The following is a 121,896-nucleotide window of genomic DNA, read 5'->3' on the forward strand; positions in this document are numbered from 1 at the left end:
AGCACATGTGCTCTCTCTCTCTCTCAAAAATAAACATTAAAAAACAATAAAAATAGGGGTGCCTGGGTGGCTCAGTCGGTTAAGTGTCCGACTTCGGCTCAGGTCATGATCTCTCGGTTCGTGAGTTCGAGCCCCGCGTCGGGCTCTGTGCTGACAGCTCGGAGCCTGGAGCCTGCTTCTGATTCTGTGTCTCCCTCTCTCTCTGCTCCTCCCCTGCTCGTGCTCTGTCTCGCTCTGTCTCAAAAATAAATAAAAACATTAACAAAATTTTTTAAAAAGAATAAAAATAAAAATATACCTTTATATTATATGATTACATAACTATATATTATATGTTATCGTATTATAACATATAATGATATAACTATTTAGTTTTATATAAGACATTATATTAATACAATATAGTATTACATTGTGTATATATATATATATATATTTAATTTTTTTAATGTTTATTTTTGAGAGAGAGCGAGACAGAGCATGAGCAGGGGGAGACACAGAATCCGAAGCAGGCTCCAGGCTCTCCATGGAGAGAGACCATGACCTGAGTGGAAGTCGGACGCTTAACCGACTGAGCCACCCAGGCGTCCATTAAGCAAAGTTAAAATGGAAATTTCGCTTGGGAAACTGAGGCCCAGGTTTGGTTTGCTTTTTTCCTGAGCCCGTTCTCATTTCGCATCAAATATGCCCAAGAGAAGCAAGAGGTGGTAGAATGCCATCATGGGAGGAACGAAGCTGGTGCCGTTAATCCATGAAAGCTAAAGGCCTTCCCCGTCTGGCTTTCTACTCATTCATGGTGGGCTGTGCACAGGGACAAGTTCCCGTGGCTGACTTTCACTGCGTTGGAGAGACACAGGTTGAGCGGTGACATAGACGCCACGGAAAGTAGTGAAATCTAAGGGCGCCGCCGACTCAAGGTCCAGCTGAGGGATTCTCGCTCACACCTCATGGGTATCTGTGTCCCGCGGGTGAGAGCCAGGCTTCCGTGCCAGGCAGACCTTGCCAGCCCAGCTTGACCTTCGGTTGACAGGGGTCTAAGCTGCTCCGAGCCACTGTGGTTCATCGTTCCCTCTGTCGTTGGGCGCCATAATTTAACGGTTGGAGGCGTGTCCATAACATGTACCTGTGACACTGTAACTGAGATGTAGTGGGTGGGCCATCCCCACCGCCTGACAGCTGAGACAGCCCCTACTCTGGAGGGACCAGGGTCTCATGTGAGGCCCCAGCTGACTTGGATGCTGTTTCCAGAGCCCCGCCCAGCAGGGTGGGAAAACGAATAGCTCCCAGGAGCAGGGAATCTTGAACGGCCTGGGGTGAAAATGGTAGAAAGCTCCAGAGAAAATCTTTCAAGCATCCTGGATGTGTCTGAGGAATAGTAGAGTCGAGGAATAGCCAGGAAGGAGGGTGTAGTGTAAAGTCAACTCAGAAGAAGACTTTCATCCACAGGTGTGATTCAGAGCTGCTGTGGACAGTTGTGCGGATGTGCACTGCACAACTCGGGGCCACCATTAATGTCATACATAATCATACACGGGCAAATCTTTGGCTAGGGTACAGCCTTTTGGCTTTACCATATCAGATGCCTTTGTCTTTGTGGGCCGGCCACTGGGAATCTGAGAGCCTGCCAGGACACAAACCCTGTAAGGCTCCCCTGATGGTACCCTACAACTCTTCCCCAAGGGCTCTGCCAGTGGCAGCTCCAAAGTCTCCTCATAGTGGGGTATGGCACACAGGCCCTAGGGTGTATGAACAGACCCTTGAGATATGACTCCAAGTTCATAACCTCATAATACATAATCCTCTCCCCCTGAGTGTGGGCGGGACCTGTGACTTTCTGATAATCAATAGGATATGGCAAAGGTAATGGGATGTCACTCCCATGACTACATCATATTATGAGAGAGAGCGGGGGTGGGGGAGAGGGGGAGGGAGAGAGAGAGATCCATCTTACTAGCACACACTATTAACACACTAGAGAGTCTCCTTGCTGGCTCGATAAAACAAGCAGCCATGCTATGGGAGTTCACCTCGTAAGGAGCCTAGCAAGGACCTGAGGAGGGCTTCCAGGAGACAGTCAGCAAAATGCACGGCCCTCAGTCACTCAGCTGAAAGAAGATGAATTCTGACAGCAGCCCGAATGAGCTTGGAATCAGGTCCTTCCCCAACCGGGCCTCCGGATGAGAACACAGCCCAGCCGACTTCTGGATCACAGCCTTGCTCACAAGGACCCAGCAAGGCCACGCCTGGATTCCTGGGCAGAGAAGACGTGCGTGTTGTTCTAAACTGCTGGGTCATTTGTTACACAGCAGTAGATGGCTAGGACAGGGGGTCTTGGGAGCACAGTTCAACTGGAAGGAGACGTTGTCTTCAGGTGGCGAAAGGGACTTGTCTTCAGGTGGTGAACATGCTATTTTGTGTTCACCTATGTGTTTATTTGGGGTGGCTTCGGGGTACAGACAGGATTACAGTAGGTAAAGTCCCTACAGGCCACCTTGGGATCCAGTGACTGGCCCGGGTGCCTGGTTTGACCTTAACAGTGGACACGTGGGATCCTATTGTTACGTTCTTTCCACTCCGCAGAATGTTGTGGAGATCATTCCCTACGGGTATTTATGGGTCTGCCTGTTCTTGGTGGCTACACGATTGTCTGGTACATGTTTCCTGCCTCGCCCTGCCTGGGAACAACACTCGAATGATCCTCCGGAACAAGCCACAGGTCAAGGTCAACACAGCCAAGCCATCTAGCCTCACCTGGGAGAGGAGAGCAAGAAACCTCAGATGCAGCTCGGGCTGAGCCAGACCCAAGCTGACCCCATGCCCGGAACCTGTAAGGCCCCTGCCTGCGATGCTAACGTCCCCGGTTTGCCCCAGGGAGAATTTCAGGAGCAGCTTTGAGGCTTTGTAACCAAAGGTGGTGCCAGTGGATTTCCCAAAGCACAGAAACAGGCCGCTGCAGAGTGAATTCTCTCCATCTCAGACAGAGAGAGATGGAAGGGGGCGGGGAGGGAGGGAGAGAGAGAGAAGGAGGGAGAGGGAGAGAGAAAGAGGCTTCTTGCAGCGGCTGGACCGCTATCCCTGCCCATCTCCCCCCACTGACACGCACACAGAGGTCCAGTCCCTTCACTGTCCCAGGTGTGGGGTCCACTTGTAACCACGGGGGCTCCCTCCCTCCCCAGAGAGCCAGAGAAGGCCTTTATAGCATTCACAGTGGAGTCTTTGTCCTTCAAGTCGTGTCTGGCTGTGTATTTAGAGCCTGGAGCCATCCTTTAGCCATGGGGGGTTGGAGCCCTGGTGTCCCTCCTACCGAGAGCCCAGGATGGTTTCAAGTGATCCAGGCTGCCAGGCTGTCACGGGCTGAGTTCCAGGAACCAGGACCCGTCATTTGCCTGGGGTTGGCGTCACCTGCTCTTAGACCAAAGACTCCGTCAAGCACCCACTGGGGTTTCGGCAGCCCTGAGGCGAGCCAGCTCGATGTGATGTCCTGCGCCGTGCGGTTGACTCGCCCAAGAAAGAAGACCAGTTTTGCAAAACTACGTGATCGGTTTCTACAGCGTCTTTCTCAAACCTTGGCTGTTTCAATCGCCCTGCTTTGAACCGCCTCCACAATCATCTCTGCCATCGGATTTGAATTGCCGTGTCGGGTATTTTCATTTGACAGTCTCGGGGGACACTGACTCACCAAGTCTGGTGGGAGACGGACAGCCACTGTTTTCATCTTTTTAAAAGAAATGTTTTCATTTTAGACTCGTTTTAGATTTACAGACCGGCTGCAAAGAGGGGTGGAGAGCTCCCACCCACCCCACACTGTCAGCCACGCCCTTTGCAACCCACACACCACGCAGTGTGGGTGCTTACAATGAGCGATAGGACCGCGTGTCAGTATTAACTAAAGTTTCTGCTCTCTTCATATTGCCTTAGTTCGCCCCTAATGTCCTTTCTACATCCAGAATCCCATCCAGGACACCCCATGAGTTGTCGCGTCTCCTGACAGCTCTCCTCGGCGGGACGGGGTTTCAGGCTTTCCTCGTTTTTTGTTTTTTTTAACGTTTATTTATTTTTTGATACAGAGAGAGACAGAGCATGAACGGGGGAGGGGCAGAGAGAGAGGTAGACACAGAATCGGAAGCAGGCTCCAGGCTCTGAGCCGTCAGCCCAGACCCCGACGTAGGGCTCGAACTCACAGACCGAGAGATCATGACCTGAGCTGAAGTCAGACGCTTAACCGACTGAGCCACCCAGGTGCCCCAAGGCTTTCCTCGTTTTTTAATGACCTAGACGGTTTTGAGGAGGACCAGTCATAGATTTTGCAGGCTGTCCCTCCATGTGAATTTGCTCGACGTTTTTCTCACCATTAGACAGGGGCTGTAGTTTTGGGGGAGGAGGACCAGAGAGGTGAAGCGTCATTCTCCGCCCGTCACGGTGACGATACGTGATCAACACGACTTACCGCTGACGTTAACCGTGGCCGCCCGGCAGAGCTGGTGTCTGCCAGATTTCTCAACTGCAAAGTGACTTTGTACCACTAGCTGTTTTTGTTTTCGTTTTTGCAATTTTGAAAACAGGAGCTATAATCCACTTGACATAAAACTCACCGTTTTAAAGCATCCAATTCAATTTCTTTTAGTATATTCCCAATATGGCGCGGCCACCGCCACTATCTAACTCTAGAGCATTCACATTATCACCCCAAAAAGAAAGCCGCACCTGCTAGCAGTCACTCCCCCATCTCCTCTTCCCCCGGCCCCTGGCAACCACTGATCCACTTTCTGTCTCTGTGGATTGGCCTATTCTGGAGATTGCGTGTCAATGAAATCACTTAATATGTGGCCTTTTGTGTCTGACTTCTTTCTCTTAGCATTTCTTTAAGATTCACCTACGTTGTAGCATGTATCAGTACTCCATTCCTTTTCATGGATGAATGACGTTCACGGCATGGGTGGAGACGCCACATTTGTTCATCCATTCATCACCTGATGCACATTCGGTTGTTTCCACTTCTAGGCTATTATGAATAACGCTGTCATAATAATTCATGCACAGATGTTTAATGGACATACGTTTTCAGTTCTCCTGAAAAGCGCATATATCTTAGAGCGAAATTGCTGAGTTACGTGGTAAATCGAAAAATCTAATAGGTTCTCCCCAAAGCCTACAATTATTCATATCTCCATTAATATTGTCATACTAGATTTTATAACTCTTAACATTTTGCCAACATGAGGTACCTAAAAATGGTATCTCATTATCGCTTTAATCTGCATTTCCCTGATCACCTTGAGGAAGGACGTCTTTTGTATACTTGTATCTGTCATATGTCTTTCATATCTTTATTCGTATATCACCATTTTCCTCCTCTGCACTTCTCATGCTCTATAAACCACTCCAGGGCATAGAACAAGATGGAAGTTTTCCAGTTCATTTTACAAAGGTAACAGTAACCTGATAGCTCTAAATCTGGTAAGAGTTTTCCCCAGAGAAAAACCACAGACTCATTTATGAATATCTATTCAATAAGCACTAAAGAAAATAGAGGCATTGTGTGCATAACACACATTCCTGAAAACGTGCAAGCAGAGTGCGGTTACAGAGTGTAATAATCTGTAAATGGGCAAAGCGCCTGCAGAGAAACCTCCTATAGCCGGAATCCGGGGGGAAAAGGTTGGCTTCTCTGTAATCAGATGTATGTAACCCAAAAACCAGGGTGAAAAAGTAGGAAGTGATGTGTGCTGGTGCCTGGTCATGATGCAAACGTTCCTAATGGATCCGGCAATATTTATAGAACATGTATGGATCCCTTCGCCCCAAAATTCTGTTTCTAAGCATTTGTTTTAAGGAAGAAAACAAGGCCTTGCACATCAGAGTGTTAATGATAAGTAGCAGTAAGCAAAACAGACAAAACCGCTGACTTTAGGAGCTGGTGGAGACCGTGTGGTCATTTGTGCGTGTGTGTAGTAACCGTTTGGACTTTTTTGTAGATTGGAAAGGTCACTTACAAAACACAATGAGCCTTTTTCTTTTTCTGGTTTATCTACCATCTATGTTCCTAAGTATAAATTGCAGTGTGGAAGACTATATGCCAAAATGTGTGTTGAAAATTACCGGAATGGTAAGAATTAAGGCTTCTTATTTTGTTTTTGTTTACCCGTATTTTCCACAATGTATAGGTTACTTCTATATAAAAGAAGGTATCTACAAACATTTCTTAATGCTTATTTATTTTCAAGAGACAGAGCACGAGCAGGGGAGGGGCAGAGAGAGCGGGAGACACAGGATCCGAAGCAGGCTCCAGACTCCGAGCTGTCGGCACAGAGCCCGATGGGCTCGAACACATGAACTGCAAGATCGTGACCTGAGCCGAAGTTGGATGCTTAACCAACTGAGCCACCCGGGTGCCCTGAAAGAAGTTATTTTTAAGTAGCAAATTGGCATGATAATAAGAAATCAAGGGAGGAGCATGTGACTCTTGATCTCAGGGGTGTAAGTTCGAGCCTCTATGTTGGGTGTGATCTGAAAGAAGAAAGAAAGAAAGAAAGAAAGAAAGAAAGAAAGAAAGAAAGAAAGAAAGAAAGAAAGAAATCAGGGAAACTGCTAACATGTTAAATGCCTGCCACGAGGAATGGCTGATTGAAGTCCCAGCTCACTGAGTTACTAAGTACAATGAATGAATTCAATAAACAAAACCTTCGAGTACTACCATGTGCGGCCTCTCTTTTAAGCACTACAAGTCCTTTGGCCATTCTGTGCTGTACGTGTCACCATGCCTGTCGCGAAAACGAAAGGGAGTGGACTCAGTGAGAGAGAGGGTTGGCCTTGAGCCGGGCGGGTGGCAGGTGGCGGGCGCTGTGTGGCTCTGGGATGGGACGGCCTCCGTCTTGGGCGCCCCCTAGCGGCCTCTGACTCTTGTGCGCCCCTAGCGGCCGCCGGAGCGGGGCTGCGGTGCAGGGTCACGTCTGTGCGCCAGTTCCGGCCCTGGCTCAGCAGCACACCCCTTCTTTCCAGAGCCCCCCGCCCTCCAGCGAGCCTCGCGGGACTCAGAGGGTGGTAGCCCGCCGTCCTCTGGGCCGGCGAAGGAGCAGGAAAGGCACAGGCGGCGGCTTGGGTTGGCGTCTGTGCAATTTGTTCCCTGACCCACAAAATCATTTCCAGCTGTGTGCGGTGACCTTCCCGGGGCCAGGACTTGACAACTAGAGAGCAGTTACCTTTTAAAAATTACGAGGAAGGAAACTATGAACGAAGAAAGTCCCCCTTCCAAACCCTTCAGTAGGAATTCACTGCTATAGTGGCATCAGTTTTGGAAATCTTTGTTAAAAATTGTTTTATTTTAAGTTTATTTATTTTTGAGAGAGAGAGGGCACAAGCAGGGGAGCGGCAGAGAGAGAGGGAGACACAGAATCCCAAGAGGCCCCACGTGGGGCTTGAACTCACCAACCTTGAGATCATAACCTGAGCTGAAATCAAGAGTTGGGTGCTTAACTGACTGAGCCACCCAGGTGCTCCAAGAAATCTTAAAAAAAAAATTTTTTTATAACCTTTTTCAATTTATTTTTGAGAGACAGAGAGACAGAGCACAAGCCGGGAAGGGGCAGAGAGAGAGAGAGAGAGAGAGAGGGAGACACAGAATCTGAAGCAGGCTCCAGGCTCTGAGCTGTCAGCACAGAGCCGGACACGGGACTTGAACTCACAAATCATGAGATCGTGACCTGAGCTGAAATCAGACACTTAACCGAGAGTGAGCCATCTAGGCATCCCTAGAAATCTTTTTTTTTTATTTTTTTTTTATTTGAAACTTGGGGGATTGGGAAGAAAGAAGGGTACTGGAGAGGCTGGTTCCCTGTTGGCCGCCTTGGTGGCCAAGGACGAGGGGTGGTGGCCCTATTAGCTCTGGGAGCCGAGCGAGGCAGCTGGGCAGTGGGGGCTGTGGGAGGGCGCAGGTTTGCTCGGTGCTCTGTCTGTGGCCCTCAGGCACTGGACAGGGGACCGAGCATTCCCCCTGGGGACACACAGACGTTCCTGCCTCAGGCCTGTCGTCTTGTGTTCCCAAAGTTTAAGCATGGCTCTTCCCGGCTGGGGAGCCCCGCCTTCCTGAAGGCACGGGAGGCAGGACTGAGGCCCCAGTGAGACTTGTAGACACCACGCCCCTTCCTTCAGCTCTGGGGAAAGGGGAGTGGAGGCATCGGGACGCCACCCCTCCACCCCCGCCCCGCTCTCTTCTCCCAGGCAAGACCTAGAGCCGTCCTTGAACCTGGTTGGCTGTGGGGGTGACCAGAGCAGTGGGCAGGGGCTCTCCAAGCTGGTCTCCATCTGGCGGTTTCCCAAAGGGATCCGTCGGGAGCCTGCTGTGTTGGGCACCACGCAAGGGGCAGAGGTGGCCCGGGAGGGCTTGGGCTGCAAGGGACAGAGGTCGTGCAGAGAAAAGCCTACTTGGACTTGTGACAGCTGGAGTCGTAAACACCTGCTTGTGACCTGCCTGAACGCACACACAGCTGGAGGTGACTGCCTCTCCCTGCCCTCACCCTCCTCGAACCCCCAATTCCTGACTTTGCTACTCTCCTGGGAGGGGGGAGGCAGCCCAGGTGAGCGGGAGACTGGGGGGCTGGGGGTCAGAGGGCCCTGGCTTCAAACCCTGGCTCCAGCACCCACACTCGGGGACACCTGGACATGAGCTGTCGCCTCTCTGTGCCTCAGTCTCTCATCTGCAAAATGGACATAATCCCCAGTGCTGATACAGGCTAGCAGAGCAGAGGTAAGTTGCACGAGCATCCCTTGGTGGCAGCTTGATACACTTTGTTCCTTCGTTGCTGTCTTCCTAGCCTGTCCCTTTAACAGCAGGCTGGTTCTGCAGGCCTGTCCCTTTAACATCCTCTCACGTCCTTCCTCACGCAAGGGACCCCTCATTTCTTTGTTCTATTTCTCGACCAAAACAAGAAGAAAAGAAAAATCACCATGTGGGAAACACTGGCATCGGGGGAGAGGAGAACCGTCCATTTTTCTGAAAACAAGACAAAAAGAACAGTCTGTGTTGCCAGCTGCCAGTGCCCTTGAATGCACGGGTTCTGGGAACCCCGGGCATTGGCCACGGAGACCCCCCCCCTCCGCTCCTGCAGCCTGGCTTTCCCCAGAGGGAGTGTGCCGTGCATCTCAAAGCAGGTTATGTCCACCTTGCCTCGTCCTACTGAGTCCCATGGTGAACGGCAAGGCTCTTGTTTCCCTGTAGCTTCATCTGGCTGCTGTGGGCCAGCCGGAAAAGGCGACTGCCACCCGCGTGGCAGTTCCGTGGTTGGGGGACGTGGGCTCTCATGAGGGCCAGGTTGTGCCCTGCCCGCCTCCCATTCACAGGTGGAAGTTCTGACCCCCAGTCGCTGAGAATGTGACTGTATTTGGAGACAGGGACTTTGAAGGCGTAATTAAGGTGAAATGAGCTCACTGGGGTGGGCCCCCAACGCCGTATGACCGGTGCCCTTGTGGGAAGAGATCAGGACACAGACACGCACAGAGGGGAGGCCGCGTGAGGACACAGGGAGAAGGCGGCGTCTGCCAGCCGAGGAGAGAGGCCTCAGAAGAGACCAGCCCTGATGGGACCCTGGCCCGGGACTTCCAGCCTCCAGGACTGAGAGGGAATGCACGTCGGCTGTTAAGCTGTCCGGTCCGTGGGCCTTACGGCAGCTCGAGGTGGATGGTCCAGGCCTGCTCTGCGCCGACGGGGATGGGCCCCGGGATAGGAGGCAACACCCGCGTGGGGCACCGGTGAACGTTTCCCATCGTTGTCATCATGACTCTTGTCTCTTGGACTCCCCTCCTGCACTCTGTGCCACGGAGGTGGGGACCAGGCCGCAAGACGGAGTAGGCACCCAGGCACGTGCGTTCATGGCTACTCGCAGCCAGTGGTTCCCGATCCTTCGTGAACACGCACCGTCGTGGCCAAATTGAAGTGCTCATCGTGTGGTGGGCACAGTGCTGACGGCGTTCTTCGCAAGGACTCCCTGAAGTACCTATAGTCATCTCTTTACGGGGGAGGAAACTGAGGCCCAGAGGGCTCGAGCCCCTTGCCTTGCCGATTTTAACAGGCAGGGCTAGGATTTGATCCGCTCCCAGGCCCTTTGGTGCCGTGGTCTCCATGCTACGACTTGGTTTTCTCTTTTAACGTGGGACTGTTTCTTGTAAGGAGAGGGTGCCAGGGAGAGCACTGAGACCTCCTTCTGTGACCTGGGGCGGTCTGGGCAGGCGCTGGCACGCAGGGGCGGTCGTGATGAGCCACGTGCCGTCGCCACTGGCCTCCTGCCCCCCCTGCCCGCCTCCCACCCCAGAAAATGGCCTGGGGCAAACTGCCCAGGCCCCCCGGGAGTGTGTGTGTTGGGGAAGGGACTCCACTGAGCCAGGGAGCAGGGGATGGCTGTCCCCGGCTCAGGGAAGGTGGCTGGAGTGGGGGACGGGTAGACAGGAGGGGTGACAGGGAGGGCCATAGGGCTACCTGCTCACGCTGCCCTCGATCTGGGGTTCTGACTAGATTTACGTGCTCCGACTAAGGACGGTGAGCCCATCTCAGCGTGGTCCCGTGAAGAGGAAACCAAAGCCAGGTTCAAGTTCACCTCCCAAAATAGCCTTGAAAAGCACTGTAGGTCTTTCCTGAATTTGTTCTACGTGGAACCGAAGGGCACTTGTATTTTCGGAAGAAGGAAAAGCATCCTAAGGCCTCTTCGCGCTCCCTCTCTCAGAGAGCCCCCAGACGGCTGCCTGGTTTCCCCAACGGTCTGCCCCCCCTGCTCCCCCCCCCACGTGCAGGTTCCCCCCTGCTCCCCAGACAGCTGCAACTCCGTCCGACGATCCGCCCGAGGCCATCTTTTCCAAGTTGGTGAAATGATCAGAGACGAAGAAGCTGCTTAGGGTTCCACCCACCCCACACCCCCACACTCGCTCATATTCATTCTCACATCATCACACACACTCACTCACACACTCACCTCCACACTTGCTCATACATAATCGCACTCACATACTCACCTACACACGCTCACCCCATACCCTCACACTCACACCCACTCGACCCCACATCCCACACTCACCCCCCACTCACACACACACACTCCCCCGTACGCACGCACACACACCCTCATACGCACTCATCCCGCACCCCCACGGGCTCACACACACCTCCCACCACACCCCTGCACACGCACACGCTACACCCAGAATTGAGACAATTGCTTTCCTATTTTGCAACCTGCCTTTTCCAATGAACTCTATACCGTGAGAAAAATTCCCCAAGTATTTAATTTTAGGAAGGCCTTCTCCCATCATCTGGATTTAATTTCATGGCGCAGCCCTCCGACGTGGGCGCTGAGGACGTTTTCACTCGTTTGCGTGTATAAATAACGCCGGGTGAAGTCCTTTTGTGCATCTCTGATTACGTCCTCGGGATAAGTTCCTAGGAGGGAAATTGCTGGGAATAAACATTTTAAGACTTGCAGTACGTGTTTCTGACTGGTCCTCCGTGACGATCGTGCGGTTTTGTCTTTGGAAGAAGCGGAGGGAATTGCGTCTCCAGGCGGCTGGGCTTTCCTCCCGCGCTGCTGTGCGGCCTGCAGGGACCCCGTCCCAGACCCGGGCCTCCCAGCGCCCCCGCCCCCCGACGCCTCCCGGCGCCCCGTCCTGTCCTGTCCATGGACACTGGCCTGTGCGGACACTGTCGCACCTCAGAGCTGCCTCGCGGCTTGTGGGAAGCCCTGTCCCGGGAGCACTCTTACCCTGCGGGGCTAGCAGCTCTGGGGCACAATCTGTACTCGGCCAAGTCCATTTCCGAGTCTTCTTCTTTTATTTTTCGGTTTTTTTTTTTTTTGTTTTTTGTGATTTTTTTTTTTTTTTTTTGAGTTTGACTTCCAACCAATTTTTTCTTCTAAAGGATTTCCACGACAAAGCTCTGGAGAAGGGACCGTTTCTTCGGCTCAGGACCCAAATAAAACGAGTCCATCTGACTTCTCGAAGTAAAGCTGTTGTCACCTTCCCCAGCCAGCTTAGTGGGAGCGGGGTGGGTGGGAGTGAGTGTGAAAATATGGGTGAGCGTGGGTGGTGTGTGGGTGAGTGTGCGATTGCACGTGAGTGAGCGTGGGGGGGGAGTTTGGGGCGAGCGTGTGAATGTGCACGTGTATGTGTGCAAGTGTGCACGTGAGTGTGGGTGAGAAGTGAGCGTGTGGGGTGAGCGTGTCAACGCATTCCCCAGGCCCCTATGGAACAGGGGAAGGTCGTATGACGCGACTCACCGAAACGGTAACAACACTGCAGTCGGGACCCAGCTGCCGTATCACGATTGCTGGGACGCCACGTGGTACGGGAAGGCCACCGGATGCACCGAGAGCAGGCGCGGGCTGGCTGGGATCTGACTGGACCCCTCTCCGGCCGTGTGGCCGTGCGCAGGCTCTCTCTGTGCGCTTCCCCGCCCTGGGCTGTGGGAGAAGAGCGAAGAAGGGTGGCCGCTCTGACCGGCCTCCCGGTCCCCCGGGCCCTCCTGCTGGGCTGGACGCTCCGATGAGAACACAGGGAGGATGGTCACTGGTGACTGGACTGCAGTCTACCCCTGCCCCTTTGTACCGTCCAGGTGGTCCCGGGAAGGAGCTGACAAAGGGCGGAGCACAGGCCGGCAGAGGGAGAGCGCAGGGCCTGGCCTGTGGCTGGCATCCCTGGGCCTGAGCAGGGCCCTCGGTGGGGGGGTCTGCAGCTCCCCCCCCAACCGTGGACTTCTGCAGACGGGGGTGGGAGGTGGGGCGAGGGGGGAGCCCAGGAGCGCCACTGCTCCTCAGCCAACCAGCCCCGGAGCATCTGGCGTCAATCGACGTGACCTTGGCAGGCGACCTTCTGCAAGGGCGCCTGCTCAGACGCCCCCCGACCCCCCCTCTTTGGACGGTTCCAGGAACAGCTCCCAAGGCATTTCAGACACTCCTTTTCCTTTAAATGTCAACTGCCTCATCGGTAACCCTTGGAGGGGCGTTCACAGCCCGGATGTGGGACAGGACAGGCTGAGAGCCTGGCCTCGGGGGACCAGGGTGGGTGGGGGCGGCAGGACAGGGCTGCGGTGGCGGCGGGGGCGGGGGGGGGGCTCCCCTGTGGGAACAACGGCCCGCACCCTGGCTTTGGGAACAACGCGTGTTCTCAGGAGCTCCTGGGACAGCTGGCCCGGTCCTCTCACCTGACTGGCTGGGCTCTGGAAACAGCTTTCGTGGCAGGTTATGAGCAGTTCCCAAAGTTGTCCCCGCAGTGGCCTGTGCAAAGGGGAGAACCGAGGGGCCACCCAGCTCCTGAGTTTGCTGAGTGTACTGGACTGAACGGTGTCTCCATCCCCCCCCCCCCCCCCCGGTTCCTGCTCTTTGCAGATATTAGTTCAATTAAAACCAGGTCATACTGGGTTCAAGTGGGCACAATCTAACATGACCGGCCTCCTTGTAAGGAAAAACAGAGACGCGCAGCGAAAAGGCCGCTGATGGCGTGTACAGCCACAAGCTAAGGCCAAGGACCACCCAGGAAGAGCAGAGGCTGGAAGGGGCAGGAAGGAGCCTCCCCCAGAGCCCTCAGACAGAGCGCGGGCCTGCCAGCCCCTCCATGTCAGAACACCGAGAGAATAAATTCTGTGGTTTAAGCCGTCTGGTTAGTGGCAATCTGTTCTTTTGCCCCAAGAAACGAATAGGAAAGTCTTTTGTTTTATTTAGTTATAACAAAGTTTCAATCATACTAACAATAGAAAAATTCTGCCTTTAGTCATTCAAAGTTAGCACCCAGCTGCTGGCATTTGGTTTTTTGGCCTCCGCCTTTGATGTGCGAACACTTGGCCATGAACGCAGACTGGGCGGACGCAAAGTGCCCTGGCCGGGTAGAGCTGTGCCTCCGTCCCAGCCGAGCCCGGCCTCACCTGCTGACCGTGGTGACCCGACCACGAAGCTGGACACCTGAATGCGCTCTCCGGTTCCTTCACTGCAGACCTATTTCGCCCGAAGGAAACTTCCAGATCAGGTGCACCTACATACTCAAATGTACTTACAAACACGCACTCCAAAGTCAAACCTAAACATTTAAAAATTATCCGCAATGGCGAAGATACGCAAACAACAGAAACATCCATCAGTGGATGTAAAGATAACGTGTGATATACACATACGATGGAACATTATTCGCCTTATTTAAAAAAATTTTTTTTTAATGTTTGTTTATTTTTGAGAGAGAGAGAGAGACAGAGCTCGAGAGGGGAAGGGCCAGAGAGAGAGGGAGACACAGAATCTGAAGCAGCTCCAGGCTCCGAGCTGTCAGCCCAGAGCCCGATGTGGGGCTCAAACTCACAAACCGCGAGACCATGATCTGAGCCGAAGTCAGACGCTTAACCGACTGAGCCACCCAGGTGCCCCACGTTATTTGCTTTCTAAAAACGGAGGACATTCTGCACCACGAGGCAGCATGCATGAACCCTGAAGACAGTATGCTAAATGAAACAAGCCAGTCACAGAAAGACAAATACCGCGGGAATCCGCCTACACGAGCTCTCTAGAATAAATTCATAGAAGCAGAGGGTGGAATGGTGGTTGCCAGGCTCTGGGTAGCAGGGTGTGGGGAAGGGAGGTCGCTAACCCATGGGCATAAGGTCTCAGTGAGGCAGCTGATCCGCTCCAGAACCCTGCTGCCTACGGCCCACGGTACTGAATCGTACTCTTAAAAATGTGCTAAGAGGGTAGACCTTACGTTAAACGTTCTCGCAACAATAAAACAACAAAAAAAAACTAGAAAAAAAAATTGTCTCTAAAGTCCAAACGCAATTTTTGTGCACTTTAATACACGTTTCATAACCCCCCTCCCCAAATAAAAACTGTCATTCTGTTCTCTTCCATTAGCTGGGGTCATTTAATTTTATTTCATTTTTTTTAAACTTTTATTTATTTTGAGACAGAGAGAGAGTGAGTGAGGGAAGGGGAAGAGAGAGAATCCCACGCAGGCTCTGATAGCATGGAGCCTGATGAGGGGCTCGAACCCATGAACCGGGAGATCGTGACCTGAGCTGAAGTCAGCCGTTTAACCCACGGAGCCCCGCAGGCGCCCCAAGTGGGGTAATTTTAAAGTAGTAACACTGTTTAGCGTTTGCACTGTCTGTAGAGTATTTTCATAATGGCAACTGCCGGGCCCCACCGACTGCTCTGAGACCCAGTGCGGCCTTAGCGCGAGGTGTGATAGGACTCCTGTCAGCCACGCTGGCACAGGGACCCCCACGGCCTTGCGCCACCTCGACCTTCCTTACCAGGCTTCCCTCCCTGGCGACACCACGACCGCCTGCACCCGAACTCCCGTCCTGGCAACTCGGAAAACCCGGACTAAGACGCCTCCCTGAGTTACCCCAGTACCCCTGGCGGGAGATGTTGCCATCATCCCCATTTCATGGATGAGGACATTGAGGCACGGAGCGGTGGGGCGTCGGGGGGACAGGGAGGAAGGTGGTTCGCTTCTTGAGGCCGAGCTCGGCCTTTTCTGTCAAGTTTCAGGGTAATTGTCTCTTCACGGCCATGATGCCAGGAAACACGCTTTTCGAAGTTTTAAAATAGGCGTACCGTCGTTTTTTCCAGAACCTCCCACATCCTGAACTTGAGCACACTTGGTGAAACCCTTCAGAGTAGATCTGTTAGACTGAAGCGCTCTGAAAACAGTCTCCCACAAAACACCAACCTCTGACTTTCAGAGACCAACTCTCTCTAGTCTCTTTCCTTTTTAAAGTTTTTTATTAGAAAAAATATTTACTTACTTTGAGAGAGAGAGAGAGCGCGCACCAGCAGGGGAGGGGCAGAGAGGAGAGACAGAATCCCAAGCAGGCTCCACACCAGCGGCCCAGAGCCCGACGGGGGCCTCGAACTCACAAACCGTGAGATCGGGACCTGAGCCGAGATCAAGAGCTGGACGCTTAACCGACTGAGCCGCCCGGGCGCCCCTCAGTCTGCTTCCTTTGAATGTGACAACGGTCACGAGGGGCCTCACGTTGAGACGTGAACAAGTGGCCTGCTGTCCCGTGAAAGGTTACTTTTCTCGATCCAAACTGAAAAGTCTTACTGACCTGTGGCCACTGGTACAGCACAAGCGAGCACCCGCCTGGAGAAGGCGCGAGGCAGCATCTCCACGAAAATGCAACCCCCCCGACCCCCCCCCACCCCCCCCCCCCCCGCACCGCGACACCGGGCCGCGTGCAGCAGAACCAGGTGCGACTCTTCAGCGACGCGACGTAAGACTGGAGTGACTCCTGTCTGAGAGTAGCCATGTTTGGGAGCCCACGCACCCGGCACAGCCACACCCGCCCACGCCACACACCATACCCCACGCACGCCTCAGGCTGGCCAAGCGCTTGGGAACAAGGGAGGGCCTTGTCTTGAAGATGCCGCGGCCCTAAAGCTGATTCTGGAAGGATTCTTCACTCAGCTCCGGTGGAGCCCTGGGGCTCCATGGGGCCCCGACCACCTGTAGGGGCTTGCGGATGATGGGGCTGCCTGGGAGCTGGGGGCCCGGGTCCCTGCCGCCAGGGGTATGACCTCGGACGAGAGGGCTTCATTGAAAATGACCCCGGAAGCAGCACTGGAGGGAGCAGGCCCCGTGGGCCAGCCAAGCCGGCACCTTCGGCAGGTGCACGTATAGCCAATTACGGGAGGAAAGACCAGCGAGGTCAGGCCGGGGGCTGCCCTCTTCCCCGCGGCCCGTGTCACCTTTGCTCTCGGGGACGACGTTTATGAAGACAGACTCCAGCCCACAACTCCCACTCCCGGCCACCTTCCGCTCCTGAGACGGCGCCCGTGGCCGAGACCCACGGAAGCCTGGGCCCTCGGCCCCAAGCTCTTCCCCCACCTGCTTCCTTTCCTGGGTCCTGAACCGTAACCACTCGTGCCACAGCGTCCTCGGGGAGAACCCAGGGATGCATAGAGACAATTGCCCGTTTCCTTCCAGCTCTCATGGCCCCAAGTCTCTGACCCGTGAAGGCGGAGGAAACGAGGACCGAACACTGCAGCCTGACCAGCCCCTCCCCGAGGCCCTGGGGTGTGGACCCCGGGGTCCCTGTTGGTTCTTGAGGCGATCGCCCTGCCGTTAGGACCGCCTGGGCTTCTTTCCTGTAAGGCACGACCATGCTGTAGCCAGGGCGCCCGTGGTTCAGCGCAGAAGCGAGAGAAGCCCCATCAGGGAACCCGTCTGTGACGCCTCTGCAGGCCGGGGGCCTGCCCGTGATGGGAGCACCTTTGCAGGGCCAGCAGGTGCCCAGGAAGAGGCTGGGGGAGTCTGAGTTATCCGAGGGGGCTGCCGAGGGTCGGGTCTGCTCAGCTGAGTGGGGGGGTGGGTCACCCCGTGTGCCTGTGGTACGCTAATGCTGAATATTCCAGAAGGTAATGGCGTTGGGCCCCTGTGTAAGGGCAGGCTGGCCAGCAGGGCAGAGGGAGAGGCAGAGTCTGGGGGTGATGGGCGTGACATCCCATCGGTCTGAACTCAGAGGTCTGAACTCAGAAGACATCAGGGAGGAACACTGTGGAAGCTCCCTGCGGGCATTCAGAACCTTCGGGAAGGGGGCTGTAAGCAACTGTGAACGGAAAAGCAGCAGCCGCCTGGAGGGGCGCACTGGGGTGTAATGGCCAGTAGAGCCCCGGGGCGCAGAATGCAAGTGGGTATCTGGGCCTGAGGAGGCATCTCTGAGGAGGGGCCTCAGCAAAAACTGAACACACCCGGCCTCCTCCTGTCTGCGAACAGCCGTCCTCTGAGCCAGCGGTTGGGGTGGGGGTGGGGCGGGGGCCTCAGGGGCCCACGGGAGCATCTTCAGGGCACACAGTGCCTCGGCACCATCATCCCCACAAAGGTCCCTGTGACCGAAGAAGGGGAATCCGAAGGGGTTAGTGTTCCTTCCACCTTTCTACTCTCAGTGGTCCATACCCCGAAATAACGACGCTCCCCAAATCCGAGGACATCCTTTTTCATTTTTTAAAATATTTATTTTTGAGAGACAAGAGAGAGCCAGAGCAGGAGCGGGGCAGGGTCAGAGAGCGGGAGACACAGAATCCGACGCAGGCTCCAGGCTCTGAGCTGTCAGCACAGAGCCCGACGCGGGGCTCGAACTCAGGAACCGCGAGATCATGACCTGAAGTCGGACTGAGCACCCGGGCGCCCCCTTGAGGACATCCTTTGAATCACAAGCCACTTATCCCCAGTTCGGCGGCGGGAGGTTGGAACGTCAGGAGACAGAGGTCGGAACCCTCCCCGGAAATCATGACAATTAGGCTCCCCCTCCCTCCTGGCATCTGGGGTCCCCACCTGGGTGGCTTCGAACTCCAGCCAGGGGGCTCTCAGGTTAACGTCTGCGCCACGGCCATTCCGAAATCCTGTTAGCTCTTCCTGGGGGACAACACAAGGGATCTGGGGCCTACTCTGCCGTCAGGGCGCCCGAAGCTCTCACCTGTCGCCCCCCCCTCCCCCCCCCCCCCCCCCCCGCGACCGCAGGCCTACACGACGCCCTCCGGGCGCTTGCTCCTCCAGACCACCAGCGCCGTCACAAGCAGGGTCACCAGGATGGGCACCGCGATGAAGGGGCAGAGGATGCTTCGGGGCGGGTCCCGCACGGCCCTGCCGGAGACGGGGCAGTTCCTGAAGTAGTGCCGGTGGACGGCCACAAAGAACCTGTCCACGGCCGCATTCGGCCAGAAGCAGCCCAGCTGGTCCGCCACGTGCCTGGTGCAGTCAGTGAGCACTTTGTAGGTCCTGCGGGTGGAAAAGCCGCTCATTAGCCCCCGCGCGGGCAGAGGCCCGAGGCAGGACCCGGCCAGGGCTCTTCGCCCCATGCCCCTGGGGGCCCGAGCAGCCCCGGGGGTCCTCGCCCGGCCGGGCTCCAGGAGAGGAAGGCCCTGGAAGGTCCTGTGGGGGCTCCCGGATGTCCTGCAGGCGCCCACGCCCTGGAAGGCGGGCTGGGGCTCGGGGACGTCCCTCCTCGCTTCTGGGATTCCAGGGACCGGGACGCACCTGCCGGGGCAGCCTACGAGGGGGGCCAGTCAGGAGCGTTCCGACCGCGGCCTGGCTCAAGAAGCCGTCAGGGCACCAATCCGCAGCCTCTCCAGCACCTCGCTGTCCCCTCCTCCCCCAGGCAGGCCACCCAGCCTGGAAGGCAGGGCTCCCCACCGGGCCTGGTCTCCCAGCACCCCCCTGCCCCCCTCCCGCTGGAGCCTCCCGGAGCGTTCATCACCTTTCATGGTGCAGAGCCACATCTTAATTTTATTCATTGGGTGGAAATGCTGAGGACAGGGATCTGGTCTGTTTTGTTCACCTCTGCAGTCCCAGTGCCTAGAAGGGTACTTGGAACGTGGCAGGCGTGAGTCGGCTGTTTGGTCCTTTTTTTATTGTGGTAAAATAGAAATCATGTTTGCTTGTTTGGGTTTTTTTTTTTGTTTTTTGTTTTGTTGTGTGTTTTTTTTTTTTTTTTTTTTTTTGCTATTTTAACCGTTTAAAAAATTTTATCTATTACTTTTTTTGACAGAGAGAGAAAGAGAGAGCATCCCAAGCAGGCTCTGCACTGTTAGCATAGAGCTCGACGTGGGGCTGAATCCCACAAACTGTGAGATCGTGACCTGAGCTGAAACCAAGAGTCGGATGCTTAACCAGCTGAGCCACCCAGGCACCCCAAGTAAATTATTTTTTAATAAATGAAGATTGAAATTGGGGGATATTAAAATGCAGTTTCCAGAAGATGAGTCCCTTCTGCTTCTACTTAGCAGGTAGAAAGTTGTAAAACAAACAGACAAAAAATCCCAAAACAACAACAACGACAAAAGCCAAAGAAACCACAAAACCCTATGTTTTCTGGAGTCCGTCAGAGAGTAGAGACCACAGACCAACGAAGTAACTTGTTTCAAGGACCGTCCCGCCTGGGGCAGAGCACGGGAACAACAGACATGAGAAGAAACCCACTACTGACAGACTGCAAAGACCAACTAAGCCTAGAAGGTCAGTCTGGAATTCCCGGGGCCCCAGACACCCCGGTGGTTTTGTGACTCCCCACTTTTTCCCACGAGGCTCCAGCGGGTGCTCGTGAGAAAGGTTAGTGGCAGGCAGGGGACTGGCTGTCCCTTGGGGCCAGGCACAAACACTGCATGTTTCTTGAATACTTCTCATGTAAGAATCGACAGCCTGTGACCCCTGCAGGAAGAGTGGCTGATGGCGAGGAACAGACCGCAGCCCTTCCCGCTTTCCCAGACCCTCCCCTCCTGCGGAGCAAACGCCCTCAGCGGCCGAGGGAGGGATGGCACAGCCTGTCGGTGCCAGGGCACAGGAGAGACGCACTAGGGCTGACAGAGGAAGGGGAAAGACTCTTCCCCCTTGGGAGAGCAGGCCTGGGATCCTGCATGATACCAAACAGAGGGGCAGGAATCTCCCAGCCAAGATCCCACGGACCCAGGGCAGAGTTGGGCCACCACGGGGAGCGGCCCGAAGGCGTGTGGCCTGTCTGAGCTGAGGCTCTGTCCCCAGCATAGAACAGCAAGCAGCAACTGTCTGCTACCTGGACAAGGTGGAGAGAGACCGGCTCAGGCGTGCAGGGTGGGACACCGCCCTGAGGAAGATTCACCAGCCCCCACTGGGACCGCAAGGCGGTGGCAGCCATTGCTACAGGTACGGAGGCCTGTGGTGCTCTGAAAGTGACCACGGCGGCCACAAACCCCAGACCCAGCTCGGCTCCTGACAGGATGGACTCCAACCCCACACCAACAGCCTGGCGGGAGAGGGTGACCCACTGCCAGAGATGAACACTAGTCGCCTCCGTCTCTGATGTTCTCTCCACGAATGTTCCGTATTCAGATATGAAGTTATGAACTTTTCACTCAGAAGCAACAAAACCCAAGCAACGCGTTGCCAAGAGAGAAAACAATCAACAGAATCAGACTCATTGATGACCTAGATGTTGAAACTATTATGCAGGGACTTCGAGGAGATGATCACGACAAGGGGTCTAGGTGGGAAAGCAGATAATCTACACCCACAGAGCCTTGTAGCAGAGATGCGAAGCTGTAAGAAAGCTAGAGAGAAATGCTAGAAATAAAATGAACCCGGTATCAGAGAGAATTCCCTTGATGGGCTCATCAGCAGGTCCGGCATCTGAGGAATGAGTGAGTGAGCATGAAGGCAGGTCAGTAGAATTCCCCAAACCGAAACACAGAAAGAAAAAAACAGAGCATCCCTGTGGCGAGTTAAAAACACTATCAACGGGGCGCCTGGGTGGCGCAGTCGGTTAAGCGTTCAGCCAGGTCACGATCTCGCGGTCTGTGAGTTCGAGCCCCGCGTCAGGCTCTGGGCTGATGGCTCGGAGCCTGGAGCCTGTTTCCGATTCTGTGTCTCCCTCTCTCTCTGCCCCTCCCCCATTCATGCTCTGTCTCTCTCTGTCCCAAAAATAAATAAAAAACGTTGAAAAAAAAAATTAAAAAAAAAAAAAAACAAAAACAAAACACTATCAACGTTATATCAAGTCCAACTTGTAATCTGAGTCCCCAGGAGGAGGAGAAGGAATGGGGCGGAAAAAGTATTTGAAGAGATAATGGCTGAAAAGTTTCCCAGAACAAGGGGTCTAGGTGGGAAAGCAGATAATCTACACCCACAGAGCCTTGTAGCAGAGATGCGAAGCTGTAAGAAAGCTAGAGAGAAATGCTAGAAATAAAATGAACCCGGTATCAGAGAGAATTCCCTTGATGGGCTCATCAGCAGGTCTGGCATCTGAGGAATGAGTGAGTGAGTGTGAAGGCAGGTCAGTAGGAATTCCCCAAACCGAAACACAGAAAGAAAAAACAGAGCATCCCTGTGGCGAGTTAAAAACACTATCAACGTTATATCAAGTCCAACTTGTAATCTGAGTCCCCAGGAGGAGGAGAAGGAAAGGGGCGGAAAAAGTATTTGAAGAGATAATGGCTGAAAAGTTTCCCAGAACAGGGAGATATCGGTCTGCAAATCCAAGAAGGTCAGAGAACCTCAAACAGGGCAGAAAAGAAAACAGCAATAGCAAATAAAGAACCACATAGACCCATCGGTCAAACAAGCATCTGAAAACCAAACATAAAGAAAAAAACTTCCAAGAAAAAAAATCCTAGAGTCTGTCAGAGAAAAAAGACACTTACAACGAAGCAATGGCAGGGTCTCAGCAGACATTTTACAAGAGACTGTGCAGGCCAGGGACAATGGGGTGACTAACGGTGGGGAACATAGCCCCGTCTGTCCAGAGTCCCATACCCAGCAAAAGTAGCTTTCACACATGAAGTTGCCAATAAAGACTTTCTCAGAAACAAAAAGAAGCTGAGAGAGAATTCATTGCTAGAAGGTCTGTGCTTTAAGAAATGTTAGTTTTTCTTTCTTTTTTTTATTTTTTTAATTTTTTAATGTTTATTTATACTTAGAGAGAGAGAGAGAGAGAGAGAGAGAGAGAATGAGCAGGGAAGGGGCAGAGAGAGGAAGCCACAGAATCCGAAGCAGGCTCCAGGCTCCGAGCTGTCAGCACAGAGCCTGACACGGGGCTCGAACTTGCAGACCGCGAGATCACGACCTGAGCCGAAGTCAGACGTTCAACTGACGGAGCCCCCCAGGCGCCCCGGAAATGTTATTTTTTCATTCAGAGGAGTATAACAGATGAAGTAAACGGATACAGTCAAAATGAAGATGTTTAAAGATCCTTTTCTGGAACGTTCTGACTTTTGAGCTAGAAATCCAATCGATGCTGGGAAAGGCTGGGGTGCGTCCAGCAGCCAAGCGCCCCTCCACCGCAGCGCCTGTTATGTGGTCTCCAAATCGCTGAGTCACTGCCCTGAGTGCACTGGGACCGCGGGCCCTCTTCGGTCCGCGTGGGGTGTGGGGGGGGCTGGGAGGGTGGGGCCCCAGGAGGGACAGAGCGGGCCGAGGCGGCAGCAGCTGGCGTGTGTGGGACCCGTGCCCGACGGGGTGTGCGGTCTTCCCAGGCGAACAAGGACTCGTGTTTCAAGTCAAAACAGAAGTGGAGAGAGCCACAGGAAGTCACGACAGGCTGGGTCTCACGGTGAGAAGAAATGAATCAGCACGTATCAGGTGCCTGGCCCACGGTAAGGGCTGAACGTGGCAGGTGTTGTGAAAGCCCAAAGTCCAGCCTTCTGAGCTGGGTGTCGATGAGCTACGGGGACACGCGTCACAAGCACGGGTCTGGACGACCAGTCTTCTCCCCTGCCTCAGACCCACCAAGCCCGCCAGCAGTTTCTGGGGTTCGGCAGGACAGACACGCCGTCCTAAACGTTGCCCCCCCTCCTCTGTGCCTGGGGGAGGAGCGGGGACGCCCCCAGGAAGAGGTATTGCCACCCCAACCAGGAGAGGGAGGAGCCCCTGACCCAGGAGATGAGACCCTACAGACCCCACGCGGAGGCCACGCGGAGGCCGAGCGCCCGGGGTGGGCTATTCTGGGATCCGGCACTTTCTCCTTGAAATGTTATCTTCCACTTTGCAAAGCCACCGCCGTCTAAAAATATCTCCAACATGCAGTCAGCCGTCCACATCCTGTTTATTTATACAGAAGTGACAGCTGAAACTTTCAATAAATATTTGGAGCCCTGTCAGCAAGGGGGTGATAAGAGAATTCCCCTCAGAGTGTAGACATTCTTCTCTTCAGAAGAACACAGTACTGACTGAAGGGCCCAAAATAATCATGAAAAATATTCTTGCCTTAACCCTCTATTTTCAGTCCTCACATAACCAAACAGTTATCCTGTGTGTGTGTGTGTGTGTGTGTGTGTGTGTGTGTGGCAAGGACTTTCTATTCTGGGCCTTTAAGCAAACTTTGCTTGGAATGTTCCTGAACACGATGGTGGGAGTTTCCGATATGTCTGGGTCCCAGGTCAAGGCTCCCGGCACCAAGACTTATGATTGTTTCCTTGCTGGCAAGAAGGCTGATGCCCACTCCTGCCCCAGGCAAGGTGTCTGCTCTGGGGACACTGTGGTCGCTGGTGTCCCCCAGGTAGCCCTGACTGGTCCTGATGTGGAGTACCTGAGCTGGGGCCCTGGCACCCCAAAACCTGGATTCAAATCCCAGCCCCGCCGCCTATCCCGAGTAATCCTGGGATCGCCTTCCCCCAATCCGGGCGAGCCCTGGCCTCCTTATATGCAAATGAAGACACCACTTGGCAGGGTTACTGGGCAGATCAAGTGAAATGAGGTCAAGGGCCCCACATACAGCAGGCGCTCAATAAGTGGATGTTACCTCATCCCTTCCTTCTGAACAACTGGCGTGTGGCTTATAAAGTAGTCACTTCTCGTTCTACAAACCTGAACAAAAGCAGACCAGGCCACCTGAGTCTAAGCATCCAAAATCCGAGGAGGAACCACTTTTGGACTTAGGTTCACTTTATCCGCATCAATGGCTTCACCCATCCACCCGGGACCACGCGCCCCTCCTCCCCCCCACCGTGGGTTCCCGCAGCCCCATGCACCTGCCGTGGGGAGCAGCAGCTGGGGGTGAATGTGACTGCCCCGCGCTGGCCCAACGGGCCTGTCAAAATGCTTGATGACACGGCGGGGAGGCTCTCGGATAGCTGGCGAGGTGGGCAGGTGGGTGTGAGACCCAGAGCCGTACCCATGACGCTTTCGGCTAAACAGCCCTTCTGGAAATACAAATGACTAATACACAGCCCAGAAAAAGTTTAACCCCGCTCTTAAGAAAAACAAAGAGGGGCGCCTGGGTGCCTTAGTCGGTTTAGCATCCAACTTCGGCTCGGGTCATGATCCCGTGGTCTGTGAATTCAAGCCCGTGTCTCAGAGCCTGGAGCCTGCTTCGGATCCTGTCTCTCCCTCTCTCTCTGCTCCTCCCCTGCTCACGCTCTGTCTCTCTCTCTCAAAAATAAATAAACATTAAAAAAAATTAAAAAAGGGGCGCCTGGGTGGCTCAGTCGGTTAAGCGTCCGACTTCAGCTCAGGTCGCGATCTTGCGGTCCGTGAGTACGAGCCCCGCGTCGGGCTCTGGGCTGATGGCTCAGAGCCTGGAGCCTGCTTCCGATTCTGTGTCCCTCTCTCTCTGCCCTTCCCCCGTTCATGCTCTGTCTCTCTCTGTCTCAAAAATAAATCAACGTTAAAAAAATTTTAAAAAAAATTAAAAAAAAGAAAGAAAGAAAAACAAAGAAGCGAATGTCCAAATTTAAAAATAACACTTGGCGCTGGGGAAGGTACCGTGAGATGACGCAGGTCCTTGTGTCATTGCTAACAGAAGACAAACCGGTAAACATTTTCCCGAAAAGCGATTCAGCGATATGCGCCAATAACCTCCCAAGTGTGGATGCCCTTTGGCCCAGTATTTCTTTCCTGGGAATTATCTGAAATTAATAACATAAAATGTAGACAAAAGTAGTCTAAGAAGATGTTCACGGCGAATTTCTAATCATGGACAACAGCCAACAACGGGACTGCCAGGAAAGAACCGGCTTCTAAAAGCCTCCCCGCTGCTCTCTGCACCTCCCCCTTCAGGCTCGCAGCCCTGGGTGCCTAACCCCGCCCCACCAGCCACCTCCAGGCCCCTCCAGTTCCAGCAGGACCCCTGCAGGAAGGGCAAGGCCACTAGATGGCGCCCCTCCTGGGGACCTCCTCTCTGTGGTCTCCTCCCCTGGGGACGCTTCTCCCGCCTGTCAGCTCCTCCCGTGCAGTCACATCCCCCAGGACCCCCCATCCGGGCTCCTGAGGCTTCCCCTCCATCGCCTGGAGCGACCTCGCCCGCCCGGAGAGGCTCCCTGGTCCTCCCCACCTCCCTGGTCGGAGGGAGGGGCGTCCACACTCCGCAGACTCCTTGCTGTGACCCTCCCACCCCCATCGGAAGCTGGGTCCCGTCCACATCCAGCTGTCACCACACCTGGCTTCCAGGTTGCCCGTGCCCCCAGCTCCAGCTCCCAGCCCCTGGGAGCCCTTGCCCAGCCTCTGAGTTGTCATGGACTTTTCCCCACCTCCTCCAGGGGTGTCCCTGCCCTCCTGTGGCCCTGTCACTGTGTCCAGGAGTAGGCAGAAGTGACTTGCCTCGGTGGGTTATTGTGACCCACCTTGCTAACACCAGCGTCCACCTTCCTTCACAATTCGGGCCAGAGGCCTTGGCCTCTCTGCACCCCTTCTCTTCTACTCCACCCAGCTTGGTCAGGGGCGGCCATCAAATCCCTCGCTCTTCTCCTCTCCTCTGCACCCCTGCGCTCAGTCCATGATTGGCTGTCTCACCCCTGCCCTCCTCCTGACCTCCAGCCTACTATCCACATCTTTGCACCTTCCTTGTGCTGAATTCAAAAGCCTTCACGTAGCCCCCACCCTCAGCCATGTCCTCTCCTTCTCACCGGCCACAGGCCAGCTACACTGGCTGGTGCTTCTGCCTCAGGATCTTTGCACATGCTGCTCTTTCTCCTCGGAAGGCTCTTAACCCCATCTTCACCAGGCCAACTCTGCTCCTCCTTTGAATGTCACTTCCTCAAAAAGGCCTTTTTTTTGATGCTTCAACCTCATTCGGCTTCCTGGTAAAGTGGGGTTTCCTTCATAGATGTCTTACTTTGTCCTTGTACTTTAATTCACATGATGATTCACTCGCTCTTGGTCTCAACAACTAGCCTGCAAGCACCATGGGGGGAGGGGGACAGTGTAAGAAGAAGACCAAATCCCGCTTACCCTGTTGACAGAGTCACCTCAGGGGCAAAGGGGAGCCAAAGCTGAAGGAAGAGAGGGTATGGAACAGGAGGCCAGCAGGAGGGGTGCCCATGGCACAGCCCAGTGCACAGAGACATTCACACGGAGACAGCGGTATGAGAGCCCCGCGGTATACAGATCACTTACAGGTGCCGGAGGCACAAGCCGGAGTCAACCACGCCTTCACGTTGGGGACTTTTTTTTTTTTAAATATACTTTTAATGTTTATTTATTTCTGAGACAGAGACGGAGCATGAGCATGGGAGGGGCAGGGAGAGAGAGAGGGAGACACAGAATCCAAAGCAGGGTCCGGGCTCCGAGCTGTCAGCACAGAGCCCGACACAGGGCTCGAACTCACGAACTGTGACATCATGACCTGAGCCGAAGTCGGACGCTTAACTGACTGAGCCACCCAGGCGCCCCTAGTTTTTGAGAGAGAGACCGAGAGACAGAGCACGAGTGGGGGAGGGGCAGAGAGAGAAGGAGACACAGAATCCGAAGCAGGCTCCAGGCTCCAGGCTCCGAGCTGTCAGCACAGAGCCCAACGTGGGGCTCGAACTCACAGGCCGTGAGATCATGACCTGAGCTGAAGTCGGTTGCTCAATCGACTGAGCCACCCAGGCACCCCTACGCTAGGGACCTCAACACCCCTTTCGGGGCTACTAAGCAAATTAAAACCAGTACCAAGTGAAGAAGCCTGACTCAGGGACTGCATGTGAAGTTTCTAGTCTACAGTCAACAAGCTTTTCAAGTCCACGGACTCAATTTAGGCAGCAAAGAAAAACAACAAATTCCCAAAGTGGAAACTCTAAGTCAGTATTCTTTGACTACAATATTAAAAACTAGAAATTAGTAAGAAAAGGATAAATTTAAAAAAAAAACCCAAAGTCTCTAGAAATGAAAGGGCATGCATATAACATTGAAGTCAAACAAGAACTTAATTCGATCAGAGACTATTAAGAAAACAATGGCGTGCTATGTGTAAAAATTAAGGGGATGGAGGCAAAACTGAATTATGAGAAAAATCCACTGTTGTAAACTATCTTATTACTACACAAAATGATATGAAAATACGTGAAGTCTCCAAATCAAGGCATTTTTAAATTTCATTTTATTATTATTACTATTTTAACATTTATTTATTTTTGAGAGAGAGGGAGAGAGAGCATGAACAGGGAAGAAGGAGAGACAGAGGGAGACACAGAATCTGAAGCAGGCTCCAGGCTCCGAGCTGTCCGCACAGAGCCCGACGCAGCGCTCGAACCCACAAACCGTGACATCATGACCTGAGCCGAAGTGGGACGCTGAACCGACTGAGCCACCCAGGCGCCCAAGACATTTTTTAAAAGAACAACAAAATAAAACTTTCCAAAGGGCAAATAATTCAAATGCACTCATAATTGTTAAAAAGTAATATTTAGTGATATTTTAAGAAGTAAAACGAATACGTAAGTTCAATAGCTGATTCTTTAGAAAACAATGAAACCAGACATATCTCTGGATAATATAGTCTGAAAAAAAAAAAAAAAAGAGAGAAAACATCAATGTACAAAACCACCGGAAGGAGATTACCCAAAGTATAGGAGAGTAACATACAAAAAAATGTATGTTAAAGTTTGGGAAATCCTTGAGTTGGCATGCTTTCTGGGAAACTACAAATGACCAAACAGAGACCTAAAAGATAGAAAGTCTGAGAAGAAGAATGAAAAATGTTATTAGAGAATTACTTCCACAAAAGGTGCTGGACTCAGGTAATTCTTTCAAATTCTCGAGATCACAGAGGCGGACGCTAGGTTCCCCCGTTCTTTTACAGGGTTAGCAAATCCTGATCCCAGTCCTCTTAAGACGGCCTGCCCACGTGCCCTGGAGCCACAGATGTCCTCTACGTTCACTTATCAACGACACAAAAGTACGACAGAGGATGTTTGCAGATTTAAGCCAGTCCTACAGAGCACCTTAAGGCCACGTTCATTTCGGGAATGCTTCAAACTTAGCATAAAATCACACTTCAACGTGTCCGAGGGACACGCGACCGTTCCAATACAAGCTGAGAAGGCATTTGATAAGACTCAACATTCGCTTCTGATGAAAAAGAAACCACCTTGTAAACCTTGACAGACAGGTTCTTTTCTCAAGGTGATAAAAACCTCCCCAAACCGAGGGCACACATCGTATGATTGGAACCCTAGGGGCGTTTTCATCACAGGCAGGAATCCTTTCCTTCATTCTTAACTGGTCAGGCCTGTCTTCTCCCTTGTGGTTTCCGCCTTTCGTGTTGGGGGCCCCCACCCAAGACTTCGAAGTCACGTGGAGCCTTTCCGAAGCAGGGAGGGGCTGGGGCCACTTCCTCTGGTGACAGAAAGCCACGCGGTGACCCGGCCTGCCCTAGGCTGCGCCAGGCGTGGAGTGAGGATGCCAGGCCAGCTCGTCTCTACAAGGGGCCTCCGACCACGGACAGGAGGGGCCAGCGGCCTTGGCGGTGGCTAAGCAAGTCCTCGTGCTGTACTTTTCCCGCAGACCCACATACGAGCCAGCTGGGAGGCCGGCGTTCCGGCCCGGAGGAAGCACAGGACGGGGCATCTTTTGTTTTTCTTGCCGCTGTGGGGACGCAGAAGGACGTCTTGGTCACTGATTTAAAACATTTCACTGGCACCGGCCTGGGAACGTGTGCTGGGCTGGGGGTGGGGGTGGTGGGGGGGTTGCTGAGTCAACGGAGCCCCTGGAACTCACTCCGCATGCCTGGGGTTTGCAGCCGGAGGCGGGAAGGTGGATGCTAGACCATCGAGCCCTCCCTCGGCCAGTTAGCTCAGACAGATCCGAGCAAACCAGGCCAGACCAACGAGGCCAAGCGCTAGAAGTCGTGCCTCCCTGCTGGCCCAGGGCTGACCCGCCAGGGTGCTCGGACACAGAAGGCTTTGACGTTAGCGGCTACCGTTGCACGCAAATGCGTACCTTGAGATGAATTTTTCCGAGGCTCCTACGACAGTGTAACTCCTTAGTAGAACAGGGACCCCGCCCATGTTGGCAAACGCATCACCCTAGGGGGCACAGGGGACCGGCAGTGCCATCACTGCCCGAGACTCACAGCACGCCGCGTGCCCACGCTGTGAGGTTTGCAGCAATGCTCCGGTCCACACAGCACGCAAACGCCTCGACAGGCTGCCCAGGAAAGCCCGCTGAACGGTGGAGGGAAATCCCACGTCACATCTCCGATGCCAGCTCCCTGGCTAAACCGAACCCCCCTGACCAGCGGGCACTGGCTGAGCCAGGTGGACAGATGCCATTTTCTCAGGAAAGAAAGAACAGGACTGAGCAGAGAACAAAGAGCCTCGGGAGGGTTCCAGGGAAGAGGGGGACACATGGAAACCGGCCGGGGTTTTCTCTGCTGGCTACGAGGCAACAGTTTTCCAGAAATACCCGCGGCCCATCCAGGGCGTGCGTCAGCAGACGGGGCTCGGGGGGGATGCCTGGAAGGACCCCGCCGCTCTTGGGCTGTGGAAAACAAGACACGGGACAGCCCTCTGTGGCTTCCTCTGGCCACCGCTCCGCCTTCCCACCCCACTGGGCTCTGGGCTTCTCTTCTCCTGGCCTGAAGCCTGGCTCTCCCCTCCCCCGAGACACCCCACGATGGGGAAGCGAAAGACAGGCTTCTGGGGGCATTTCACGTCAGTGCTCGGGCGTTGGCCTGGGAAGCTGCTGCACAGACAAGGCCCTGAGGGCGTTTCCTCTGGAAGTGACCCCCCCCCCCCCCCCCACTGCGTCCTGCACCCTCAGCCTTGGAAGCCTGGACCTGTCCCCTCTCACACCTTGTTTCTGTCTGCTTCTCCAGTCCCCCTTAGGAATGACCTGCTCCACGACCCCCCCCCCCCCCCCCACCGGCGGGAGAGCATTTCATGGCTCCCCTTCTAGAGAGGAGAGGGCTTCTTTCAGCAGCCTGCTTCTACAGCAGCCTGGCAGGGGAGGTCCACGGCTGCCGTCCAGAAACCCCCTCTGTCTGGGGTCCCTGGCCCCCTGCCTATGGACTTGTATTTCCTCAAACCCAGGACTCGGGCCTGGCACTTTTGGGGTCCCTGCCCCGGCTGAGTCCTCTGGGTCTCGTGATGCTCCCTCCCTCTTTAGCCCCTTGCAGCTGCCTGCTCTCTGTGTCCCTGCTGGCCTGTGACCTCAGGAGGGCAGGGCAGCTCCTCTCGGCTCCCTGTGGAACCCTGCCCCCCGTGTGGGCGCACAGCAGGGCTCAGTGCCCAAGGCTGATGTGCCTGCAACTCTGCAGCCCTCACCGGGCCCCACCCGGAGCCCCGGTTCCTCAAATCTGGGCCAGGAGGGAGAGGAGGGTGCTGCCCCTTCCCGCCTGGGCCACCCTGGGCGGTCCTAAGTGGGACAGAGGAGCCCTGGGGGCCTCTGGGGATGCCTGCCTGGACACGGGGTCTGCAGCTGGGCCCAAGGTCCCCAAACACAAGGTCTCATGAGCACAGGCCCACGGTCCATACGTGCAGAGCCCTGTGTCCCCGTGCCAGCCCCACAGCCCACCCTTGGACCTGGAACCCAGAGGCTCACTTTGGGGGAGCAGCGGGAGACTCCCTGAGAAGATTCCGCAGCTTTGTATCCAGGCTGGTTGAGGCCACCTGGAAGCAACGTGTGTGGGCCACGTGGGGCCATGTGTGGAATGGGAAGGGGCACCCCTTCCTCCAGGCGGGTGTGGGGCTCGGCTCCCTTCAGGCTCCACCCCCGCCAGGTGCCCCGTGAAGGATGCCACCCGCCAGGCCGCGGTGAGTCCTCAGGCAGGAGACGTGGTGTCCCTGAGCGGTGCCATCTGCATCTGGGAAGACGGCCCCAGGGCTGAGCTGGAGACCAGGGAGGCGACACACACGAGGGCCCCCCGCTCCCCTAGACCCATGGAGGGGGGATGTCACCAGTTAAGGCGACTGCTGTCGGTTGAGGGGACACCAGTGTCGGCAGACAGAGCTTCGCCCCACACCAGGCAGCTCTCGACCGAGCCCCCGTTTCCTGAGCTTGGCACCAGTCAGGCCGCAGCACGGCTCCAACATTCCCTCTGCTGGGTCTGCACACTGAGCACTAGCTACTCACCGGCCTGCAGAGAAGCGCCTGCGGCTCTAGGAGCAGGCCTGTGGGGGCTGCAGGTACCGTGTTGGGAGACGGGGCGCTGGGGACCCAGGGCTGCAGAGATGCACGGTGGGGGGGCGGGCGCTTCCTCTCCAGCTGTCCTGCTGTGGCCGGGCTGGTCAGCCTGTGCACAAGGGGCCGTGGGCTCCTGCCGGGAGCACGTGCTGCTGGGCCCCGGGGACAGTCTCGTCTCCCTGGGCGATGGGCACCCTGCAACTCAGGAGGCCACAGGGGAGCCATCCAGGGAGCCGTGGGCATGCAGAACGGGGACCCTCTTAGGTGTGGGTGGACGCCCACACGTCCCCCAGAGCCGAGGGCAACACTCCACACGGGACTGCTGATGGCTGGGTTCTCTGCTCCGCACGGGACAGGAGGGACTAGGACATACATCCCATGTATGTCATCCCATCTGAGAAGCAGCTTTAGGAGCCGGCGTTCCTATCCTCTCCTTAAAGACAGGCGCCGCCGAGGTGACCCGCGTGGGTGACCCGAGGTGGCAGTGAGGGAGGTGGCCCGGGGGTCTGACCCACGTCTGCCTGGCTCCTCCACGTAGGGAGCTGTCTCCCCTGCTCGCCCCCAGAAGCCCCTTTTGGGGAGGAGGCGTTCTGGCCACCCCGTCCCCACCCGGGGCCTGCCTCCTCAGCCTCCCTCCTCTGCTCCTGTTCTGTGGCTCCGTGCCCGGCAGCTCCCGGTGCCTCTGCTCAAGCCAGGAGCAGGCAGAGGTTTCTAAATCCATTCCTGGCTCCGCATGCAGACAGCTCTGGCACCAGACGCAGCGCCCCGGGGGCTGCCAGGGCAGGCTCCCCGCGGACAGGGCTCACGGGGCGGGCGAGGGCACTGGCCTCCTCGGAGAACAGGCTGGGGCAGGAACCGGGCTCCTGGGGCCGGCAGCTCAGAGAGATAGCTGTAGTTGTAAGATCCGACAGGCGTCTGAGAACTAGGGAGCTGTGGCTGGTCACTGAGCTGTGGCCCCTGGTGAGACCGGGGACCCCCGTGCAGACACCAGGTCTAGGAAGGTGAGGCTGCCGCTCGCACCCTTGCTGGGAGGTGGGTGTGTGCGTGTCCGAGTCCCAGGATTAGGCGGACAGCCGGGACGCTATATTTGGACACGAAACCCTGGGGCCATTATCCCTGTGAAGCCACGCGGGCCACTGGAGGGAAGGGCTCTTCTGTGCAGCCCACCCTGGTCCCGCTGCTCTCTGCCTGTCCTGCCCAAGAGACTCTGTCCCCCTGATGCCACTGGACTCCCCAGGGACCCTGCTCTCCCCTCCCCACAGGGGCCCCTGCAGCGGGCTCACCCCCACCCACACGCCCTACCCACTTGCTGCCTCGTCTAGGAGGCTCCGCCATCCGCACCCCTGCTGCCCCCATCCTACGGAGGTCGGAGGTCGCAGCTCAGGGCGACACCCACTGTAGGGGGCAGGGCAGGGCTGTCCACACAGGTGCTTCTCTGTGATTCAAAATCACCCTGGGAGACATACTCGGACCGTGGAGCAGCCCAGAACCCCAGGAGGACGGGAACACAGAGAAATAAATGTCACAGGACCTGCACCCCACCTGGCTTTCTGGAGGGGGTCTTTGACATTCCCCCGGCCTGCACCCAAAGAAACTGCCCGTCAGCCTGTGCCCCTGGGGGTCTTGGCTGCCCAGGGTCTGAGGGTATGTCTGGAAAGCTTCCCAGAGCCTCCCCGAGGGCGGTCCCTAATTCCAGGGGCCGTGGGTCCACATCCTGCCCGCCCCACGCCCTCCCTGCCCCCTCCCGGTCCCTGGGTCCAGCCACCTGCAAGCAGGCACTCTGGAAGGAAGAGGCCACACTTAACAAATCAGTAAAAATCCCTCTGCCTTCTCTGACCACATAATAAAAACCCAGAGACGACAGAAGAAAAGCTATGCGAGCTTCAGAAAACAAGGCTGCTCATCACAGATCTATCCCCCCGCCAAGCTGTCACTCATGTAGAAAGAAAGCTCCGTAGAAATGTTTCGCTCCCGGGAATGGATTACTCATAAGGCTTTATTTCTAGGATTTGCTTCACATAGTCGCCTGAATTTAAAAGACACACGTGAAAGGGAACGAGCAGTTAAAAATAGTAAGACGTGTTTGAATTAACAGGCTATTTGCAGATGTCAGTAACCAAGACCTCTCAGACCAGCGTTATTACCGATAAAAGTCAGAACAACGCAGTGTAAAAAATAAAAGCAAAATAGAGGATAGGAAGGAAAAAGCAGGTTTTATTTTACTATTTTTTTAAATGTTTATTTTTAAGGGAGAGAGAGAGAGAGGGAGGGAGAGAGAGAGAGAGAGAGAGGGAGAGAGAGGGCATAAGCAGGGGAGGTGAAGACAGCTGGGGACAGAGGATCCAATGGGCTCTACACTGACAGCAGACAGCCTGATGCAGGGCTCGAACTCATGAACAGCGAGATCATGACCTGAGCAGAAGTCAGGTGCCTAACCAACTGAGCCACCCAGGTGCCCTGAAAAACCGGGTCTTAGAACATTAGTTCAAATCAAAGAAGAGAGAGAGACAGACACAAAGCGAAATTTGAGGAGGCCCAAAACCCAGGGATTCTGGTCCCTTCACCAAGGGGAGGCCAAAGCACGTGGTCTGACACGGTAAGAAAAGTGACACGTTATCAGAGGATCTGTGTTTCATTTCATGGCTGGTTGAGTGAAAAAGAGTTTTCCAGTCGTCAACCTCACTTGAAAGAGAAAAGAAGAGACATTATGTTCTAACCATACGAAGAAAAAAGAAATCAGGGTGGAAATGTAAAAAATCAAGACAAAAAACGGCGTGCCTGAAGATCGAACAGAAAGGACAAATACGATGTCGTTTTCTCTGGTACAAGGCTTGTCGCTCTGTTATATGAAACTCTATAGAGTTTATATAACATATATAACTCTATGTTATATGAAAACGTAACATCCAGCAGTAAGCTGTTGGCAAGAGACGTAAGTCACACAGAACGACAAAGTTCGAGGAGCTGACAGACCAGTGCTTCTGTGCTAACACGAGGCAAAGGATAACGTAGAGCAAAAACTATCACGTGTGCCTAGAACTGTAACGGTGTTTCCCAGTCGATGGCAGCAGCAGGATAACGTGGAGTCTAAATGCTATGAAAGTAGAGCGAAAGATATGCATAAAAGCCTTCCAGAAAAGTGAAATGGAAACAATGCCGACACGATTAGGATTGAAGAATCCACTACTGCATTATCATATGCAAAAAGTTCAGGGGCGCCTGGGTGGCTCAGTCGGTTAAGCATCCCACTCTTGAGCTCCGCTCAGGTCATGATCTCGTGGTTCGTGAGTTCAAGACCCGAGATACGCTCTGCACTGTCAACATGGAGCCTGCTTGGGATTCTCTCTCTCCCTCTCTCTCTGCCCCTTCCACCCCCCCCACCCCCAAAAATAAACAAGTAAACATAAAAAAAAGTTCAGAGGGGCACCTGGGTGGCTCAGTTGGTTAAGTGACCGACTTCGGCTCAGGTCATGATCTCGCAGTTCGCGGGTTCAAGCCCCGCGTCGGGCTCTGTGCTGACAGCTCGGAGCTTGGAGCCTGCTTCGGATTCTGTGTCTCCCTCTCTCTCTCTGCCCCTCCCCCACTCACGCTCTGTCTCTCAAAAACAAACATTAAATTTTTTTTAAAGTTCAGAAACCTGTAAAGAAGCTGCATAGCACGACAGTGCAGCATTAATCACTGCTTCGGGGGGGGGGGATGAAATAGAAAGAACAGAACGTTTTCATTTTCAAGTTTTGGTGGTGTGTTTACAGAAGGTCTTAGTGGGAGAGATCTGAGAGAAAATCTCAACAAAAACACAAAGTAGAAACTATTCACTCTGTGTGCTATAACTCTATCAAGAGAAGAAGAGCTTAAGAACCAAATGGAAATGCAACATTTGAGAATTAAAATACACCTGCCTAAAGAAAAAACTGAAGGAGAAAGTCAAGAAAGACAATAACTGTGTGGTAAGAAAATACAACGAGAAAACAGACATCTCAAAACCTGCAGAAAGTGGTGAAGAAGGTCCCGAGGGAGAAACAACATGGTCTTAAATGCCTTTATTATGTTAAAAAAAAAAAGGGGGGGGGGTGAGAAAAAATGATGTCGTCAGCATCTAAATTCTACCTCGCGAAAGAAGCAAATATTTTTCTGAAAATGTAAAAAGAGGGGAAAGCAAATGATAAAAGTGAAAGCCAAACATTTTTAAAAGACATTTCAATGCAAGACATAGTCTGTTTTCTAAAGACCTATAATAATGGACACAAAAAAAGTGGGCTTTCTCGGGGCCCCTGGGTGGCTCAGTCGGTTAAGTATCTGACTTTTGGTTTCAGCTCAGGTCATGATCTCACCGTCTGTGAGTTCGAGCCCTGCATCGGGCTCCGTGCTGACACTGTGGAGCCTGCTTGGGATTCTCTCTCCTTCTCTCTCTCTGCACCTCCCCCAGCTCTTTCCCTCTCTCTCAAAATAAATAAATAAACGTTAAAAAAGAAGTGAGCCGGGGCACCTGGGTGTCTCTGTCGGTTAAGTGTCCGACTTCGGCTCAGGTCACGATCTCGCGGTTCGCGAATTCGAGCCCCACATCGGGCCCTGTGCTGACAGCTTGGAGCCTGGAGCCTGCTTCGGATTCTGTGTCTCCCTCTCTCTCTGCCCCTCCCCCCTTGCACTCTGTCTCTCTCTGTCTCAAAAATAAATAAACATTAAAAAAAAAATTTAAAAGACGGCACAGGAAGGTAGTGAACAGTCTGACTAGGCCTGCTGCTGTGTTCTTCAGGACACAGGGCCCCCGAGACGCTCCTCATGGGCAGGATTCCTGCAGACAGCACCTCCCTAGCTGTCTGGCTGGTGCCTGGCCATCTCACCTAGAACCTCAATGTGACTTCTTACGGAATCTGGCAAAATGGTTCTTTAGTTCTCTTGGAAAAATAGGCAGAGAACGCATCAAAGAAAGCAGAAGGTAATGTGAAATACAACAAGAATGAACACACAAAGAGAGAATGAGGTCTTCTAAATTGTAGAAAATATTGTAGGGCCATGGCGATCGAAGGGGGGTGGATGGCCCCAAGACATACATAAATATTAACTGAGGGGCGCCTGGGTGGCTCAGTCGGTTAAGTGTCGGACCAGCTCAGGTCATGATCTCACCATTCGTGAGTTTGAGCCCTACGTCCGGCTCTGTGCTGATAGCTCAGAGCCTGGAGCCTGCTTCGGATTCTGTGTACCCCCCCCCCCCGCCCCTCCCCCATTCATTCTCTCTCTCTCTCTTAAAAATAAGCATTAAAATTTTTTGTAAAACATTAACTGAAATTACTCTAATGCACACAAGAACATACTAAGTATTAAATCAAGCATAACCAAACTATGGAGGTAGGCAACATTATTTAACAAATTATGTTAGCCTAATCGAGGTAGGGAGGAAGTAAATTTTATTCATGTCTTAATGTAACTACTTAGCGTGTTTAAGAAGATAAATGTTATTTCAAAACACATAACGACTAAACAGAAACAGATCATAATACGGTGGCCATGTGACTCCCTTGGAATTGCGACAATTGAATTTCTGCAACAGACAGGACTGTGCCTGAATTCCAGACCTCTGGGGAGCGAGCGAGGGCACACACGTGAACTGCATAACTAAATCAAACACGGGAGACAAGCGTCACCAAAATAAACACAAGCGAAACTTGAAGAAAAGATGATTAGGACAAAAATGACACACAGCTGACCTCTACCATGTTCGAGAGTTTGCAAAATCAGACTTAAAAGACTCCCAATGACTCAAAAGGTAAGTAGCAAAGATTATGGTCAGATGATCTGCACCTGAGAAAAAACAAATTGCAAAACAACTCTAGAAGAATCACTTCGCCTTCCCAACGGCCAAAGGCGGGCAAATGGGACAAGAGGAAATCTCACGTACACCTGCCAACAGAAAATCTGTGCAAACTCAGGGCTCATGAGAATGTGAGGAAACGCCTTCATATGCGGCTGGTAACAGAAAGGAGTACAATTCCTTCAAAGGGCAACGGGGCAAAACCTATGAGAACCACAGAACGTCCACGGCACGTAAGTCCATTTGCAAGAATTCTTAAGTTAGTTCAAAACAGAAGGCCGTATGTACCAAAGCTCTCACAGCCGCATCATTAAAGATCGCAAAGACCTGGTAAAGGCTCAACAGACTTGGGGTGGGAACACCAGGGCGTGTTAACTTGGCCTTCTGGCCACTAAGCGAGGCCACGTCCACCTGGCCCGGGCAGTGAGGGTACACTCACCTTCTCTTGCTACTCAAAAAGAGTGTTTCTTTCTTTCTTTTTTTTTTTATTAAAAAATTTTTTTAAATGTTTATTTATTTTTGAGAGAGAGGGACAGAGTGTGAGCGGGGGTGGGGCAGAAAGAGAGAGGGAGACACAGAATCCGAAGCAGGCTCCAGGATCTGAGCCACCAGCACAGAGCCCGACGCAGGGCTCGAACTCACGAATCATGAGATCATGACCTGAGCTGAAGTCGGATGCTCAACTGACTGAGCCACCCAGGCGTCCCATTTTTTTTTTAAATGTTCATTTGTTTTTGGGGTGCCTGGGTGGCTCAGTCGGTTGAGCGTCCGACTTCGGTTCAGGCCATGATCTCACGGTTTGTGAGTTTGAGCCCCGTGTCGGGCTCTGTGCTGACAGTTCAGAGCCTGGAGCCTGTTTCGGATTCTGCGTCTCCCTCTCTGTTTCTGCCCCTCCCCTGCTCATGCTCTGTCTCTCTCTTTGACAAAAATACGTGAAAAAAAAACATTAAAAAATATTTACTTTTGAGAGAGACAGAGAGAGAGCAGGGGAGGGGCAGAGAGAGAGAGAGAGAGAGAGAGAGAGAGAGAGATCTAAAGCAGGCTCGCACTGACAGCAGTGAGCCCGATACGGAGTTTGTGAGATCTGTGAGATCTCGACCTGGAAGATCATGATGAACTGATCTCGAACTGTGAGATCTTGACCTGAGCCAAAGTCAGAGGCTCCACTGACTGCCACCCAGGTGCCCCAAAAGGGGTGTGTTTTTAAGAAAGTGAGTCCTCCGTTTTTTAGCTGGGAGAAGAGGGAACTCAGACCTAAGAGGCACCTTTCCCAGAGTGGGAGCCACGGGGCATCCTGTGCATAAGCGTCCAGGGCTGAAGTCCTGTGAGCCCTGGGGGAGGTTGTCCTCAAAATCTGCCCGGAGAAGGAGGGCTGCCGCCTGGTGCCACAGCTCCCCGGAGGCCCCCACAGTGGTCTGAGCGTCGCTGGCCCCAAGCCAGATGTCCACCAACACAATGACTGATGAATGGCTGGGTCCTGGGAGACCCTGGGAGCAGGGTGAGCACTGGGTTGAGGGTCAGCAGTAGGAGGGGACATCTGCTGTGACACCCACTGTGCTGCACCCCTACCTCTCATCACTCTCACCACGCGCACCCTGCCCCTCAGTGTAGACGGCCCTGGGGGGGCCGCCTGTGAGCGGGCTCCGGGGAGCCCTGTGTGAGCGAGCCTGGCCCCCCGGCCCCGGACAGCAGACTCCTGTCTGCACAGCCTGGACGTGTCTGGGGTTTTCCTGGCCGTGGGGAAGTGGGGAGTCACAGCAGCGTGTCCAAGGCGGAGGCGGGGGTGGAAGGGATATGGCCACAAGTTCCCGTCACCAGGACACGTCCCACCTGCCCGCTCCGCTCACAGCCAGGATCTGCTTAGTGTTGCCCGGCCGCTGACCTTTCACACTGACACACAGGCCTGACTTCATCCCAGACACGTGTCTGGGGAAGCATCTGTGCCCTCTCCCGGGGCCAGAAGGACTCGGGCAGTGGACATGAAGGGAAGCCGAGGACGGTGCCGTGGCCCCTGGGTGTGGCCAGCGGAAGCTTCTGGCTTCCCCCCACCGCAAGGGGGATTGCCTGGCTTGTGGCCTCTGCAGACACATTTTTCCAGGAGCTTTCTCAAGCAGGAAGTGGGGTTCCTCCTTCCCACTCCCCCAAACCTCCAGGCCAACAGGTGGACAGGCACAGGCCCTCTGACACCGTCAAGAGAACCCTCCACGAGGCAGGCACACGGTTGAGGCAGCTCCGGACCGAAATGCTGCCGCTGTCCGTGAGGGCTCCCCGCCCCCCCAAGTGAAGACAATTCCTCTGGCTGCCGGGAGATGATGCGGCTGGGACAGGGTGGGGCTGCGAGCCACCTGAGGATCTCCCCCGAGCGTGTCCCTATGACACTTCGTGTCCTTATGACCCCTCTCCCGCATCTGCCTGCCCAGGGCTGGCTCTGCAGGCATGGTGGAGGACAGTGGATTTCCAGACCTTTCCACCCCCTTACCTTGCTCTTCCATGGGCACAGATCTGGGCGCACAAAGCCCGAGACAAATCCTTCCTTCTCCAGTACACCCTGCTCCCACAGCACTGGTCCCACTGGCCCGGCCCTCCATCTGCTCCCCCAGGTCAGCGGCGGCTGAGCGCCTGACACAGGGTAGAAGGGCCTGGCAGGCCTCTGCCTCCCTCCCCCCCAGAAAGGCCCCCTTGTTGCTGCTGTGGGGTCGTGCATACGGTATTCCCCCCCGCCCCCAGCAGCTCTGCTAAGACGCCCACCTAGGTGGGGGCCTGAGGAGCTGTCTTTGAACAGGGTGGACAAAAAGGGTTCCCCCCCTTTCCTCTGCCCACATGGCAAACTGAGACCCGTCATGCCTCCCTGTCACAGCCTTGGCCTAACAAATTCCAGGGGTGGCGCTGGGAGCTCCGGGCCCAGCTTGGGCGGGGGGTCCTTGGTCCTTCCCTTCTGCTGCTGACACCAGCAACACGAGAACGTCCCACCCTCCACGGCTGGGCACCAAGAAGACTGGAAGGGAAGGTACCCGGCAAGCAGCTCAGAGGTGCGCAGAGCTGTGACGGACCACGGCACACACCCTGGCCCAAGTGCGCCCTGGTAAGCTGTGCCTGCACCTCTTGTCCGGCTGAGGCCCGGCCGGGCAGCAGGAGGCAGGGCCTCGGCAGAACCAGCCTCTGCAGGGCGAGCCGGGGCACGCAGGCCTCCGGAAGTCAGGATTCCAGCGCCCGGGCTGGGGGCTGTGAGCGTGTGCTCTGGAGACACCTGAAGGACTCCCCCCACCCAGGCGGCCAGAGGGGTGGGGGATGGGCACCTGTGCCGGGGCCTCTGGGGGCCAGGGCAGGCGCGCGGCCCCACAGACCCCCGAGGGAACTGGATGGAGCCCCGGGAGCTCCCAGTGGGTGGGACGCAGGTTCTGGAGAACGGCCTGCCGAGCGCCCGCGGCATGGCCCATCCAGGCCTTGGCGAGAGGGGCCGAGCGCAACCAGAATCCCTCAGAGGACACCAGCCACTGCCCCAGAGAGACCTCTGTGATTTCAGAAAGATGCCTCCCTTTCAGTTCCTGTTGCAATTCAAAACTAAAGCAGCTGTCCTGATATCACTGCTGAGTCCTGAAGAATTTCCTGCCTCGGCGATTTTAAGGGAGCCACAAAGAAGGCCCTTTGTTCCAGAGGCACAGAGGGAACGGCAGCCGCCCTGGGAGAGACCCCGCGGTGGGTCAAGGGCCCTGTCCGGGGACTGGAGTCCCTAGGCGGGGTGCCCATGGCAGAATCCCCAGCACTGGCCGGGGACACATGTATTCTGTGTCCTTTGCTTAACACACCGGGCCACTCCCCACTTGGCAGGGCTGGGGACCCCTCCTCGGAACTGGCCAGTGGGCCCTCTGTGCCCAGCGCAGGGTCAGCACGGCGGGGAGGGATTCCCCAGGGAGGCGGGCCGGGGAGACCGCGTGTGCTGAGGCAACCCAGATGACATTTATAAATCCACACGCTTCAGGGCAGGCACAGGAGGGGCGCCTGGACGGGTATGAGGGTGAGGTTGGTTCTCTGATGAAAGATCATGGAAGTTGCTACACCTGTTTCTCTGACATCTTTCCTGTGAACACCGTGATGCCTCAGAGCCCAAGGGGGGCAGCGGACAGGGCTCCCGGCCTCCCAAAGCCACCAGCAGTTTTTGTCTTGGGGGGTGGGGGGGCGGAAATCCCACACTCGGGGACTTTAAAACCAACCAGTTTCTACTTGAGTTCCTCATGTTGGAGATTCTTCTCCTTCTCTGTTCCGCTCTTTCTCTCCCTCCCCAAAACCCACAGGAACCTCTCTGGAAATGAGAGTTTCTGATGACACATTTTCCCATGTTCTCTGTAGCTCCCCAAATTAGATTATCTTCCCAGTTAATGCTCTAAATTACATTTCCACTGGCAGACCAGGCCTGCAGTTTAATGAGCTGGCCCCTGGGAATCACGGGCTGGGCCCGCCCTGCGGAGCCCATCTGCCCTGAGTGGGCCTGGTGTGGGGACAGGTCAGACACCAGGGGAGCCTGAAAAATCCCGAGCATCTCCAAACAAAGGACTCAGGAGCAGCCCCAAGCCAAGCTCCCACTGGAGGAGCGGGGGTCGGCGTCCGGGGTCATGGACCCATTTACGTGCAGAACCATGCTGGACAGCCCTGGTCCCAGGGTCAGCTCCATGCTGAAACAAAGCAGACCCACAATTCCACAGCAGGTCACTGTCCTCTTATTGGAGTGTGGCCTGAGTGCTCTTGTGAGCCCTTCGCTTTTTCTTAAGAAGTTTCTATCTCTGAGCCAAGAGGCACAGTGCTGCTGAGAAGTACTTTGGAAATAACCCAGTGTTTCCATCTAAGGTCCTAAGTGAAGCAGGGTTGAGGTGGAGCTGGGAGCCTGGGAGCCAGAGCGCCAGCCAGCACGAGCCGGCCCCCCGTGTGCCCGCAGGGGACCTTCTCCACGTCTCTCTGGACCCTGCATGCTGGGGAAGCCTGCCTCTCTCGCATTTGTCACCTGGTGGGAAGGCACGTGTCCTCGGCAGCTGCTTTAAACCCTGACTTCAGAGTAGAATCCAGAACTTCCCTCTGCCGGATCACAGTCACCTGCGGGCCCAGCCCAGTTGCTACGACAGCCATGACCTCAGGCAGCAGGCACTGGGGACCTCTGGCCTCCTGACTTTAGGGGTGTCCACTCCCAGCTTTAGGCTGGGCCTGGATCCCAGGCCCAGAGACCGCCCGGTTCTGCCGCTTTGATCCCACCGACATCGCCAGCTGCGCTTGGCTGAGGGAGGGGTCTTTCCCAGCACCTGCCCCTTTGTCCCACACCTGCCTGGCCTGCAGCCCTCCAGCCTGGGCTGGGAGAATTCCCTGGGACCAGCCTGTCGTCTGGCTCTCCGCCTGTGGGCCCTCCACCTCGGGGTCCTGCTCGTCTGCTGGCCACTGTGTTTCTTCATGCTGATGGCTCTCCGGCCCGTACATGCAGCTCTCCCACTCCCGGCCGTGCCCGGTCTTCTCTCTGGGTCCTTCCTCTCATCTCCACCCAATCATTCGGACAAGCCTGCCTGCCCCAGACCTCTGCGGCTCCAGGGGACTCTGGAAAGTCTGCCCTTGGCTCGAGAACCAGACTTGGTGTCCCACTGCAGAAGGACCTCACCAGGCCCCCTGGATGCTGGCAGGGGCTCAGATGGCCACGAAAGGCCGTCATTCACCCGCTCCCCCCGCCCACTTCTGTGAAGACAGAGCATCGCCACACCACCCTTGAGAACCAGGAGTGGGCCATCTCGTGCCCCTGGGGAGAGTCAAGAGCTGAGACTCCGGACCCCAAGAGACCTTGCCAGCTGTGACCCTGGGCAGACAGAGTGGGGATTACAAGTGTTCTGCCCTCCCGCGGCTGCTGCTTACTTCCGTGAGACGACACGTGTGAACCGATTAACACGGCGCCCAGCACACCGTAGGTGCTTAACAAACACTAGCTGTAACAATGTGGTAAGTGAGCAGTCGGTAGGCAGTGAAGTCCCACTGGCGGTTCTGGAGAAGAAACTGATGTCGCACAGGCAGGCAATAGGAAGAAGGTTTGACACGGACTGTTTATGAAGGTGCAAAGCGTAGAGGGGCATTACATAGAACAAAGTGGCATCTCCACTCACTGGGGGCAAAGGCGGGCTCACTAATAAACAGGACAACTGGGCAGCTCATCTGGAGAAAGACAGAATTCGCTTGTGGTTCGCCGCAGAATACAGTCCAGATGGGTCAGCGACTGAAGAGAAAACACGGGGGATTCCTCTCGAACCTCAGCGTGGGGAAAGGCTTCCCAGCCGTGACTCAGACCCAGGGGTGATAAGACACTGACGCACACAGCTGGATGGGAACAAGATGACGGGGCAGCAGCGACATGGGAAACAGAGTCAGAAGACAGCTAACAGGCGGGGAGAACACATCTCATGTGTGTTGCAGACAACGGTCCTAATGTCTCTTCTAACATAGAGAACTCTTCAGGGGCGCCCGGCTGGCTCTTGGTCTTGGGGTCGTGAGTTCGAGCCCCACGCTGGGCATAGAATTTACTTAAAAGTAAATCCATTTAATAAAATAAAATAATTCTTTACAAAGGACCAGAAACTGGGAAAGGACACGAACAAGCATTCACAGAAAAGATCGATGAACGGCCCTTAAACTTCCAGAAGGTGAACTCGTCGCTGGAGGAAGGCGACAGCGTCTCTCGCGGATCGGGTGGGGAGGACGCAGGCCTGACCACGCAGGGCGCCGGCCGGTGGCGGGGAAGCTCCCTCACACACCGCCAGTGGGGACGCCGAGGCCGCAGCCCCTCTGGGGGGACACGGGCAGTGCCTCCCCAAACGTGCTCTTGCCTCGGACCCCGTGGTTCTGATGCCAGGCGGCCACCCTGGAGGTACAGCTCCAGCAGCAAGAAGGTGCAGGTGCTTGAGACTGTGCCCTTCCACGCTATCTGAAATTGGAAAATACCGGGGACACCAAACGCCTCTCCACAGGAAAGTGCTTGGAAGACGAGGCGAGGCGGGGCGCCCGGGCGGCTTCGTCGGTTGAGCGTCTGACTCTCGCTCTCGGCCCAGGTCACCATCTCACGGCTCATGGGTTCGAGCCCCGCGTCGGGCTCTGCGCTGACAGTACAGACTCTGCTTGGGATTCTCTCTCTCCCTCTCTGTCTGCCCCTCCCCAACTCGTGCATGCACGCCCTCTCTCTCAAAATATTATCCAGCTGTAAAAATGAGTGAGGGAGTTCTCCATGCACTGGTAAGAATTAATTTCCAGTATACGCTGTTAGGTTAAAAAGAAAAAAAAGGAAACAAAACCAAAGTGCAAAAAAAATATCTATAGTAAAATACACTCCACGTAAGAAAGGATGCGAGAGAAAAATTCGTATACCGGCTGACCTGTGCAAAAGAAATACAAGGAGGACGCAGAAACGAGAGAGACTGGTCGCCCACGGGGAGTGGGTGGCGGTGGGTGGGCGTAATGGGCCAGAGTCTGGATGAGGGGAGACGACGCTTCTCTGAACCCACCTTTGAGAACAGCTGTGACACAGAGCACAGTGTGACGGTCGGTTTTGTGTCAGCCTGGCCGGGGGACACCCCCCGGTTATTCAATCTCACACCAATCTGGCCATTGCTGGGGAATTTCGGAGACCTGCTTCCCATGCATTGGCTTTAAGGAGGTCATCCCTGATAATGTGGGGGGGCCTCATCCGGTCAGTTGAAAGGCCTTACGTTGGGGCAAGTTAAGAAACTCTGCCCCCCCAGGGCTACAGCATCAGTTGTGCTGGCCTGGCCTGCAGATTTTGGACTTGCCAGACCCTCCCCCCTCCCAGTCGCATAAACCATAAACCGATTCCTTGAAATCAATACTGTTATTACAGTAACAATATATAAATATCGTTGTTATTCAGCCTTCCCCCCACGGAGGCTCCAGGAGACCTCACCCATGTCTTCTCTCAGGGCTTATAAGGTCTCCCTGGTTACACGTGAATTCCTGACATGAGAGAGAGAGAGAGAGAGAGAGTGTGTGTGTGTGTGTGTGTGTGTATCTTGGCTTCTAAACGACATTCTTTTTTCTTTTTAACAAGTTCCATAGTTTGGGTTTTTTTTAAACCTTTTTTTAATGTTTTTATTTATTATTTTTGGGAGACAGAGACAGAGCACGAGTGGGGGAGGGGCAGAGAGAGAGGGAGACACAGAATCCGAAGCAGGCTCCAGGCTCCGAGCTGTCAGCACAGAGCCCGACGCGGGGCTCAAACCCACTGACTGCGAGATCATGAGCTGAGCTGAAGTTGATGCTTAACTGCCTGAGCCACCCAGGCACCCCTAAATGACATTCTTTTTTTTTTTTCACATTTATTTATTTTTGAAAGACAGAGCACAAATCGGGGAGGGGCAGAGAGAGAATGAGACAGAATCCGAAGCCGGCTCCAGACTCTGAGCTGTTGGCACAGAGCCCAACGCGGGGCTCGAACTCACAAACCGTGAGATCATGACCCGAGCCGAAGTTGGGCGCTCAACCGACTGAGCCCCCCAGGCGCCCCTAAACAACATTCTTTAATAAAAGAAACCAGGGCTTCCTTGAAGAAACCGCTGCTTCTGGGGAGTGGGGAAGGGGGCAGAAAACGTATACGATGATCCTGGAAAATCTTGGGGGTACCAGAAAGTAAGGAGGTGCTCAAAGAAGGATGGGCAGGAGGGTGCGTCAGAAGGACACAAAAGCCAGTCTGATGTTGCTCCAAAGGCCTCGCTGGGACCATTTAAGGCCCCTTGTGCTTACCTCGGACCCACCCGGATAATCCGGGATAATCTCCCCAAAGTCACCTGCTCAGCAACCTTAGTTCCATCTGTAATCTACTTCCCCTTTGCCATGTGACGTTGTGTGTACTAGGTTCCAGGGACTAGGACTCGGACCTCTCTCCAGGCTCTTATCTTGCTGACCACAGACCCGGGCCGGCAGGCCTCAGCTGACGTGCTGACATAGCGTTCCCATGAGACCTTCTGCTTCCAGCTCCCTCAAAGATCTTGATTTTCTTTTTAAATAAAAGAATGTCCTGGGGCGCCCGGATGGCTCCGTCGGTTAAGTGTCTGACTCTTGATCTCAGCTCAGGTCATGATCTCACAGTTTGTGAGTTCAAGCCCTGTGTTGGGCTGTGTGCTGACAGTGTGGAGCCTGCTTGGGACTCTCTCTCTCTCTGCCCCTTCCCTGTTTGCTCTCTATCTCTAAATAAATAAATAGATAGATAGATAGATAAATAATAGATAAATAGATAAATAAATAAACAAATAAACTTAAAATGTCCTAGCAACGTCACCCTCAGCCCTGCCTCTATTCCCTTTTTGTTTTACCCCGCGGCTCGAAGGATGGAAAACTTTCTTTGGCCTGACTGATCGTTACTCCCGTCTGTATCCAGAGAGCTACTGGGGACTGCCTGTGGTGGCTCCCATTTCTAAGACCACGTCACCCCTGCTTCTTTGGGAACACCACTCGCGTTACCCATCGGCTGCTGGGCCACCCGTGTGCAGGCCATCCACACCAATCTGTGGTCACTTACTCAAGATAAGTGGGGACAGTGCTTTTCTTTGGGGACCCCACTGTGTCCTCCCTGAATTGTATTAACGTGCCATCTTTAATTTAAACACAAATCCCTCTGCTGAGGCAGAAGACCAGTTAGCCTAAAGCACAGGCTGTTCTGATGCTAGCACCTGCCTCCTCCATCACGCTCAAGTTCTGGCTCCTGGTCCAGAACACCAAGAGCCTGGGCCCCCGGTGGGGAGAGCCCCCGACCCCACTGAGGAATGCCTGGGGCCCTGGATAAACCCAGCGAGGCGGGAAGAAGGGCCCTTTGGCAGGAAAACCGAAGTCACAAAGGGGAAGGGGCTAATTGTCAGCTGTCTTCGGTGGGGGTTCACAGATCATGAAGGGTCGATGAAGCTCGGAGCCCCAAACAGGGTGGGAATAACAGCCTCAGCCTGACCACGGGGACCGAGGGAACCAGCGGAGCCGTCCCTGCAAGCTGGGGCTCCTGCCACCGAGACTCAGCCCCCGGCCACTAGACGGTGCTCTCTGTTGTCCCCCGCACGCCTGCACGTGGATGGGCCACGAGCGTCTCAGCTAGACATGGCCCAGACAGAACCCTCCCTCCCGGAGCTCCCTCTGTACAAGGCCCACCATCCGTCCCGGCCCCGGGTCATTGTGGACACGGCCTCCTCCCGCCCCCACTCGCTTATCGCTGGCGCCCTCCTTCGCCCACGGCCACATTCCGCCACCATAGACTTTGGCGAAGAACCCCTCACCGCGGCCGCGAGCGGGCTCCCTGCACCAGACCCTGTGGCTCCCGCCCCACCCACATCCCTCCCGCCAGGGGCCACACGACACTCACTTGACGGTCTCGCCCCAGTCGCACCACAGCGTCTTCCCGATGGCCTCCATGTCCACCTGGAACTGGGTGAGGCAGAGCTCCTGGAGGAGAGCGCCAGAGTTGGCGTCCTGGCAGGCTGTGGCCATGAGGAGGTGATGCACTGCAACGAAGGGCCCAGGGGACTGTCAGCCTCTCTGGGACCCACCCACCCCCCCCTGCCTTCCCTGCACACCCTCCCCCGCCTCCCCCCCACCACACACCCTCCCCTGCCTTCCCTGCACACCCTCCCCTGCCTACCCCCCATACCCTCCCCTGCCTCCCCCACCCACCGCACACCCTCCCCTGCTTTCCCCCTCACCCTCCCCCGCCTCCCCCCCACCACATACCCTCCCCTGCCTTCCCTGCACACCCTCCCCTGCCTACCCCCCCATACTCTCCCCTGCCTTCCCTGCCCACTCTCCCCTGCCTCCCCCCTACACCCTCCCCTGCCTACCCCCCCATACCCTTCCCTGCCTCCCCCACCCACCGCAACCCTCCCCTGCCTTCCCTGCACACCCTCCCCTGCCTACCCCCCCATACCCTCCCTTGCCTTCCCTGCACACCCTCCCCTGCCTACCCCCCATACCCTCCCCTGCCTTCCCCCTCACCCTCCCCTGTCTCCCCCCCACCGCACACCCTCCCCTGCCTTCCCTGCACACCCTCCCCTGCCTACCCCCCCATACCCTCCCTTGCCTTCCCTGCACATCCTCCCCTGCCTTCCCCCTCACCCTCCCCTGTCTCCCCCCCACCACACACCCTCCCCTGCCTTCCCTATACACCCTCCCCTGCCTACCCCCCCATACCCTCCCCTGCCTCCCCCCCCACCGCACACCCTCCCCTGCCTTCCTGCACACCCTCCCCTGCCTCCTCCTCCCCCCATACCCTCCCCTGCCTTCCTCCTCCCCCTCCCCTGCCTCCCCCTCCCCCTCAGCTGACCACGGGGACCGAGGGAACTAGGTTCCAGGTTCCAGATCCTAGGTTCCCTGCCTTCCCCCTCACCCTCCCCTGCCTCCCCCCCCACCGCACACCCTCCCCTCCTTCCCCCCACACACCGCACACCCTCCCCTGCCTCCCCCCCATACCCTCCCCTGCCTCCCCCGCCACATCCTCCCCTGTCTTCCCTGCACACCCATCCCAGAACCCGCTTCCACATAATCCCTGGAGAGGGAGCCTGTGGCTCATCCATCACCGCAGAACCCAGCAAGGTCCCTGCCTGCTGACAGTGGGTCTGACGGCGCCTCCCAGTGCTCCGTGGGGACGAGGCCAGGACTGACCGTCACAAGCAGCACCGGGCCTGGGTCTGATGCTCATGCACCACTCCATCCCTCGCACCAACCCCTGATGCAGTTCCCCACACCCCCACTTCATACATGTGCAAACTGAGGACCCCGGGACCAGACACGGGCTCCTCCCCTCAATGCCACCAGGCCTCTGGCCTACGTGGGCCAGAATATGGGGTCCAGGCTGCAGCCCTTGGTCCCAGGAACAGCCTACAGGCTGCAAGGAGCTCCCTGCTCCCATCCCCTATGTCTGGATGCTCACCAGTTACAAACCAGGCTGACAAACTGTGATGTGAAATGTGTTTTACCCTCCTGCTTAATAAATATGAGCTCGAAAGTAAAAAGTTAAGGGAATGCACTGCCCAGATCAAAATTCCCTCGTCCCCCCTAAGCCCACAACTGGCTCTGGTGGCTGCTGGGCAGGTGGGGAAGACTGTCCCCCAGGTCCCCACCCCTAGGCCTCCCTCCTCTTCCTCTCCACGCTGGACATCTGCTTTCTCCGCCTCCCTAGGGAACAGTGCAGGGCCAGGGTGGGAGGTCCTTCACATTCCCTCTTTGAGGCCCAGCCCACCTACTGCCCCCCAGGCAATGTTGGCCCTCTGCCCACAGGGCACCCCAGCCCCACCCCTACCATCACGGCTTTGCCAAATCCCTGGATGGAGACCGCAGCTGGGAACCCAGGGTTGTACCAGGAATTCTTGGACTCCTTGCTGGGCCTCATGGACATGTGTGGACACTCAGCTGACCCTTGCAGCCCATAAGGCCGCAGGCGGGAGGAAGAGCTCACCCGAGGAGAGGCTGGTAGCCCTCAGGGCAGGTACACTGGGTATGGAGTTCTGGGGTCCCTGACTCTGAAACATGGACTAGAAGGGGGTGTGTACTTGAGTGGGCTCGCCCCACGGCCCCTCAGACACCTGCCCCCTCTGCCTCCGTCTTCCAAGAATAAAATGCAAAGGAAACGGTCCTCTGGCCTCTACAATGCACAGCACTGCCCAAGCTCTTCACACCCAGATATCTTGGAGGCAGGTCCTACTGTGATCATCAACTTACTAGACGGGAAACTGAGGCTTTGGGGCTCAGAAGCAGGCCTAAGGACCCAGCACCAGAAGAGGTGTAGGTTTGACTGAACTCAGCTAATGCCCAGTCCCAAGGTGTTGGGGACTAGGCAGGAAGCTGGGCAATATAGTGGAGGGCCTGACCTCTCTTTCACTGCAGACCTGGAGGAGAGGGCAGAAGATGAAGACAGGTGTTGGGGGTCATAGATGGGGGTCATGACAGCAGGCTGTGAAGTGCCATTTCAGACTGCAGCTTCAGGGGGCTCAATGGAGAGTTCCTGGATGGGTGTGTGGGTACATTGGTGGGTGGACAGACGAATGGATGGATGGGTGGGTGGATGCACAGGTGGGTGGATGGATGAGTGGATGATTGGTTGGATGGATGGACATATGGCTGGGAGGGTGGATGGATGGATGAGTGGGTGGATGGATGAATGGATGTATGGGTGGGTGGGTGGGTGCATAGATGGATGATTGGATGGACAGATGGGTGGGAAGCTAGATGGGTGGGTGGACGGACAGGTGGTGAGTGGATGGGTGGGTGGATATACAGTTGGATGGATGGATGGATGGATGGACGAATGGATGGGTGGGTGGATGGATGGATGAGTGGGTGGATGGGTGGATGACTGGATGGACAGATGGGTGGGTAGATGGATGGAGTGGGTGGATGGACAGGTGGGTGGGTGGATGAGTGGGTGGATGGGTGGATGGATGAGTGGGTGGATAGATGAACGGCTGGCTGGCTGGGTGGGTGGGTAGATGGATGGATGGATGGATAGATGGGTGGGTGGTGGATAGATGGATGGATGAATGGCTGGGTGCATGGACGGATGGATGGGTGGATGGGTAGATAGATGAATGGGTGGGTGGGTGCATAGATGGATGATTGGATGGACAGATGGGTGGGAAGCTAGATGGGTGGATGGATGGACAGGTGGTGAGTGGATGGGTGGGTGGGTGGGTGGACGGTTGAATGGATGGATGGATAGATGGACGAATGGATGGGTGGGTGGATGGATGGATGATTGGATGAACAGATGAGTGAGTAGATGGATGGGGTGGGTGGATGGACAGGTGGTGAGTGGATGGGTGGGTGGGTGGGTGGGTGGGTGGATAGACAGCTGAATGGATGGATGGATGGACGAATGGATGGGTGGGTGGATGGATGGATGAGTGGGTGGATGGGTGGATGACTGGATGGACAGATGGGTGGGCAGATGGATGGGGTGGGTGGATGGACAGGTAGGTGGGTGGGTGGATGGGTGGGTAGATGGATGGATGGGTGGGTAGATGGATGAGTGGGTTGGTGGGTAGTGGATGGATGAACGGATCAATGGATGGGTGGGTGGATGGACAGGTGGGTGGGTGGATGGACAGGTGGGTGGGTGGATGGGTGGGTAGATGGATGGATGGGTGGGTGGGTGGGTGGGTGGTGGATGGATGAATGGATGAATGGATGGATGGATGGATGGATGGGTAGGTGGATAGATAGGACCCAGCCCACAGCTGTGCTAGAATGGAGTGTTGAATGGGAAGCTGAAGCCCTGGGCAGAGGTGACAGCTGACTCACAAAGTAAGGTGTCAAACCGGGAGAGGAAGAGGTAAAGAACAGTCTTGGCTGAGGTAACAGAGCTGACTGGCAGCCTTAAACATGAGTGAAGAGGAGACTGACACTGGAGAGCTGGAGGGCAGGCCAGCCGTGGAGGCCACCTGGGAGCACTGACAGCAATGCCCTGAAGTCCCCTCGGGTGTGACCTCCCCTGGCCCTCCCAGAGTCCCGGGTACCGGGAGGCTGGTCAGGGCCTGTGTTCCTGGAAGAGAGGCCAGGACGTCTCAAAGTGGGCAAGAGCTATCCCCTCAAGGCAGCGAGAGCTCTCGGGAAGGGGACAGGTGTCCAGCCACAAGTGTGCACCCACATACACAGCGCCCCTGCAGAGTCAGAGACTCAGGGTCAGGGGAGGACTGTGGTCAGAGGGGACTGATATCCTGTGGGTCCCAGGAAGAGATACGGCAAGGCGCCCCCAGCGGCGTCCACGGGCTCCACGCTCTTTCAGAGGGTTCATCTGAAGACCCCCGAGCCCCCACCGATTCCGCCAGAACGTGAGACCGGCGTGGGAGAGAGAACTCAGCCACTGAACTAATTACGTGACAGGCCCCAGGCTGCACACATCACAGGGTGGGTCAAAGCTGACAAAGCGACATTCCAGAGCAGCGAAAGAAAAATTAAACCCAAACAAAACACACAACAAACCCCACGAAGGCGGAGGTAGAGGGGAGGCCAGGCAGCAGAAGTCTGAGCCGCGGCCATCCTTGTGCCCGCTTCCTGGAGGGCGTCCCATGGGCAGGGTCTCACCAGGGTGGGCAGGACACCCCGGAAGGCTCCTGGGGTGTTAGCCGGAGAAGCTGGGGAGTAAGGCCGGCGGGCAGGGTGGGGGTAAAAGGATGGCACGTGGGGAAAACTCCTTGGAGGGTCTCCTGAGGACAGGACCCACGTGTGGGCCAGGCCAGGCCTCCCTCGATGCTCTGGGAAGGAGGGCCCCCCTGCCAGGGTGCGTGGCAGTGGAGGCCGGGAGGCCACAGCATGTCCCTGGGGCTCTCTGGGAGCCCTCAGGAGTCCTGCCCTCAGGAGCCCCCCACCCCTCTGTTCCTGCCACTTCCCAACAGCCCCGGCGGGTGCCCCATGGATCCCACGCGAGCACGGCGAGGGTACCCCTGAGAAAGCCCACCGGCCGTGGACAGAGAGGTGCTGGGGACTCACAGGGAGCTCAGGGGTGCTAGGACACCGGCTTCCGGAAGGAATTCCAAGCTGCCCATCCAGCCTCATTCCAAGAGTCACCCCTCTGTCCCCAGCCCTCACTGCCCCCAGCACCTTGCTTATCTCCCCACTGGGAACAGACGCCTTTCCCCAAGCGTGGCCTGTCCGTGGCTGTGGCCTCCTCCTCCTCCGAGAGGTCCCAGCTGTCCCCAGCCGTTCCCCTGGCCACTTCCTCAGCCTCATTTGGGGGCTGGAGCAGCTCTGTTTTCTCAGAACAGTATCTGCGGCCCCACCTCTCGCACCCTCTCTGACGTGCGTGCACGTTAACATCTGTCCTCTGTCGTTGGGACAGTGACACTGGCTGACCAGAGGGTCAGCGGGTGTTCTGTGTGAGAGGGGAGCTAGGGCGCTTCCATCGTGGGCTCCCCTCCTGTGCAGGAAGGGTCAGATTCAGGGCAAAGATGAACGTGCTTCTCGGTCAGGACGCTCGGCCACGGGTGACAGAAACCCCCAGGGGCTCCTGGGAGCACCCGAGGAATCGGGGACAGAGACACAGGACGGAGGGGCTTCACTGACTGAGCTGCCCAGGTGCCTGGTTTAAGGTGTCTTTCTTTCTTCTCTCTTTTAATGTTTATTTATTTATTTTGAGAGAGAGAGAGAGAGAGAGAGAGAGACAGGAAGAGAGAGAATCCCAAGCAGGCTCCGTGCTGTCAGCGCAGAGCCCGACAGGAGGCTCGAACCCACAAACCTGGGCCGAGTCAGGACGCTTGACCCACTGAGCCACCCAGGCACCCCTTTTTCTTAAACAAGCCTCATGGGGTTTCTTTCCTTGGAGAGAGAGTACCTTACCATTTTAAAACTGACTAAAACTGCCAGAAGTTTTAAACCCCGCTGTTTGGGGCCAGATGGGTTCTGTTCCTGTGTGGTTGCGAACGAAATCACTCGTAACTCTGTCTTTAAAAGGCCGTGTGCGGAGGCCGTGAGCAGATAGCATTCCGTCCTCGGCGTGTCAGGACAGCAGCCTTCCCTGGCATGTGCGTTCGTCAAGAATTAGGTGTCCTTTTAGGGAGAATTCCAAGAACGAGCTCCCTCTCTCCACAGCGGAAAACGCCCCTGACCTGAGCAGCAATGGTGGCCACACAAGGGCTGCGGGACCCTCAGGCAAGGTGACCGGGGGCTGGAAAGACAGGGAGGCCGGGCTCCCCTGGGGGACCCTGGGCTTCAGGGCTGCAGGACAGGTGCACTGAGAGACCTTTAATATTAGGTTTTCCAACGAGACACAAGGGGCCCAGGATGTGAACCCCATATGTCCCATTTTACGGGTCCCTGGTCTGTGCCTGCGGATCTGGCAGGAAGGGCCCATCCTGCTCTGGCTGATTTCCTATTTGCAGAGGGAGAACCCGAGAGCCCACGCCGTCCTCCAGAGCTGCAGTCGGGGGGCGGCTGGGGTGAAGGGTGGGGGAGGGGCAGCTGCAGGGAGGCCTTCCTGCAGGGTGACCCGGCTGGAGGCTGAAGTGCAGACCCCCCAGAGGTGCCCGTGAGTGGGGGAAGGGGGAGTGCAGCCTGCGAGCCTCCAGAGACCCCAGACAGAGGAGGCCTCGCTTGGGGCCCCGGGCAGGCTTCTTCACCTCTTGGGCCTCAGTTTCTCTGTGTGTGAAATGGGCACCTCCTGCACCAGGTGGGCTAATGCTTTCCAGAGGACGTGTTTTCATGGAAGCGAGCCCACTTCAAAATGAACAGCCCACCTTGGTGGGGTTTTCGACATGAGCCTCCCTTGGCAACTCACAGGACACTGGAGGCCTGAACCCAGTGGCCTGTAGGGGTGACGGTGGGGAAGGACATGGGAGGCGCAGGAGGGGGAGGCTGGGAGGGGCCGGGACGCTTTCAGGGGCTCACTGTCTTGAGTCCACACACAGGTGTACACGTATGTCCGAACCTTCCAAATTGTGCACTTCAAACATATTCAGTTTACTCTAGGTCAGTTACACCTCACCGCAACTGTTTAAAACTGGTAAGTGCAGGGGTGCCCGGGTGGCTCAGTTAAGTGTCCCACTCTCGATCTCGGCTGAGGTCATGATCTCACGGTTTGTGAGATCGAGCCCCAGGTCAGGCTCCATGCTGACGACGTAGAGCCTGCTTGGGGTTCTCTCTCCGTCCCTCCCCTGCTCGCTCTCTCTCTCTCTCTCTCTCTGTCAAAATAAACGAATAAACTTAAAAAACAGTTTAAAAATCCCACATAAACATACAATTGGTAAAATGTTACCTCTTTGCTCTTTCCAGATCTTCTAATCACCGTTGCGAAGATCCTCACTCCGCGGGCCCCCGCTACAGTGGTGCCAGCAGGGAGAGCCACCCACTTCCCCAGGATACCCCCTCGGGAGCCAAATCCCCAGGACGCTACATGCCTGGCCTGTCCCCGAGTGCCCCAGGGAATGACGTACTCGGAACTCGGTTTGAACACGCTGCCCTCATCCATCAGCCTATTCTGACAAATGAAAACAAAAACCAAGATGACAACCCACCGAAAAAGAGGTTAAACCTCTCGTGTGTCCAGTAAAAACTCCCTACTCGGGCGTCAAGGCCCCGCGAGCCATCCCTTCCTGGCTGCCCAGTGCACAGCCCTCCTCTGACCCCGGGGCGGCTGCCAGGAGGACCCGGTCCTGAGCCGAATGCGGGAGCTCAGGGCCTGCACCTCCCTGAACACGGTGTCCACCTGCAGCGGCTTCTGGGGAGTTTGGGGGCTGACGGCACGGAAAGCGTAGGTGTGAATGCACTGGGACACCTCGCACTCCTTGCCGGTGACGGCCCGCTTCCCTTCTCAGGCCTCTTCTGGCTTCTAGAAAGCTCAGAGTGGCTTGGGTCTTAGGAGATGGTCTTCTCGTCTCTCCTTTTAAATACTGTTGCTTTCACCTCTTGTAGAGGGTGCTGGTGCTGGGGACACGATACCATGTCACATTTGGGCGCCTGAGGATATCTGTGTCTCCGCCAAGAGCCACCATCTGTATTTTTTTTGGAAGCAAGCTGGGCATCATGGGTAGAAAGAAGGCCCGGCTCTAGGTCTGTTACGCACCACTTCCAGAAGTGCTTCTCCTCCCACGGCTCACGCTGGGGACACCCGCCCAGGGCGGCGACAACCACGCCTCAAGTGGCCAAGTCCTGTCCTAAGCCCTCTATAGGCATCGGTCTAGTTAATCCTTGCAAGTAACCAGTACGGCAGGTTTTCTCGTTCTCTCATTTAACAGATGGAGACAGTGGGGGCTCAGAGAGGTTAAGAGACCTGCCCAGAGTCACACAGCCCAGGAGTGGTGCAGCCAGGAGGCAACCCCTGACTTGCTTCTCTCAGAACACCTGGGAGAGACAGTGAGGCCGGCCAGCTCAGTGCCAGGGACCCCCAAGGCGGCCCCAAGGCCTGTGGATGACCGACGTCCACAGGAGTTTTGAAGGGAGGCATCTCTGCAGGCCGGCTTCCTCGGGGCCATCCTCCCCATGAGCGGTCGAGAGGGGTCTTGCTCGAGCGGCAGGAGGTCCACGCGATGGATGGCCACCCAGCCACCGACAGTGATGCCTGGAGGCGTGCAGGTGCTGAGGGAAGCAGGTGCAGGCCTCCCCCCCCTGCCCCCTCACTGGGAGGACCGCTCCCACAGAGGGGCACCAGCGGAGAGGTCAAGGTGAGGACAGACGGCCCAAAGGGGCCCTCGGAGTCCTGGAGGGGCCGGCACCCAGACTCAATCCCACGGCCATCACTGGCATCCTGAAGGGACTTGTGGTACCACCAGAGAAGGGCAAAAGGAATTCTGTGATTTTATAAACCAATTTTCAGAGCTCACCTGTCAAAGAAGGCTATTTGGTGTGTGTTTAATGACAACGCAGGGCACTGGCGCAGGTGTTCGATTTACAAATAAACCACAGTGCAGGGGGCTCCCTGGTGGAGGTGGTCTCAGAATGGCACTGACGGGGCGGGACCAGGAAGGCCTGGAGACAAGTGTTCTAGAGGTTGAGGTGCCCAGGCCCTGAGGGAGGAGCTCCCGGCCTCTCGGAGCACCTGCCCCTGCCTCCCTCATGGCTGGTTCCTCTGGTTCCCCCGGACCAGGCCCTTCAGTCACCAAGCCCTGTCCCCAGCGGGCAGGAGGCGCCAGTGCCAGCCCCTGTGTGGTTGCCGCGGTCCTTTCCGGCATTCCCCACGTGGTCTCTGGGCATGTCACCACTGCTGTGCTTCCCTCCGAGCACACTGACTGCCCTCCAGGGGTCCCGTCTGCCCCCCAAAAGACTCTCCATCCCCAGCAAGAGGAATCCCCAGCCCCGGCTCTTCTCTGAGAAGCCAGTCAAGGGAGAAAAGGAAAAGTCCTCTAGGCCGCAGCCCCGTTTCATTCGCCATTCAAACAGCAGTTTCTCCGATGAAGCCTTTATCAAGCAGGTTCTCTGCTTGTCACCTGACCAGGATCCTCCTGGCAGACCCAGCCCACCATCCCCTTGCTCTGGCCCAGAGATCCTTGCCTCCCTCCTCCCCTCCCCCCCCAGAAGTGCCTGCTCTGTGCTAGACGTGGGGGCACCTGTTCACGTGTCCCCCGCATCCATGAGGAAACGGGATGCTAAAGCGGGCCCGAAACCTAACCGACACAGAATAACACCCAAAGACCGGGCAGTGGAGTCAGACAACGTCAGACTAAAAACCGATAAACCACAGTATCATCGCTGACAGAGTTAAATTCCACCTGGAAAGCAGTGACGGGCACCTTGCACCTGCCAGGATGGCTACCTTCAGAAAACCAGAAAATCACACGTGTTGGTGAGCATGTGGACAAGTTGGAACGCTTGAGCACTGCTGACGGAATGCAAAATGGTGCCCTGGCCGTGGGAACCAGGATGGCAGTTCCGGGAAAGTAAACACAGAACTACCATCTGAGCCAGCAATCCCAGGCAGACACACAAAAGACGTGAAAGCAGGGCCTCGAACAGATACGTGCACACGCGTGTTCACAGCGGCACGACTCGTGACAGTCAGACGCTGGGAGCCACACAGGTGTCCACTAACAGATGAACAGATAAAAATGCAGCCTATCTACACTTTTTTTTAATATTTGAGAGAGAGAGAAAGAGAGAGAGAGAGAGAGAACAAGTGGGAGAGGGGCAGAGAGAGAGAGGGAGACACAGAATCGGAAGCAGGCTCCAGGCTCTGAGCTGTCGGCCCAGAGCCCGACGTGGGGCTTGAACTCATGAACCGCAAGATCATGACCTGAGCCGAAGTGGGACGCTTAATTGACTGAGCCACCCAGGCGCCCTAGTTCAGCCTTGAAAAGGAAGGAAATCCTGCCACATGCTGTAGGTGGGTGAATCCCGAAGATATCAGGCTCAGTGAAACAAGCCAGCCACAAAAAGACAGTACTGTATGAGTTCACTCCTATGAAGTACACATTCCTAGACACAGAAAGCAGATGGTGGGGGGTGGGGCAGGGGGTGTTCGTGTTTATGAAGAGTCAGCGTTTAATGGCAGAGTTACAGTCTGGGAAGATGAGAAAGTTCTGGAGATGGATGATGAGGATGGTTGCCCGACAACGTGAACGTATTTTGTGCCACAGAACCTTGACACGGGTAAGGTGGTAAATTTTATGTTATGTATATGTATTTTTTTATTTTTAACGTTTATTTAGTTTTGAGATAGAGACAGAGCATGAATGGCGGGGTGTCAGGGAGAGAAGGAGACACAGAATCGGAAACAGGCTCCAGGCTCTGAGCGGTCAGCACAGAGCCCGGTGTGGGGCTCGAACTCACAGACCGTGAGATCATGACCTGAGCCGAAGTCGGACGCTCAACCAACTGAGCCACCCAGGCACCCCTATGTTATGTATATTTTACAGCAATTAAAAATAAAAAAATAGGGGTGCCTGGGTGGCTCACTCAGTTAAGCGTCTGACTTTTGTGATCAGGTCATGATCTCGTGGTTCGTGGGTTCCAGCCCCGCATCGGGCTCTGTGCTGACAGCTCAGAGCCTGGAGCCTGATTCCAATTCTGTGTCTCCCTGTCTCTCTGCCCCTCCCCCACTCATGCTCTGTGTCTGTCTCTCAAAACATAGATGCTAAAAATAAATAAATAAATAAATAAATAAATAAATAAATAAATAAAATAAAATAAAATAAAATGGACAAAGCAATGAGTGGGATGAATGTAAGAACCAGCCACATAGATGTGACCTGCAGGGGTCACAGGCGCGAGTTCCCTATTGTCCCTCCCGGCACAGCGCACGGCGGCTCAACCAGGGAAAACGCACGGGATCACAACAGCGGTGTGAGCTTCTAGCTCTCAGCCCCTGGCAGAGCTGGAAAACTAAAATAAGTAAGGTTACCTACATAATGTAGTTTCCTACGAAGACCAGAATCGACACACCAAACCTCACCCTCTTCCCGTGGGCTTATGGGCCACTTACCAAGGGAAAATTCTGTAAGGCCAGGAAGGAGCCCTGACAAACCACAGCGGTGGTCCATGACCTCAATGCAATAAAAGCAGCAATATCGGGGCAGAAACCAAAAAACCTGAGCAGTTGGGATTTTTAAAAAACTTGCTTCCAAAGAATTCAGAGGCTAAGGAGGAAACTGAAGCCAGCCACACACACGGAAAATCTAGAAAATATTAACAATGGCCACAAGACAGACACTTGGGGAAGGCGGCCAAGAGGCCAAGCAGAGAATGGACTGGACAAGTTTCAGTGCTAAGAAGAAAAGCAAACGGGTTCAGCATTTGAGGAGAAAGAACTGGTCTGCTGGGGGTGGGGCTGGGGGACAGATGACAAGAGATCACGCGTGTCCACGTCCATCAAGGAACAACGCGAAACCCTCAGTTCGCGAATCGGGCCGAAAAAGGGCACACGTCCACAGGCACAAGTAGAAAAATAAGATAATTGTCTATATCGTTACACGTTGGGTAAAACGGACAAGTTCACGGAAAATGTGAAACAGGGTCCTCGCCGTGAGAAACAGGAAACCCAGGCGGACCCATACCCATGAGGGTCTGCTCTCTTCAGCCCCGAAGGGGCTCCACCCAGATGGTTTTCTGGGTGGAAATGGGGGTCCTCAGCTCTTGGGGGATGTCTCTCGTTCGTGCCTCGCAAACTGCCCCGATACAGACGGAAAGGATGGAAGTTCTCGCACGTCTTTTGGGAAGAGAACCCAGTGTCGCGAACGCCACGCCCCGAAGCCACCTGACCTAGCGACGAAGGAGCAAAACACAAGACGAGCAGCGGTCGGCAGACTCCTGGGGAGACCCCGTTTGTCCCAGAAAGGCTCGAGGCTCGCATGGCAGACCTCCTCTCCACCTGTGCCCCCCCCTCTGTGGCGCCAGCAGCCCCCCCCCACCCCCGCCACAGAGAGCTCCCAACTCCTCCCGCTGTTAGTGCGGTGGCAGTTAGCGGTTCTTCCTTCACATCAAGAAAACAGAGCTCACACATGGAAAGAAGGCTCGTTCTCCTTCCTTCCTCCCCCGCTCACCCAGCTGAGATAACATCACATAAAAAGCATCTTGCTCCCGAAGGAGAAAGACCGAAGGTTTGGGACGCTGCTGGCAGAAGAGACACCGTCCCAGCCAGTGGGGGCAGAAAACAAAGCGAAGGGGCCCCGAGACGATCTCATGACGTGTCTGAAAGAGTCAAGGGGGAGAAGGACGGCAACAAAGCCAGAAGACAGCCCTGCCAGACACCGAGGGCGGGGAGAGAGGCCAACCAACCACACCACAAACATACGAAAAGGAGCCTAGAGGACAGCAGCGGCCAGTTAGAAAATAAATAGGGGAGGGGAGCCCGTTTGCAGTAATTGCTAGGAACCCGCGGGGGAAACGGGGTCCTGCTGGAGCGGGGAGGCACTGAGTGCGGCTTCCTAACCAGCTGGTCTTGATGTGAATCCTCCCCGATCAGTCAATAAATCAGAGCAACTGCCATTCAAACCCCAATAGCCACTTAGCTAGAAAACGGGCAGACGGCCCAGGTGGACCAGAGATCTGCATATTTAAAACCAGGGCGCCCCAGAGGGAACCTGAGGTCGGCAGGCTCTCTGGCTGACCCCGGCTGACCCCTCTGTCAGGGGCCCCACGGATGCTGCCCCTGTCAAAGCGCCCAGTGGCACCCTGCAGCCACATCTGTCTCCTCTCCGTGGCCTCGACTGCTAGTCCCCGGCCAGCACCCGTCTTCATCCCTTCTGTCTGTGCTTCGCACACCTTCCCGGCTGTGATGTTACCCCAGATGTCTCCCCCAGCCGTACCTCTCTTCTGGGCCCTGCGCTTGTGTGGACACCGGCCTACCTGCCATTGTCCCTTACTGTCCAAGGGGAACGTGGCTGCTGTGACTGGGGCTCCCAGCTTCAGCAAATAAAAATACAGGACGTCCAGGTAAATCTGAACGTCAGCTAAGCACGAGTATTTAGAAGTATGGCACGAGACAGGCTTATACTAAAACGGTCGGTCGTTTATCTGAAGTTTGAATTTAAGTGGGGGCCATGCGTCCTCCCCGCCAGCCCCGCGGTGGACCCCCACCCTCCGCCTCTGCCAGGCGCCCGGCGGCTCCCGATGCCTCCCTGCTTCCTTGTGGCCCACACCCAAACCCACGGCGCGTCCCTCACTCCTGCCACCTCAAACCTCCGGCTGCACCCCCGTCCCGCCAGCCCTCGCCGGTCCCCTGCCTCCAACCCGCCGCAGCACAGCAGCCCACGGCTCTCCCAAACCACTTAACACGCTTCAGGCTTCCCCACTGCCCTGGGATGAAATCTGGACGGCTTACCCTGGCCCACAGGCTCGGGTCCTCCTCGAGCACCCGCCTTGCTCAAAGCCCTCCTCTCGCCACACTTCAGCCATCAAGGCTTCCGGAAAGTTCCAAGATTCAGGCCTCTGCATAACCACCCTGGGGATCTGGAGGGCTCTTCCCAAACTGCTCAGGGCTCGGGAGAAGGGCCCCCACCTCCAGCTCTACCCCCATGGCTTATGCAAAGAGCACTGTTTATGTGTTTACACGGAAGGGCTTCTCAGCCTCGGCCCCACAGACGTTGGTGCTGGGCCATTCTTGCGGGGGTGAGGGGCTGTCCAAAGCTGAACAGGGCAGCCTCCAGCAGTGGGCTACCTACTAGAACCCCTTTCCTGTCATGACACAACACGACCCACTTGAGCTACAGGACACATAGGAGTTTCCAGGAGAAACGGTTTCGCTCTCCTATCCGTCCACCTACCCAGCCAGCGGCCATCTTTCCTCTGACCATCACACCCATGGAATCTTCTAGAGGCAATAAACACACACACGCACAGAGAAAGCCAACCTTGGGTATCAGTGTCACCAGGTTTCTGTTTAAGTGATTATGCCTTCTAGACCTCTTCCCTCTGTGACATGTGGTTTTGCTTCGTGATACGTGAACGGCTTGAATTCTAGTTGATCACGGGTCAGAGCATGTGACAATATGGCGGTCATCGGTATGCAATTCTTTCCCTGGGCCAATTGCTGCCTTTTGCCCTCCCAGGCACGTGTGGCTCAGGAAGACTCCTTCCTGGTGGGCCTTGCGGGCACAGGAGGTGCAGAGCCCGGGAGAGCACGGTGGGTGCTACCCAGGTCCCCCTGCACCCCAGTCCCTGTGAGTGACCCGGTGGGAAGGTGGTTGCCCACCCCAGGGGTGGCGGGAGGGGCAGCTGGGGAAGGCTTCCCAGAGGCAGGCAGACATCTGGAAGGGGGGCCGTGCAGCTGGGGGGCAGGAGGCAAGCAAGGCCGGGCGGGAGAGGTCCCAGAATCCACTGTGGGGACCGCCCACGGCAGGGAGGGCGGCATCAGAGGACCAAATAAAGGAGGCAGCGGGAGGCCTGATGAGGAACAAAGGAAGCGAGGCCTCTGCCCCCCACGGCCTGGTTGGTGCGTCTCCTGGTGGGGGTGGGGGCGCTCCCAGGGGGGTGCTTACATGCTTCAGATGATGATGGAAGTGAGGCCTTTCCGTGGCAAGGAAAATACGGAAATAAAACAATCTTCGGGGAAAAGACAAATCTTCTCCACGGACAACAATCACTTCATTATGTTAACATGAATACGGTCCTGTTTAGGTCGGGAGCCCTCCTGGGCCGCTGTGCTGACATAACCATCCTCACCGAGAGCCCGCGAGTTCTCTAGAACGTCACTCAGCGGCGGGGGTCATCCTGTCACGGAGGGAGGCAGGTCTGGTTGACGAGGCCACCTCACCGGGGGGCTCTGTGTGCGAGGGGGGGCGGGCATCCCCTCTCTCGGCATCACCTGTCTCTCTGGCATGCAGAGGCAGGCGGGCACGGGGCCTCCTCCACCCGGCTCCCCTCTCCCCTTCCCACTCCTGCTCTCCTCCTCCCTGCCACACACCCTCAGGATGCCTCCCCTGAGGCCTGGGAGAGAAGAGGCTCCCGGCGGGGTTGCCAAGCCCTCAGAGCCCACTGCTGCCTGCCGCGCAGCAGGCACCTGTCCGTCTGTGTTGTCACGGTCCCCCCACCCGTGGCTCACAGGATGGGATGTGACAGCCGGGCTCGGAGATCCAGCCGAGGGGAGGGAGCCCGCTTTTCCCACGGCTCCAGGAGGAAACGGATTGTTCAGCCAGGGTCCCCTGCCCTCCCTGAGGCAATCCTGACGGACAGGCCTGAGTCGGGGCCCAGAGAGGGGAGAGCCCCCCCATGCCAGGTGGGCCTGGCCTCGGGAAGGAAGGGCTCTGCCCGCCCCAGGGCTGGGGACGCTGGCAGCCAAACCTGGGGGCTCCACTCTTGGGGGCTCAGCACTGGCATTCACACCACAAGCGGCAACCACATCACACACTCTGCTAGACCCACATTTTAACTGAGGAGAAGCTGTGGAATCGGTTCATTCCAGGCGGCGGTGGGGGGGGGGGGGGAATCTGGAGGAACAGAACCAGCTATTTGCCATAAGGAAGGACTCCACCGAAAACATTCCCTTGGCAGGAGGCTCATTACGACTTGCAGCGTGGGTACAAGCTCTCTCAACAGCTCTGGCCTGGGCCTGACCGTAACATGCCTACGGGAGGGAGACAAAAATCCAGAAATTTCTCTCCCTGCGGTTAAATACCCAGGGAGAGTAAACAAACACGCCGAGTTGATTAGCAAACAAGAATCCTTCGGCTTTGGATTCCAGGGTTAGAACTGTCTCCAGACTGAAACCAGCACCACAATCTAAAGTAGACACATTTATTGTATTTCCTGCGACATCCCAGTCAGTCCCAAACATTTATACGACATCCCAGTCAGTCCCAAACATTTATACGTGTATTTACAGAGTCCTATATTTCAATAAATACGGCAGCCTTGCAAGAAAACCCTCAATGCCCCCACCCACCCACCCCCGGCCTCCCTGCACACCAGGGAGGGCACCTGCTTCCCAGGTCAGGTGACAGACAAGCATGTCACTGAAGCACACCGGGTGAGGGTGGGCTCACAGATACAGGGGTTTCCAACAAACACAGCCATCCCAGAATAACCCTGGCTCCTCTGGAAACGTCCTTCTCTTCTGATTGATGAAAAACTTTCCAGTGGCTATACTTAAAATTTACAAAATGCATGCGGTCATACCAGTCTTCTGTAAACACAAGCATATACACAAAGTCCAGGCTTACAACAGCTTGGTTATAAAACTGTTACGGTTAAGTTCTTGAGCCTATGGACTAGCATACTTAAAAAAAAAAGAAAGAAAGAAATTCCACATTGCTATTTTGGGTAGCAAAATCTGCATCACCAAGGGAGATCTGGCTACTGCTATAATTTGGGAAGAAAACACTGTGGGCTCCGTAATTCTACTAATTACTGCTGGGCTCCAATGACATTAATTTACTGCTAACCTCGTAAAGCGGCGTTTATTTGGAAAATAAAGATACAAACATTAGCCAGACCACTCAGAATAATGTTAAGATTACAGGACTTTGAACTTCCAGAACATGCATTACCTTCGTGGTAAACAAGGAAAGACTTTACATGTGATCATGACAATAGTGTTTATTTACACAGGCTTTAGGGGGTGCAGCTTCTGGACAGCAGTGAGGACATTTAGTTAGTTGCCTTAAAAGAAAAGAGACACGACCCGGCTTCCTGCCTTGTTAGCAGGGACATGTTCACTTCTTAGGAAACTAAGACAGTAAGTTCCATGTCAAGCCACATGGATCCCAACACAAAAGGGTAGAATAATACTGTAAGATTTTGCTTTACACAGAACCTCGGCCAAAACACTTTAAGAGGCAAGATCAGTTTTCAGATTACATTGCAGGGAAGCAGATGCTAAGGGTTTTAATAAATGCAGAGAGATTCCTCCGCCAGCCTGCAACCACCAGGCTCCTGTGCGTCCCTAAGCCCCTCTCCTCCAGGTGGCCTGGGCCACCTCCGCCGACAAGCCACACTGCCCCCAGCTGCTGCCCACCCCCCCCCACCCCCCTACATAATCAGGGCAGCGGTCATCCCTCATCAGGACTCGCACTCAGGCGCTCCCCACCAACATCACCTGTTCTGGGGAAAGACCACAAGTACCAGGGCAGTAGCCGCCGGCCGTGCATCTCCGGGCCGCTGGATTCTTCCGCTTAAGTGCCCTGTATTTAGTTTTTCTTAAAAAGTAACTAACTACATGAAGTGAGTCCAGTGGCTAAAGCAGTTTAGCAAGGTTTCTTAGCATTGACAGGGAAGTCATGAGGACAACTTCAAGGTAAATTATGCTAAGTCTGTGGCGCAGGTTCCTCTAGTCGCTGGGTTTGTTTTATAATCTCTCCCCAAACAGAAAGCTGAGTATGCTCTGCCTCCTCACCGAGAGTCCCTCTTTGAATTTCTAGCACACAGAAGTGCCAAGTTCACAAGCAAACAACAACAAGAAGGTTTGGAAACGTTCCCGAGGAAGAAGGCTGGTCTCATTTTTGCAAAGGACATCCTAGGGAGGTTTGCTTGCAAATCAGCAAGTGCTGCATGAGAGAGACAGTCAGAGATTCTCGGTTTTAACTAGTTTCTAGATAAATGGGCCGCGGACCCGGTTCCCGGCGCCGAGGCTGCAAGGTGCCTGCTAACACCCGGGAGCCCGCGCGGGGCCGGCAAGCACAGGTGCGGGGAAGCGAGTTCGCGGGCGCGCGCGGGAAAGGTGCCCGCGCCCCTGCGAGCTCCCGGGGCTCCCAGGCCGCCCCTCTCCCCCCGACCTGCCCGAGGGACCCCGGCCCTACTCACCCACGAGCAGCCAGAGGCCGCCGAGGCTCCGGGCCATGGCGCGCCGCCGAGCCGGGCCGCCCGCGAGGACTGAGGCGCCGGGGGCGGGAGCGGGGAGCGGCGGCGCGCGCCTGGCCCCGCCCACCGCGGCTCCGGAGGGGGTTGGGGGCGGGGGCGGGCAGGTCGCGGGGGCGCAGCGGGGCGGGCCCGCACCTGCCGGCCCGGCGCGCGGAGGAGGCCGACCCCGCGGCGAGCAGCCCGCCCCGCGCGCTGCGAGCTCGGGGTCCCCGGGACCCTCCGCTGGGACGCGCACGCGGGCTCTCCTGCAGTGTTCGCCCAACACGTTTCCACGCCAGAGAGGGTCTTCTAGACGGGGCACCTCAGGCTCAACCCGGGCACCATCCTCTTCCCCTCCCTAGGTCCCGGGCACTCTTGCCCCGGGGGTCTCCTTTGAGAAAGGTCAAGACCTCCTTTCTGCATCTCGCTCTCCCCCAAGGTGTGGGCACTTCGGATTCTCGGGGGATACAGCCAGTCCCAGGGCTCGGGGAGACGCTTACTAATCCCCAAAGGACACACGGTGAGGAACTGGAATACATGCTGAGACCTGCAGTGTGAGCCATGGCGTGGGCGCAGGGGAGGAGGGACACGTCAGGTATGCGCAAAGGTCCTGGGGTCGGAGGGAACAGGGCTCTTGGGAGGATCGAAAGGCGGCCCAGACGGACCTGCTGCCCGGGATGGATGGGGGGAGGCAGACGCGAGGCTGGGGAGCCTCATCAAGACTCTGAACTTGAGTGGAGAGATGACGGCATTAGACTTGTCGTCTGCCGGCCGGGAGAACTCACACGGGGAGCGGACAAGAAGCTTGGGCATATTCGTTACAGAGGGTGAGAGAAGGGCTCCTTGGGGTACACGGGGGGCGGGAGCGCCGTGGGGAAGGAGATTTTCCCCGCGCAGAGGTGTGAGTAGGACACATGAAAAAGCCATGCTGGTGGTTATTTTCCCCGCTCAGTGGTTCGGCCTTGTGACAGCCTATTCAAGGAGAGCCCCGAGGAACCCAGCAGGTTTGTGCTCACTGCGCGTGGGAGGGAAAGAATCACCCCCTCGAGTGCAGTGGGCACATCTCCGACGTGGCTGGTTCCTACACCGCGGTACACCGAGCGCGGCGCCTAGCGCAGGTCTGGAGGGAATCTGTTCCCCGGCTACATGAAGGGGAACAGAGCCACCTGCTGTCTGCCCAGAGAACAGGAGGCAGCCGACGACCCTGTGCTGGCCCATCCATTCTTCTGAACCCAAGCTGGAGGGTGGGGGGAGGGGGGAGCCTCAAGGCCGGCATGCCTACACCTGGGGCACCCCAAGGGTCCTGAGAGTGAGGGGTCTGTGTCAGATGGCGGGGGAGGGCACAGGCTCTCTTGCCTTGATTAGCCCCTCTTCCTGAACCTGAGGAAGATACACTCTATTGGGTGGCCCGGCCTCCCCACTTGATTCATTTGCTAGGCCTTGGAGTCCCTACTGTGCGCAAGACTGTGCTAGATAAACAGTGCAGGCCCTGCTCTCCAGTCTATCCCGCAAATGCCAGGAACTGTATTGTACATGTGGAGTGTGTCCCATCTGGCTCGGCTGCAGTGTGTCTTGAGGGCTGGCTGGGAGGAGAGGAGGGGCAAGGGCCACCAGAAGGAAGGGGGTGGTGAGGGGCGAGAAGTGGGGCCCCAGCCGGGCTCCATGCACCTGTGCTAGGGGACAGCAGTCACCAGGAGGGCGAAGGGCGTGCATGGCTCTACCAGATGACGATACGGCCGCCCTTCCCGCTCTCGGCTCATGGACCCCCCTGTGACTTCTCGTTGGGCCCTGTCACCCAAGGCACTGGGGGATGACTGTATCATCGCCAGGCCGACCAGGAGCCGTGTGCCATTTCTCCTCTCCGTGCTCTTACACACACCCCCTAACAGGTGCATGTACCTAAGAGGACAAAGTTTATCTCTCAAGTTCATGGACTTTGGAAGTTCACAATTCCCTTGGGAATGCATGCATGTGTGCGTGTGTGCGTGTGTGTGTGTGTTACAAACCCTCCAGCACTTTCCCTCCCAGTGGTCTCCATGTCTGCACCTCGGGTCTGGGGAAGAGACATCTAGTAATGACTACAGGCTTCCTCTTCTGCAAGGGTAGGAAAGTGAGCTCTGTCAGCACTTGCCCCATGGCTATGACACACAACGAGCGTTGGCAACTTTGCCCTGGCTAGATCCTGTCTGATGCATTCGGACATCTACGTGGCAGTAAGGAGCATGGGAAATCATTCTTCTCCCCAGGCACCTCCAGCTAGATGGACATTACGTTCAACAGAGGAAGAGGTGAGGCGTGGGCAGGTGCTTTGTCGTGTGCACAGCCAGGGTTAAAGACACAACCTAGATGGGTCAACAAGAACTGGTCGACATTACTAAAAATTCAAAATTACCTAAGACTTCTGCTTCCAGCCATGATGAAGTAACAGGGACTGGAGTTACCCTCCCCCCTTAAACTGGAGACTGGACAAAAGCGATGAAATGACCGTTGTCGCACTGGACCACGGGCAGTGCAGGTCTGGGATCCGGGGCAGCAGGAGAACAGGTGAGGACAGTCGGGACTGCTCACTGCCAGCAGCTTCCAGACCACAGGGCGGGTGGGGAACCCACACAGAGCCTGGCTGGGGTCTCGGAGTCGAGGAGCAAGCTGGGGGGCCAGGGGAGCCCAGGCAGCCAGAGAGGCAGGGCTCCAGAGGACCAGGGAGGACAGCGGCACAGGCGAGGTCTGCACAGGGTTTCTGCAGTCTCAGCCTAATGATGCTGGTCAGCACGTGTATGGAAGGACCCTGCCCGAGGCACAGAAAAGGACCACCAGAAAAGGACAGGTTGGAAGAATCCCCAAGAGCTCACACAGGGCCTGCGATAGCTCCAGTTTTCCACCAATTATAGTGGAAAAACCTCGAGGTAAGCAGAACATCAGATAGAGTAATTAGAAGGGTATTGCCTTTAGAGTCAGAAGAAACTATATAGGCTGCCTTGGGGCTGCCCAACAAAGCTTAAAAGCAAGAACTGACAAAAACAAATGATTTCCAAGTAACCACTACATCCCAGAACAAAGACTTAAGAAAAAAAGAAAAGAACAAAGCACCAGAGAACCAGAGGACAAGTGCACGTGGCTGAATGCACGTGCTATCGCGAGTCCCGTCAGGACTGTGTAAAAACTGTTCGAGAAACCTACAAATTCAAGAACGTTGACAAATCCCAAGCACAAGAATCATGAACAAAAATACACCAAGGCACATCACAATCATATTGCTTAAGACCAGTAATAAAGAAGAAGTTTTAAAAGCGACCGGACACAAAACACATTGTGTGCGGAGGGACAGCGTTAAGTACTGGAAGGAAACAGAAATGACAAGTTCTATAGAGTTTTTCAATAACTTGCTGGTACGAAGGGGGAGACTTTGCCGGTGTCCTCGCCACTAGGCTAGCAATCGAGAGGTTAAGTTTTAGTCGTGATCGGTGATGAGTTAGTGGCCCCGGAGACGTTTCTACGCCACGACAACGCAGTTCTGTGGCTGGCCTGTAGCGTACAACTGTTAACCATTAAACAAAAACAGCAGCATCTCAGGGACACTCAGCCTCAGCTTCGTCCAGCTCCAGTTTTTCAAATCCCCCACGGAGTCTCGCTGGTAAAACCAAACAGTTGGGACTTGCAGGCAGCTGAAAACTGCTTGCGTATTTGGATTTGCCCAAAAGCTCTCTCCAAAAGCAAGTGAAACAAAAAAGTGAAAAGTCAATTCTGCGCAAAACTACGTCGTCAGCATCACCAGGAGAGTTTTAGAACTGCGAAAGAACTCAATCAGAGACAAGTCGGCAGATGCCAGCACGTGACCTCTCTCGCACCCCATCTGACCCGTAGCCACCCCACCTGGGTGAGAGCAGACGTGGCCTGACAAGGACCTGGGGGCAGAAGAGGGGGGCTGGTGAGGCCCTAAGATTAAATCTTAACGTCCAAGATATAAAACATTCAAGAAAGAAAACTTTTTTTTTTTTTAACGTTTATTTATTTTTGAGACAGAGAGAGACAGAGCATGAACGGGGGAGGGTCAGAGAGAGAGGGAGACACAGAATCTGAAACAGGCTCCAGGCTCTGAGCTGTCAGCACAGAGCCCGACGAGGGGCTTGAACTCACGGACCGCGAGATCATGACCTGAGCCGAAGTCGGCCGCTTAACCGACTGAGCCACCCAGGCGCCCCCAAGAAAGAAAACTTTCAAACATATCCCAATACTACAGAAATTAGTACGAGTCAATCTATCCAGAGCTGCGGCATAAAACCGGGAGATAAGATTTGACACACGTGAACCGAGGACCCCTCTACCCTCTGCGAGACTCTTGTGACAAATGTGTCACATTACCACACGGGAGGGGATCAGGAATAAAAAACACACTTAACTTAGAAAATAACATTTTTGACGGCACACTGAAAGGCTACAGACAAAAAGAACCGTATGCAAATGCTGTACTTCTCACGGGACCCGGTTTGGAAATGCTGTAACGACTTCAGGTGCCCACTAGGACCGAATAAACAGAGGTGTGCCTGTGTCTCTGTGTCCCTGGACCCATAGGTACACACACATTCCCTATTCCCTGGCTCTGTCTGCCGAGAGGGCCCAAGACCATCTCCGACGGCAGTGAGCACGTCGGCCGACCGGATGCTGATTTCTATATAGTATTCTCCAATAAAGGAAAATGGAGTTTGTCGAAGTGGCTGATTCCAGGGCTGGGCCAGGGCATGTACAAGATGAGCCCAAAATAGCCCGTGGTGCCAGAAAATAAGTGCTTGAAAAAGGATGGCAGTTTTTAAAAAAAGACACAGGGCCCGACCTGCCGAAGTTCCTGATCACTGAGGGCTCATGGCTCCTACTTCCTTATGGAATAATTTGAGTAAAAAAAAAAAAAATTAGAAACGATAGGATACAAACAAGTGGATAAATAAATAGGGGAGAAGGACAGCTTTTCCTTGCAGGCAAATTCTAAGTGACAAGCGTGGAAGGAATAAAAGACCTACAAAATCGCCATCAGACAAACACCACAAGAAGAACTGTTTCAGACGAGATCCGCTGATGGACGCTGAAACCCGTGAGCAAAAGTTTTAGGAGAAACAGGTGTTTTCATACCGCCACAGATTTCCCCCGACCGCGAAGGCAAAACGGTAACTTCGCAGCGGAGAAACCCAGCAGAGCCCACTGGAACCACGAGAGGGTGTGACGTACAGGAGGCAAACCACGTACCCCACCCAGACGGGGCGTTCCGAGGACTCAACGCTTCTGTGGGAGCTCTTTTCAAAAACTGCATAACCGCAATCTCATTAGGAGAAAACAGCTGATAAACTGTAATTGAGAAGGCATTCGCTAGCCAATCGATACTCATCAAAAGCATCAAGGTCATGAAAGACAAGAAAGTACTTAGCGACCGTCACAGACTAGAGGGGATACTACACTTGATCTTGGCCTGAAGGCCGAGAAGCGATAGACTAAAGGGGGCTAAAAACACCGGACTGGGTCCTGAAACAGAAAAAGAACATTAGGGGCAAAAACTGGTGACACGGGAGTAAGACTCACGGCAGTTGTGTCGTGCCAATGTTAGCGTCCTGGTTTTGACGAGTCTAGTAGGGTCATGCAAATTATCACTAGTGGAAGCCCAGTGAAGGGCACACGTGACTTACCATCTCTGCAACTTTTCTGTAAGTCTAAGACTGACGCTAAATAAAAAGCTAAACAGCCGTAGACCAAATCCTCAATCTGCACGCTGCTTACGTTGCCTGTGTGCGTATGTCCCGGATGTTCTCGGTGAACACTGTAACCACCGCTAATTACTTCAGGAGCGTGTGTACGTGAGTGTGTACGTGTGAGCGTGTGTACATGTGACTGAGTGAGAGACACAGACACAGAGAGAGAGGAAAGCAGGAGCCTCCTGAGCTAGTCAGACCTGAATTCAGTTCTGGAGTTGTCGATTTTCCTTTTTCTGTGCTTTACTTGTTAGAGTTGTGTTTTTATCGTTTGTAGTCAAGAGCCCTCTCAGTAACATACTAACTTGTGGTCTGCTTCGTTCTAAGAAATACTGAGGCTGGTTATAGCCATTCACTGAAAAGGAAGAAAATCAATCAAGAAAGTAAACTGAAAATAAAGCAGCAGGAGATACAAGAGTGCAGTTACTACCCCACAGATGCGTCCCTGCAGACCGCTAGATGATAGCCCTACCATCAGCGGCAAACCGCGCCTGACTCGTTCGCCGTTAACGAGTATTGTGTTTTCCTTGCCGCCATCCCCAGGACGGCAGACACTGCTATTTTTACACACTAGACGACCGGGGCACAGGGAGATTACCTCGCTTGTCCAAGGCTAAACAGCTCCCAAAACTGGACCAGGAAATTTGAACCCAGAAAACCTGGCTTCGGAGCCTGCATTCTTAAGCAGTACACTACGAGGCTTTCAGCTTCCTGGCAATAAAGGCAAAGGCCTTTATAGCAGCCAATATATAGTAAGGATATTCTCTGATCGGTCAGGAGACTCTAACTGTCAACCCTATCATGCTGCTATTAAGATAGAAGTTCTATATAATTAACAGCAGCTGAGGATTTATATAGCACTCACGCGTCAGACATAACGTTTATTTCCCCCCAACAGTCAAAATTCAGGCAAATACGCAGATCCTGTAAACGATCTTATATTGCTCCTGAAGGTTTCCTAGAGATAACAATTGCAGTTGCATTAGCTTCCTCTTGCTAATGTAAGACATTCCCACACACTTGGTGATTTAAACAATACAAATTTATTATCTTATACTTCTGGAGATCAAGGTCGGACACAGGTCTCACGAGGCTGAAATCAAGATGTCGGCAGGCCTACATTCCTTCTGGCAGCTCTAGGGGACAATCTGTTTCCTCGCCTTTTCTAACGTCTAGAGGCCACACCCCCATTCTTCGGCTCCAGCCCCCTTCTTCCATCTTCAAAGCCAGCAAGAGCAGGTAGGGATGCTTCTAGAAATGGCTCTTTCTCTGGTTTTCTCTTTTGCCCACCCAGATAATCCAGCATCATCTTCCAGTCTCAAGGTCAGCTGTGTGGCAATCTTACTTCTGCAACCTGAATCCCCTTTGCCAAGTGAGACATTCACATGTTTGGGGGTGAGGACGGGACAGTGTGGAGGGTCGTTACGCTGCTGACCACAGGAGCTAACACTCTTTAAACATTCTATGTGCCAGGTAAATACTTTGTAATAAGTAACCATGATACGGTGAAAAAGCTGTAAGTTCATATACACAGAACGCAGGCTGAGAACTATTCCTTTAAAAAGAAACTCTTGATTCTACTCAGTTTCTCAGTTACACGTATTATCTCCGTGGACGAGAATTAACACTGGTGTCAGGCAGAGCCGACCGGGAATTTCTGGTCCCACGTTTTGGTGACAGTCTTACAACATTCCAGATCTCTGGTGATCTCCAAGCGTAATTATTTGCATATTCTAGTTGACATGGCTCAAGTGCTCCTTGTTGTTCCAACAATACAGTGGGAACGAAAGGTGACTGTGAGCAGAGGACGCCCACATGATCTGAAGCAGCCCTTTTAGCACAAATGACCATGTGAGTCAACACGCTTATTGGCAGCAGTGATCGTGTGATCGTGGCTGAAAGCCTTTTTGGTCTATGAACGTCATCTGAGCTTTACCTTTAGTTTCTGAACAGAACATCTTTATTTAAAACACCTGACACTCGTAACATCAAGCGACCCTTTCTATATTTTCCCAAACCAAATGTCGTAATTTGCTCTGTATTCTAGAAGGGGACTCCGCTTCGTCAAATCATTTTGGAAACAAATGACCTGAGGTAAGCTTCTTATTGTCACCAGCACGTTGAAAAGAGTATCCGGTCCATGTTTCAACTTTATGCGCTGTAAACTCTGAATGCAGCCTTTGATTTGATTTGATTTTTTTTATTCTTGAATGCAGCCTTTTAATGTAAATGACCACGTGATTTAACATATGGGAAGAAATCTCCACAATTCTCAGGTTCTACTAATTTGATGTATGGCCAAAAGCAATGATTCAAGTTTCATTTAAGAAACCTTTTAATTTTTTTTTTTTTTTTTTACATTCTGAAACCTAATTCCTGCTAGACATTTGGGATGATCTGGTGATACCTGGAGACAAATTACTATACGGAATAAACCCCAAATCCCTTAAAAGACAAGACTTTTGAAATCCAGTAGCTTGATGGTCAGCCTTCCCCTCCATGTGTATTCCACACAGACACTACACTGGTAGGCTAATTCGCACGTGGAAAATGCCATCAAACCTGCAGGAAGTATTAAATTCACAGTGGTGCTGTAGATTCTGCCTTTATTAACTACAAATATGCCAAGTATAAATGTTAAATGAGCGACTTTTAATCAAGGATACCAACTATTGAACACTCTAAACATTTTAAACATTTGAAGAAGAGAGTGCATATTTAAATGTTCACTTTAATACTGGTAAAACTGCAACTTTAGACAGTATGTTACCTGCAAAAAGTAATCAATTCAAGAAATGTCCAGGTTATCAGATAAGGCGTAACATTAGGCTTTGAAAACTGCTGCAATTCACACTTTAACCACACGTACCAGAACCTGTGACAAAACAAAGACGAGCACTGCGGCGACTGCTGAAGGGCTCTGCCAAGTGCATGTGGCTCACTCCTCCTCGTGAAAATGGGGAAAATACATCTAAATGTTTTACACTAAAGCCAAAAACACATTAAATGGATCACACCATTAATTTAATTACCTTGGAAGCTGAAAAACAGACACATTCTATGTATCTACAAATTCAGTTTATTTAACTGTTACCCTGCGGTCCAACATGAGTCTTAAACTAAAAACTAGAACTAAGAATTTCAGGTGAAGTATATTTTTCATGTACAGAAATCGTTTAATGGACTCTGAAAACAATAAATCTTCTCTTGGTCACGGTTTTAAAAAAAATGATTTCACAAAGGTTTTTAAAATAGACATGCCCATTTTTTCTAATCCAAAATGTGTAGCTTGAAGTCTCCAAGTAACAAGTTGAAATACAAAGTTTACGAACATTAAAAAATTTCTTTTTAATACAGAGAAGACCTTAATATTGTAGCAACAACAGCTGCTAGATTTTAAGGGAAGGCTGTAAAGTAGGATATTATTACACAGCGAAATCCACTTACTGAGCCTATTTAATCCCACAGTCTCACCACTACCACAGTGTTTTTCCTAAGTGTTGTAGAACATTCTCTGTAGGAGGGAACTCCTGCTTTCCAAGGAAATTCTATATAGGGCAAGAAAAGAAGGGAGAAACAAACAATAAAACATACGGATTACGCCAAATCCGATATTCCAGAGCAGTATAGACAGTAGGCCCCCTCCCCCACCGCCATCTGCGGTCTCACTTCCCGAGGTTTCATTACCAGTGGTCAAGTGTGGTCAACCACGGGCCAGGAGCAGAGGATGCTCCTGAAGCACTGCCAGGTCAGTGGCAGCCTCATGCTACGTCCCAGTGCCTATGTCACTCACCTCCCTCCATCTCATCACATGGGCATTTTACCGTCTCGTCATCACAAGAAGGCTAGGTACAGGGTAGGATAATTTGAGAGGAGGACCACATTCATATAACCTTCATTACACCATACTGTTATAATTGTTTTATTATTAGATTGTTGTTAATCTCTTTCTGTGCCTAATGCAGAGTAAACTTTATCGTAAGTCCGTATGAATAGGAAAAAACACAGTATACGTGTAGGGTTTGGTACTGTGTGTGGTTTCAGGCGTCCACTAGGATCTTGGAAGGTACTTCCTGCAGATAAGGGGGCACTACTGTAGCTACTTATCAGTACACTCTACTACTAAACCAGTTACTGTCACTAAATTCATTTATCATAAAAAAGAATATCAAAACCACTCATTTACCATTAAATTCGATCATCACTAAACTCTACTACTACATCAAAGCAGAAATGGGCCACTTAACAGAGAAAACCAGATTGTCCTCGTGGTAAAGATGTGGCCATGTCTTGAACAGATCACTTAAGTGAGATGTTAAATCTATTCGCTATGAAGCATCTCGGCTAGTGTCATAAAGGTAGATCCACAAGCCGGTTTAGTAATGAACACCTATATGAAAATTATTACTTTTAAGACGAACATGTCCAGCATAACAAAGACGTCTCCCTCCATGACAAAGGTCTGGCAGGTTTGCCTGTAGCCCATAATAAAATATCTGGGTTCCCTAAGCTCGGGGTTCTTCCTGTAATGTAACTCACTGTATGTGAGGCATCACCGGGCCCTCATTGGGTTGCTTTATGAGAACTGAGGCTCAAAGAACTAGGCAAGAAAATAACATTCTTGGCTACTGCTATTGCTGTGGGAAAAAACTCTTTTGTCTCTGTCCCAGGAGGCTCATGTCTTTTGCCAGCATTAATGAAATTGTGGCAAGTTGTTAGTTTCCAAGTACAATAAAATCTCAAGATCATGAGAGTTCTCATGAAGAAGAAAAGATCTGACATTCTATTTCTCGTCTGTTCAGAATTTTATCACGAGTGGCGAATTTTATCAACTGCTTCTGCATCTACTGAAATAATAAGATAATTTTTCTCCATTGTCCTATTCATATAGTAAATTATACTGATTTTCAAATGTTAAATAAAACTTTCATTCCTGGAATAAGGTCACTTTGGCCATAAGCTATTATTCTTTCTACAAATTGTCAGACTCAGTCTGCTAATATCTTTAAAATAATTTTTGCATCCATGTTCATGAGATTGGTCTGTAATTTTCCATTCTTGTAATGTCGTAATTTTCTATTCTTGTAATGTCATTGGTCTGGTTTCGGTCTCATGACTATACTCACTTCTCTGGAAAACTTAAAACTGATATTCCTCCTAATTCCTTTTAAATGTTTGAGGAATTCATTAATATAGCCATCTGAGCCTAGATTTTATTTTGTGGAAAGAGTTTATGATTCAATTTCTTTAATAAATACAAAAACGACTGAGACTTTCTGTATCTTCCAGAGTCTGTTTTTGTTAAGTTGAATTGTCCTAGGAAGTTGCTCATTTAATCAAAAATTTGTATTGAAGTCATTAGCAATGTCCTCTCACCTTTTCAATGACTGTAAGATTTGTAGTGACATTTCCTTTCTGAAAACTGTTCTTTATCTTATGTCTTTTCACTTTTTTCGCTTTGTCAGTTTCATCAGGGGTTTATCAACTTTATTATATTTCTTCAAGAATCTTTTGGCTTTGTTGATCCTTCTTATTGTATATTTGTTATTTCAGTAGTTTCCACACTTCTTGTACTTCTTTTGGATTATTTTTTCTTCTAACTTGCATTAATTAACTGCTCATTAATTTTGTTTCATTTTTATGACATAGGAACTTAAGGCTATCCATTTACGTTTACAAAGCTCTAAACAGCATCCCTCAAGTTTTGATATGGAGGGTTTTCATTATCATTCCTTAACTGAAACCTACCTTCTAGTTTTCATTATATGACTTCTTCTTTCACTCACTGTTTATTGAGACGTTTATTTCCAAACACAGGAATTTCCTATGTATCTTTCCATTGCTGATTTCTGGTTATCTGAATTGTAGCCAGAGAGCACCCTCTTTTTCAGTCCCTGGTATTTACTGGCACTTACTTTACGGTCTAGCGCATGGCCAAACCATGTAAATGTTTCAGAAGCCCTGAAGAGACTTGACTTTGCAATTATCATGTGCATTATGTTCTACGTAATGATCCAATAGGTTGACTTGGTTACTTGGATTATTCAAATCTTCTATACTATTACTGACTTTTTTGTTTCTTCTGAGAGGTATTTTTAAATCTCCCATTATAATTGTAAAGCTTGCCAATTTCTCCTGATAGTTCTAGAAATATTTGCTTTCTATATTTTAAGGTGTTTTACTAGATGCATAGAAATTTCAAACTGTTATTTATTCCTGGTTAATCAAATATTTATTCTTCAGCAATTTTACTGAAATTACCATATGATCCAGAGTCTATTTCGTCTAACGTTACTATAGTGTGGTTCTTTTTTCCATCCTTTTATCTTCCGATATCCTAATGTTTTTAAGATGTGTTTCTAGAGATACTGTATAGGTGGGTTTTTTTTTAATGTTTATTTATCTTTGAGAGAGAGAGTGAGCGAGAGAGAGCGAGCGAGAGAGAGCGAGAGAGAGCGAGAGAGTAGGGGAGGGGCAGAGAGAGAGGGAGACACAGAATCTGAAGCAGGCTCCAGGCTCTGAGTTGTTAGCACAGAGCCCAATGCGGGGCTCGAACTCACGAACCCGAGATCATGACCTGAGCCGGAGTCGGACGCCCAACCGACTTGAGTGGCCCAGCCACTCTGACAATCTGAGTCTTTCAAAGGAGTATTTTGTTCATTCACGTTCATGTTTAATTACTGACGTAACCGAGTTTTCATCATCTTACTAAATACGTCCTATTTCTCCTGCCTGTTCTCTATGTCCTTTTACTCTTACCTACTTTTGTAGGCTAAAAAAACTTTTATCAATCCATACCCCCTATGTTAGCACTGGAATTATATGCTTAACATTGTGGTTAACATAGAACACAAGAGCTGCCATGTTTAAGTGTACAGTTCTAGGTACTCAGGATATTCACACTGCTCTGCGACCGCTGCCATCACCCATCTCCAGCGCTTTTTCATCTTCCCACACAGACTCTTACCCATTAAACAGCTACACCCCTCCTTCCCTCCCCCAGCCTGACAACCATCACTATGAATTTGACTCCTCTAGGTACCTCGTGTGAATGGAATCCTACAGGACTTGTCCTCTTGTGACTGGCTCATCTCACTTATCACAGTCTTCGAGGTTCATCCATGCTGCACCACGGGTTAGAGTTTCATTCCTTTCCCAGGCTGAGTAAGATTCCATTGTGTGTGTAGATCACATTTTGTATCTATTCATCCACTGATGGGTGTTTGGGTGGCTCCCATCTTGTAGCTCTTATGAATAATGCTACGTTGAACGTGGTGCACAACTTAACGTTTGTGTCCCTGCTTTCGGTTCTTCCAGTTACCCAGAAGTAGAACTTCTAGATCACATGGTAATTCTATGTTTAATGTTTTTGAAATACTGCAGTAGCCATTTTCCATAGTGGCTGCACTATTCCCACCAGCAATGCACAGAGTTTCCAATTTTACCCCACCAACACTTGTCATTTTCTGTTTTTGATAATAACCATCCAAATGGAAGTGAAGTGCTATGTCACTATGGTTTTTATTGCATTTTCCTAATTTATTGCATTAGTGATAATGAGCATATTTTCATGTGCTTCTTGGCCATTTACATATCTTCTTTGGAGAAATGTCTATTCAAATCCTTTGCCCATTTAAAAATTGTATTTATTTATTGTTTTACTGTTGTTGAGTTGTAGATGTTCTTTACATATTTTGGATACCGACCTTATCAGATAAATGATTTACAAATACTTTCTCTCATTTTGTGGACTGCCTCTGTTGAGAGAGTATCCTTTGATGCTCATTTTTAATTTTGATGAAGTCTAATTTATCTATCTTTTCATATCCAAGAAATCATTGCCAAATCCAGTGTCCTGAAGCTTTTCCCCGGTCTTCTTCTAAGAGTTGTATAGTTTTAGCTTGTATGCTTAGGTCTTTGATCCATTTTGAGTTCATTTTTGTACATGGTGTAAGGGAAGACTCCAATTTCATTTTGTCCATGCTTTTAAAAATTATGCTTTTAGTGATTACACCAAAGGTTACAACATGCATCCTCTACTTCTCAGTCTGGTATCTACCGGTACACGCGTAAAAGGAGAGTTAGTAGAGCAGGACGAGGACTGTTCTCCTCAAGAAGATCTGCTTGCGAGGCTGGCCCTTGGCTACTTTCTAGGAACTTGGGTTTTTGGAAGGATTCCCAGCAATGCCAGAAGTGGTAAGAGTGGCTCACTGTACTAAAACTGTAAAAATAATGTGGTTTATGCTGAACAGCTGCTTTCCTTCTGAGAGTCTGAAACTTTGGTATGTGCTAGGCAGTGGATCCTATGTGACTGGTCACCAATAAAAGTATCGGGCCCAGATTGTCTAATGAGATTTCTTGGTGGACAACATTTCATATGTGCTGTCACAAGTCGTTCCTGGAGGAAACAAGCACATCTTGTGTGACCCCACTGGGAAAGGACTCTTGGAAGCTTATGCCTGGTGCCTTCTGGACATCACCTCACGTGGCTTTTCCCTTTGTGGATTTTGCCGTCAAATCATAGCCGTGAGTACAGCTATACGCTGAGTCACGTGAATTCTCCAAGTCAATCACCGAACCAGGGAGGGTGGGGCAGTACTGGGGACCCTCAACGTCGTACATTTTACCCTCTTCCCAACCTACAAGGACTTTAGACTAGTAACAGTACCTAATCCCCTTTCAACTGATTTACTACTGTCTTATATTTATATTGGACCCTATAAAATACCATTATTCTTGTTTTATACAGTCAATACTATTTGATATATACCACATTTTGATCTTCATTTCTCCTGCACCTCTGACCTTTCATCTAAAATCACTTTCCTTCTGAAGAGAGATCTCAGATACACAACCTGACCTTATGCCTTAAAAAGCTGGAAAAAGAACAACAAATAAAACCCGAAACCAGCAGAAGATAGGAAATAAGAAAGATTAGAGCAGAAATTAATGCTATTGAAACCAAAAAACAGTGGAACAGATCAATGAAACCAGAAGCTGCTTCTTTGAAAGAATTAACAAAATTGATAAGCCACAAGCCAGTTTGATAAAAAAGAAAAAGGAAAGGACCCAAATAAATAAAATCAAGAAGAGGAGAGATCACAACCAACATAGCAGAAATAAAAACAATAATAAGAGAATATTACGAGCAATTATATGCCAATAAAATGGGTAATCTGGAAGAAATGGACAAATTTCTGGAAACATATACACTACCAAAACTGAAACAGGAAGAAATAGAAAATTTGAACAGACCCATAACCAGTAAAGAAATCGAATTAGTAATCAAAAATTTCCCCAAAAACATGAGTCCAGGGCCAGATTCCAAAACCAGACAGAGACCCCACTAAACCTTGATTCCAAAACCAGACAGAGACCCCACTAAAAAGCAGAACTATAGACCAATTTCTCTGGTGAACATGGATACAAAAATCCTCAACAAGATATTAGCCAACCTGATCCAACAATACATTAAAAAAATTATTTACCACCACCAAATGGGATTTATACCTGGGATTCAGGGCTGGTTCAATACCCACAAAACAATCAATGTGATTCGTCACATCAATAAAAGAAAGGACAAGAGCCATATGATCCTCTCCATAGATGCAGAAAAAGCATTTGACAAAATACAGCATCCTTTCTTGATAAAAACCCTCAAGAAAGTAGGGATAGAAGGAGAATACCTCGAGATCATAAAAGCCATATATGAACGACCCAACGCTAATATCATCCTCAATGGGGAAAAACTGAGAGCCTTCCCCCTAAGGTCAGGGACAAGACAGGGGTGTCCACTCTCGTCACTGCTATTCAACATAGTATTGGAAGTCTTAGCCTCAGCAATGAGACAACACAAAGAAATAAAAGGCATCCAGATCGGCCAGGAGGAGGTCAAACTTTCACTCTTCACAGATGACATGATACTCTATGTGGAAAACCCAAAAGATTCCACTAACAAACTTCTAGAATTGATTCATGAATTCAGCAAAGTTGCAGGATATAAAATCAATGCACAGAAATCAGTTGCATTCCTATACACAAAAAATGAAGCAAAAGAAAGAGAAATCAAGGAATTGATCCCATTTACAATTGCAGCAAAACCCATAAAATACCCAGGAATAAATCTAACTAAAGAGGTGAAAAATCTATACACTGAAAACTATAGAAAGCTTATGAAAGAAATGAAGAACACACACACACACACACACACACACACACACACACACACACACACACAAATGGAAAAAGATTCCATGCTCCTGGATAGGAAGAACAAATATTGTTAAAATGTCGATACTACCCAAAGCAATCTACATATTCAATGCAATCCCTATCAAAACAAAACCAGCATTCTTCACAGAGCTTAAACAAATAATCCTAAAATTTGCATGGAACCAGAAAAGACCCCAAATAGCCAAAGCAATCCTGAAAAAGAAAACCAAAGCGGGAGGCATCACAATCCCAGACTTCAAGCTATACTACAAAGCTGTAATCATTAAGACAGTATGGTACTGGCACAAAAACAGACACTCATTTCAATGGAACAGAATAGAGAACCCAGAAATGGACCCACAAATGTATGGCCAACTAATCTTTGACAAAGCAGGAAAGAATATCCAATGGAATAAAGACAGTCTCTTCAGCAAGTGGTGCTGGGAAAACTGGACAGCGACATGCAGAAGAATGAACCTGGACCACTTTCTTACACCAGACACAAAACTAAACTCAAAATGGATGAAAGACCTCAATGTAAGACGCCATCAAAATCCTCGAGGAGAAAGCAGGCAAATACCTCTTTGATCTTGGCCGCAGCAACTTCTTACTCAACACGTCTCTGGAGGCAAGGGCAACAAAAGCAAAAATGAACTATTGGGACCTTGTCTAAATAAAAAGCTTCTGCACAGTGAAGGAAACAATCAGCGAAACTAAAAGGCAACCGACAGAATGGGAGAAGATATTTGCAAACGACATATCAGATAAAGGGTTAGTATCCAAAATCTATAAAGAACTTATCCGACTCAACACTCAAAAAACAAATGATCCAGTGAAGAAATGGGCAGAAGACATGAATAGACACTTCTCCAAAGAAGACATCCAGATGGCCAACTGACACATGAAAAAATGCTCAACATCACTCATCATCAGGGAAATACAAATCAAAACCACAATGAGATATCACCTCACCCCTGTCAGAATGGCTAACATTAACAACTCAGGCAACAATAGATGTTGGCAAGGATGCGGAGAAAGAGGAACCCTTTTGCACTGTTGGTGGGAATGCAAACTGGTGCAGCCACTCTGGAAAACAGTATGGAGGTTCCTCAAAAAATTAAAAATAGAACTACTCTTTGACCCAGCAATTGCACTACTAGGTATTTATCCAAGGGACACAGGGATGCTGTTTCGAAGGGACACATGCACCCCAATGTTTATAGCAGCACTACTGACAACAGCCAAAGTATGGAAAGAGCCCAAATGTCCATCGATGGATGAATGGATGAAGAAGATGTGGTGTGTGTGTGTGTGTGTGTGTGTGTGTGTGTGTGTGTGCGTGTGTGTGTGTATACACACATGGAGTATATACACACATACACACAATGGAGTATTACTCGCCAATCAAAGAGAATGAAATCTTGCCATTTGCAACTACGTGGATGGAACTAGAGGGTATTATGCTAAGCGAAATTAGAGAAAGACAAATATCATGACTTCACTCATATGAGGACTTGAAAACACAGAACAGATGAACACAAGGGAAGGGAGGCAAAAATAATATAAAAACAGGGAGGGGGACAAAACCTAAAAGACTTTTAAATATGGAGAACAAACCGAGGGTTACTGGAGGGGTTATGGGCTACATGGGTAAGGGGCACTGAAGAAATCTACTCATGAAATCATTGTTGCACTATATGCTAATTCGGATGTAAACTTTAAAAAATGCAAAATAAATAAATAAATTAATTAAATTAAATAAAATCACTTTCCTTCTTCCTAGAGAACACTCTTTAGTATTTTCTTTACTGTAACAAGTTTTCTAAGAAACAAATTATCTTAGTTTTTTCTTGAGGAAAAACATATTTATTTCACATTTATTCTTGAAGGCTCTTTTTGTGAGTAAAGAACCCAAGGTTTGCAGAATTATTTGATGGCTTCTGTTAAGAATCAGATGTCAATCTAATTGTTGTACTCTTTAGGTAAATTCTTTTTCCTCTAGCTGTTTTATACATTTTCTTTTTAGCTTTGTTTTATTAAGCAGTTTTTCTCTCATCTACTGAAGTCTTTTTATTTTTCCTGCTTGGGATTCGAATAGGATTTTACCGAATTTGTGGCTTGATGTTTTTCACCACTTAAAACAATATTTCAGCCATCTTGTTTTCCCCAAAATTATGTCTGTTCTGTTTTCCTTTTTTTTTTTTTTAAGTTTATTTATTTTGAGAGAGGAAGAGAGAGAGATAGCAGAAGAGGGTAGAGAGGGAGGGAAAGGGAGAATCTGAAGCAGGGTCTGTGCTGTCAGCACAGAGCCCAATGGGGGCTTGAACTCACATGCTGTGAGAACATGGCCTGAGCTAAAATCGAGAGTCAGGTGCTTAACCGACTGAGTCACCCAGGCGCCCCTCTTCCTTCTCTTTCCTTCCTATTAAAACTCGGTTGCACACACAGTGAGCATCTCACAGTGCCTCTCTCTTACCTTCTCTCTCATGTTTTCCAACCTTTTCTCTCTCTCTGCTTCATTCCACAGTTTTTTTCTCACCCATCTTTCTAAGTCTCACTTCAACTATTTGCCTAAGATGCCATGGAACCTATTAACTCAGTACTTTTAGTTTTTCATTTTTTGTTAGTGGAATTTCCATTTTTAAAAGATTTTCATTTCTCTGTTGAAATTCTCAATCTTGTCTTTTGCTCCCCTTACTATAATAAATCTGAATGTTAGCTTTTGTGTGTAATAAATCACCTTCAAAGCTTAGTAGCTTGAAACAATGGCCATCTATTCAAGCCTATAAATCCACAGTTCAGCAATGGGCTGGACTCAGGGGAGTGATTCTTCTCATCCTGGTCAGGCTCACTAGGGCCTTCAGGGGCAGCTGCCAGGCTGGGGAGGTGATCTCTGGATCTAGGCCAAGTCACACGTTTGGGGGCAGCTGGTTACAGGCTGGGATGCCTCGGCTGTCTTCCCTGTAATATTTTGTCCTCTAGCAGATGGGGGCTTCATGTGGTTTCAGAGAGCAGAGTAATCACGTCCTCTTGAAGACCAGGCTTCGAAATGGCACAACTTGTCAAAGCAAGTCAAAAGGCTGGTCCAGATTCAAGTGGGTGGGAAAACAGACTGCACATCTTGATGAAAGGAGCCTCAAAGTCACATTGCACACGGTCATGAGTGCAGGGAAGAGAACAGCTATGGCCATTTTTGCAATAGTCTATCACATATAAGAATATGTGTTTTCTTCTTTTTTAAAAAATGTTTATTTATTTTGAGAGAGAGAGAGTGCACGTGTGCGATAGAGCACGGGCATAAGCTGGGGAGGGGCAGAGAGAGAGAGAGGGAGAGAGAGAGAGAATCCCAAGCAGGCTCTGCATTGTCAAGGGTGGGAACCCGACTCAGGGCTTGGTCTCACAAATCGGAAGATCACAACCTGAGCTGAAATCAAGAGTTGGATGCTTAACCAACTGAGCCATTCAGGCATCCCTATAAGCATGTATTTTTTTAATGTGTCTGATAACTTAAACATTTGGAGTCCCTGTGGGTAATTTCTATAATCTAGTGTTTATGCTAATTTTCATTCATGTGGTCTCACTTCATTTATTAGTTATTTTGGATTGTGCATTCTTATTTACTAAATAACTGGTATGTGCAAAATTGTTGGCAGAAATGATTTGAAGCCTAAAATGATACTGCTTTATTCCAGAGAATTCTTGTCTTCATTTCCTCTAGGTGCATGAAAGAAATAACCCCAGATCCCTCCAACTTAGGAAACAACTTCTGAAGCTGAGTTACAGTCTCTCTGAGGAACTCTGTTTCTGGTTCAGTTACTTAACCTGCTGAGGTTCCAACCCATTGCTGAGAGTTCACCAACGCCCCATCTCCCTGGCTTCAATGCCATCCGAGGGTCCCTTAAACTAGCTCCCCCTCTGCCAATAATAGCACGGAAAAAGTGGTCCCGACACTGGGCACGTTTCCCTGAGACTCATCGCTGCACCCTGGCCCACCGATTCCTCATTACCTCGACAGCTCCCCAGTGCCTTGTTTAAACAGATATTCTTTAAATTTATTCGGCTTTTTGAGCTGCTGTCTATAAAAGCTGGCTTTAATCACCTAGACAGGTATAAGTGAAAACAAATCCCCATTCACTATAACAAAAGATCCTATGTTGGTGCATGTAATTAAAAAACATATACACAAATTCTTTGATATACTTTTCTTCAAGAGATGGAACTTAATCCCCTCTTGTGGAGTATGGATTGCACACAGTGACTCACATCTAAAAGAACGTGACAGAAACCATGGAGTGTGACAGGTCACAAAGAAACTGGAGCGTCCATCTTGCTCCGCTCTGGGGAAGCCAGCTGCCACAACGTACAGATACTGCAGCCCCGAGGAGAGGCCCATGCGGTGAGGCCCATGTGGCCAACAGTCCTGGGAATGAGCCGTCCTAGCAGCACATCCTCCAGTGTCCGTCAAGCCTCCTGATGACTGCAGCCCAGGCGACACCTTGCTGCAACATCACAAGAGTCCCTACGTTAAAACCACCCAGCTAAGCCACTGCTGAATCCTGACCTGCAAACTATGAGATGATAAATGTTGTGTAGGCCAATCAAGTTTTGGATAACTGGTTTTGCATTAAGAGTTAACTAATACGGTGTATTTGTTTTTTAATTTTATAATATCATTATTTTTAAATTTAACACTATTTCTATTTGAAAACAAAATCAATAGCTTAAAAAAAATTGTTTTTTAATCTTAGAGAATGCATGAGCACAAGTGGCGGAGAGGGACAGAGGGACAGAGAGAATCCTACGCAGGCTCCATGCTCAGCACGGAGCTCAACACGGGGCTCAATCCCATGACTCTGAGATCATGACCTGAGCCAAAATGAAGTCAGATGCTCAATCTACTGAGCCACCCATGCGCCCCAATAGCTTACAATGTTTAAGTAATATTTAAATATAAAAGATATGCTTAATTTACCTCTTGTTGCTTCTTTTATTCCTAACTGGAATCAGAGTTTTTCAAAACAGATGAAGTCATTTCCACAATAGTATTAATAGATAAGCCATTCAGAAAACCTTTATGATTTACTCTTACTTCCTGAAGAGCATCTATAATATGGTCTCTACGCAAAAGGAAAACACACATGAGCACTTGTCCTTTCCAAAGCAGCACATTCTAAATATGGGTAAGCTATTGCATTGAACTATATTTGTACATAAAAATGCTAAAACCACTTAAAACACAATTGAAGTCATTCATTACCTGCTAACTTCTGGATGTAGTTCAGCCAGTCTCTTCATGATTTTGGTAAAGCTACGCAGATTCAACGTATTTGGAGGTATGAATCGAATAGGAGTATCAGGTAATAATTTAGGAGATTCAATCTGTTTACAATTCTTCTTGACACCCTAAGTAAGCATGTTAAAGTTTTCTTAAAAGCAGGAACCATTATATAGACACGTCAGCTTATGTAATTAAAACAGAATTTAAAATTATAAATGGTAAAATCGAAATTCCTAAGAAATTTACTTTGATTTGGGATTATTTACATCAAGCAGATTTCCTTGAGCCGTGTTCAGAGCCATGTTAGTTAAAAAAAATGCCACACCTGTTCTCTAATAGTAGTTACAAAATATTTGAAGCTATGTCTAAATCAGTCTTTCTCAACTGGGATTCTTCATCTGACCCACAGAACAAAGGTATCAACTACTTTCTCAATTTCCCCAAAGATAGGACATAGCTAGTTCCATTTCTGGTGCACAGAAGAGAGGTTAATTCACCATATACAGTGGGTATCTTAGGCTTAGAGCACGGAGGCTTAATTCTTACCCAACCTGACAGAGGAAGGCTGGTTTACATGGTAACTGTAAATATCCTACATTTTATTTACTAAATATATAATCAATACAAACTATGTCCAGAAGTGGGCCACATACTATGGAGGGAAAGCTAGTGATGTAAATTAGAACCCCTTCCACTTATGAAAGTTACAATCCAATCAAACAGACGACAATAAAATGATTAATTACTATGAACTGTGAAAGTTGGCTATAAATTGTAGGAAACCACTGTATATCCCATAAAAGTTTAAAAAAGGAAGGGCTGAGACTTTAAAGTTTAAATAAAAAGACAGGCCGAGATATACAAAATATTATACCTATCCCAGAATATTACCTATTTTACTTAATTGCTTAATACTGTATCTCCTTCACTAGCTTTAGGCTGTATAAGAACACATATTTTTTGGTCTGTTTTGTTCACTGCTGCCTTCCCAGTGCTTAGAGTATTTATGTATACAATGGGTGTATAATAACTTGAATAAATGAAAGTTTGGGATACAATTGATAGCTCAGCCACAGAAAAGAGGAGATTTCTAAGAAAGAGCCCAATTACTGGCAAACAACAACACTAATAGTTACATCGACTGAGTGCATTTTCTGTGCCAGGCACGGTTCTAAAATTTTTTTTGTATTAACCTCATTTAAACCTCACAACATTTGCCAAGTAGGAACTATTATTCCCGTTTTAAGATAAGGAAGCTCAGACACAGAGATTAGGTAATCTGCCCAGTCACATAATGAGCAGACAGCAGAGAGGTTCTGCCTCTCGTTGTAGACAATAAGCCTCTTGTGAATAAATGAATGTGATGAAAAAATCTTGAGAATCTGAGAAAAGAAAGGTGACAATATCTCACATATTAAATAAGAATTAACTCGGAGGGAGGAGTCAAGATGGCGGCGTAAGGGCACCCGAAGCTTGTCTCATCCCTCCAACACAACTAGATAGTTATCACATCCTTCTGTACACCCTACAAATCAAGCAGAGAGAGAACAAAACCTGTGAGTCTACAAGTAGAAAAGTGACCACCTTCTGGAAGGTAGCAGGTGTGGAGAGTTGACTTGGGGGAGATATACTGTGGGTCCAGCCGTGGGGAGTGAGCCTGCTTATGGAGGCTACCCCAAAGTAGTATAAGCTTCAGAGGGCAAAATCTGAATTTTTAGCACTTTGCTATGGTGGGGGATGTGGCTTAAAGGTGCTCAGGTTGCAAAGTGGGGTGCAGTTGCACGAGTGAGAACAGGTGGTGCCAACGTGCTGCACGGTTCCAGGCACAGGAGCGGGACGGCCGCTGAGGGCAGCGAGCAGGGCGCAGGCTGTCTGCTCTATTTTGTGATAAACTCCAAACCACTGCGGGGTCGTACCACCACTTTCCTTGCAAGGTCAGAAAGCAAATGGCAAAAGTGCGGGGAGACCCTCCCCCAGAGGAACAGTGCCAATCCAAGCAGGAGTGCCTAAAATTTGGAGTTTTGAAACTCAGTTGCACATCTGAGATTAAAAAAGTTCAGACACAGGCAGGGTGAATGCAGAGTTCTGACGGAAACTGGGGGATGCAAGAAGGGTGACTGATTACTCTTCTGTGAGGGTTCCCTGAAGAGTAGGGATGCAATCTTTCATCCTGGGCTAGAGAGCAAGGCATGGCCATATTCATTCCACCCATCAGGCATGAAAGCCTTCAGGGGGCAAGACAGCGCCACATAGTGGAGGACAGGACCACTTACACCTGCCTGCCCCCCTGCACCCTGGAGGTGCATCTCCACTGAAATAAGTCAGCCTGAGAATCAGCACAGCAGGCCCCTCCCTCAGAAGACCAGCATAAACCCCTCTCTTGCACCAAGTCTATTGATCATAGTGCTGCAAAGCTTTATAGCTCCAGGGGAAATAGGATCTAGCTTGCTGTTTACTTTTATTCTTTAAATTTTTTATTTTTTTCATTTTTTTCAAATCCTTTTAAATTTCTTATTATTTTTAAAATTTATGTACATATTTTTAGATATGTTTTTTTATTTATTTTCATTTCATTTATTTAAAATTTTTGAATCTAGATTCTTTTTACAAGCAGACCTAAACACACCCAGGATCTAGTTTGTTTTTGTTTTTTCTTTTTTTGTTTGTTTTGTTTTCCTTCTTTTCTTTCTGGACAGAATGACAAAATTAAGGAATTCACCCCAGAGTAAGAATAGGAAGTAGATCTCATGGCCAGAGATTGAATCAATACAGATATAAGTATGATGTCTGAACTAGAATTTAAAACAATGGTTATAAGGATACTAGCTGGGCTTTAAATAAAGCATGGAAGACATCAGAGAATTCCTTCCTGCAGAGATAAAAAAAAAAAACAAAAAACAAACCTAAAATCTAGTCAAGCCAAAATTAAAAACGCCATAACTGAGATGCAAACCCAAATGGAGGCCATAAAAATGAGGATGGATGAAGCAGAGGTGCAAATCAGTGATACAGAAGATGAAATTATGTAAAATAATGAAGCTGAAAAGAATAGGGAAAAAGCTAACAGATCACGGAGGTAGATTTAGGGAACCCAGTGACTTATTAAAAAGGAGTAATATTTGTATCATAGGAGTCCCAGAAAATAAAGAGAAAGCAAAAGGGGCAGAAAGTTTATTCAAACAAAGTAGCTAAAAACTTCCCTTATCTAGGGAAGGACACGTACATCTAAATCTAAGAAGCACAGAGAACTCCCATCAAATTCAACAAAAGTCGACCATTGCCAAGGCATATCACAGTCAAATTCACAAAATATTCAGACAAGGAAAGAATCCTGAAAGCAGCAAGGTAAAAACAAAACAAAACGAAACAACACCTTAACCTACATGGGAAGATAGAGCAGGTTCACAGGAGCTCTGTCCACAGAAACTTGGCAGGCCAGAAGGGAGTGGCAGGATACATTCAACAAGCTGAATGGGAAAAATATGCAGCTAAGAATTCTTTAACCAGCAAAGCTGTCATTCAGAATAGGAGAGATAAAGAATTTCCCAGACAAATAAAAACTAAAGGAGTTAGTGACCACTAAACCAACCCTGTAAGAAATTTTAAGGGGTACTCTCTGAGTAGAGAAAAAAAAGACCAAAAGCAACAAAGACTAGAAAGGACCAGAGAACATCACTAGAAATACGAACTCAATAGGTTAACACAATGGCACTAAATGTGTATCTTTCAAGAATCGCTCTGAATGTAAATGGACTAAATGCTCCAATCAAGACACAGGGTATCAAAATGGCTAAAAAACCAAGATCAATCTATATGCTGCCTACCAGAGCCTCATTTTAGACCTAAAGACACCTGCAGATTGAAAGTGAGGGGATGGAGAACCATCTATCATGCTAATGGATGTCAAAAGAAAGCTGGAGTAGCCATACTTTTATCAGATGAACTAGAAGATCTAACAATTATAAATATTTATGCCCTCAATGTGAAACTCCCAAATTTATAAACCAGTTAATTAACAAACATAAAGAAACTCATTGATAACAATACAAGAATAATAGGTGACTTTAACACCCACTTACAGCAATGGACAGATATTTCTAAGCAGAAAATCAACAAGGAAACAGTGCCTTTGAATGACACATTGGACTGCGTGGGATTAACATATATTCAGAACATTTCATCATAAAGCAGCAGAATATACATTACTTTCAGGTGCACATGGAACATCCTCCAGAATAGATCACATACTGGGGCATGAATCAGCCCTCAACAAGTACAAAAAGACTGAGATCATACCATGCATATTTTCAGACCACATGCAATTAAACTTGAAGTCAACCACAAGAAAAAATTTGGAAAGCCCTCAAATACATGCAAGTTAAAGAACACCCTACTAAAGAATGAATGGGTTAGCCAGGAAATTAAAGAAAAAATAAAAAATACTTGGAAGCAAGTGAAAATGAAAACACAACAATTCAAAACCTTTGGGATGCAGCAAAGGCAGTTCTAAGAGGAAGAATATCTCAGGCCTATCTCAAGAAGCAAGAAAGGTCTCAAATACACAACCTAACCTTACACCTGAAGGAGCTAGAAGAATTGCAAATAAACCCTAGAGCCAGCAGAAGAAGGGAAATAATAAAGATTAGAGCAGAAATAAACAATGTAGAAACAAAAAAGACCTAGTAGAGCAGATCAACAAAACAAACAGCTGGTTCTTTGAAAGAATTAATAAAATTGATAAATCTCTAGCCAGACTTATCAAAAAGAAAAGAGAAAGGACCCAAATAGATAAAATTATGAATGAAAAATTATATGACAACAAACCGGACAATCTGGAAGAAATGGGACAAATTCCTAGAAACTCACAAACTACCAAAACTGAAACAGGAAGAAATAGAAAACTTGAACAGCAAAGAAATTGAATCAGTAATCAAAAATCTCCCAACAAACAAAAGCCTTGGGCCACATGGCTTCCCAGGAGAATAATTCCTATTCTTCTCAAATTGTCCCAAAAATAGAAGTGGAAGGAAAACTTCCAAACACATTCTATGATGCCAGCATTACCTTGATTCCAAAACCAGGCAAAGACACCACTAAAGAAGAGAATTACAAGCCAATATCCCTGATGAACATGGATACAAAAATTCTCAATAAAATACCAGCTAATCGAATGCACCAGTACATTAAAAGAATTATTCACCATGACCGAGTGGGATTTATTCCTGGGCTGCAGGGTTGGTTCAATATTCGCAAATCAACTGTGATATACCACGTCAATAAAGAAAAAAGAACCATATGATCCTGTCAAAAAATGCAGAGAAAGCATTTGAAAAAATACAGCCTCTATTCTTGATAAAAACCCTCAACAAAGTAGGGATAGATGGAACATATGTCAACATATGACCGCCATGATGAGCACCGGTTGATATAAGGAAGTGTTGAATTACTACACTGCATACCAAAAACTAATATTATACGGCATATTAACTAGGTGGAATTTAAATGAAAACCTAAAAAAAGTTAAAAAAAAGCCAATAAAAATGGTCAAAACATGAACAGCATGAAATGCTATACACACAACAACATGGATCAATCTCAAAGGAGCTCAGACAAATAAGGTACATGGTATCATTTATATGACATTCTGGAAAAAGTGAGATCATAAGAAAAGGAAATGGAACATAAGACAATATTCTGGAATGATGTTCTAGAATGCCAGGCACTTTGCTGAGCAGTGGAGAGATGGGAGTGAATGAGGCGACTTCATCCCTGTTCATGTGGTGTTTTAAGACCCTGATAAGGCAGAATCGGGGGCATATATAACACAATCACTTTATTTTGTGGTTTTAACAATTTTGTGCTAAGATTAACTGTGTAAAAAGGATGATGAGAGCGTAATTAACTACTTGCACAGCAATACTGTCTGCGAAATGAGAGACAAAAAAAATACTGGCAAGCACTGGTGAAGAGCCTAATTAATGGTAAAGAGAAATGAGTCTCTAGCCAGGTCTACAAAGATCTACATTCCCCCTCCACCGCCAAGAGCTACTGGACTGGCACAAAGAACAGGTTAGGCTGGGTCCAAGGTTCAGGTTACCATTCTCGTTCCCACTTCAAGATCCCTGATTCTAGAGTTACTTGTTCTACAAAGCTCCTTATTGCAGCCTGGCATATACAGAGACCATGTACGGGATCCATCAAGAAAACTAACCTCGCTGTCTTGCTCAGATCCCAGCTGCCTTGGCCTAGTTCTGGGCAATCTCGAAACAGAGGAGGCTGAGCTAATTTCCTTGCTGGTGCTTCTCTCCATTCCATTTTTGTAGGAAAGAGATGATGTATATTCTCCAGGAGTTTTCACAAGACGCACATTTACCGATTTCCCATTTATTTCTATCCCATTCATTTCTTTCACGGCCATCTTCGCATCAATGCTTTTTTTAAAAGCAAGGGATGCATACCTAACACATAAAAGCAGAAAACCGAAAGGTTGTTAATGACTTTAAATTGCCTCAAACTTCACTTTGTAACTACTGGATAAGACAAATATGTATCTTTTACAAGACAGCTGCTCTTAAAAATAAAAAAGTTACTCTACTTACCTTAGATTAGAATTAGGAAGAATATTTATTTAGAGTAACTGAATAAAACAAATTAAAGAGGGGAAATAAAAGATAGCATTTCTTATGAATTCTCTATTGATTTTATATTAAAATTTACTGGGAAACATTTGCAAAGTTGCTATCTGACAGACCAACACAGATTAGTTGTTTTAGGACAGCTGGTTATCCATTCTAAAGAAATTAGAATTAATCTCTATACACAAACATAACCTCCAGGTAGATCAAAGGCTTAAACTGTGGAAGGCAGATTTTAAAAACATTTGGCAGAATATGTAAGAGAATGTCCTCAGGACCTTGATAGGGACAAAATAAAAGGGCCAAAAAAGAAGTCAGAAAATCCAGCCAGAATTTTAACCATCCATCTGAAAATGAGTCACCTTTCTGTAAGCACCGGCTCTAGGCGTGTCAACGGAAGGACATACACCAAATCTGAAAAGGAGTTGTTTTCAAAAGAAGGGACTACGAATATATTTTCATAACCTCTTGTATTTTTCCTTTTGGTTGTGCCTTCTAAATTTCCACACAAAATGTGTAATATTTCAAGCAATAAAAAAAACACAAAGTTTTTTTAAAAAAAGATGCAACAAATACTAAAAAAATATTTCACATCAAGTGATACTTCAAGGATTACAAAACTAATTTAATGTAGTGAAATGTATTAACAACATACCAATAGGTCAAATTAACCAAGCACATGATCTTGAGTAACTCTATTTAAGACAAAATTCAACAACTATTTTTAATAAATTTCAACCCCCAACTACAGACAGGATATTTTCTTAATTGGTAAAGACTTTTATATCTGAAATAGAAAGCTATCATCATTAGTGATAAAACAGTTAAGGCCATTTCCATGAAATTATCACCATTACTATTTGATACTTTTGAATGTTCCTACAATCATCACAAAACAGAAAGTGGCACGATACATATTGGAAATGACTATATGCAGACGATGTAAAAAATAGAAAAGCCTCAACCAAAAGGTAATTAAAAAAATAAAAGTACAATTTTCTGAGCACTATTGGATGCTAGGCTTTACTCATATTGCTTTACTTATTTAATGATAGTTTCACAGCTGCGAAGGTACTATTGTTATCCTCACTTTACAGATGGGAGCCTGAGGTACAGAAAGGTTAAGTAACTTGCCCAAATTTATTCAGCAAGCTACTGATGCACCTGGGAACAGAACCCAAACCATAAGCCGTCTGGCTAAATTAATGGCAAATCAAAAGGTACAATGAAAGATTTGATTCAGAACAGCACTAATTGACTTCAGCTCAGGTCATGATCTCATGGTTCATGAGTTCGAGACCCACACTGGGCTCCGTGTTGACAGTATGAAGCCTGCTTGGGATTTTCTCTCTCCTACTCTCTCTGCCCCTTCCTGCCCAAATAAATAAATAAACTTAAAAAAAAAAAAAGAACAGCACCAATTGGGGCACCTGGGGGGCTCAGTCAGTTAAGCATCTGACTTCAGATCACGTCATGATCTCACGGTTTGGTTCATGAGTTCGAGCCCAGCAGCAGGCTCTCTGCTGTCAGCATGGATCCTGTTTCGGATCCTCTGTTCGTCCTCCCTCTCAAAAATGAATATAAAGAAAACCAAACGCCTCCAATTAGTGACTTTAGCTAATGTGTTTAACGGAGCTAACGTGACTCCCTCTACCAGGCTGGGAAACCTCCGTGGCAGTGGCCCTGGATTTTAGCAGGGCTGTGGCTGATGTCCACTACAGAACTTCTGGCACACGGCAGACACCCAGCAAGCGCACATTTACTGAATGTGGGACACATACCTGTAATTAGTTGAATCATAGATCGCAATTTCAGAAACTTGGTATTTCCGGAAATGAGACCTTAAGTCAGCCTAAAAGAAAAGTAAAAGTTTGTGAAAGGTAGGGAGAAAAATAATCGAAATATGAACAATTCATGGGTTGTACAATGAAACTCAAAAAATGAGTCCCAGCATACCTCAGAGACTGAAGGGCAGAGACCACCGACATGTATCAAATAACCTTTCTCTTTTCGTAAAGGTTCAGTATTTTTCATTTCTGCTTGTAGAGAAACAATGTAGAACAGAAGATGACCGTTATTGTTGTGATATCTGAAAAGAACCCTGAAACCTTTTTTCTTATGATTACAAAGCTCAGTACGCAGTTATTACCAAATATCAGCACTAGACTGAAGACCGAGAGCCTAGAGTACAGGTTGAAGGTTTGGGGGCCTTAAACCCATCATCCTCAAAACACAGAGACTGGATCGGTTGATACTAAGCCTCTTGCAGCTCAAAAACGGGTCAATAACGTCTAATCAGATAATCGAGTACATCATAACCAAGAAAGGCGTCTTTCCCTTGCCGTTGGTGCAGAGAAGTGCTGTCTACGATGCTGGATGCACACAGGATCCTAGCTGCCCCCATGGTAACACTGGCCAGGGTTTATGTTTATTCCTTTGCTGGGGAAGCATCCCACCAACAAAACCTTCAAAATCAGAAAAATATCAGCCTGTGGCAGTGGTAACGGCACATTGAAAAAAAGGGGGGGGGGTACAAATAACTTGATTTACATAGCACTTTTTGGGAACCACAGATATTAGGATTACAGATGTATTTTTGGTTTGATAAAATTCAGAATTCTTAGAATGCATTTTCACGGTCTCTATTTTGAAGAGAACTTGGTCTGAAATCAAGAAGGATTTACTGAACTGAGATTCTTTCAATTTACTGTCCAAACCTATAAGCTGGCACATCAGTGGTAGACAACAGATATCTGTTGAATGAATTCTTAGAGCAGCTTTAATTTGTTTCCTATTTGTATATAATAGTGGGAGAGTTTTAAGCTTGACTTTCTCACATTTCTCACTCTCTAATATACCCAGCACTGCATACGCGTCACCTCGTGTAATGCTCAAGGGCACCCCATGACCCAGCAACTGCCATCGTTTCCATTCTGTAGAGAAGGATGCCAAGGTCTTAGGAGTTTAGGTCACAAATCTCATTAAGTGGTGCTGCTGGGATTCAGGCAGAATCCTTCATCTCTAGGCAATAACAACCTTCTTCATTAACTTACTTCCTTTAATCTCTTGGTTTATAATGTACTGTTGTAGAGAAAATAGCGTAACTAATTATCTGTATATTTTTACACTGGGGTGAGGGAGCAAGGAGCTACAGAGAGCCAACGGAGACCCTCCTTTCACTAGTTCAATACAAACATGACCACTAAACACCCCACGGGCAGAACACTGTACGTAGCACTGGGTATGGGTAGTGAACGAAATACAGAAAAATCCGACCCCTCTGAGCTACTGTGGGAAGGCAGTCCACAGATCAAGTAAGCTATGTACACAGTGCGTGCCAAGTGATGTAGACAAAAATAACGCAAGGAAAGGAAAAAAATTAGTTGTGATAAAAGTAGATAAAATAATGTCATTTATGTTAAACTGCATATGTATATTACATATATGCATAAAGAAATGCATAAATTGATGGTAAAGTATATTAAGAGTGGTTAATGCAGGTTGGAGAACCTTCAGGTAAAATTTCCTTACATTTTATTTAAAAATATTAGTAAGCATTATTTATACAAGCCAAAAGACCCCCCTAAAAACCATTGCCATTATGTCAAAGAAAAGAAAACATATAGGCAAAAAATAAAGGAAGGGAGCATATATCTAGAAATGACAGAATGGCAATGATCACGGACACGAGAGGAAATTACAACTATTATAAGCAATTAAAGACTATCTAAAGATGGAAACATTCTTGAAACGAAATAAATTACGAAAGTGAGGGAAAGCAGACGGTTTTGATCTCTCATGCCCATTTGAGAGACAGCACTGGGTGCCTGACACAAACTGGGAAGCTGGTTCTGTCCACCACATACCCCTCCTGCTAGAAAACGTCTGCTGAGGGTCAAGGGAAAAGAGCACCCTGAAAGAGCACTGGTGTTGGCCTTGAGCGGTGGGGGAGGACGCGGACCTCTACCTGCGAACCAAATCTGGGATTTAAGCTTTTAGCAGTTTTCTGAAGGAGAAATGAACATTTTAAACGGATTTACTTTCTAGAAAAATTGACCTCCAAATGTCCAATGTCTTATTTTTTATATTTATAAAGGAAAGCCACGACAATAAAATATTAAAAGTTTAGTCCCCAGAATAACACAAGAGATGGCTACAAGATGAGCTACAGTAATTCAGGATTTCTTAGTAAACCGTTAACAACCAACCTTGTGTAAACTTTGGATCCCCTTTGTCCTTCTCTATTTGATTTTCTTGTATTCCTGACAAGTCAACTCCTGTCAGGTTTTCTTTAGCATCAAACCAGTCTTCACTTACGTCTCGGTAATTTTTGCAGCCTGAGAAATTAATCAGAAGTAGCTATGAATTATGTATGATGTTAAACTCTCTGAGAAATTATCTAACAAGCTTCTTAGAATGAATCAGCATGATGACAATTATTAGTTTTAGGTAAAAATAAGTATCAGCAAAGTATAAACCAAGCATAAAGATTCTTTGAGAAGGGTTTTTCAGTAGCCCCTGAATAAAAAGTACTATTCTGAGTGATCTGCTTCCCAGTATTTATTTGTTTATTTATTACTTTTTTATTTCAGAGAAAGCGAGACTGCATGAGCAGGGGAGAAAGGGAGAAAGAGAATCTTAAGCAGGCTCCAAGCTCAGCATGGAGCCCCACGTGGGGCTCGATCCCACGACCCTAGTATTATGACCTAAGCCAAAATCAAGAGTCAGATATTCAACTGACTGAGCCACCCAGGCACCCTTTAAAAAAAAAATTTTTTTTTTTTTTTAAATTTTAGACAGGGAAAGAGAGAGAGAAAGCTTGAGTGGGGGAGAAGGGCCACTTTTCCTTTAATTAACACTGATTCCCAGTTTATTGAAGGCCTTACTTTTCTGATCTTTAAGTGAAATTAAATTTTTATACACAGAATAACAGCAAACATTTAAAAAAGGGATTAAACAGTACTGCAGCTCTATGTCATTAAAAACTGAATTAATGATCTTTTTGGAATAATTATCATCTTTTTCCATAGAGGGCAAAACTAAAAACAAAGTACGACTTATATAGATGCAAATTGGACAGAAGAAAGACTTTTCAGATTGGAGAACATGAAGCAGAAGATTAAGCCTGTATGATTATTTGGCGTTAAATAACCTTACACATGTTAAGTAGACGTAACAAGAATGTATTTCACTTTCATAATCAGACTGATGACATTCAGTAAATTAAAAATATTTATTCTGATTTAATGAATGGGCACTAGGAATATTTTAAACTTTATTGAGTTTTCTGGCAATGACACGGGACTACATCTTTACACTGACCTTTTTCATCAAGTTTCAGCTGACTAAAGTCTATATCTATGTCACCATTTTTTAAGCCATCTTCCTTGGGTAAAGTATCCTGTTTAGGAGAACTATCGGCAGATAGTAAGGACATCTGAGGATTAAAATAATGAAAACAACAATAAATAAGGACCGATAGTTACTGGACACTATTCCGCAGTAGGCACTCACCATGGGCCCTGGTTGGCCCGCACGACGACGGAGGCAGCAAGAGCTCCACCATTTCCTTTGGCCGAGCAACTGCAAGGAAAGCAACCTGTTGCTTTACGTTGGCCACACGTAACCAGAGTAAGGATTTGAAGCCAGTCTGTGTATGGCAACTAACACCTTCAATGGTTAGCAAAGTGTGGCATACATACAACACAAGAAGTACTTGAGAGGCTTTTCAGAAGTATGCTAGTATTTTTCACATTAACAATTAACAGTAATATATTTAATGTGTGCTGAAATATACCTTTTATTTGTAAAAAGCAGTATTTCTTTATCACGTGTAACAGCTACTCTTTACACATTATTTTATTTTATTTTTCAATATACGAAATTTATTGTCAAATTGGTTTCCATACAACACCCAGTGCTCATCCCAACAGGTGCCCTCCTCGATACCCATCGCCCACCCCCCATCAACCCTCAGTTTGTTCTCAGTTTTTAAGAGTCTCTTATGCTTTGGCTCTCTCCCACTCTAACCTCTTTTTTTTTTTTTTCCCTTCCCCTCCCCCATGGGTTTCTCTTAAGTTTCTCAGGATCCACATAAGAGTGAAACCATATGGTATCTGTCTTTCTCTGTATGGCTTATTTCACTTAGCATCACACTCTCCAGTTCCATCCACGTTGCTACAAAGGGCCATATTTTATTCTTTCTCATTGCCACGTAGTACTCCATTGTGTATATAAACCACAATTTCTTTACCCATTCATCAGTGGATGGACATTTAGGCTCTTTCCACAATTTGGCTATTGTTGAGAGTGCTGCTATAAACACTGGGGTACAAGTGCCCCTATGCATCAGTAGTCCTGTATCCCTTGGGTGAATTCCTAGCAGTACTACTGCTGGGGGTCATAGGGTAGGTCTATGTTTAATTTTTTGAGGAACCTCCACACTGCTTTCCAGAGCGGCTGCACCAATTTGCATTCCCACCAACAGTGCAAGAGGGTTCCCGTGTCTCCACATCCTCTCCAGCATCTACAGTCTCCTGATTTGTTCATTTTGGCCACTCTGACTGGCGTTTACACATTATTTTAAAAGGAGACTCATTTAAAGAAAAATACAAAGCAAACAACATTATAGGTAATACACAGCTATGAAAAATTGTGAAGATAGTACACGAGTAGCTGAAATTTAGAAACACTATCCTACACTATACTGGTTTTCACATATAACCTGTCAATTTAATTTCATCCCAACCTATTATAATAGGTATTGTCTTAAAGCCCAAACTAAGATTATAAAAATTGTTATATCTGCACCTAGTATTATTTATTTTTTCTAATATTTTTTTATTAAATATAATTTACTGTCAAACTGGTTTTCATACAACACTCAGGGCTCATCCCAACAGGTGCCCTCTTACCTGCCCATCACCCACTCTCCCCTCTCCTCCACCCCCCAATCAACCCTCCGTTTGTTCTCAGTTTTTAAGAGTCTCTTATGGTTTGCCTCCTTCCCTCTCTATAACTTTTTTCCCCCCTCCCCCTCCCCCATGGTCTTCTGTTAAGTTTCTCAGGATCCATATATGAGTGAAAACATATGGTATCTGTCTTTCTCTGCCTGACTTATTTCACTTAGCACAATACCCTCCAGTTCCAGCCGTATTGCTGCAAATGGCCAGATTTCATTCTTTCTCACTGCCAAGTAGTATTCCGTTGTATATATAAACCACCTCTTCTTTAGCCATTTGTCAGTTGGTAGACATTTAGGCTCTTTCCATAATCTGGCTATTGCTGAAAGTGCTGCTATAAACGTTGGGGTACAAGTGCCCTTATGCAGCAGCACTCCTGGATCCCTTGGGTACATTCCTAGCAGTGCTATTGCTGGGTCATAGGGTAGATGGAGTTTTAATTTTTTGAGGAACCTTCATGCTGTTTTCCAGAGCGGCTGCACCCGTTTTACATTCCCACCAACTGCATCTTGTATTTTTTTTTTTTAATATATGAAATTTACTGTCAAATTGGTTTCCATACAACACCCAGTGCTCATCCCAAAAGGTGCCCTCCTCATACCCATCCCCCACCCTCCCCTCCCTCCCACCCCCCTTCAACCCTCAGTCTGTTCTCAGTTTTTAACAGTCTCTTATGCTTTGGCTCTCTCCCACTCTAACCTCTTTTTTTTTTTTTTTCCTTCCCCTCCCCCATGGGTTTCTGTTAAATTTCTCAGGATCCACATAAGAGTGAAACCATATGGTATCTGTCTTTCTCTGTATGGCTTATTTCACTTAGCATCACACTCTCCAGTTCCATCCACGTTGCTACAAAAGGCCATATTTCATTCTTTCTCATTGCCACGTAGTACTCCATTGTGTATATAAACCACAATTTCTTTATCCATTCATCAGTTGATGGACATTCAGGCTTTTTCCATAATTTGGCTATTGTTGAGAGTGCTGCTATAAACATTGGGGTACAAGTGCCCCTATGCATCAGCACTCCTGGATCCCTTGGATAAATTCCTAGCAGTGCTATTGCTGGGTCATAGGGTAGGTCTATTTTTAATTTTCTGAGGAACCTCCACACTGCTTTCCAGAGCAGCTGCACCAATTTGCATTCCCATGCATCTTGTATTTTTAAAGACAATACTGTTGTCCCCAAATAAGCAGGTTATATCACTGTTCCCACTACACTGATGAAAAAAAATCCTCCAGAACATTATATATTACTAAATTAACATGTTTTAACAAACTATGTGAGAAATGTGAGGATGTAAAAATCTGGCTGTAGATCTGTTTGTGGATAACTGAGACTTTTTTTAAACAAGCAGACAATGGAACACATCATTTGCTAAAGTAATTTGCTTTTAATCATGTGTTAATAGAAAAGTATATAACTCAATATTAAGTATTTTACTTTTGGCCTCGAAATGCATCTTTTTATTTAAGACTACCCAAATAATATAACCTCAGGGTTAAGAGCAAAATCAGAAAACAGAAATAAACTTTAGCTTTTCTACGCCATTGCCTCACTTGACAATGGACCAAAACCTGTGTTTCTGTATCACTTCACAATTTGCAGAGTGCTCTCGCACAGACTGCCATCTGACAGACAATTCCTTAGGGGAACAAAAGAGATGAAGAAAACCTACGGAAGGCATTTAGAAACTATTTTTATCAATTCAATAATGAAGGAATTAAACCTCTGCCTGGTCTAAAATGAAGGAGATATTACTTTACCTCCTGAGATACGGGCAACAATTTTTTAGTTTTAACCACCCTGGATCACACTATGATGGTGGCCACACGGCCTGGTCTGCCTGATGCAGTTCAGGTTTACACCTGTCACAGGGAGTCATTAACGTCACTGCCTTCCACCCTCAGAAGTCTCCTGGTTTGACACTAAGTTATATATGGTCACCCCACTGAACATACGCTGCTGACATCGGTCTGATCAGGACATTAAGTTCCTTCGAACCAGTTACATCCCTCAAATGGTAGTACACAAAGTGAGCCGAGTGAAAAGAAAGACGTGAGGGCTTCCGAACATTACAGTTTTCTTTGCTTAAGCCATAAAATTAAAGATTTACCCCGATCAACTACTTTTTAAAAATCTCACTTGAGACGGAGTCTTTTTTAGGCGTGAAGGGACGTCAACATCACATGTACTTTGATTATCTAGTTCAGAATCTGCTCCTGAAAAGCTAAACAGAGAAACACTTCGTGAAGGAATCTGTCAGTGTTCTGAAAAAGAACCAACAGAAAACTGAAAGTTAACCGAATTAAGCAGTTTTTAAGATCTAATGAATTCTACATTGGATGAAACCATAACTTACACGTGTGATTCCTCTTTCATTAGCTGGAAAGAGAGCAAAGGGAAGAACAATCTCTTAGTTTAAGATGTATTCTGTGTAAATGAAGTAAAATCTGAATTCTAAAACACACAAACATACCGCGAAAGCCAAAGTAGAAAAGGTCGATAGTAGCTTCGATTCCACAGACAGCGGGGGCAGCTCCTCCAGCGGCCTGCCCTTGTGTATTCTGTCCTTCAAGCTCTCGTACCTAACCTTCAAGTCTCCCCAAACAGACAGTAGTGCTGATCCTAATTGCTTCTTAGCACAGTTACTCCACAGGTTCCTGTTCAGAAGTTCAATTTACAAAACCACTTAGGCACAGGTCATCCACTGAACACTATTGGATTATGTTACACCCCGAGTTCGAACTCTACCAGATCTATACAGATTTTTTTTCTTCGGAATGGTTAGTAAAAGAAAAGGAACCAAAGAAGATGTTTTTCTAGGGGCGGCACAGCAACCCTCCACATACAGGCTAGAGAGGATGTGGCAGAATGTCACGCAAAACCCTCCAACTGACTTCAGCCATACTTGGGACTTTATGAAACAACAGCAACAGCAACCCGTCAGCTCTATCTTTTGGCCGGACGCCTCCTCCCAACATACGCCGCTGCCTCTCCGCGAAGTCGCAACGTATTCCTTTTGGAAGCCCGCTACCCCCAGGCCAGCTAACAGAACCGGATACGACCTCCCCTCATTCTGCCTTTCGAAAAGAGAAACTAAGGATGCCTTCTGGTGTACATCTAAAGCCTGCGGTAAATTCCCAAGATACAGATCTACAATGAACAATCACCTGCTGAATCCCTCCCTGTTTTCCGTGACAAGCTTGTAAATGTCACTGCAGTGGCGCTGACACATCTGGTAGTGAAGGTGCAGGAGGTGCAGCTCTGCCCTCGCGGCTCTTCGCCTCGCGTCCTCACAGCACCGGGAGGCCGAACCCCTCCCCGCCTCTTCACAAGGCAGAGATTCCCTGGAAAATAAAAGACGGGGTTAGGTCAGATTCCAAACATCTTTCTCCGGTAACGACGCGCCTCTGAAACATTTGAACATTTCTTCCCTTTTCCTGCCAGGCTTCGATCAATTTCTACTATGGACGGAAAGGCCGCACGAACACACCACAGCTTCAGAAGACAAGGATGTCAAGTCGAAGCTAAACATACTCTTTCTAAAAGTCAGAGAAGTAAAAAATTTTCCGATGTACGCTTTCTTTTACCGAAAAAGGATTCCAAAGTAAAGTATCAATTTTATTCATCCATAATCAGAAGACTTTCAACCTAACTCAAGCCTTGACCCACATTTTTTAAAGTTGCGAGCATTCTGGATGGAAACGGTTCTTAAATGCGTTCTCTCTTTCATACAGACGTGATTTACATGTTTATTAATTAAGGGTCATTATCATAAGCAAATATTTTACTGTAAATAGATCAAAAAGCCTCAACTCACTATTATTTTTCGAACGTTAATAGTTCTTGGTTAATAATTCTTCCCTTGCTACTGGTTGTCACTTCCTGCCGTTCTCAACACCTCTGCCATGGGAAATGAGCGCTTCCATTTAATTTTAGAGGACTGGATACCAGATTAAACTCATTAGGAGAACGAAGAATGAAGGAAGGAAAAAGTAAATGACCTCAGAGCATGACAACTAGCTTGGCTTCCGAGAGACCTACCCTTTCCCCTTCAAACCCGCAACGCGGTTCTCCACGGATGCAGAATAAATTACACAATGAATTAAAATCAAGATTAAAATACTCCAGTGAAAGTAGCTATTTACTTCTTCCAATGTGTGAAGGTTTTCATCGGTGCTATTTTGTTTTGGTCTATAGGGGTAGAAAATGAAAGAAAATGGAGTACTTAAATTCACGCAGATTTGGGTAGAATAAATAGAATAAGACGCCGTGAGTTTCTGAAGGAATTACTGAGACTGAATCTTAGTAAGTGAAAAGCTTTAACATTATACGTTATCCTAATATTTATTTGTTCGAAAGCAAATGGCTGAAGCGGATGATCTCTTAAGGTCTTTTTTAGCTATTATTCTATATGGTTAAATACCTTACAAAAAAGCAAATTATCCTTCTGATTCTCTTCCCCATGTATATCTGTTAAGTTTATACATCTGACTTACCTTTCAGGATGTTTCTTTAAGTCTGTGATAGCAGATGTTTTTCTTAATTCCAGGGAATCCTGGAAAACATGTTTTAAAACTAAATTAGAAAGAGATGACAAGCAACATACGTCGTATCTGGAGTTCCCAACTGGTGAAACGTAAAATCCACTTTCTAACTGACTTTGCATCAATAGCTGCCGCCAAAGGCGGCTACAGTTTGGTAGCAATCTGTTCGCCGTTTCCCCTCATCCGGCATTTTCTCACAAAAGCCTCAGAACCCCCATCATAATTTGCTGAATTATAACATACACTGCCTTCATATAAGGTCAAATAAAATTTTCTTATGAGTTACATTGGCTTTACCTTGTTTAGGAGATTTCCATTAGGCTCTGAACTGTCAACTGAGAGAGAGTTCCCCAGGGGTCCTCTGCTCATCGTCACCGGCGGGTCTTCATGATCTCGGCTGTGTGGCCCATCTGTATTACAGGCCACACTTCTGTGTCTCTCACCCGGCCACTCCCCAGGCCGCCTTTTGTTCATCATGGTTATGTCTGTATTGCTTGACGTAGATACCACAGAAGGTCTCGCACTCGTTGCCCTGCTGGTTGTGAAACAAGCCCTAAAGTCAGCGCAAACGTCCACCGTCTGATGAACCGTGACTCTGTCACTTGCCGCATCCATCACCAACTCAGGACGTGTTCCTTCTATGCTGGGAAAACACGAGTTATCTGCGGTGCTGTCATCAGCAGCTTTTAGGGAGATCTCATCCACTGCTTCATGATCTCTGGCTGTAATCCTCGGGGTAGTAACGGAAACATCTAAGGCTGGGTTGGGGGTATTTTGTAGGCTTCTATAATGTGAATATCCACAGGGAGAAATTACTGAATCATCAACAGCAGAGGTCCAGGAAGTCTGACAATCTTGACCGGGTTGGAGTAACACCTGTAAAGCTCTGTCCTCCTGTAATGTGCTAGGATTTCCAAGGTGGTGCAACTTTTGGTTCTCAACGATTTCATTCCCACAAAAATCTTTACTTTCGATTATTTGACATTTCATTTTGCCGACATAGGTTGTAGCTTTTAGTGCTTTCTGAGGGTTCAAGAAACTACTCTTAGATCGAGATTCCCGATTTTCAAGGGGACTGCTCCCTAGTACAATTTCATCAAATACCGTGTGGTACATTAAACTAGTCTCTTGTTCCTTACACATGCCATGCTTTGGTTCGTGATATTCTCTTAACACAACAGAATTCTGAAACTTGGAGCCACGGGGTGCATCTTCTTGTCCATAAACATCAACTGAATCTAAAAAGATGCTAGAATCACTTGCCAACTCGACACGATTACCGTCTAGATGGCTAGCACACTCAGCTTCATAACCCGAATTTCTTAACCCAACAACCTCCAGATCAGGTGTGTTTAATGTTTTCGTCTGGTCAAAAGATACATGAGCACTTATGTGTTCTTGTTCCTCTGCACTATGATACTCCTGCTGGGAGTCCTCGTCGATCTCATGCTTCTGCTCATCTTCGGCAGTTTCTTTATAATCGTCATCTGAAATCTTGCAGGTTCTTTCCAAGCCAATCATCTTAATACCTTGATGCTCCAAAATATCAAAACACACCCCTTCTGTGTTCTGCATTTCAGAATCCAATTCTGAAGTTAAGTGAATGAGACTTTCATTCTTTCGTTCTGACTCGGAAAAATGTATGGAGTATGTTTCATTCAAGAAAGCACAGTCGGCACTGTCTTCGAACTCACTGGACTGTGAGTGAGTGCGCCCTCTGCTGGCGTCCAGGCTCCCAGGACAAGATGGCTCCAGGAAGTCCACTGCGTCAGTACTGCTCACTTCCGTGTCATCAGCTCTTTGATCTGGTGCCAAGGAATCCCAGCCATCGTCAAGAAAAGCCGATCTGGCTTCATTACAACCATTGGAAGAGAAGAACACATTTGCTTTCTTAGGGTTAGAAGGTTCATCTGATTAATAAAAAAAAAAGAAGAAAATGTTGGCAGCAGTAGCATTACAAACTCTTCACACTAGAAGTGACCTCAGACACGATCTGATCAAAGCTCTTCCCAATGTAGGGGTTCTTTTTACATTGCCCATGACAAATATCCCTTATGGTTGCTGCTATGGACTGAATCTTGTCCCCCTCAAAACTTGAATGTTGAAGCCTTGACTCCCAGCGTGACGATAACTGGAGATGGGCCTTTGGGAGGTAATTGGGGCTACATGAGGTCATGAGGATGGGGCCCCCAGGATGGGAGACACACCAGAAAGCTCACTCTCGCCACCGTGTGAGGACACGGCAAGGAGGAGGCCATCCACAAGCCAGGAAGAGAGCCCCTGCCAGAACCTGACTAGGCTGGCACCCTGATTTTGACTTCTACCCTCCAGAACTGCAAAAAAATAAATGTGTGTGGTTCAAGCCACCCAGTCTATGGTAGCTCCAGCTGACTAATAGCCAAGGTTCTTCTAGAACTCTTTCAATGGCAAGGTGTTTACTATTTATTTTTTTTTTTTTTAAATTTTTTTTTTCAACGTTTTTTATTTATTTTTGGGAGAGAGACAGAGCATGAACGGGGGAGGGGCAGAGAGAGAGAGGGAGACACAGAATCGGAAGCAGGCTCCAGGCTCCGAGCCATCAGCCCAGAGCCTGACGCGGGGCTCGAACTCACAGACCGCGAGATCGTGACCTGGCTGAAGTCGGACGCTTAACCGACTGCGCCACCCAGGCGCCCCAAGGTGTTTACTATTTATAAGACAGCCACTCTGTAATCTTTGGGTGGCTCCTAATGACAGCCTCAGGCATTTCAAAAACAAAGGAAAGAAGACACAGGCACCGCACCCAAACACTCATGGCTTCCATAGGGTCACAGATAGGAAACGTACATACGAATGTGACACGGCTGCAGAGTGCCTGCACAGTTGTATTAATGAGCAGGCAAATGCTTGAGAAGAAAGGAGAAGCAACCTTCAGAGAAAACTTTACATTTAAAAAGTGTTTCGAAACAAAATAGTTATTTTAGGCAAATCACTTTTGAAACAAAATAGACGGTTATTTTAGGCAAATCAAACTGCATGGTACAAATTTAGCTACATGACAGAACACAGCATTTTCGGCAAACTGTAAGCCACTCTGTTTGGAGTCGAACAGCTCCATGGAAATGACAGCAGCTATGAGCAGAAGGGGCCTTTCAGGATGTGCTCAGGAGTTCGGCTCTTATTCTAAGGCAACAGACAACTCCTGAAAGCTTCTTAAAAGGGAATGGAAGGAAGTTTGGACACCCCTGGCAACAGTAAGAACGGAGGCTTGAAGGGGGGATGGAGGCACACAGACCAAGTGTACAAGTGGGACTGAGAAGTGCCACAGCTGGCAAGGCCTGGAGGTCCACTGGGAACGGTAGATGACGGAGAGGTAATGGCTTTGAAAATTTTGTTGACTGGGGCGCCGGGGGTGGGGGACGGTGCTCAGTCAGTTAGCGTCCGACTTCGGCTCAGGACATGATCTCAGGGCTCCTGAGGTGGAGCGCCCCCCCCCCCCCCATCGGGCTCTGTGCTGACAGCTCAGAGTCTGGAGCCTATTTCAGATTCTCTGTCTACCTGTCTTTCTGCCCCTCCTGGACTCGCATCTGTCTCGCTCTCTCTCTCAAAAATAAACATTAAAAAGAATTTTAAAAAAATTTTGTTGACTAAGAACATAATCGGAATTACGTTTTCTATCAAGATCCAGTACACATACATACATATGTGCATAAGTGAAACAAAAAGTTTATAGAACAGTAACTACTCTATGCCTGATGTATTTTGCTATTTTCTGCTCTATTTCATATATTTCAAAAAAGCTCGTCACAATCAGCTCAACTGATTTCCTGACTGCCCACCGGGTACCACCTGCTTGAACATCATTCTGAGATAACGCTAAGGTTTACCACGTGGTATTACAGTTGCATGGAAAAACGTGGGGCTAGAGGGACAGGCACTTTGTGAAGAAGAGCAGGGCAAGAGCAAGGTGGGAGGGAGGAGACAACGAGTTCAGTTCCAAGCAAGCAGAGTTGAAGGTGAGGGATAAAACAGCCAGATGTGAATGTCTAGCGAACTATCATAAACACGGGGCTGGAGCCCAGGCCAGCAGGGTGAGCGTCACTGTCACATTCTATGCTTTCCTGCAGGATCTGTATAGGACTTCGTTATGCATTCTGGATACTAATCCTTTGTTTTTTAGATTTATAATATGAGTGACTTTTTCCGAGGTTACTGCTTAGCTTTGAATTTTCTATAAAATCTTGTCACACTGTGGTTTTTAAGATAGCTAAATGGATCGGTCTCTTCTTCTCTGACTTCTGGGTTTTGTCTCGCTGGCTTTCTCTACCACACGATTGCAAAAATATTCTCCTATATTTTATCTGAATTCTGTGTTCTGTGTGTGTGTGCATCTGTGTTGAAACCACATATATTCGTAAGTACATAAAGCTCGGTCGCCCTGCTTCTTCTGCTCTTGTTTCTTGTTTTCTCACGTACCATTACCACAGAAAAAGAAACTCCAGGTCTGTGTGAAGACAACATCTGCCACTTGGGCGGCGAGGTCAACCTGCCCACCTTCCACTCATCCCCCTGCAGGCTACTTCCCGCCAGGAGTTCCTGAAGGCCCGGTCGGACAGAAACCCTCTCTCCTGGCTCACCATTTCTTCCCCGCCTCTGCCCTTTACCTGAGAGCCCCTGTGTGGGCTGCCCACATTCCCCAGAAGTCACCTGGGTTTGCCAAATTAAAACCGTGCCGCATCCCACCTCCTCGCCACAAAGAAGGCTTGAAGACATAGCAACGCCGGAGAACTATCTAGCTCGATTACGTTCGGTCCCTCTCTCCACCTGCAATAAAGCCAGCTGGCCTGGCCCCTCACCTTTCCGGACGTTTCCTCCATTACTGCGGTAGGCTTTACCAGGAGCTATCTGCTTCGCTGCGGCAGCCTGCATCTCCCAAGGATTTGCCTCTAGAAGAGGTGTAAACATTGAACAGACTCGGCATTATATTTAAAAACGCTATCAGAAAATCAAGAATTTGACAAAATGGCAATTATACAGTCAAAGATTCAAAAAGAGGGCTGATAAAACTGGTAGGACATTTGAACAACTTTCATAAAAACGTGAATTGACAGCTACAGAATAGATTCTACTATTTAAAGAGACATGACACATTCTTTTAAAATTTCCAAGAAACATTAAAGATTAAAGGCAAACAATGTATTAGGCCACCCAAAAGTCTTAATCCAAAAAAATGAGTACTAAAGGCTACAGTATGGCCCACTGATGTCAAACCTGGATCAAAAATGTTTCAAAAATGTTACAAATTTTAATAGATCTATTAAAACCCAATTAAATGGTATATCCATAGAATGGAACATCTTTCAGCAACAAAAGGAACAAACCGAGGCAAGCAATCTCCTGGAGTAACCTCAAAAGCACGCCGAATGAAAGAAGTCGGACAAAGATCACACACGATTCCATTTAAGTGAAGCGTACAGAAAAAGCAATTTATAGACACAGGAAGCAGATTAATGGTTGCGTGGGGCAGGGGATGGGAAGAGGAGTTAACTGTAAATGGGTATAAGGGATCTTACTGGAGGGATTAAAATGTTCTAAAGCTGATTTATGGTGTGATGACTGCACCACTTGACGGAGTTTTTAAAACTGTACTTTTGAAATGAGTAAAACAGACCTCAAAAACGCTGTTTTTAAAAGGCACTGACAGGGGCGTCTTGGGTGGCTCAGTTGGTTAAGTGTCTGATTCTTGACTTCGCCTCAAGTCATGATCTCATGGTTCGCGAGATCGAGCCCCGCGTCAGGCTCTGTGCTGACAGCGCGGAGCCTGCTCGGGATTCTCTCTCTCCCTCTCTCTCTGCCCCCTCCCCCACTCGCACACATGTGCTCTCTCTCCCTGTCACAATAAACATTAAAAAAAGAAAAGTCATTGGCAAGGACTCTTTGAATCCAGCTGCCACGTGAGGAAGTCCAAGTTAGTCACTTAACGGGAAGATCAAGGCCCCCCAGGAGCTACATGAATGACCCCAGAAGAGGCCAGCAGAAGAAATGTCCGGCCGACACACAAAATCATCTTGGGACTTCTGGCCCCTAGTTATCTTCACTGTCTATACCCCTAGAAAGCTAAGGTAGCTTCCACAGAATTCTGGTGACCAGGTATTACAAAGGTTCCTGGGAAGTTTGAAGAAAAAACCTGATTTCGTTCTAATTCTCCATGAACTATTTCAATTGGTGACCCTGGACAAATCATCGAGGTTCACTTGTCCTGTGCTACAATGAGAAGACATTACAGTTGAGCTTTGAACAACACGGGGGTTAGGAGCACCGAGCCCCCATGTGTAACCCTGACTCCCCCCGAACTTAACAAAAGCCCACCACTGACTGGAAGCCTTACCAATAATCCGAACAATTGATGAACACATATTTTGTATGTTACATGCACTAAATACTGTATTCTTACCACCAAGTAAGCTACAGAAGAAAAAGTTATTATGAATTTCATAAGGAAATACACATACAGTAGAGTACCATCTAGAAAAAACTCTGCATAAAATATAAACGGTCCCATGCAGTTCAAACACGTGTTGTTCAGGGGTCAGCTGTATAAAGCAGAAGGGCTCACTCCATGGAGACAGGCGATCTAGCTTTGAATCCTGACTTAGCTACTTACTAAGCAGTACAAACTTCAACAAGTGAAAACAAATCGGTGACAATGAGAGCACAGACTTTCTAAATACATGGGACCTGGCCAAAGTTATGACTGAAAGAAGCCACAGCTTTAGATGCTTGTTATTAAGTCAAACTTAACGAACTACGATCATAAGCAGTCAACTCCAGCCTCAGTCCATACAACAGCCAATTCTTGAGCTCAGGATCCCGAGTTCAAGCCCCACGATGGGTACGGAGCCTACTTTAAAAAAAAAAAAAAAAAAAAAAGAGTATAGAAAAGATAGAAAGTACTTAAATCAAAAAAGAATTAGTTAAGACAAAAGCAGAAGTGACTGATTTAAAAAGAGTGAAAAATAATAACTAAAACCAAAAGCTATTCTTTGAAAAAATAAATAAATACCTGACAAATCTGAGAAAGGACTAAGTCACAATGAGAAAAGGAGCATTTTAATAAGAGATTTTTAAAAAAATTTTGGGGGCACCTGGGTGGTTCAGTCAGTTCAGTGTCAGACTCTTGGTTTCAGCCCAGGTTATGGTCTCATGGTTTGTGAGTTTGAGCCCCACACTGGGTTCCACACTGACAGTATGGAGCCTGCTTGGGATTCTCTGTCTCGTCCTCTCTGCCCCTCCCCTGCTCATTCTCTCTCTCTCTCAAATACATAAACTAAAAAAAAAAAGTTATTTTAAAAACTGAGATTGGTGGGGCTCGGGTGGCTCAGTCAGTTAGGTGTCCAACTCTGGCTCAGGCCATGATCTCGCGGTTTGTGGGTTTGAGCCCCGCGTCGGGCACAGTGCCAACAGCTCAGAGCCTGGAGCCTGCTTCGGATTCTGCGTTTCCCTCTCTGCCCCTCCCCTGCTTGCACCCTTGCGCTCTCTCTCAAAAATAAGCAAACTTTTAAAAAGTTAAAAAAAAACCAGATTGCTATACACATCTCTGATGGATAAATGAAAATTTAACCAAAATAGGTAATTTTCTAGGAAAATAATAAAAAACTTAACAGAAAAAGCTGAACAGAAAACCAGTCAGGAAAAAATTTAAAAGGCCATCAAAGATCCATCCTATATCAATTCCTATCAAGCCTACTAAATTCTTTTAAAAAATTTTTTTTAATGTTTATTTATTTTTGAGAGAGACAGAGACAGAGCACAAGCGGGTTAGGGGCAGAGAGGGAGACACAGAAGTAGGCTCCACACTCCGCACTGAGCCCAATGTGGGGCCTGAACTCATGACCCTGAGATCAAGACCTGAGCTGAGATTAAGAGTCGGACACTCAACTGACTGAGCTACTCAGATTCCCCAAAGCCTACTAAATTCTTATTTCATCTGTATAAGCAGGAAAATTCTAGGTCAAGTGAACAAAATTCTCACCTGAGTCATAAAAATAGAGTCCTGACCCCTTAATCAATTCCCAGGCTTGTGCCAGTTTACAGACCCAGAAAACCTTGAATGAAGGGGAATCTGGGTCCTTTTGAGGAAGGACCCCAAAAATACACTAACAAAAATCAAAACCGTTAATCTTTCTCCTAGCCTTTCCCAAAGGGACTTATAGCCTTTTACTAGGCTAACTGTATACTGGAAAAAAGGAAATAATCAGACCTTTCAGGGACTACTGGCTCTGCACGGACACTGATTTTAGGAGACCCAAAATGTCACTGTGGCCCAGCCCTCCAACCAGAGTAGGGACTTACGGAGATCAGATGATCAGTGCAATTTCAGCTTGGGTCCATTTTGTAGTGGGTGCACCGGGTCCCTGAACCCATCCCGTGGCTATTTGCCCAGTTTCAGAACGCACAGTTGGCAAAGACTCCTCACACTGGTTCCCTGACCTATTGAGTAAGGGCTATTACACGGTGGGAAAAGCCAAGTGGAAGGCATCAGAACTGCCTCTACCTAGGAAAAGAAATGGTAAATCCAAGCAATATCACATCCAAAGGGACTGCAGAGATGCGTGTCACCACCAAGGACTCTAGGATTCCCAGATCCCCACTCGATTCTCATATTTGGCAGAAGACACATACATCTTGGAGGTGCCAGTGCGTTTATCATACGCTTAACTAGGTGGTGACTCCAACGGCAAGGGCTCAACCAAATGTGGTTTCATTGCCTGAGCAAGCTAGCACACCTTGCGGTACCTGGTTCGAAGCCACTGACCTGGCAGACGTGTTCCAGGTAGGAAGCCAGGCTACCACAGGGTTCATGCTGTATGTTTTCTTTCCTTAAGAAGTCGCAGTCCCGCACTGCCTGGAAACAGCTGTTTCATACCCGTGGCCTAGTCTTCAAGTTGTTTTATGGCAGCATGATAAATCTAGTCCGTTACTACATCATGGCCAGAATCTTCCACACGCTTGAGAGTACATTTTCTGACTACAGTACAACTAAGAATAATTAAAAGGATAATAATTTCCCAAGTATTTAGAAATTGAACAAAACACTTGTAAATAATTCATGGGCAAAAAAAACCCATATCACAATGGAAATTAGAAAATATTTTAAACTAAATGATGAAAATACAACATATCAAAAGTTGTACTGCTTAGAGGGAAATATATAGCTTTAAGAGCTTATAACAGAAAAGAAAAAAGGTTTAAAATCAATTATCATTTTAAAATATTTATTTATCTTGAGAGAGGAAGAGAGAAAGAGAGCAGGGCAGGGGCAGAGAGAGAGGGAGAGAGAGAATCCCCAACAGGCTTGCATCAGCACAGAGCCTGACACAGGGCTCGATTTCACAGACTATGAGATCGTGACCTGAGTCAAAACCAAGAGTCAGATTCTTAACCAACTGAGCCACCTAGGCACCCCTAACATCAGTTATCTGTCTTAAGAAACTCGAAAAATTAGAACAAATTAAACCCACACAAAACATTTAAGAGCAGACGCAAATTGCCAATATCATACATGATAAAGGAGACATTCTAGAACCTTCAGACATTAAAACAATGGTAAATGCAATGAACAACATTATCTGATAAATTCTACAATTCAGACACATTTCCTTGAAAACTACAACCTTCCAAAACATATATAAGAGAAATAAACAATGTGAATAATCCCATCTCTCTCTCTTTTTTTAATATTTACTTTTGAGAGAGAGAGAGAGAGAGTGTGTGCAAGTGGGGGAGGAAAAGAAAGAGACAGGGAGACACAGAATCCAAAGCAGGCTCTGAGGTGTCAGCACAGAGCTTGACGTGGGACTCAAACTCACAAACCATGAGATCATGACCCGAGCCGAGGTAGGACGCTTAACCGACTGAGCTACCCACACAGAGCCCCCCTTTTTAAATTAATGAATAGTCTTATATCTCTTAAGAAAATTAAGCCTGTAACTAAAAATTTTCCCTCAAAGAAAATTCCAGACGCAGATGGTTTCATTGATGAATTCTACTTGTCTACTAAGGTAGAAATAAAGGCAGAATTCAACTTTGGTAACCAAAGTCCTTTAGAAAAGTGAGGAAGAGGGAAGTCTTCCCAATATGTTTTACAGATCTAGCATAACCTTGTTACCAAACCCTGAGGAACCTGCAAGCAAAAAATAAAAATACCAATAGCACATAGAGTCACATATCCTAAAATAACTTTTTTTGCAAAACAAATCCAGCAACATATGAAGGCCGTCAGTCACTGACCAAAGTTAGGGACTAAAGTAGAAAAATCACGTGGTTCTCTCAGTAGATGCAGAAAAAGAATTTGATTAAACATTTGTCAAAACTCAGAACCTATTCATGGTAAAAGCTCTCAGTAAACCAAAACCAGTAAGGAATTTCCTCAGTCTAATAATGGGTATCTACAGAAAAGCTGAAAGAATAAAAAACCATATGGACAACATGATTGATGGTGAAAAATCGAGTAATTTCTACCAAAAACAAAACATTTGTTCTCTTACCACTTATTTCATGTACTAGAGATATTAGCCATGTAATAAATAAAAGGCATACAGACTGGAGAGGAAAAAAAAAGTTAAACTACTTTATTCACAGACCACATGATAATGCACAGACAAAAGCTAAAAAGATAAAGAAACTACTACAACTAATATGTGAATTTAGCAAGGTTGAAAAATAAAAGGCCAAGTGCATTTCTATATTCTAGCAACAAAGATTTGGAAAATGAAAATTTTAAGAGTATCATTTACAAAAGCATCAAAAAACATGAAAAACTTACTGGTTAAATGTAATGAAAAATGCATAAGACTTTTACGTTGAAACCTACAAAATACTACTGAGAGAAATTAAGGCAGAACTAAATAAAAGGAAAGATATACCATGTTCATGGATCAAGAGACTCAGTATTGTTAAGATCTGTTCTCTACAAATTGAACTACACACTGAACACAATTTCAATCAAAACTGCAGAAGAATTTTTTGGGGGTAGAAGTTGACAAGTTGATTAAAAACTTATATGGAAATGCAACAAACCTATAATAGCCAAAACAATTTAGAAGAAAGTTAAATGACATGTATCTCAAGACTTATTATGAACCTACAGTATTTGCAATGTAGTATGTTAAACTAATAGATTATGAGAGTCCAGAAAGAGAGCCACTTTAGTTTTGAGAAAGGCACTAATTCAATTCAATGTGGAAAGGAAGGTCTGATGCATATTCAGTAAATGGTGCCGACACAACCAGATTTTTGAAGGGAGAAGAAAAATACCTGGACCCCTCCTTTACATCATATATGGTAACAGAGGTGAGGTGGATCATATTTCTGAATGTAAAAATCAAACCTGTAAATTTTCTCAAGGAAATATAGGAGAATACATTCACGACTTTGGGGTAGGCAAAGATTTCTTAGAATATTCTTAGAATACAAAAGGTATTAACTAAAAAGGTGTTAATTTGAACTTCCACAAAATTTCAAAACTGCTGCTCATCAAAAGACACCACTAAAAAAGTGACAGGACAAGACAAAGACTGGAGAAAATATTTACAATTTACATATCCAACAGAGGACCGTTACCCAGATTATGTAAAGAACACACACAAATCGAATTTTAAAAAAAGCTTCACTTGGACATTACTTCACACACATAACATAAGGCATACGGAATGTTCTTAAATGTATGAGAAAGTGCTCAACATCATTAGTCATCAGGGAAGTGCAAATTTAAACCACTAACATACAATTTCACACTCACTAGAATGGCAAAAAAGAAAAAAAAAGAACACTGATTAACACCAAATATTGGTGAGGGTGCAGGCAAACAGGAATTCATAACAACACTGCTAGAGGGAATGCAAATTGTTAAAACTATTTTGAAAAACTGTTTGGAAGTTTCTAATGATGTCAAACATATACCTACCCTCTTACCAGTAAGTTCCATTCCAGTTTCAGGAATGTATACCCTTCTCTAGAGAATCATTCTTAAATAAAAATTCAATATAAAAAAGTAAATAAAATAAAAAATAATATTGAATAAATGTAAAAAAATACATAACGCAATAATGACTGAATCTGTTTGTTAAGTCATATGCTAAGTGTTGAGGATACACAGTTGATTAGTCTCCACCCTTGTGAAACATGATGGACACATAACAAGTGATTTCCAAACATGGGATGGGAGAATGGAGAGGGAGCACATAAATTTTATTATAGGGTCCCTTTTCTCAAACTTGCCCAATATGAGAATCGCTTGGGACACTTTTTAAAAATACACATTCCACAGCTTAATTGGGGCCAAGAAATAATACTCTAGGAAATTTCTATACTCTAGAGATTCGGAAAGACACAAATTGCTATGTGTGACATAAAATGACCTGCCCTAGTCTTAGGGTTAGGGAAGGCCTTCCTGAGGAACTGTCACTGTCGTTTAAACTAAGATCTGAAAGACATGCAAATAGGAGTCTGCTATCATAGTGACTACTATATCAATTTAATATTGATTTTGACATAAAGGATATAATGTCACACACACAAACACATTTGGAATTTTTAAAACTGACAGTTGTATTTAAAAAGCAATAAAAACTAATATTCTAGCCTAGTAAGAGAAATATAACCTACATCTACTTTGAATTTCACAGATAATTAAGTCGACAATATAGCATGGTTGATAAAGGTAAGGGAAATCTTATAAAGAAAGTGACATCTAAGCTAAATCATAAAGGTCACATAGGGGCTAACCACTAAGAAAGAGCATCTCAAAGGGAAAAGAGCATCTCCAGTTAAAAAAAACAAATATGGTGGGGCACCTGGGTGGCTCAGTCGGTTAAGTGTCCGGCTTCGGCTCAGGTCATGATCTCACAGTTTGTGAGTTCGAGCCCCGCGTCGGGCGGGCTCTGTGCTGACAGCTCAGAGCCTGGAGCCTGCTTCACCTTCTGTGTCTCCCTGTCTCTCTGCCCCTTGCCTGCTCATGCTGTGTCTCTCTCTGTCTCAAAAATAAATAAACATTAAAAAAAAAACAAATATGGGATGGCCCCCAGGTAAAGAGGGGTAAAAAGAGGAGACAAGATGATATATTTAATATGTACCAAAGTGAACTCATCATCATTGGTGGTACACTCACTCAACTAGGAACAAAGGAGAAGGAATAATTTTGTATTATTTTTCTTTTGGATGGGAAGCGATGGGAGATGATGAGTTCATTTTATACATAGTAAGTTCTAAGTGCCTGTAACATGTACAAACTGAAATAGATATACAGTTGTGAAGCTTACAGATAATCTGGGCTGGAAGTATTCAACCTCTAATTTCATGTTTCAGAGATTCTTTTTCAGCTAGTAACAGAAAAAAATTGGCCTAATACCAAGAGTTTAGTAGCCTTTTGTTATTTTTACCGCCTTAAGACTGGCTCATGGTTGTTAACCTTTGGGGTTATGGAGTTTCCAAAGATTTGATAAAAATCACACACTTAACTTCCCTGAGAAAATGCACATACACACACATATAATTTAAAGGATTTATGGACTTTATACCACATTTAAAAATTCCTAGTAACTCCTGGCTTACAGGATTTTACTTAAGTCAGTAAAGATCCTACTCTAGGAATTCCAGGTAAATATTTAAAATAAAGAGTAAGACGAACAGAAAGCTAGCTTATCAAAATAACTGACATTACAATACATCAGTGGTTTCTTATTTTTTGCGCTCAGAAAGTCTTCACATTCTTAAAAAGTATTGAGAACCTCAAGGAGTATTTGTTTATGTGGACAGTATCTATTAATACTTACCACATTAGAATTAAAATAGAAAAATCTTCGATATTTATTAACACTAACAAACCCAATACTTAGCATAAGTAACATTTTAAATGTAAAAATGTGTATTTTCAAATATATTAGTAAGAAGGGCATTAACATTTTGCAAATCTCTTTAATATCTGTTTTAGCGAGCTGGGATCTCATTCATATCTGACTCTGCATTCAAATCTTCATTCAATGTGTTGCAGGTTTCATTCTTTTTTTTTTTTATTTTTTTAATTTACATCCAAGACAGCACATAGTGCAACAATGACTTCAGTAGTAGATTCCTTAACGCCCCTTACCAATTTAGCCCATTCCCCTCCCACAACCCCTCCAGTAACCCTGTTTGTTCTCCATATTTAAGAGTCTCTTGTGTTTTGTCCCCCTCCCTATTTTTATATTATTTTTGCTTCCCTTCCCTTATGTTCATCAGTTTCGTATCTTAAAGTCCTCATATGAGTGAAGTCATATGATATCTGCCTTTCTCTGACTAATTTCGCTTAGCATAATACCCTCCAGTTCCATCCATCTAGTTGCAAATGGCAAGATTTCATTCTTCTTGATTGTGCAGGCTTCCTTCTTAAATGTGAACAGATGCCCAACGTCAAAAACTTTGACAAAAAGAAATATTTTAGTACAACAAAAACACTTGTAAATCATTATATCTGAGAAGGGTCTACTACCCATAATATAGAAAGAACTCTCAGAACTCAACAAAAAGACAAGAAAAAGGTTTGAATACACAATTCTCCAAAGATGTACAAATGGCCAATAAACACATGAAAAGATACTCAATATATCAGTATTAGGGAAATGCAAATCAAACCCACAAAAAGATGCTTTATATCCTCTAGGATGGCTATATTATCATTTTTTAAAGCACACACAGAAAATAAGTGTTGGCAAGGGTTTGCAGAAACTGGAAGCCTCATATATTGTTGGTGAGAATGTAAAATGGGGCTGGCAGCTTGAAAAACAATCTGGCAGTTCCTAAATAAGTTAAATACATGCCCACGTGACCCAGCAATTCCACTCCTAGGTATGTACCCATCTTTATTGTGTCCTCCCGGTTCTCATTTCCCAAACGATTCCCTCCCGTGTTTTCAATCCCAGAACCAAGCCAGAACCACAGGACTCTCCCCTGACACCTCCTTCATCCCTACCAGGTCTTGTCACTTTTAACATCCGACACAGCGTCAAGCGCCAACAGACTCCCACACGGACGGCGGCAATAATCTTTCCAAAATGCAAATCTGATCGGCTCAACCTATTGCTTAAAACTCGGCAACAGATGGTTGTTGTTCTTTGGATGAATAAGGACTAAAACTCTGTAGGATCTCCCGCGAGACCCTCCAAGGGCCTGGGCTCTGCGTTAACCTTGGCACCTTGGTCCCAGACACACCTGCCTCCTTCCTGGCACAGGTCTGCCACGTGCATTCCGCGGCCCGCCGCATCCCCCTCCCGGGCGGCCACCCGGAACTCCCGCTCCTGCTTGACCTTCGGGTCCCACCCTAAACGTCCGTTCCGCGGGGTCCCTTCCCCGCCCCCCCCCCCCCCCCCCCCCGCAGCCCGGGAACCGCTGCCAGGCCGGCAAACACCCCACACTTCCGGGGGACTGGTGTCCACCGCCTGTCTCCTTGTCCGGACGCGCCTGCCCGCTGCGAGGGCTCCTCGAGCACGTGTCACACCGATGCACATACGGGTGACTGTCCACCTGCTCGGGGAAAGTAACCGCACCTGTGCGATAGGTCCGGTAACTTCACTCCAGGCCAGGTTTTGGGGTGCAAGTGCGCCTCGGCGCTGGTGAAGCGAGGCTGGGGGCTACGCCCAGGGCTGAATGTAAACGTACCAAATTGGGGGATTCTGGAACGCCCGGGGCCACCCAGGAACGCGCAACCCCCCGGCCTTGGCTGCCAACCCGAGCCCGGCCCCCACCCGGCCCCCGCCCGGCCTCCTGCCTTGGGGCCCGCGGAGGAGCCGCCGCCGGGGACGCCCTCCTTCACACCTCCCGGCCATCAGCAGCGGAGGGACCTCGCCACCACGCCCGACCACCGCTGGACTTCGCTGCTGCGGACCCCCAGGTCCCGGGCCTGTGCCCCGCGTCCACGCCCAGCGCACCTCGGAACCGCGTCGCCGCCGCCGCTGCCGCCGCCGCGCGAGAACGCGACCTCAGCCTCCGACTCCAGGCGAAGCCCGCACCGCGTGCTGCCGCGGGGCCTGTCGGGTAACGGACGCCGGCGGCCCGCCCACCGCCCGGCGGGGGCTCCCATTGGTCGGCGCCGGCAGGGGCGGTGCCGTGATTGGCCCGGAATGTGGGCGGGGAGGCGGGAACAAGGCAGCCGGCTGGCGGTGTGCCAAGGCGAGCGCGGGAGGCGACTGTGGCGCAAGCGGAACCCCTC

The 121,896-nt window shown here is 49.3% G+C and overlaps 2 protein-coding genes across 5 annotated transcripts; both read right to left on the bottom strand.

Annotated features, from left to right (window-relative positions):
- Nucleotides 1-11,862: 11,862 nt before the first annotated feature.
- Nucleotides 11,863-66,816, bottom strand: RAMP1 (receptor activity modifying protein 1). 4 transcript variants are annotated; one of them, XM_019445395.2, is made up of 4 exons: nucleotides 61,857-62,968; nucleotides 47,988-48,126; nucleotides 13,178-13,250; nucleotides 11,886-12,437 (listed from the first exon to the last, which is right to left on the bottom strand). In XM_019445395.2, the coding sequence occupies exons 2-4, from the start codon at nucleotides 48,110-48,112 to the stop codon at nucleotides 12,219-12,221; spliced, it is 417 nt and encodes a 138-aa protein (XP_019300940.2). In that variant the 5' UTR covers nucleotides 48,113-48,126; nucleotides 61,857-62,968; the 3' UTR covers nucleotides 11,886-12,218. The 4 variants fall into 4 exon arrangements, with proteins under 4 accessions (XP_053759054.1, XP_019300940.2, XP_019300937.2 ...); XM_019445392.2 differs by lacking the exon at nucleotides 61,857-62,968 and adding an exon at nucleotides 66,272-66,816 and having other exon boundaries at nucleotides 11,941-12,437; XM_053903079.1 differs by having other exon boundaries at nucleotides 11,863-13,250; nucleotides 61,857-62,999.
- A 7,417-nt stretch (nucleotides 66,817-74,233) lies between these two features.
- Nucleotides 74,234-121,629, bottom strand: RBM44 (RNA binding motif protein 44). Its single transcript, XM_019445397.2, has 16 exons — nucleotides 121,503-121,629; nucleotides 110,510-110,597; nucleotides 105,972-107,584; nucleotides 105,627-105,685; nucleotides 104,298-104,474; nucleotides 103,604-103,787; nucleotides 103,487-103,509; nucleotides 103,270-103,354; nucleotides 99,487-99,601; nucleotides 98,373-98,501; nucleotides 96,121-96,200; nucleotides 95,946-96,016; nucleotides 93,741-93,987; nucleotides 87,509-87,654; nucleotides 87,224-87,368; nucleotides 74,234-75,587 (listed from the first exon to the last, which is right to left on the bottom strand). Exons 2-15 carry the CDS (start codon nucleotides 110,580-110,582, stop codon nucleotides 87,245-87,247), a joined length of 3,126 nt encoding a protein of 1,041 aa, XP_019300942.2. The 5' UTR covers nucleotides 110,583-110,597; nucleotides 121,503-121,629; the 3' UTR covers nucleotides 74,234-75,587; nucleotides 87,224-87,244.
- Nucleotides 121,630-121,896: the final 267 nt, after the last annotated feature.

This window comes from Panthera pardus, unplaced genomic scaffold (genome assembly GCF_024362965.1).
Source record: "Panthera pardus isolate Hobbes unplaced genomic scaffold, ASM2436296v1 HiC_scaffold_10, whole genome shotgun sequence".
In the NCBI taxonomy this organism is placed as follows: domain Eukaryota; kingdom Metazoa; phylum Chordata; class Mammalia; order Carnivora; family Felidae; genus Panthera; species Panthera pardus.

Bases quoted from the DNA above. Each gene is read 5' to 3' on its own strand.
- RAMP1 (XM_053903079.1), bottom strand. From the start codon at position 61,969: ATGCAGAGGCCTGAATCTTGGAACTTTCCGGAAGCCTTGATGGCTGAA. The intron at 48,127-61,856 runs GTAAGCCGTCCA...CCTTCGTTGCAG, and splicing joins ACCCGAGCCTGTGGGCCAGG to TGCATCACCTCCTCATGGCC. The intron at 13,251-47,987 runs GTGAGTGTCGTG...CCCTTTGCACAG, and splicing joins GACTGGGGCGAGACCGTCAA to GCCACTGCGGGGACAACTTT.
- RBM44 (XM_019445397.2), bottom strand. From the start codon at position 110,582: ATGCAGGCTGCCGCAGCGAAGCAGATAGCTCCTGGTAAAGCCTACCGC. The intron at 103,788-104,297 runs GTGATTGTTCAT...ACTTCTGAACAG, and splicing joins AACAGGGAGGGATTCAGCAG to GAACCTGTGGAGTAACTGTG. The intron at 96,017-96,120 runs GTATGCTGGGAC...CTTTTCTTTTAG, and splicing joins TCTGCCCTTCAGTCTCTGAG to GCTGACTTAAGGTCTCATTT.